The following is a 123,157-nucleotide window of genomic DNA, read 5'->3' as shown; positions in this document are numbered from 1 at the left end:
ACGGATTGTAAATAAATACCTAGATAAGTATGGAAAATTTCAGATCGTCATCTCATTTACGAGTGGAGTAAAGTTCACCCTAATTAGTGAAGAACTGCTTAGGAACCTGTCCGGGACCTCGCGGCTCTCAAGCACCACCTTAAGATCCTCTCTATTGTTTACAAAAGCCGTTTGAAAACCCAACTGCCCATTCATTATGGCTCTCGATCTTCTTGCTTAGAAATAAATCGCGATGTGTTTATATATCGCTGGGTTATCCTAAACCCAATGCAGTATCGTTACGTGTAAAGGTCCTGCTATCCGTCCAACTAGATTTTTGCCTCGTTTTAATCTATTTTCGTCTCAGTATTTTTATACGTGCACTAAATAGTGTTCACCCATGTCGCCACCTATACGGTCAACCGTAATAAGTTTGAATCATTTCAATTTTATTTCGAATACGGTCGAATTTTTCAAATTCGCATGTTGAAAACTGCAATCTACTTTAAAAATTGCGGATTTATTAGTGTGATTCGGAAGAATCTTCAAACCAGTAAAACATCCCTTAAATCGATGTTCAGTGAATGTTTTAATGTATAATTGCATTCAAGTTTTGAAGAACTTCCCAAATTTTTGATCGATTGGATCTTTACCAATGGTTGCAACGTCAAAATGGATCTATTATGGCTGCTGGCAGTGAGCAGTGGCTGGGTTTGGAATAACTGGTTAGTTTGTGCGATAATTCTTGGTTCCTCGGTACCTCTTTTTGGGGAATGCCATTTAAATTGCCATTAAAGCTTGAAAGGGTCGTTTTCATTTCTGTTTTTGTGGAACACCGACTGACTGGTTCTTGCCTCCAGCCCTGCCAGCGTTCGAAAACAAGGCAAAGATTTATGACTCTCGGTAATGTGAATGCCCGTATACTCGTGGGGCCGTTTTTAACTCTTTAGCATTGGGATTCATCTCATAATCCATCATCAGATCGTCGATATTTTATGCGTTTGAGTTCTTACACGTGGATGGATTTTGTCTGCGAAAATATTGTACCTATTATTTATTCTGCAATAAAGGATATTTATTTTTGAATAAATTCTCACAAACGAGAAAATTTCATACTTTTTTCTCTAGGACACACTCTTCACTTTACTTTTGATATATTTTTTTTATGCTGATGCAGTAGGATATAATTATTATTATCGACAATATTGCAGTCCGTACCTCGTTCTTCCTGAAGCAGTACTACCTGATATAGTACTTTTTCCGTTGCTCAACAAATTTGTATTTGTATGACCTCAAACTCTGCACTATTTATAATTATTAAGAAAAAACCTTCCCTTATAATGGTCACATGTATATTATCAGGCCTAAAATTCCGGTGAGGGCGTAGAAGATGACGAGCGCGACGACCGTCTGCCCATAGCGAACGACTTATGTATTTATGATGCCCAGTTTTTCCGTTCCTTAATTTTTTCTGTTGGAAGGTGCTACCTATAGTGGGCAGGCTATAAATAGCAACCAGCAACAGGTTATATGGTCAGAGTTGGTCATATTTCGTTCTACCGAGCCGTATTGATCTTGCGTACCCAACTGGATTCGCTGTAACCTACTGGTGTCAATAACTCATTTGTACTGCTTCAAAATTTGTTAGTAATGTGTAAACGACAGTTTGAATGACCACTAATTTGAGAGGTAACAATCACAAGCCATATTCTTCGTATTCAAAATATTTTCCAGAGATTGGCAAGTGGTCATTATTGTTTATTTGGAAACCAAAAGGACTATTTGTAAAGCGATCAAAGTTGACTAAAGCGCGAGTTACCTCTTTCATTTTTCTATTTCATGGTCCTTCTCTGATGAACCATCCCTATATAGAGTCAAGAGAGTCTTTGTAAAGCTCTTCCTGGGCCGGCATTTCAACAGATGGTCGTTGTCTCCTCGTGATCATTTTCCAACCTTGTTTGGTTCATCCTCTGTACATGCCATTGGAGGATGGACTTTATGTTGCACGGTTGCTTTATTGAATTCACCCACATTTATTAATGCTGCGAGATGTTGACTCGGTAGATTCCAATGAGGGATTAAGACAGCGTTACGTTACCTCTTGCTTCTCTGGGTCTTTTGTGAGGCCGGATACGCCCATCGTGACACTCAATCGCTTCTTTGTGAGTCCAGTGCATAGTGGACTTTTTGCTATGAATCTTTCAGATATGAAGGGTTGCATGCAGGCAGCCAATCACGAATTCTCTATCGATCTTGTTGGCCGAAACCGACAAAACAATATAATACCGAGCCTTGTCAGTGACTCTAGTTTCAAGGGGATACTCTTACGTTGCATTTTGGCTGCATAACTGTTGTGTAAACGCTTAGGTATAGCATATTTTGGGCTTTTTTGGATCGACTACTACGTTGAATTTAATGTTTAATTCTTGAAGTAGTGCATTTTCCCACAAATTTTACGCGTTACTACTTTACTTTTTTCCCCGCAGAACATTTTAAAATCAAACAAGTGAAATGTTATTTTCGTGAAGTTCGATAGTGTTTATTTTATATTTGTAGATATGTGGTTAGAATTAGAACTTGGAACTCGTGCCTTATTTTCGAATTGAAGGGAAAGGCCTTGGTATAACTCAAGGTGGCATCTACTATTAATGAGGGGTTAATGCCCCTTCTTCAAGCTGCCAAGCCGCTCCAGGGTTCTGTTTCACCATGTATGCAATCAGCAGTTCCCTCTGAAACGCTGACCAATTCTTCAACCAGATGCAATGAACGACACAACTTGCTGCTCAAAATAAAATCTTGGATTCAGGTGCTAAGTCCGCGTAGAGTTTTTTGCTTGAAGTGTCATAGCTTCTGGGACGCAGCCACTTCCGGAGCGCCATCGTTATACCACAGTTCACACCGTTGTCCACTTTTCAAACAGCCCTCACATAAATCATTTCTATTGAATGGCTGTTTATCTATGCGAAAGGGGATCCTCGGCCTGAGTTACGTCGGACGTTCATCATTCCGACGTGTTGCAAATACTGCTCCTTGTGCTTCTACTCATGTGAATCGCATTCACCACCGGAGACAACCTCGCAACGAATACTTTAAACGTAATATATGTACCCAGTACTGCTACTCTGAAAAGTTGTCTTCGTCGAGTCTCCCCTGCCTAACGAAAGCAAGAAAAGAAATTCATCAAGTTATTCACCGTACGTCCCAGTGCGTTCATCATTTATGGTTACATTTAGGCTCTCCAAACGTAGATGTTGCCAAGAGGGACCAACAGAATTCGGCCTTCGAAACGTTCAACGTCTCTAATTATCAGTGTTTCTCACTTGGACCTTCGAACGTCAACGGGGCCAAAGTAGTTTGCAGCTGCGATCTTTGGTTAAAAGCCTACAGTGAAAGCGAGGTTACTTCTGTACTATGGTGGGAATTGGTGCATCAGCCTTGGTTCGTGTCACTCTCACCCATGCCACGACCTGCCGTCAAGAGGAGCATCACTCAGTCTTGCGTGCATCGTGTGCGTCCTGCCCTGTCGAGGACTCATACCCTGCACCTGCACGCCCCTGGCGCTGGCTTACCCCAGCCTCGATGGCCTCGCTGCATCCACTGGCGTGCCCTCGAGCACGAGTCGGTGAGTCGTTTCGGTTGCAAATAATTTATGTTTGTTGATGGGAGCTCATTTTCTGATTCACATAAGTAATTTTACTTTTAAAACGAGCGACAATATCTGGAATATAATTTTTAATTGTAAAGTTGGCAGGTAGCGCATTTCCGAGTTCATTCTTAGAATTTTACAAGAAATCACGAATTTTTTATGCAGGATGGATACCGTATTTTGAGACACTGTTTTAAAACCACGATTAAAATAAAATTACGAATGCGCCGAAGATCCGTGTTGTTCATGATCAAAGTGAAAATGGTATCGTTTAATAGGACTGATACCAAAAACTGTCGGTAACAGGAGTTGCGGCATGTTTTTCGGCATAATTGAAGTCATTTAAATAAATTGTGTCTCTTACTTGAAGACATTATATTTCTCCATGCTTGTTTCTTTGAAAATTCCTCTTTCGTTCTTTACCAACCAAGTATTTATTTTCATTTATTTTTTACTATCATTTGAAGAGGTACCTTCATTGTGCAACACCCCGTATGCCAAAAAACATTATAATTCGTTTTGCAAAGGTCAGGACCACATGATTATCTGTTGTTTTTGTCTGTCAGCAATTGTCATGTTACGGTCTGTTTATTTACATACTGTATACTTTCAAATTGTCAAGTTATTTGCTCTTAAGTTACATCTTGATAACTTTCACACTCTCAAGTTACATACTCACAAAATACCAACTTACACTTTGCAACATGAAGGATGCGCACTTCAAATTGCATTTCAAGTTAACAATTGTCTAATTACGTATGTTTTAGTGGTGTATTTAGTAACTTATCAAATGGTGTGTCAGTCTGCATACCGCATAAAGTAACGTGAGCTTTAGGCTACGTTCAAGTTCCATTTCAATCTCACAAATCTTTATAGAGTTCAGCATCTGGTTTCATGACTAGTTTCATATGGTGCAGGTGATTCTTTATTTGCTTGTCAAGTTCTTCATCTGTTTGCTCGCCAATTTACATAATATTTAGATACATTTCTAATAACAAGTCATGTGGAAAACCGTCAAATCTAATGCCCGGGACACGCCGACGAGTTGCATGTGTGTAGCCTCGAGTCGCTGTGGCGGGCACTGGATCATCATTTAGGTTGCATGCAGTCTCGAGTAGCTGTGGCGGGCGCTGGATCATCATTTAGGTTGCATTTAGGTTGCATGCAGCCTCGAGTAGCTGTGGCGGGCGCTGGATCATCATTTAGGTTGCATGCAGCCTCGAGTAGCTGTGGCGGGCGCTGGATCATGCACTTCCTGCGGCTGACCTTGCAAGGTGAATGACAACGGCATTCCTGAACCTCGTCTGAGCCTCGCATGCCGTTGTGTCTTCCGAAGGCCGAACCATCATAAATTGTATCATCGGTGTTGTAAATCCTGTATAAATATCACGCAGGATGCATTCATCGAAATAAATCCAGCCGATAGAGAACGGCTCAACAAGCGTCACAGTTTTGACGATCATCATTGCTAGTACAGTCTTCCTTACTTTAACCAGCGTGCTAGCTCTAACGATTGCTCTAGCTCTTCTGACCGTTCCAGCTGTTACAATCGTTCAAACAATAGTTAAACGATAATAGCCAAAAAGATTGATTATACCTAATGTAACCAAGATCTTATGAGGGTTAAGGTCGCCACTCAGTGGAAAGATTTTGGACCTAATGAGCTTCATAACTTAGTCATTGATGAACCTTTCTTGTTTATAATTACAGTTACATCTTCAGTTTACTTTCATTGCCTCCACTTATTGAACTCCACGTCCCACTTAACTAGTGTAAAACTTATAATTAGTTCGGCGGTACGTTGTTTTAATTGGCTGTGGTGAGAGCAAAACCTCACTCATTTGCATGAGGCAATAACTGAAAATAGCTTAACTGGCCTCGTTACATCTGCAAGGTTGCCCCACATCCGTTTTCATTAGCCTAACAAGTCTAAACTGCGTTAGCTTCTGCGCCTACCCTGAGAGAGACGAATTCCTCTGAGTTATGACCAAGAGCTGTCATTATATTTACCAATCTGTAATACTATTTAGCTCTCATCAGTCTAAAATATTTTATTATATTTTATATTTATTAATAATTTATTAATAATTTGTCTTTTGTCTCATGTCGTGGTGCACGTTGAAAGAGAAAGAACTTTGCATTAATGATTTGCAACATTTATGATTTCTCTCTTTTGAAGGGAGAAATAAATTTAATTTTTGAAATTTGCTTATAGCGTTTTGAAGCCGTCATCGCTACTGAAAGTATATCTTTTGCTACTATTTAATATGTTTGTCTTGCAACCTCAAACGAAAGCTCCGACTTATTTTGGAAGAAAATAGCAAATAAGACCGCGCGTGGGTAGAGGTGCGGCACTTGTGGATCTGCAGAATAGCTGAGGTTCTCGGCCCTGCACACAACTCGTTATTGAGCCCCAAAAGGTGATACTATACCCACCCAGCTGCACTATACAGGCCAGGTCCTCGGTCCTCTTGCTTTGTTTTGGTGCGTGCGCCGTTTGATTTTCTGGTTTTATCTAGTAATTTAAGTGACCTACACCATGTTGGGAGTACTCTGATTAAAGATTTACGAACTGAATTTACTTATGTAACAGCAGTTATTCTATTTCAGGTGGACTCGCTCGAAAACTGAATGTTTCGCGTTTAAAAATTTGAAATAAGCTGGCCAAAATTCTGGTAATACGATGAAGTTAACGACCGCCACTCCTGTTCGCTTTCAAGTTCCAGATAGAAAGTGCCTGACATTTAGTTACAAAATGTTTAATTATATAACCAGATGTACATTACTTCATTTAATTTACCCAATGATATCGTGCGGTTTGATATCCGTGCTTCTGTCAATGAGCCATGTGCGCGTGGCGGTGTGGTTGTTGGGCAGTTTACCTTCTTGGCTGGTCGCAAGGTAGCTTACAAGGAGCGGTGTGAACTTCGTTGCCCCGCACATGTTGCATGCCATGCAAAAACCCACGTTACGAGTGTCCCCTCCCCTGTCGAGTCCAGGAATCGTTTTCTCATCGAATGATTACTTTTTTACTGCTTTATATCAAGGGTTCATAACCTCCTGTGCATACAAAGTATTAGAGCGTTTGCGAATCATGTTTTAGAACACACTGATGCCAAATAAGTGCATTACATGACCAAAATTACAATTTCGTGCTTGTGAGTTAATTCATGAAGACAGTTATTCTCGATAAACGCTTCAGTAGTATCATGCATCATCTCAACGGACAAACGACAAAATTTGAGTTTTTAAATGTTTAAGCATTCAATAAATATATTTATTTATTATCTGCAAATAAAGTTTTTAGCAATAATGTATCATTCGTCGAGAACTCGATTGCTAGTTATGAACCTATCGATTTTCATAGAGAAGCTCTAACACTTGGACGCTCCGCACGTTGGTCCTCGGTCTGAGTTGTGCTGAGGCGGGCGATCGCCGCATGGCGAACACAGCTGTCCTTTGATGTGATCTGGGGAGGTGGGGGCCAAGGGGTGAACCCTGCCCATCCTGTGCCCGAGGGCACGCTGCTGCTGTGCGGCTACTGATGCCTTGCCGCTCACCGAGGCCTGAGATGGACTACACCTGGGGCTGATGGCATGAATGCTGTACTGCTGATGCTTCTTCTCTGTACCATTATTTGCTGGTGGAGTTCCATGCTGTCTCGCTGATGACAGTAATTCTTGACAGAATTTTAAATTAATTATAATTATACATATATAGTTTATATAATATCAATTTAGGATTTCAATTAGACTAAATATTAATTCATGAACAATTTTTCTCCAAGTCAAACACAACAAATTGATGATGTACACTATGAAAGCTATTTAAGGTAGCAAAATCTCATACAAAATTACACAATGAAAGCAAATGCACAACTGACTTTTTTGGAATATGGTAGCCAACAGGTAAGTAATAGTATTATGGTATGGTTACGGAAGTGCGGTACCATCAAACGGGGTTATAAGAGACAGGTGGGGTAAATCAGGACAGTCGTCCTACATTTGTATAAATGTTGTAGCAGCAAAAGGAATCAAAATATATAATATATTTTAATATATAATTATATATATATAATATTGTATTGATGTATTATAATTATATATATATAATATAGTATTGATGTATTATATTATTTATAATATAATTATATATAATTCTGCCATTTGATTGATGATGAGCATATTTTTGCTGCTCATTTGGCGTTGATACCTATATCTGGTGCTTCAAAAATATTGAATAGAGTTTTTTTAAATTCGGTTTGTCGAAGAAACCAATGGTTATGCTCCAGTTTAATCCGCTCTTATTTTTATATCTGCGATAAATAAGTTGTTCGTTAAATCTAATGTGCAGTCCCTGCTCTTATTTCTGCCTCATATTGCACATGAACTTCTCACTTCCTGCTACTCGAGCGCTTCGTGGTTTTTCTTGAACTGCATGCATGTCTTTTCTGGTTGGGGCTTAGCCTCCCTTGAGGCACATGAGTCACAGAGGCATCGCCTCCCCGCTGGGTGTTCGGTTTCTGTTTGCCTCGACCACTGGGGAACAGACTATTCCTCGCCCGTCCTTTGGCTTGCATCATTTTCCCTCATGTCTGGGCCTAAAAATATTAAAACTTCAGGAGAGAACGTATTTTTTCAGGTTGTTTCTAATGTCGTTTTTTTTTCGAGTCGTTTTACATTGAGTAGAAACATGATTTCTTGTTCCAAATTTGACACTGTTCTCCTCTAGCAGTAAATGGACTCAGGTTAACAAAATTAATAAGCTACTAATCATCTCTGTTTTTTTTCACAATCTGTTTCACTTTAGATGCACTTTCCATATTCCATTCCATGAAACGCGGAACAACCATAAAAAATACATTGAAAAGCCAATATTTATCCGCTTATTTTCAAATGAGATTCTATTTTTGAGCAGCTGTTGTAACGGTCGTCAAGCGTTTATCCCTCGCGCGTGTAGGGCGACTATCAGTGCAGATTTCACAAAAATCCATTCGGACGGTCGATCGGCTAGCAGTTCGGGTTTGGACCATCGGAATAACTTGAGTTCTTTTATAAACTGATTAGGTACTTTCTCGTTTAGCTATCGTGGATAGTTATGAATTGAATAGCATGTGTCGTGCTCATGAAATGACCTCTAGCTGTCTTTGATGTCGATTTAGACTATCAAGTTCTACGTAAGACTAACAATGGTTTAAAGTTAACTTTCAGAACATTTTTTCAACTTCGTTTATTTTTACAAAAGAAATTGTCTATACTTAAGCCCTGCTGCGTGCAGGGGATAAGCTCAAATAATTTTAATCTAACATGTGCTCAATGCTAAAACAAAATTCTTATTCCATTTTACTGTCGAATAACAACATATGCGGTCATATGCGTGTGGAAGCAGCTACGGATTCGACCACTTCATTGGTCACACTAGTGGCAACTGGGATGTTCGATGCACACCTGCTAGTTTTGTACTATTCTTCCTGTGCCTGTTCTTTAATTCTCCTTCTAGTCCTCCTCCTCCCACAGACGCAGTCCTCCATCCCTTCCTCCCGTAGTTCCTTGCATGTCCCGAGGGCCTCTACCACTCCCACCACCAAAATCAGTCGCTCAGTTCGGTGTTAGCTTCGACATGTGATGTAGTGAGGGTGCTGCTCTCTACTGGCGGTCTTTGCGTTACGCGTGGTTGCTGCTCCAGCACTTGTGTTCATTGTGAATATCCGTTGACATGTGTCATTCTTGCCTAGCTTCCCACTAGACTTGGAAAGAATAAGTGAATAAATAACATTTGTCGTCGGTGTTGTTAGAATAAAAAGTTCATGTTTATTTTTCTACGTGCGTGGATATATTTCAGTTTGCAACTTGATGGTTATTGAACCACACTATCAACAGTAAATTTACCTGTGTGTCATGCATTAAGTTCGGTTAAGGTGAAGTGAAAATAATTGGCAAACATTTATTGTTTGTGAAAAACTGTTCTCTCGTTTAATATATTCCTTTTTTTTGACCAGTTTTGTTCTAGCGCTGCTAATATCGCGGTTTCCATTTGAAAATCTCGTTGCCCGAATTTTGACCATTTAACTTTCATATATTCATTACTGCCTCGACCATATTCCTCGGATCCAAAGACTTGCATACACAATTTATTTAGATAATCGAAGTGCTTCTCTTTGCAAAAATAAATCTCACTTATTATAATTGCAGTGATTTTCTTCATTAACTCTGTTATTAGATCTTGGGCATTCATTTACTTCACCTATCTTCAACGACCCTGCATCTCTTCAATTTTTATGAAACTTCTTCGCCGTAGTTTCGGATGAACCAGGACTAGCTTCTTAGGCCTAGACTGGCGTCTCAAAACAATCTGCCATGACTGCAGGTCTAAATATTGATGCCAGGACTCGACATGTTTACTTCGGGTTATTTCCAAAGCATTGCAAACATAAACGTTTTCTTGACTGGAGACTCTGACTCGGTAGGATGTATGCTCGTAATGTTTAGACCTAACTTTACTTTCGATACTGGATTTTCATCCGTCCTTTGACGAAATGTCATCAGAGTTAAAATTGTAAAAGAATTAATGGAAAATTAGAACTAATATTTCGTGTGAAAACTTGGACCTACTTTCATTATGCGGAGAGCAGTAAACGCGTGTTGAGATTACCTGATTCAGATAAATAACGACCGACGGAGCTTGATACTTGCGGGATTTAAAGATACATTGAAAACTTACTGACGGTGTTCGATTTGCCTGGATTTTGTTCTTAAAGAGTTCTTGCCTCGAGCACTTTGCTTCGACTTCGTTGTCTTCGGTTTACTTCCGTTCACATGGCAGCCGCCGCTCGACGGCTTGGTGTTCCCATGGGTCAGGGCTCGACTCGGCTTCCTCTGCCGGATTACGAGAGCATTCGCACCTATTTTATCGACCTTACGCATGGTCATCCTCGTCGTTCCTTGGATGATCCCTTCTTCTTGGTTTATTACTGAAAACTTTCTCCATGATGCCTGCTTTTCTCGGTTGTTCATTTTTCTCTGCTCTTATTATTTATTATTATTATTATTATTAATAAAAAAATTATTATTTTGCTTTTAACCTTCAGTCTTCTAGACTGATTCTTTTTTAAGCAAGACTGTGACTTAAAATTGACTGAAAAGAAAAAAAAATTCGGTTAGTAAATGGTTCAAAATATGATTGAATTCTTAGATCTTTGTTTAATATTATCGTCGTGATTATGTTTGAATTGAGACGATTCTTTCATTTAGTTTGCTCCCGAAATGTCTTCCAATATGGAATATGAATCATAAAAGGAAAACCTTTATCGATAAATCGTTAGTTAATTTAAATAACAGGAAAAATCAACTCGTTTGAACAGCACTTGCTCACAGTACTAACTGTAGATTTTTAAACCTTTGATCGGCATCGCTCTTAGCAACGTCATAAAAATGACCCGAGGCGACTAGTCCTGGGATCTCTTTGACGGATTTAATATTAGGGAATGTTAGCATTCCCGCTGAACCACATGCGGCTACGGTTAAGCGCCCGCTCCGGCATCATTGCATTCTAGTTACTTCCGTCACTCGCTGGCGGTACTTTTTGTGCCAGTTATGTTTTTTTGTGATCCTCGAACGTCTTGCCTTTTGTTGGTGGCTCCTGATACACGAATCCCGCCTTCCTTCCCCGCTTCCTGTCTTCTGCTTTGTCTAACCGGTTCAAGATGCCGAGATGAAAAACTATCCTCATGACTACCATTATTCATAGGATTATGATTTTTTTTATTGTCTGAACGCTTCAATTCAGTGAGTAAATGACTCAGCCCAAACAAACGGTTTTCTGTCGACGTTTACAGCGTTGAAAGATCAGTTCTTGTTTTTTTTTCATATATTTCCTCAATGGATATTCCCTTATTTCCTACCCTGATTCCATATCTTATGCCATCATATTTAGATAAATTAGATAAGGTTGCTGTTGCTGTTGCGAATTCTTGTCACTTAATCGTAATCTGTATCACCCATCCTGATGACGTGCTGATCTTAACCATTCATGATCTGAAGTAAACATTGCATGAATCTGGCATTAATTATTGGACCAACTTATGGCGCAACTTGCGTCTATTTATGATCGTACAGAAGTGATCAGATGTTTCTTGTGTGTAGTCATCCTCACCCTTCTTATCACTATTCTCATATCTTATCTGCCATATTAAATACATACAAACGAGCTGATAATTCATCCAAGGCTTATCGATACTAAGACTGTCATGAAGGGTCTAGTTTGTCAGTGTTAAAGTGATACCAGTGTCGGCTGCAATGATGTTTCTATTCCTCAGTGCTAATTGATGAATTAGATAATATTGCTATTCGTTCTAGGGTATCATTGCCAAATTTAAAACATTCCCACAAATTTGCGTATATTTTTGGTGTTACGTCGATAAAATTTTTGTGGAAATATCGTCAGTCGATTTTAAGGGTAGATTGATTGACCGATAATTCGACTGTTCGTTGATCAGTGTCAATGTTTGCAGCGTTACAACTAGAAAGTAACTAATTGGGAAAATTCCGTCTTATTTTCACCGACGTTATTCCATGTCAACATAAGTGTTCATGAGATTGGCCTTTGCCTAGAGCTTCGTCCGTACGTTAAATCGACGACCCTCATAGTGAGGATGAACCACTGACCAGCCATTCAGTCTCTTGAGCCGCGTCACCATTGAGAGCCATTATGAGCCACTTGTGCGTTGTTATGTACTCTGAAAGCTGAGTCTGCCCACTCAGGGCGTGCATGAGTCATCCGCATCATCTCTTCTTTATGTAATCTCCTAAAACCTCTGTCTTCTATCGTGGACCAAGTTCTCTAATTGTTTTAAATGATTATTATTATTATATGTGGTATTGGAATTCATTTTTTAATTTTAGAAATCAACAGAGATCATATCAGATGATTCTTTGTCATTTGAAGGACATTTCGTTGGTAGTGAAACAGAAGAGTGTTTATTAATTAGTGCATTCAACTGCAATTAGTAATCAAATATCGCCTACATGGTAACTACGTCCCTCGCTATGGCAACGACCTCAGGACGGGGGCAAGGCGTTCCTAACGGTCGACCTCCTCGTCCCGCGACATCGAAGTCACGGAAAATTTCCGCACCTGTGGCATTGCAGGCTACAACGTCTCCATCTGAAAACTCCTCCTCTGGGTCCATTTCTGATTGTGTATCCCCATCCATTTCGAAAATACGGAAGGCTTCAAAAGCTAATGTGAATATACTTGTGAACGGTGAAACAGTCAGTTCATCAAGTGATTCGTGGAGCCCCACTAGCGGTTCGATGGGATCTTATGCGTCGTTGACTTCTCTTAAATCAAGTGATGATAGACAAAGTCATGTTCACAGCAGCAGTTTTTTGTCCGGGCTTCTTACCCTGGGTCGTCGTCGCAAAAAGTCTCGCTCTAAAATTGAAGGATTATTTAGTCCCTCAAAAAGTCGTAGTACTTCTCCAAAGAACGATTCGGCCGTGAAGAGTTCTTCTCTGTGGTCACTTAAATGCGGTTCTGCAGTCGTTTTCAAGCTTGATTCTAAACTTTCTTCTAGGTCGTCTACAGGCATCGAAAATGTGTGTGTCAGCAATAGTGAAGTAAGTCACTGTCTTATGCTCCTAGGTTTTCCTAATAAGAATATTTTCCTTTGTTTGTGTCACATTTTCTTTTTTTACCTGCCTAATCGCCTCAGAAATGTCTTGCGAAGCCGTGTTCTTTCTTTAGATGGTTCTAACAACAGCGGTTAATCGCATTGGTTTTTTTCTTGTCCACAAAAATTTAATATTTTTTTACGATTAAAACTATCTTTGTCTTCAATTTGCTTTCGCTCTTAGTGTAATCTTTTTGTATTATTTTCGCAAGTACAAAAACTTACATTGAAGATACTATAAGGATTCTACTATTTTTTATATAAAATAAAATGTTTCTTTTCCTTTTCAGGTGAGTTCTTGTATATGCCGAACCCCATCGACATATCTATGGTAATGTATTACCTTTTAAGCGTTATTGAAATGAAAAGTACTTGCCACATTAATTTCTTCATCGTGGTCAACAAGTCAAGTCGACATATTCTTAGACGTCTTATTTTGTTGTTCGGTTATTGTTAAAATGAACAAACTCCATCTTTTGATGATGATGAACGAATAGAAAGAATGTGTATATTGTATCACATATAAGGTTTAGTTCAAATCGCTCATATGAACATTAACTTGAGCAAATACATTGTAAGCGATTGCTGTTAAAATGGAACATCATGTCCTAGAATCCCTCCTCTTCACCTGCTGTTTACTACAATCTGTAGCAGTATTTGTTCTCCTTGTATGGATGTATAAACAATTCTATTTGTATGATTCCATCCATTCTCATTGACTGAAATCATTCACGTGGTCTAATACGGAAAGGATATTCATGGCACGCCAAGTCTTTGTTTAGACTCGATTCTCCGTGACAGTTTCCTGCCATTGTCTTCCTTTTGCGTACAGAGAAATGGAATGCTTCCTAGTAGAAGCTACACCTCCCATACTCCCGCATCGCATGCGCAACAATACTGCAGTTTAAAGTTTATACCTTTATACTTATGAATCTTTGGAGCACCCAATATTTTCCCTTATCTGGGGCCGAATTTTATGGGGTAATTTTGTTATCAGCTGATAAGAAGCGCATTCGTCATCTTATTATGGTCTTTGCGTCCGAGCTCAGCTCAATTAATTACGCAATCGCCAATTCCTCGTTAATATTTTTTCGGAATTTATTTTTTCATTCCATTTACTGAATTATTTTAGATTTTATTTAATTGTGCCATGAATGAATTTTTACTGCATCATTTTTGCATAAATTTCCTTCTTTATAAAATTCGATAGGATCTAGAATCTAGATGATACCACATTTAACACCACATGACCAGTGACCACGCGCTTACTTCAGTCTACCTCAGTCACCCATCTTACCGCAGTTTTCTGTCAGGATATTCATTTTAAGAGGTCTACGGTATTACCGTCCACTTTTTAAAACACGTCCTGTTAGCAATTGCGTCAATCAATCAACTTTTCTGCAAACAAAATGAGATTTTACGGAGAAATTATTTTGTATTTTCAATGAATTTTCTCTTCACTATTTATTCGCATTATCAGCGTAGTATGAGTCAAATTGAGTCATCTTGTATTTCGACGTTGCAAAGGTTCACCAGCTATCAACCCTATTCATGGTGCCCAATGATTTGAAAAATATCATTCAGAATTAATTGAAATTATTTTAGCTTGCCGAATACGAGATTCAGGGTGATAGTTGTTGAAGGTTCATCAATTAGTTCTGTTATAGTTTTATTTGGTGCGACTGATTTCACGTAATAACTATGCAGTATTATAGTTCTTCTATAGACGGAAGGTTCAGTCTTCTGTACCTAAGCATTGCCAAAACTCGTGTTGCCCATAACATTAACATCGAGTGACCGACGATACAATAGCTCCAGTCCATGAGCTTCTCAGTCATTGATTATGTCCTTGCTGCCACTGCCGGCATTTGCGTTCAGCGCATTGTTAAATTCGTTCTGGGATGTCGGTTGGTGTGGTTTTGAAAGTACGCTAAGTGATTTAGTGATTTAATTTCATATCTCACCGATTGTCTCAATAAAGCCGTATTATATCTTCAAGCAATCTTCCATAATTTGAGAGATTACTTCATTTCCGCGATAAGCTCCTGACCGTTCCCTGTTCTCAAGTATCGAGTCTTTAACGCTTGCTCCTCAAATTGTAAAGATAGCTCGTTATTGTATTTTGTTCAAGATAAAATTACATTTGAAATACCATGGAAATATCTCGAGTGATTTCCTGAACTGGTTACTTATTTATAATCTATGAGCAAGTTAGCATATACAGTGGGGGGAAATAAATATTCGTACACTTGATAAATCGTATTTTAATGTATGTAAGTACACAAACTTAACAGGAAAAGTGATTTAAATTATGTATAGAGACGCATAGTATTCAAAAATACTATCAAAAGAAATTAAATCTCAATGTTTTTCACCCGAAAAGTGAACATGTTGCATTGTTTTTTGTTGCATTGAGATTTAATATCTTTTGATAGTATTTTTGAATACTATGCGTCTCTATACATAATTTAAATCACTTTTCCTGATAAGTTTGTGTACTTACATACATTAAAATACGATTTTTCAAGTGTACGAATATTTATTTCCCCCCACTGTATTAACCGAGATAATATTTCGAGTTATCAGGTAATTCTAGTGAAAGATTTTGAAATGGCGCGAGCACCAATGAACTGAACAGTGAAACATCATTTTCAACGGTCAATAGCTGACGGTGACGCGGACACTACTAGTATACCTGATTGCTTCAGACTCGTCCCAGGTTTGGACAGGTCATGTCCTGAATGTATAAACATAGTTTGCTTGAGCAATGCTTACCGTCAGTGGTAATATTCCGACCGTATGACAATATTTGACTCAGAGTTGTGATATTTCTCAAATGAGCTCCTCGAAACGTTTTGGCCTTCGGGAAACTATCACTGCATCTGATCTAGCTTATCTCACTATAATAGCTGAGGCAGCTGTGATAGCATGTAGGCTTAAGTGAATAGGCTACTAGTTGTTTTCTTTTACCTGATAACTTCCTTAGATCATTTTCAAACCACGACTAATGTTAAATGAAATAAGAACGGAGCGATCAATATGTTCATCAAACTTTTTCGATATTAAGAGAATAGATTGTTTTTAAAGTAAAGAAATTAGTAGTCACAAAGATGACATCAGTGCATTTAGATAGATAACATACACAAGTAAATGGTCACATCTTCTTTAACTATATTCCACTGACCGCAAATTTCACAACTTCAAACCTGATCTACAATATTATTTAGCCTCCTATTTCGTTACGAATTATAGCATCGTATTGATTTTTCTGCCCAGATTAGATTATTTTACTTTCAACCACCCAGATATTTGATATTAAATCGAATTCAAACCTAAAACGGTTATTTCAAATTACATGCAGTAGTACTCTCATATAATCACAATGCATCTCACTGTTGCCCTCGATCTTAACACGTTGCATGAGTGCGGTACGGCCCACCTGGGTTGCCACATGGCCTAAAAACGGCCAAGTCCGCGGACAAAAAGGCCTAAAATTCAATATTTACTAGCTAGTTTGTAGGTTCCGGTGCAAAAATTCAATGTTTTTTGTATATCTGAAAATTTAATTAAGAATTACCACCATCATAAATTTTTGCCGACCAACGCAAAAGTACGTATTTGTCCGAAAAATACCCTTCCTTCAACTTCCCTTTTAGCTTCAGGTTTGAATCGCTGCCTCGAGCTCAATTTCAACTCATGTCGGCTGGCATGTTTTAAGTGCGTCGATCAGGTGTACACTGAATCATTCCTAGCTCGTTAATTATTCTGACAGGTTCACATGGACGTATTGGGCATGTTTCTAACACGTGTCATGGTTGTCGCACCGTTCCTGCTTCTTTTTATACCATGTTCATACTACATTAGGGACTGTTTAGTTGCGTTCAAAAGCATCCGCATGACTGCCTTGTTGGTATTTGAACATTTTGTTGGAACTTCGGTGTGAATGTGAAGAATCATTGCCCGGGTTGGTCGTTATAGGGGCTAGGCGCCGGTGTTCTTCTCACCGAGACAAAACTTTCCGTTCCGCTAAAGAACAAAGATGTTAAAGAAAGGTCGCTGCTCCAAAGGCTACCTACACTGACCACTCAAGGAAAGCCTACCCGACCATCGCTTAGTCCTATTTTCTGTAGGCCTTCCGGACTTTAAGAAACCTTACAAAAACTACTTTGGTTACTCCTATTGCGCTATAATTAGAGCTCCATTTTCTTGTGGTATCGTTAATACTGGCAAGCACCGCATACACCTTTGAACAACTTTGCGCATAGACTTTTACTTCGGCTTGAATTTCCCACAGCGACAACTGATATAAAATAGAAACATCAGTTATGAACTCATGAATCAACTTAACCATTCGGCGTTTTAATTTTTTGTTGTCACTGAAGGTTAATAAACAACATAACGAATAGCTTATCGCAGCAACACTTTCTTTGATGAATCGTGAAACGGCTACATTTAGCTATTATCGATTTTTTAAGGGAATTGCTCTTGTATCAATTAACAATGTTCAAGATATATACTCCGCCACAGTTCTTAGCTCCTTTCAGGAAGGCTTTTGTACGTTTGCATGGACTCTGGAGTGATCAGCAGTTGGCGTTAATTCGTTATTTGGTTTCCTGGTTTCCGCTTTGCCGGTAAGCAGTTGACAGCAGGACAAAGCCACCCACACAGTCCTGTGGAGTAGTGTATGGCTGCTCTTAACCCACTCTGATTGCTCTGTGGTTTAAACCGTCCCTGCAATTATGCTTATTACCTGAATTCGTTAGCCTGGCTCTGGAGTGACACGAATGCTATTTTCTATTTTTTGGTACTTACGCGATCGTATTTCCTCTTGACTTTAATTGGATTCGTTTAATTTGTTACTAAGGTATGCAACATCATTCATTATTTTATTTCCTAACCTGTTGATTAGAACCTCATTAAAAAGTATCATCGTCTATCAAGATACATGAAGATGGAAGCGCGTATTAGGTATATGCCACGGGTATGACTATTTTCTTCGTATTGCGCGTAGAAGTGTATCCAAATTATTTGAAGTTCGATCACCTTCCGGGTCTTGACTCACCTTAAGTGGAAATTCTATCAATCTGAAAACAGGATATCGATCATATCGTAATGTGAAAACACTCGGTATTTAGTATATGTACTGTGAATTAAGGAGTTGTATCTTTCCTCCTTTATTTGTAGATTTTAATTTCCATAAGGTTGTTTATAATCTATGTGAAAAGAGCCACGTAAGTGCTAAAGATTAGACTTGATTGAGCGCTTCTCCACTTGTTGCCAAGTGGCGGTAAGGTGTTTGTGGCTGCTTGCCCAGTCAGCCAGCTCAAGGCAGCCTCTGCGAGCTCTCGAGTTCTCAGTCAGCCAGTCACTTGACTCAGTTCAGGCGCGTCTGCTGTAGGAGAAGGTTGTGTTGAAATTGTGCTACGAGACTGTCACGTGCGTCTTTAAATTTGACGGATTCTATTATATTAATCGGAAGTGAATATTAATTTACACTTGTGACGAAACTGTTCGTTAATTTGGGGTGTACGCTATAGCAGTGCGAACAGTGGATTGCTGGTGCAAGCAGATGCTTGACTTAATGGACCTGTGTTATCGATCATTTAGTCGCTGGCAATCTATCTTAGTGGTCTAATCTTATTCTCATATGAAGTCAGGTATTGTTATGTTATCGAGCGAATGGAACACGGTTGTAAATTTTTAGTGCTAAATAGTTTCAATAATTTGTGGACTTGACCTCTGTGCTGCATGCTGGTCTCATTCATGCATTTCGCTTCTCGGTGAATAGGTACCGGTAGCACGACAGTGACGACACAGCTGACAATTCTAGATCATTTTGTTGAAGAATTTTTTGTCTAATTTTGGACTTACAAGGCTGCAGTGTATTTAGTTTCGGATGGGATACATAATCCTTTATTTGCGGTAAATTTAAGATCTGGATTTGAATTCGAGACTATATCTGATCATGCCATCTATATAATTGGCCTAATCTCCATTTTGGATGTAAATCGTCGCAATTATTTCAGACTTTCAGTTGCATGCACACATGCAGCGACGACTTCATTGACTGTCTTTCATGTCAGAGTCAGACTAAGTCTTATTTTAAATTTTTATGATCAACGATGATGGTCTTAAACTTAATTTTGTTATTCATGGTGTCCCATGCAAACCGTGTAATATGTGGCGACTTGATAGTTCATATTCATGGGAAGGCAATTGTTAATTAGTCCCCATATTGTCCACCTGATTTAACTTGGGTAATTCCTTATCGTATATGCAATTTTTATCGCGTAAATTTTGATTTCTTGGTGGGTGAGATTAACGAAAATCGCTGACTGGAATACTGTGCCAGGGTATTTTATTTTGGGTCGACAACATGAGCCTAGAAACTTTGGTAATGTCGGCTCTTAGCCTCTACTTACACAACCAATTTTTCAGTCATCTTCCATCAAATTTCCTTTTTGTTTTTCGAGATTTTACTTCGGCAATAACTTTTCTGTTAAACTGCCTGCGTATGTTCTATTATGTCGTTACAGTAAGAAGTTCGTTCTAGCATGTGTTGCTGTGGTCGGCGCTCTGTCCACCACCCTTGATTTCTAACGCTTTAGAAAGTTGTACGCTTCAGAGGAGACAGTGCGCCGTCTTCTCTCTGGCTTACGACCTTCTGAACGCATTCCAGCCTTCAGCGCGTATGCATCTTGCCTGTATGATATGACGAGTTAATGTTTAATATGCTCTATTTAATACTTATTTCCCAATTTTCGAAGCTTATTTTAATAGTGGTTGTCTAGCCACTTTCCATCGGTTCTGGGCGCCCATCGATTATATTGCGCTATAATTAAAGTTCCACTTAGGTGTGCATTAGCAAAGGAGAAATCACAATAATAAATAATAATTTTATCTCAGTTGCCCACGTCGTTTCATCTTTCTCATGTGGCTCTCGTCTTACGAACAGTTTGTGCGCATATTCATTAATCATGCTGGAAGGTTGGTGCGCGCGCATACTAGCATGTAAGCACGTATCTCGCACTAATCCAAGCCAAGACTCATCAGCTTATACGCTCACGTCCGTTGTGCCGCGTGTCTCCATCAGGAAAAGAATACTCGCACGGCTTATGAACTCAAATATTTAGCAAGGCTTAAGATTAGGCCTGATGTTTCTTGCAGTCATTGAACATGCATGGATGCCTCTTCATTGCATACGCATGTCACGTGAATTTACAATTTACTCGTCAAATTCTTGTGCACCGGTCATTTTTATAGAAGGCGAAGAGCTACGTGATGTCCGAATTAGGAAACCGGCTATTTCTAGATAAACCCTTTATGGTTTTGCATTTATTTAACTGGAAAACGATCAGATTTATAATTCACTATGATCTTACTAGTTGAGAAATGCATCCAGTTCCACGAATCTAGTAGTCTCCGGTGTTGATTGCACATTCTAAGTCCTATCATGTCGAAGAATGACTAAAACTTGGTTTCGTAATTTGGTCCCTTCCTTTCGAGTACATTCTCTTTTACAGCAAAAAAATTCCGAAAACAAAAATTGTCTATCACGATGGCGAGGATCATCAGTGCTTGTTTGATTACCCGCATGCCTGTTCTGTGTTTACGAAGAGATATATTATTTAAATTTATGCGTGCTCACTGTAAGCTGAAGTCAAGGGAACAAGCGGCGGCAATGAATCTGTTCGTAGGCCGCGAGTCTATTATTTACAACGCGCCAAATCCTCGAAAATTTCATGTCGCTAATCCTGTAGCATGACTTATGTCGAACATCTTCCCGACGCTAATGCCGACTTCCTTGCTGTCTGAATAGCGATGCAACTCGTGCGTTAATGGAAGCATTTCCGCTACATCATTGGTATTCCTGCAATTAATTACGCTCGTCATGAAGCACAATTTCGCAGATAAGGTCATGACGTAAGGTCATTACGTAGGTATTGCGAATTACAAGTTTTTTCTTCTTTCTAATGTATAGTAACAAGAGATGTGTTATTCGTTATCATGACCAAAGCCATTTCCATTGCATGATCGATTTCTCATATGAAAAAAAGCTCATTTACACTGAAGAAATTTCAAATAATATGTGAGCATTTCAAATTAAATATGTAGAAATTTTCTTGCCTCATTTGTAGATAGTTCGGTTTATCACCACCATTTTGTTAAATGATTCTCACTCGTGAAGCTATTGCCAGTGTTGAATCCTGCTTCCTGCTATAATATTGACCGGAACTGAGGGCGTTATGGCCCGCCATATACAAATCGCCCCAGGGCCGCACTGCGGACACACCAGATGTCCGCAGCTATGTTGGTGTAGGCGTACGGAACTCCTCGACTTTCATTTCCGCACGCGGTTGTTAAAAAAAAAACCTTCGGATGACTCCATTTTTTAGTCGTTGCTAAGAAATCTCGACTGTTTTTATTCCAATCATTTTTGTAACCTTATTGTTACTTATTTTATTTTATTTGTCGTCTGAAAGTTTTCAATCTTGTTATTTATTTAGTATATAACTAAGCGTTGCAATTTTATTTTATTTGAAACTGATCATTCTCGACTACGCTCTTGACTGAGATAATATTAATATTATTTTTTAGCATTATTTTCTTCTCTTATTTTTATCTAAATTCGTCGGTGGTGTTGGATGTATTTTAAATATTTCCAGGAAAACTTTACGGTTCATTTTTTATCATGTCGAATGTTCTATCTTCGGTTGCGCGTTTGAGGACATAGTCAAAAATAGTACGACTTCGAATTAGGATGCTGAAGAGGTGCGCTGTGTGTGACTAAGGCGGTTAGTTCTGGTAATGTGGCAGTTCCTACACTGCTGACGTTTAGCAAAATAAAAATCTTCGCCCAAAAAGCTCACATTTTTACAACACTTCTCTTTAACTTCACTTCTTGTCTGTTTAATTGTTTGTCTGTCTGCTACAAATTTGATAATCAAAATTTAACACACTTCTACCTGTTCAATTGATCTAAAATTTTGCACACTTGCGTAAAGTTGAAGACAATGCATGAATCAATTAACAGAATATATAATTTTCAAATTAATAAAAATATTTTTTTTATAATTTGAAAAATTTGAAAAATAATTTTTTCTTCTACAAATCTTATCAATATTCAACATACTTCTACCTGTCTAATCAATCTGAAATTTTGCAGACTTGTGCAAAGTTGAAGACAAGGCATGAATCAATTGACAGAATAAATAATTTTAAATTTTTCCATATATTAATATTATAAGAAATTAAAAATTAATTTATATTAATATATGGAAATAAAATAAGAAATTCATTGTAGATGTGTAACATAGGAGACACTGTATTCTTTAGAAGTGTTGTCTTTAAAAAGTAATTTTCAAACGCATATCATTTCATGAAAAGATTTTTCTATAGTGTTACTTGTCGACATTTCTATCTACGAATACATATTTTATTTTTGAAGGAAATTTGATTAAAGCTTTTTTTGCTGGTTGTTGAATTTTATTGTAAAATTAAAGTTGAGTGTAGCTAGCTACCTAATACCGCTGCGACGGAGTGTTCGGAGATATCATGGCTCTTTGAGGTAGTCTTGTTTTGGAGATCGTCTGGATCGCACATTCATCGCAATAATCATCCACGTTTTTCGCTCATTACCACGCCAGTTGAGCAGAATATGCATGCTTAGACCCGCAGGTGTTCTAGCGCTGCGACCTCGAACAAGTTCGTGGCACGACCTTCAGTGCCCGCCGACAGGGAGGCGTGTAAACCTGCTCCGTTAGCTGCCAGGCTACGGTCCTCCTTGCAAGCCAGCCACATCTGTTTGCCCGGCATCCTTGCATTGCCTATTCCCTTTGCAGCGCCGGTATTGTTAATAAGTACATTGGGTCAACACGCGCCACTAAATCGTGTGTATGTAACGTCAAGATTTCAGATGCGGAGTATCAGGGGGGTTTTCCTCATATTTACTTGAATGAAGTTGTATTTTTACTAAAACGTTTTAAGCTATTCCGAAGCTGTTTCTTCTAGTACGTCGGCCGAATTCCGAAACTTGATTTCATATCAACATATCAATGACATAAATCTTATATAGTTCTTTCTTATTCGTTGATAAAATTATAACAATAACCATTACAAATAACGACGCTTTTACCCTTTTGTATACATCATTCGGGTGATTTGATCGAGTGTGTTGCTGTTCGCGGTGAACATTCCTCACTCAAGAGGAATGTTGCTGAGCAGGTTACAACCGCACCTTGCCACAGCGTCTGACCACCGCTCACCATTACCGCTCAGCAGTAGCCTTTCTCAACCCGCCAACCCCATACCTCGTCTCCGTGCTCACCAGTGCGATCACATCATTGTTGGAACGTACTTTTTTAGTGACAGAATAGGAGCTCCTAAGATTCGACCATTTAATTTTGTATTTGTCTTTATGGATCTTTCACAGTACTTGATGCGCATCACGTGGTTTATTATTAATGCATTTTAATGCGTACTCAGCCACGATGCACGTACTACGTAAGGGCGCTTATGTTACAAACACGAAGGCTTTCAAACTAGCTCAATAACTCGGCAGTCTTTTTTTTTGCAGCCGAAGAAAAAACATCGGAATTTTAGTGGTAAAATCTTGATCCGTGACGCGTAATATAGCATTAGATTTTGAAATGCCTATTTGCTATTAGATTTCCTCAAATCGCGTATTTATTATAATTTGTGTTTCTAAACTGACTATTTCGGAAATAATCGAGTTTTACCCAAATTGTTGATTTCATTTGCGCATTTTTTTACTTTGTCTTCCGCAGTTGCTGTCAGTACGTACGTTAACTATATCAAATCGATTTCAAAGCAAAATTTTCGTTTTTTTTTATAAATTCAAACTCTTCATGTTGATCCGAATAAATTGCTAACTACGGATTGTGTTGTCACTTCATAAACTTCCGCTTGCAACGCTCTAGTCTATGCGATGAGAGTTTTTATCGCTTCGACGACTCGGCAACCCACGTCCATTTACTTCATATTTTTGTAACCTAGTTAGCAGCGCTGAAATTTCTATCTTCGAATATGGACCACTACATGGTCATCTTGTGTGCGCGTGAGTCAGAGCCTTGGGACCATCAATTTGCCAGCTAGAGTGTCAACTAATTGGCCTTGATTTCTCAATTATAGCTGTATTTTTTGTAGTGTACTGAAGAAATATGGTTGAAAATAGCGCGTTTGTTTTGGCAAAACGTATAAAAATAACTATCCAGATCTGATTCCAATGTTTGCCGAACATCTTTTTAGGACCGCTAAATTTTTGTCTTAGTTATTTCGTACTATTTTATATTCCTCTGGATATAATTCTTTATTGTTCTCTTTCGCCTTATTTTTATCTAGCTCCTGAAATGTATTATTTTTGGTCGCTCGAATGCCCATGGCCTTAATCGACGTACACGTGCCAAGTAACTGGCGTATCTTGCTCTCCCGTGAACTTCCCCTGGTGTGAGGGCATTCTTTTCGCCATGAAAAAATTTATTGTTTTATTGTTTCTAGATTGCGTTTTTTCGACATAGTGAAGAACAATTTGTGCGTTGGCTGTTAAGTTTGAATTTAACACGTTGCGTGTCAGCTCAACATGATTTACATTTTCCGTTTCTTTATATCTGAAGCTGAAATTTTCTAGATTATATATGTATGCTGGCTGTGGTTTACATTTATGAATAATTTCCGCACCATTTGTTTGGTTCACTTGCCGAACTTGGTATGCTGCAAAAACTTTCAGAACATTAATTTTTTCAACGTAATAATTTCATAGATACAGATCATAGTGCATCATTCTTCCAATTTGCTTTCAGTTCATTATGTGTCTCCATGCCTAATTTTAGTATTTTTCTGCCATTATTTTGACATGCCGGGGTATCGTAGTACGAGTAAATTGATAAAAACGCGATTTTATTCACGATGTTCTGTCACTTCTATCTGCTGTCTCAAAGATATTTGTTATAAGCAACTTTTCTTCTGTTGATTTAATACAAAGATGTGATGAAAACCCTTATTTAATTATTTGCCGCATACCGACCATCTTTCTAGTCATGCAGTTCACGAGAGTTGCACTATTACAACGTCTCAAAAAAAATAGACGAAACGATTTTTTTTTAAATCGAAGCTTATTACGTTTATGCATCCGTTTGAAGATTAGCGTATTATTACGTATGCGCTTCATTTTTATAAAGCGTATGCGACTTTATTGTACAACTGCATAGTATCTCCTCGTTTCGATTTGATGAGTTCACCGAGAGTCAACGCAATGGCGAGTCAGATATCTAATCGACTAGACATGACGAAGAACAGACTCTTTCAGTGAGTGGAGAATAGCTTCTAACCTGTAAAGAGCTTTGGTGTCATGCAGTCACTTGCACACTTCTGATATCTACACCAGACAGCAGTGAACGCTGCATTGGACTGCAGCTTGGATGGATCACGCGAGTTTGTTGACAGAGCATCTCTGTCAAGACTCCGAAGTACCACGATGCTCTGTAACACATTGACTCCGAAGTGGTACATACTGTATGTGTACCACGAGGTGTATTTGTCCAGGAAGTAGTGGTACATATATGTTCCATTTCAATTATTTCGACGCCTTTCTCAATATAGATTTACCGTACTAGTTCGGATTTATTAACACATTATACACATTATTCCGGGAGTAAAATGCTTAGGACCAATGAAAAATCAATGTAAATCCTCAATTTGTGTATTTTATAATAGTACAAAAATGAAATGATGGTATAAGATGAAGCAAACTGAGTCAACGTTTTAAGATGAAGGTACACCGCTGTTCTAGCGACGCATTAAATTTTACTCGTGCATCTTCTACTCCATTAAAATTTACATTGTGCTCGTAAGTCAGAGTCGAAATGTAAAGAAAAATTCTATTATGGATTGTACCTGGACTGGTGACAATCAAATGATTACGAATGATTGTTTCGAGATGATTTATTTAAATTCACGTGAAGTACACACAGCTATTCTCGGTTAGGCTGTGGGTTGCGTGCGTCGGGATAGTAAACAATTAATGCATCTCGTACCTGGAACTTCGCTTTGCTTTGGTCGATATGATGAAAAGCTGGCTATTGATTAGTTCGTGGAGCGTCACCCCTCGCCAAGCTAACCTTATCATCGACATTTTCGGCTAGCGTTCCTTGCATTGGTTTCGACTATAACCTTTAGGTTTTCGGTGTCTTTGTTTTGTTTTCACTTTTTCTATGGGGTGGCTAATGTCATTAATCAAATTGTTTTTGTCCGACTTGGACCATTCGATTAACCTGGTCAAACCACACTTGTTGTATTATGGTATAATTTTTTACTACTACTCGTATTCGCTGTAAGATGCCACTAAGCTACGTGTGTTTCCTAAATAATTTTCATTGAACCATCGTTGTTCGGGCAAGCCACTCCACATAGATCCAGTGTGGCGCATTGATCGCATACGAGTGCTACCAACGCAAGCCGGCTTTGCACCACTGCTGCCTCGCCCATGCTTCAGATTATCGACGCTTCTTCTACGTACTACTGTTATTGCTCTCATCCTTATGGAGTGTGAAAAAAACGCAAGAAATTAACAATTTTCTTCAATGCATCTATACCGTAGTCGTCTGTTTGTCTTCCAATTTATTTAAGTTATAAAATAAACGGCATTTTTCATTTGAATAACTGTGTGCATGCATCTGAAAATTCAGAAAGACATTAATGACACAATATTGGACACCTTTTAGATTTAATTCTGCCAATGAGGCGGCGCTTCTACGTAGCCTGGGACAGCACATTCTAAGGATACAAGAAGTTAACATAGGTTCACTTGGTACTTAATTAAAACTGAAGTTTGCTGTCTTGCTTTTATCTTATTGGCAAATTACAGTTATCCACCTTCTGCTGGACTGAATTATTTAGCTCGACCTTCTTTCATTTATTGCAATTTGAGTGCTGAAGACTGCCTCCGCTCGATCTTGATGCTCACCTTGGTTGAATTTTGTCGAAGACTCAGCAGCATGTGTGCAGTTTCTATGATAAATAAGTGCCATTCTATGTTCAATTTCACTTATCTAGTTTACAATTTATTTCAAATATTTGTAGAATAATTAATTTTGAGATTTTTAAATTTTACATAATTTACCTATCATCCGGTCATAAACTTCAGCAACGGACGTGAGAAGAAAGAACTTTACTCTTTTCGGACCTTTGTTGCTCGTCTCAGCGGAAGCTCCTCTCTGTAATTACCCTTCCATTTTCCCCGTAGAGTAGCCGATTGTCCTCCTGCACATGTCCACTTCGTAGTGGCATATACGATTCATTTAGTGCAACTTCTGGACGCTTGTCGCACTTACCACTACAGCTATCTTTTTTTTTTTTCGTTGAAAGAAAGGTGTTCACCTTCAGTAGTCGTTGGATGAGCGTAGTTCGTTGATATTAGGAAATGCTTACATTTAAATTTATGCTGCTATTGACGTTTTCAATTCTACGTACGTGATTTTTTTCTAGAATGTCGATCAAAACGTTTGTAGTTGCGATTGATATTTGATTTTACTTATCCAGTTTTTATGATTGCAAGTTACTTGACATAAGCGTTCATATCAAACTACGAAATTCAGTGACATACCGAGTGATTGCTGTCTCTGAAATTGAAAAGAATTTTGGGTGGTCACGGTTGTTCGCTAAAGTATGTAAATGGCAGTGCAAATGGTGAAGGTGGCCGTGCTGTTGCATGCAATTGGGGGCAAAGCTCAACTTCTGAGAGATTTTGAAGAGGGTTTGATGACCTTTCGCAGTTTGCCGCGGTTTTGCCGACGATTTCTCCAGCTTGTAAATAAAATGAAAATTATAATATAAGAGTATCGTATATGACATAATGTTTCTAATTTCTCGAATTATGTGTTCTCTTTTTATTAGATCATATTTGCAACTTCATGTCTGAAAGTCCATCATCACTACTCATACTGTCGTTTCATCATTTCGCGTTTGGAAAGACAGATACTTAATTTTGCTTTTAATTTCGTTTTCCGATTGGTGTGCAGTTGATCGCAGAAAATCGAACTGAATTCAACTAATTTTGCTTTTGTGTCTTTTTGAGTACTTCCTGAAACTTTCATATAAAATGCAATGATTTTTTACTCTATATTTGAGTTTTGAAAGTATCCTCACAAAAAAAACTCAAGTGTTCATTTGCCTTACGTGAGCTTATACCCTTTGAGGTTGCGGTGTTTTTTTTTCTGCAGGATCAAATGTCAACTTTGGAAAGAGAAAGACTCGTTCTCTTTAAAAGGCGTCTTTTAGCACTCACACAAAATCCGATGCTTTCGTTTTGTACGTTATTTTCGGTTAATAGCTAGGCCTTGCGCCGCCTGAGGTGTTGTCTTGGTTACGGAGCTCTGCTAAGTGTAGCACTTCAGAGCCTCTTAGGAATGACTCCGCACAGCTCTTTTGAGCTGCTATTATCGGCCAGTGTTTGTTTACAGGACTCCCCTGAGGAGGGGAGTTGCCTTTCTTTCGTCAACGTCTCGCTGCACTGACCGAGACCCAATTTTTCATGCAATGAAGGCGGTGATTCATAAAGACTTCATTGAAAATGTCATCATGAAAGATGCCAGTAATGTGATGATTACATGTTCGGCTACAATAAGGCTTATTTTCTAGCCTTGAAGTTTTTCTAAGTTCCTTTTTATTTCTGAATTCCATTATTCTTTGCTCAAGATCCGTTCATTTCACTGTTGGTCTAAGTTATTTAGGCTGTACTAGGCTTCAGCGTCATCAGGCATCCACAGTATTGTGCGGTGTGTAGTGCTCAGACAAAGCATCTCTGTGCCACAGCGTTATCTCCAGTTGTCTTCTCATGCCTAACGACCCATTGTGTCTTGTAGTATCCTAACTGCCGACTCTCTATTTAGCACGCATTTGAATCTCATTTCAGTAGAGCGTCATGTGTTTGACTCTCATTCCCATGCACGAACAAAATCTTGTCTATGTTTGAACACTAATGAGACTGCCAGCATGAGTCACATGAGCCTTTTATGTAACACGTTGGGTTGTCATGGCAGCTGTTGTTACGTAGGCGTGTACGTGCGTGACTAAATGTCTTCGAGCGAGCATCTTCGCGATCTAAATTTATCTTATACACTCACAGAGGAAAAGAAATGTCGATACCCTGCTCGCTGTAAAATGTTTTTATTTTTTTGTGCGCTGGTACTCGACGGAAATATTTCTCTTACAAGCTGGCGGACGCTCATGAGAAGATTGTATTCGTGATTCCTTACAGTAATTCATCATTAACTCGCACTGCTTTAAATGAACAAAAAGTTGATAATTATGGGGCCTTATCGTCGTCAAAGGGGGCTTGTCAATTGAAAATGAGAGTGACATGGTGCTTATTTTATTTAATTATTTGTGAAAAATTTTAAGCTCTGTAATGACGCACAGCTCTTAATAAACCGAGTTTCTTTTTTGAGGTTAGGATGCTTATCCTATCATACTGATAGAACGCACCACGATATAAACCTGACCGGCTGTTTTTGGGCTGACTGGTTCAGTGGTCAGTAGTTCCTGTTTAAGATTGTGTTACTGTAATTATCGCAAACATCTTCGATAGGTACACTCTTTTGCAGTCATCAGTTTGTATTGTTAACGTTTCTCATCACTAACAATACTCTCTTGCATAGTAGACTCTGTCGAGTTTCATCTCCTATTAATTACGTTGTCTAGCTTACGCTTGTTTTCAACTAGAAGCTAGCATGCAGTGGCTTCCCTGCGTCAATTAGATCCTAAATTGCTCCTATAGGCATTTGCGACCTGACCGCGTAATCCCTGAAGCCTGGCGGCACCACACGCAACCTTTCCTGTTCAGCCCATAGGGGATGAATGTACTCTCATCTCTCTATTATCTTGTTGATTGAAACGTGAGATTATAGTTGAGAGCAATTTACCAATTGACATATTTCGATGTCAATTTTGTGTAAATTTCGGCTTTTATTATCGATTGTTTCCCAAGTTTTTGCGTTTTCTTGGCGATTTGTGTTATCTGTTGATTTTTTTATCGCATGCATCACGTTTTTTGGAATCCCGTGACGATACGTGGAGGCCTCTTATTAAAAACTGTTAAAAATTACTGACGGTACCTTGTCTGAAACTCAAACGAGCCTCATATCAAAATATTGACAACTTCTGCTTTTCCCAAGCCCGGATCGAAGAGTATCTCTACCGCTAAGATACGAGCAGCTTGAGCCTTTGAGCCCGTATTTTGCTCCTCTGCTGCAAATAAACAACATCGCACACTCTAAGCCACTGTCTTATCTTACCAGTATCTGTGTACCCGCACTGGCGACGCCAACCTTCGTTGCCCCGTGTTACTTGCCAACATCCGTTCCGTTTGTTGCGTTACAATTTTTCTTTATTTTGCTGCAATCGATGAGTCATCAATTGATTATTTTTTACTAATTGTTTTTGTTTGGGTCGATATAATGTTCAACAACAGAATTTAACTTATTTATTCAGCGATATTGATTAGTATCCCTATTAATTTTCTTTCAATCTTTTCGTAATAATGTTATTTTTTAACGAACCCAAATGGGCCAAATTTAATTTTCGCTTGCGAGTCTCAACTTTATCGTTGGCATCAAGGCTGCAGGAGTAATATTTGTTCACATTTTCTAATGATCTTCAAAATAATTTATTTTTAATTTTTGTTTCTTGTTTTTCCTACTTTTATTTTATTTCTCAGTGTCACCGAAGAACGATTGATCTTGCTTAACGACTTCTGTGGTGTTTGTTAAGCGAGTAAAGAGGTATTTCAGTGCTTGTTTTTCTCACGTTGATTTCACGTGATGGGAAAATTTTCTCCCTTCATGTTCACTTTAGTTGAGCCGGAGTTCATAATGACAGTCATCCATCACGTGTTAATTGCCGCCTATACCGCTTTACCCTCGCCGTTCCAAGTTCATTACTGCCTTTGTTACGTATGACATCCCTAATATCTATTGGTGTTTGTGAGAGCCTTCGTGTAGCTTATAATTGTTTTTGACAACATGTAAAGCCGATGTTAGTGTGGAAAACTAAGTTGTGCTCTTTTTGATTTAGTATTGACATCGTGACATCATTCGACTCGTTATCAACGTTACGAAACAGTTTTCTTATTTAATACTCTGAGCTCTCACTCTCTATCATATCTAAACTTTTACTTCGACCAATTTCAATTTTATTCGTTTCTAAAGGAAGTTTTCTAAATTCGCATGAGCATCACTGAAAACTAAATTCGCTTTCATTTCACTGTTGTTGACAGTGTTACTCATCCTGGGACCCGCATGTCCTGTTCCCCCGTCATAACCATCACCCCTCAAGAGTGCGGTTCCCTTTACAGCTCTTAAGGGTCGTTAGTCGTTACCTCCAATATCGAGTCAATTACTCCATAATCCCTACTTCCTCCTGTCCTGTGAAAATCTGAGCCGTTTATATCGACAATATATTGATTCCTAGTCTTTTCAAGGCTACTTCATGGATTCCATGCAAGGCTGCTTCATGGATTCCAAGGCTGCTTTTACCTCATATGAAAGTTGTGTAGGTAAAGGAAATATTCGTTAAGTCGTTAAGGAAATGATTCGCCAAGACACGCGTATTATCATCATATTATATTTTGCGCTCAGTGTGTGACATCGTGTGGGGAAGTCAGTTTTGATTCGACATATTGATGCAAAGCAATGTTCATCTTTTGCTTCAGCTGCTGCGATCACACTTATTAAATTGTGATAACTCCGAAATTTTCGTTCTGTGTTTCGCATTAATTGGCGAAGAAATTGAGGCGGTGGCTTTGCAGCATTGTACGTGCTTCTTAACATAAACCAATGCTTGGAAGTAAACAAGTTTTACGAATATGATCTATCTCTTCAAAATTATCTGAAACTCGGATAAATTACAGTACGAACGATCATAACTAAAGAATTAACGATAATTACCGTCGTAATATTTTAATCTTGACAATATATATGCATCTTTTGTCCTTTTTAAGATGCAAGTGAATATGAGATAAATAAGTCGACAGCATGTGTGTATACTGAGGCGACGCATCGGATTTTTTGCGTCTTCTTTTCGAATCTGGTCGCGGTATCCTATTTACCTACTGTACTTCTTTCTCTTGCAGATTTTAGAAAATATCCTTATTCATAAAAAATTAATGGACTTCTTTTTACAGATATAAAAATGATGAATTCAAATTAAGAGTAAGTTTTATAGAAGCTACCTTCATTGATACCGAGTTCGTAGGGAAGCTCGCAGCGCGATTGTCCGTGTGAGGGAATATTGGCGGGCATGGTGTTGGCAATGTTGGCCGGACATGGCATCGGCTGTTGATTTATCGTCTGCTCTCGAGTCCAGAAAGGACTGGTCTAGCTTCATTTTTGGCTTTGCCGTGACTGTGTTGAGATTTTTGAAACATAATCCCGACGCTTCAAAACCTACTGTGCTCCTCAAATCTACTGTTCGCTCGTTTGTGTTCGGAGAATCTTCAGACGGCGGTAGGGACAGACAGAAGCTGTGCGTTTGTGATTGTCATTGCTCAGTATACGGTGACAGACGTAAAAGTAATAATCCGGTCGGTAGAAGCGCAAGTGATGTATCACAGGTATGTAATAACAACAATATACCCAGAAATAAATTTAGGCACTGCTCTGCCGATCACGCTAAATGTTTTCGTACTTTGCATCAGAAAGCCAACTCCACTTCTGAAATGAATGATATCAAAACATCATGGCTTCCTAAAAATTGTTGCCTATGTTGCTTCTCCGCTACCCATTCAAATGTACTACCCGAAGAAGAAGCAGTAGCAGCACCCAGCGTTCAGGTCCGAAACTCCGAAGCGGGAGCCCGTACAGTGAACAAATCTCGTCGACGCATGATTGACTCGGCACCAGTTATCGCTTCCGAGATGAAACAAAACAAAAATGTTCGACACAGCTGCAGTGATCCCGTGCTCAACGTTTACGTTCCTGAATCTCAGAACTTGGAAAATGAAAATATGGAAAACTCCAGTGAATTGAAAACTGTGAACGTAGATGACAGTTCTTTCTCCAGCATGTCGTCCTTGTCCAAATTAAAAAACGGCAGTGCTCTTCGAAGAATTGCCAAAAAACACTCTACATCCTTCCGTCATTCGTCTAGAAATTTAGCTCGGAAGTTTAGTGCGCATAGAATTCCTGAAAAGGTATGTCCGTCTCCCGTCAACGTGAAACTTAGTGCCATCAATACGCTTAAAACCACAATTCCACTCGAAGCTCTACGTGATAAGATGGACGGTGTGCACCGCACCAACAGTTATTTAAAGAACACTGAGGACGCCGTGGATGGTAATGCCTCTTCTGCGAGTGGAAACCAATCTTTTAACCATCAGTTTGTGAAAGTAAACGAAAATAACTGGACGGCATCGTTGCGGCGCAAGAAGAACGCCCTTGTATCTAGAAGCCAAACGCTTAGCAGCAAAGTAAGGCCCTTCTCAGGGAGCCGGAATGATGTCATCAATGAAGAGTCTGCCATTAGCGCCTGGAGTGAAGAGTATGACGAAACATTTGATCATCTACACCACCGAAGCTGCCCATGCAGAGCCTCTCAGGTAACGACATTGTTAGATAGGCATTTATTTGTTCTGTCAAAGTTTATTCGGGGTTATTATGTTTCTATCTTGGTTTACCTGTGTTGCGTCGTCACAGAAAAATTTCATCTGGATTGATAACTACTCTAGGATCTGCCTGCTTCTGCTTTGTCAATCAAATTTTTTTTATGCGACTTGCACCCCGAATTGATCTGCAGCGAGTCTTTATCTAAAAATTTCATATGAAACATCTGATCAGTAATTTTTTCCCGTTTTTTCTATATCATTTTACCAGCATTCACACATTTTTATCCTTAGATTTTCTGCGAGATTTTTTCCTTGCTATGTTATGTCTAACTTCAGACGTTCAATTTTATTTACTGAACTTATTTTTTCCGGCTGTTGTGTTCTTACTGATTATATTCGTCAATCTTGTGATAAATGCATCATTCACAGAAAAAATTGCGCAACTTAACGTCGATTGATTATCGCAGGTTGTTAAGTTTTTCTGCAGTACCGGTATTAAGGAAACTGGATTTTATATAGTATAATTCGTTCTCTCAACAAATTTAAAATTGTAATTTGGGTCTGTGCTCCAAAACTGGGCATGTATCGTTTTTGCCCATATTTGATTGCTGAACATTACAGGGCTGAGATAATTACTCTTTGGCTTCAAGGCTGCTTCAAATATCGTCATTCTGCCAGCCATTATTCGGGTAGTGCATTTTTTCCCGTATTGTTTCACAACGTCCCTGCCACACAGACGTTCTACTTCAATGTTCTCTGGTCAAAAATGCCCACAATTATCGGATGCTAGTACCATTAAAATCTCTGTCTAAGTTTCAAATATTTTTTGTTCTCGAGAAATTTCAGTGCCCTCAATGTGTTGAGTTTTTAATTAAACTTCTAGACACCTCCGACATGATTATTGATTCTGGTTAAAATTAACAGTTACTTTCGCTCTCGTCTATATAAAATTTGAATAAATGGAGCATTGGAGGAATCAAATATTTTTGTCTTCGGTAATTTTATACTGTCATTTGATATAAAAGTTGACAAACTCAAATATTGTACTGTACGATTATCAAATTAACGAAATAATGTGGTACTACGAAACGAACTTATTTTTTCATATCATCTATTCAGAACAGTTAGGTTGTCCATGATGGCGCCATGCTCACACTGGACTATTACTGTTGAACGTCGTCTCTATTTATTCGATAGCCTGCAGCGGGCATCCAGTGTCATTTTAATGACTCGAGCGCTGAGATTCCACTGAGGGCAACAGAAGATTGCGGCAGCTGCTACTGTGCTTGAATGATACCAATTTTGGCTCAAGCGAAATCTCGTTAAGGGAGCCAGCTCCTAGTTTGTAAGATGATTGGCCTTCATAATCTGGTTGGTTGATTGTCTTCGTGCATTGTTACCTTCATATCATTAGCCCATAATCTTCTAGTTTGGAGCGTGAGCTAGAATATATGTTATTATCTTTTAACTCTTCCTTCGTTGTGTCGTCAGTTCGTTCATTCTTTTTTCAAGATGCCATTATATACTTGTTGACGGTATTAGCATATTAAAACAGTGTTGGTTAGAGTGCACATATCGATGCGATACGATGCCAGAATCCTTGACATTTTCAAAGTTCATGCAACAAATTCAAACCTTGTCCCGATTTCCTTTCTCAAGTGCTCCTAGATTGTAGGTTATCTCCGAAGGCTGGCAGTGTTTGTATGACATTCTATATTGTGGTGGCGGTGACGACGCAAATAAGAGCTGTGGTGTTGACGGTTAAATTTTTATCTCGAGGTCGGGTGCGAGCATACTCTGTACACAGATATTTAACTCCGGCCCCTTCCTGTCTCTTATTGTCAAATGCACTCATGACTGTCTTCTTCTACTGACATTTTAAAGACAACAATGTTTCTTCTGGATTGTCGAATGGCCATTCTTTGCTCCATGTGATTATTTTCCTATGCGATAAAAGTTGCATTCTTAATTCATATTTTACAGGTGGCTTCTGGCGAATGAAACCTTTATTTTGTTTTATCTGTGAATTTGAAAGGTTCATTCCTCACCGTCAATTGTTTTTAGAGCTGCGTGTTACGTAACGCGTCCGACTTTTTCTGCAAAAAGTGTTCGCTTATACCATTTCTTTTGTCTTTGTATTGTCAATACAAAATGAACCCTCCGCGAGTGCGCAGAACCTCATGAGCTAGCGGCAATATTATAGACCTTGAAGACATCGGTATGGCTCTCCGTGGCTTCCGTGCGGAATAGCAAGGCTAACCTGAGGTTGTTTACCAATAACGCATGCTATGTTTCCACTTTTTTGCTCGATTTTAGTACTTTATTTATCGTAGGAGCTGCGCTTATGGATTTATAAGCAGTCCCAGTAATTTATTCGCTCCTAAAGAAATTACTGAACACTCATAATGTTGTAATCCAAATAATTTGGTGGAATTTAACTCAAGATAATATATATCCACGCACCTCGTTATTAAACATTATAAGTTGCTCATACATTGATCATTAGTCAAACAAAGTCGAAAGTTTTTTTCCAGTTTTTCAAATTAGGTTTCCAAGAAACTATAGATGGAAAAATTGTCGTATGCCATTACTTTTTCGTAAATTATTTCTTACTCTGAAAATTGTGGATGAATTACGTGGATGAATTCGCCTACGTGGATGAATTCGAAGTAATGAAAAATGCTAGAAGTTAGATACAAGTACAGATTAGAACGCACCATGTCGAATTCTAAAAGAGATTCTTACTTCGATTTGGATGTAATGCCCATGGTTCCTCGTTGAGGCCGTGACGAAAGCTGTGACGCAAGTTGCTAGTCCTTCAAAAGAGGCTGGCTTTATGACGCACGCTTTACGTCATCGCAAGTGCATTCAGGGAAATATGAGCATCCGCTTCCTTAATTACAACTTCCTTTCGTCCAAAGGTTTGGGTGGATTGAGTTAAAATAGATTTATTAATGTTCCTGTGCTATTATGAATTTAATTTTATCGATAATATCGTCTGATATAAGTCCTTTATACTCAAATTATTGCAGTTCAATTTGCGAAGGCGTTTTCTTTGCTTGTCCGTGAATGAATGCAGGGTAGACTGCAATTCTCGGTACGCGAGCCGTCGACTCTCAATGATTGCACGGGCATCAGCAGCTCAGCTGACTCGAACATCTCAGTTAAGCGTTGGTTGCAGTGCAGTGAGGAGTGTGCTGCTTGTCACCACAAGTGATTCTCATTCTGTTAACTCGTTCAAAGAGGATTGTCCTCATTTGAATTCATTCTGCATATCCACACTGGACAAGACTTCGTGATTATTTTGATGATTCATGTGCAAGTCTTTGAACGCGGTATTATGAATTAGCTTACAGATTAGCTAAAAATGTGAGAAAAAATTTTTAGTGAATCGTATGGAATACAGAGTTATCATCGAATGATAAGAAGTGCTGTCTTTTGAACTTCGAAAATTTCTCGTGTTTTTCAAAATTTTGTTCGCCAATTCTATGGGATTGGCTCCCGGACTTCCGACCCTCTATAACGATTAGTATGTGTGTGGTTGAAGATAACTCACATCCGGCCACCGGAAAACGTGTCATCTTGCTCTAAACTCGTGAAAATTGTTACATTTTCACTTGTATTGCTATTGCTTTGGTTGGTTTGACACGTGCCTGAAGTGTTACAAGTTTTCCTCTTCTCATGAACTTCATAGAACGTATTTATAATCTCTGAAACTCATAATGATGGGATCGTGTGGCGTTTGCTGTTGTTGGTGTTGCGGTGATTGTTTTGAGTATCACCGTGGGGAGGTAATGAAAGTGTCCCGCTTTGCTGGTTCCGCGGTCATGCCATCTTCCCTTTCTCCTGCACCAAGAAGGCCTAGTCGTACCCACGCTGACAGTTCTGTTCATTATGGCAGTTATCACGAGACTCGAAATGAATTTTCTCCCCGGTATTCTCAGTCCCCTTCCTTGCCAAGAGCGTTCGCTGCTCTCGACACCCTTGGACCAGCAGAATATCAATACGAAAACGTGATCTTTGGCGAGATGTTAGAGGACACCACGAAGGAAACATTTGGTCATGGCTACACACATGGACTGGAACTCCTGGAGCGAGAGCGAGGCCAAAAGGTCGCGGGCAGTTCGAAAAGGGTTTCGCAACAGATCGCTCATCGAAACAGAATTCCAGCAACCTCGCCGCGAAATTCAAATTGGTCACTCAAACAACAGCATTTCTTCGATAAAATGTCACGTAGAAAGTCGCAGCGTCTTGTCGATTCTATTTATGACGACTCCACAGATTCGTATGATAATTCCGACGTGGTCTCGTTAGGGTCCAGCGACGCTGGCGATGAAGTCATCACACGCGGGCCGGTATCGCAATCCAGGAGCCGTTCTCCCTACCTTTCGAGTGGCGCAATGCCGTCACCCTCTGGCTTCAGAGGCTTACCTCGCTCGCGCATGAGCGGCTACAGTGTACCGGCTTACGAACCACACTCGACCAAATACTCCAACAGAAGAACTACCATGAAACTTGGGGGTCTCACTATCCCAACCGACACTTTGACAATTCCAGCCGCTTATTCTTTTCAGGTAATGAAAAGTTTTTAGTTGGATAACTAATTCATAACTTGTCTTTGGATTGTATTCATTCATTATAGTCGGCACTGTTGAATGCGTGTCATTGTTTATATTCTTTCTCGCTACTCTCGAGCATCGGTAACTGAATATAACGATAAGGACTAAGCGTCGCGAGATCACGTTTAGGGGGCGTGACTCGACAACCAGAGCTCTGATGTCCACGTTGGCGCGTTGCTCTCTCTCTCTTTGTTTTCTCCAAGTTTAAGTTGATTCTATTCGACGTTTTGCATTTTTAGTAGGTATTATGTATACGAGATGATTGCGCAACAATGTCATCAGTTTAACCTAATGAAACAAACACGCCGGCCTTTTTTTAAGTTTCGTAGATAAGTAAATTTATGTGACCCATTTCTGGATTCGATTTTATCTTGATTTATACTTCAGTTGAATCCTATTATTCTAAAAATCGCTGTGCATCAACTAAATACTAGCAATTAAATTAACATGCTTGAAGTTTTCTTATTTAGAATAGGTCAGTGTTGTGGTGTCAACTTGCCGAGAACGTTGAAACTCGTATAAGGCATTTCCATACGAATAGACCGGCATTTCCTTGGACAATTGAATACTGGTTTGGGATCGCCTGTACCAGTTTCATCTTCTGCCACCACTCAACCCGTTTATTTCTTTTAATTTGTTGCTAGATTTTGTTTCGTAGGTATCGATGTTGCAAGTTTTTGCTTTAATAACATGTACGTGCGTAGCCGTTTCGTGATTATAACAAGGTTCATACAAATATGCGTGAACAATCGATGGAAAAGCCTTAACTCATAAAAATTCATAATTTTACAATAAAGCGATATAAAAAAATTACAGAAAACGTCATTCTGTGATTGGCGATGTGCGAGTCTTGGAAATGACCTGCAAATAATAATGATTTTCAATGCGGAGATTATTCCTGTATCAATGTCGTGATTCTTGAAAACGGCGTAGTATTTCTTGTATTCGTCTTTATTCTGCTTTTTGTCGAATATTGCTGACTTCCCCTTGGGTTTCTTTAATATTTATTTTGTAAGGATTATAATTGATTAATCGCCTTCAATCGAGTTACGGAAGAGAACTTGTTTTTAACTAAAGTTTTTAAAACTAATTCGCATGTTCTGGGATATTTGCTACTCAGTATATCGTGCGTGAAAATTTACCTTCTGAAGTCTGTTTTAATATTTCGCAAGAATGGTTCTTTGAGGCATTCTGTTTGTGCGGTCGAACGTACGTGTTCGTTCTTAAAGGACGAGTTGTGTATCGCATTTCAAGTTAATTGGGTATTGCATGGTGCCATGGTTCTGCTCGTATTTAAATTATTAATGTAAGAATTATATTGAAGAAATTCAATTCTGTAAAAATACCAATGGCGTTGTTTATGACATGATCTCGTTCTCGCGCCTGCTTGCGCATTCGCTTTTTCGAATTATGTTCGACGCCACGTGAGGGATGCATGACACTGATCATCGTGAGACTAGCGTCAAACAGCAACGTGCCCTCAGTGCCTTATATCGCGTAGTGCAGGAAGGTTGTTGTGTTTTGGACCAAATCGGCATGACTTGGTTCTTCCGCTTGGCAAACCCTCAAGTTATCGCGTGTGAAGAACCTGCCCATGACCCTTATGTACCTTTTGAGCGCTGAAAGGGCCGCTTCGGCGGTGTTTTACGTGGTGAGAACTTATGGAAAGTTGATGTGAAACGCAGTATATTAATGACAAAGTTATTTGTTTTTTTAATGCTCGGACGTTTTGACGTAACTTCTTAAATATTCATCATAAATGTTTCGCTTTGGACTTTGTTTTTTAAATTTAACTAGCGACACCTTCTAGGGGCAAGGGTTTGCTTTAATTACAGTTGCTACGTTCGTTTTCAGCCAGTATTCGAGTCGATATTCAAGTTTTTGTCTGGGAAACGTAATTATTTTCTTGGAAATAAGTTCCCTGTCTCCTCGAAGGAATGCTTCTAATCGTCCGTACTTATCAGGCACCATATTGTTATATTCATGATATGAGAAAATAAATATAAAGAAATATATGACTAAGCTTACTAGCCCACACGTTGGTGTCCATTCATTGTGGCTTTTATTCATAAACACATTGAAACTAATAATTTGTATTTTTTTTTGTCCATCGAATTGTGTTTATGTACACAATATCATTGCGGGGACTGCGAATTCGTCGTTATTAATTTCCTCGGGGCATAGAATGCGTTACGTTAAAGTATTCAGTTTCGTAGCTGCGTCACTATACAGTTGACTATGGTTGAAATTTTGATCAAGCGTGAGCTAGTTGGTCAGTGGATGTAGAGTTAAGCATACTAGCTGTTTTATGGATGACATCCGCTGATGTTAGAACTGATCTCACCGACTGTCATGCCTTTGTTACGTGCATTGCCTCACTAAACTGCTCATTATTTGTTTCTTCTTACTGAAGTTACGTGCAGATTTATATTTTAATTGCTGATCCACATTCATAATTATTATGTTGTAATCACAGATTGAGCATTTCCGTTGCCTTTTTTTTATTAACAAGTAATCCTATTTTCGTTTTTTTACGAAAAACATAAACATGTCTTCTAACTGTTGTAAAGTTCTTCAGATTTTTTAACTTCATTTTAAAACCGAGGCTGTGTCATTCGGTTGGTTGGCCTGAGTTATCGCAGCTAAAGAATATCCCAAATCAATGAAAGCTCTCAAGTCTATTTTTCACGAGGATCTTCCGTCTCTTACTGTTCGTGCTCTGCGCTCAGAGTGTGCGCTCTGCCAAGTAGCTGTGCGCGCATGCCAGTTTGCAAGGGTTACTCATTAAGCTATTTATCAGCGAGAGACTTGTTCCTTGTGCTCAGTAACCCTGCGCTTTTCAAACACTCACAGTATTATCCCCTTCCGTTGCACAGATGATCAAGCTCTGCACTTGTTTGAATGTTTGCCTAATGGAATATACTTTCTAGTATTTTCCCGAATTATGTTGTATCACTAACATCATTCTCTTTGATTATTTAGCCTTCACAATTTATGTTTTGATTTTACTTCTATGAATGTATGATGTGTATAACGGGATATTTTGCCGTGTGATGAGATGGGGAGACGTGGCAAGCAAGACGACGCGTGAAGCTGCCTCTTTGGCAACGAGTCAAACGTCTTGATGCTCACCATCATCTTTTTATTTTTATTTTGCTTTGTCTGCTTTAGCTTGGCGACTTGGTGACGCAAAATCTGCTCGACTTACTGTGCTTCTTTACCATCTATGATATCGCTACCCAGAGTTACGCCTTTGGTAACTGCGTATGAAACCTGGTTACTTCGAATGAACAGAAAACGCACGTGTTCATCTTCCTGTTGAAGCTTGTCGCGTGTAGTAATGCTGTTTCTAGATTACCATTGTTTTTTTTTTTGCTAATTTTTCCTTCTTTTTCGTGCAGCAACTCAAAGATGAGATGGCCGATGTCACAGCGGAGATGGAGACGCTGGAAGGGGGAGATGACGGGTACGTGAAAATTATTTATATTAAATTTTTTGAAGTAAGATGTAATAGTGTAAATATTTCTTGAATAACTATTGAAAATTTTCATATAAATTTAGGACCTTTTTTCAGTTGCATTACTATTTCAATTAATTTCATATAATGCATCGCCGAAATAACGTTGTGTGAGCAATGCCGTCTTCTTCGAAGCTAAATTCGGACTAATTGCTTTATTGTTTTATCTATTGTTATTATCCCTTCTTCAACATCTTAATTGATTTTTACAGGAAAAACAATCCGAAGAGTAAACAGATGAGCATCGGGCGCAAAAAATTCAACATGGATCCGAAAAAAGGCATTGAGTATCTCATTGATCACGGACTTTTGAAGAATACCCCCGACGGTCAGTGCAAAAAATTTTCTCGCTAGCAACCATCCTCAATTTTTCCAATGAATTTCCCCCATTTCTTCAGTAGGCTTCTGCTTTTCATTCTTAAGTACATAATGCTTCGTAAATTTAGGTAATAAATACCTTTGATGCTCAAGTATACGCATGCTTGATGCCTTATTCTGCACATTAGCGAAGCAAACAATATTTATTGGGCTATTAAATATGACATTTATTAATATATATATTAATAACATTAATTTGGAAGTCATTGTATAATCGCTCACGGTTCTTACAGATATTTCCAAATTCCTGTACAATGGTGAGGGTTTGAACAAAACTGCAATCGGCGACTACCTCGGCGAGCGCCACGACTTCAACCAGACTGTCTTGGACTCCTTCGTGGCGCTGCATAACTTCACTGACCTCATCCTCGTACAGGCACTCAGGTGAGTGCGGACACGTGGCGCCAACTTGTTGTTGTTGTTACCAAGTAATGGACTTGTTGTTTATTGTTGATCAAGATTTCGGGTCAGTGCGGACACATGGCGCCAACTTGTTGATGTTGTTACCAAGTAATGGACTTGTTGTTTATTGTTGATCAAAATTTCGGGTCAGTGCAGACACATGCCGCCAACTTGTTGTTACCAAGTAATGGACTTATTGTTGATCAAAAATTCGGGTCCATGTTGACGAGTCGCACAAACTTTTTGGTGTTAATAAGCACATTGGGCATGATTTCGGGTAAGAGTGGGCAGGTGTCGCCTATTCACTGATCTTACCACGTATTGGCACATGTTTCATTGTTGGGAAATTCAGTTAATCGTAGACCTATGTCGCCTGTTCACTGATGATACCATGTAGTAGACGCATCTTTGTTCAGGAACTTGGGTATGTGACGTCGTATCATTCAAGATTTAACAGATGAATTTTTTTTCTTTTTACAATGACCTCGAATAAAAATATGAAGATGTAAACTATTCCGGTGTAACTTTGCTGTTGACGAAAATTGTCGCATTCCTTCATTAGCATGGCATGTTAATACTTTGACAAAAACTTGGTCTTATTGAAATTGTACAGTCTTAACATATCTCCATGTAAGATCGCAGGCTTCAGTAAACATTTTTTTTACGAATTTCCTAGAAATATTGAGCACAGTTGAAAGTTCGTTTGGTATTACATTTTCCGATCTTGAACACATACCTGTGATGAATTTAAATTGTACTATTTAAATTTCATACTTATTTCGTAATAAAATCTGTTGTTGGGCTTATGATAAACTAATTTTATATTTTCTGCCACAGACAATTCCTGTGGAGCTTCCGACTACCTGGAGAAGCACAAAAAATCGACCGCATGATGGAACGATTCGCTCGTCATTATTGCGATCTCAATCCAACAATTTTTAAACATCCCGACACTTGTTTTGTCTTATCGTTTGCCATTATTATGCTTAATACGTCTCTGCATAATCCTGCTGTTAAAGACAAACAAACGCTTGAACAGTTTATCAACATGAACCGAGGCATCGACAACGGCGACGATCTTCCTCGAGAGCTACTAGAGGTAAGAATGTGTCTCGGCATCTATAACGTCTGTCTTTATGAAATGTTAGTTAAAGACGAGAACATTTCTAGGGTCAATCGAAGAACCATTGCAAAAACGAATCCATGTAATATTCACGTTAAAATCAACTTGTGACTAGTATGAAGTGTGAATGAGCTCCCTGAAACTTGAATTTAATAAATTAAGATTCGTATGAACTGTTGTATCGTCTCACGATGTCCAGCTCTCCTAATCCTATTGCTATGCAAGGGAACGGACACTCTACATGACAGGGTAATATAAGCCCACTGGTCTTGTCCAAATAAATCTGGTTTCTTTTTTATTACTGGCTTATACGTTTTAGGTGTAACGTGACTTGAATGTAATCCATCTATTTGCTCATATTCATTCAAATTATCACTCATGGTGTCTTAATAATTACCTACACTCATCGTGCACGATATACTTCCGTTTAAACGTCTTGTTGGTGGGTACGAAAACTCGAGTTTCGTATATAAACTTGATGGCAGCTTTTAAAAAACAACGATAAAACATACTTTTTTATGTGCAGAGCTTGTACGAGAGCATCAAAACAGAGCCTTTCAAAATTCCCGAAGATGACGGCAATGATCTGATGCACACGTTCTTCAATCCTGATCGAGAAGGATGGTTATGGAAGCAGGGCGGCCGCTACAAAAGTTGGAAGAGACGGTGGTTCATTCTAAATGACAACTGTTTATATTATTTCGAATTTACCACAGATAAAGAGCCAAGAGGCATCATTCCACTAGAGAATATTGAGGTGAGTAACATAGTTTATTTAACTGACGTATTTCGATCGGTACTGATTGGTATAATTTTACTAACTGCTACGTATTCATGTATTTAAATGCCTGGATACAAGGAAAGACTGATTTAATGATAATGAAGCACGTGTCCCGATGCTTATGGAAGGAAAATACATGTTGTTCAATCTAGTCACTTGATCTTCAACAGACGCGTGTTTTTAGAAACTGAAACCACGTATTATGTAATACCGGTAGTTGGCGTGTCTACCTGGGATCTAGTGCTAGTAAGTTACAAAGTGTTAGTTTACATAGTACGAAATTTTGCTTTGGGCGTTTCAATTTGATCTCGTCTTCGTGTGTTACAGTATTCATCCAAACTGTCCCGTATTTGCACAGTCAAATACAAGCTTTATTTATTCAGAAAATTATTGTTAGTAATTGTTTTTTCTCTCTGAAACTGTCGACTAACCATGCGTTTCGATACTATCAAAAAGCTAATTGTCGTGATGTTGCAGGTCCGTGAAGTGCACGACCGCAACAAGCCTCATTGCTTCGAGTTGTACGCGACTTCGACCGACTTCATCAAGGCGTGCAAAACTGATAGCGAAGGCAAGGTGGTGGAGGGCAAGCACACCGTCTACAGAATGAGCGCTGCTACCCACGACGAGAAGGAGGAGTGGATTAAATGCATCAGGTCAATCTTGTGGCATTGATTTTTGTTTGGTTTGTAGTGTTGAATGTTAAACGTAACCTTGCGCTGGTGACGAAATCCTGCATCGATGATGCACTGCTTCATTTGTTGTTTCAGCCTTGTTTTATTGAAATTTTCATTTTAATTTGTCTGCTCTTGTTTTTGAAGCTAGCAGATTTGTCTAAATTTGATAACCTGCAAAATTTGAATATTTTCCTGCGATATCACGCCATGTTTGAAGTTTTAATGTGCCTTTGAAAATTTGATGAAAATTGTGCTCATGCAGGAGCACTGATGTCGTTGTATTGGGCTGGACAAATCACCGAAATATTCGCTAATACAACTGTTTTTACAATGAAGTTATACATTTCTGCCAATAATTGTGTTATCCTCATAGATTCCACCTCTGTGAACGAGAATACTATCATATTTTCGCATTTTCCTTGCATCAAGTCATTGCAATATCAAATAATCTGTATTTTTTCTTCCAGGCAAAGCATCAGTCACAATCCCTTCTACGACTTACTGGCGAAGAGAAAGAAGAATATCCAAAAGAACAACAGTTGATGCGTCTCCTGTGTTTTGTTGGAACCGTTCGAAAGTGTCTATTTGTATAGCCTGTTGTTGTTTATTCTGTTATCCGTTGTTTATGATGCGTATTTTCCTGTATTAGCTTCACTGTATCATTCATCGTGGATCTCGCTACTCATGTGCCCTGAAAACATCGAACAATTTCGTTCATTGTATCCAGTTTATCGTCGTTGTCATTATCGCGTGTGGCCGAAATATGATTCTCATAGTTAATGTACCTCATCGGCTACCTCTATTCCATGCTTGGCCATCATCGTGTAAGTTTGTAAGATATATTTTTCCTGTAAGTATGTCGACCTGCCTGTGGGCGTAAGCCGGCTCGTTCGCGTCTCATATCTTTATTTATTGACTTCTATGTCCGTGTGATGTTCGTGCCTATCAAGACTCTGCTCCTATGCTCATATGCATATATTATAGCCGTTTGAATAATGTATTGCAAGGCAACAATTATATATCAAATCTACCCTAATGCGTATGTAGGATGGAATTCGATAATGAAGTAGGGTTTTAGAAATTGCTGCCGAAAATCTTAATTGTAAACGAGCATATATGATGAGATTTTCATCATCGTTAATAATACGCGTTATTAGAATTCATTTTCCGGAATAATGTTCTGAAATATTAATAGTCTCCATCAGGCAGTTTAATGTAATTGGTAGATAAATTTTCACAACAAACCGGGTGGATTTCAGCATCTGTGTTGCTGCTTATTCACAGTTTATATTTTGCAGTCATGAATTAAATCGTGGTCCTGATCGTTACATTGATATGTAAGATACTAGAATGAAATGAATGAATGACCTTGAACGAAATTAAAGATAAATATCTGTTCTTCCATGGTGCATCTCTGTTACCTCTTCGAAATTGGTTACTAATCCCATCCAGTCTGATTTTCAGAATTTCTTGTGAACCTAGGGAGTGACAGATTATTTAGAACTGATATCATAATACCGGATCTTCGAGGACTTCGAGAAATTTTCATTTTGTTTAACTAATCATGATATTTTGCGTATTTCTCACGATATTTCTCGGTAGTGAAATTTATCTACTATTCTCTGGTACTGTGTTCATAAGCCGTATTAATGGTCATTACTTTTTTGTTCTGTTACGTCAATGGCGTCCTTTGAAATCTGCTATTCAAAAGAAGTAAGATGAACTTTTGGTTATTATTTATCTGACCTTTTCCAAAAAATTTTTTTGCTGCAGTCTTTTTAGTTATATTATTGATTGTAGATACACAAGCGATTAGTCCTGGCTCCCAATTATAAAGGAATGCAAATTTTCTTCATTTCTATGTAGATCTGACTTGCATTAAAGTGCAAAAGACTGTGTTCGCCTTTCTGCACTAATGTGAATAATTTTATAGCGGTATTCTTAGATGTTTGTTGATAAACAAAATTATCTCTGTATCAATTTTCCAACTTAACGTCAAACTAAATAGCTTTTGGAGTGATTTATTAGAGAAATAGAATTAATTAACACTCCTGCACGAGGTGCTGAAAGGTTGATAGTTTATTTCGTTAAAATATGCGATGGTGTGATCATTAAAGTATTGGAGCATAGAATGTAAGTAATGTTTGCAATATTGATTTCTGAACTGCGATTGTGTAGTGTCCAACTTGCGGCATAAAAGTCTGCTCGCGAGTGGATGTTGTTGTACCTTTACCAAAGGATCGACGTGTACAATGTTTAGTAATGTTAAGTGTGCAAATTGTATAAACTTATCCTCTGTACATAGCGGAGTCTTTATATTATATGTGATAGTCAAATTACTGGTTTTCATTTTGCTTGCTCCAATTTGTTCGGAAATTCCGAGTCAGTAAAGAAACTTGATACTGTAACGTTTAAGAGACAAAATGAGTCGTGAGGAAATATAGCAGTCTTCTGAAAAGTTACTCTGACAGATACAAAAAATTTATTACTTCAACACTTTAAAATTAAATTCGACGGTAATACACATTTCTAAATTAGTTGACACTTGACTAGCTCGGTTATGCACGAAGAAGAATAAGACATTTACATGCCGAACGCGCATGTTGACATCAGTGAGCAAAAAATCCTGTCGGCACTCGGCAGAAATCAATATATGTCCGCATCGCATTCACGGCCAAATGAAAAACTTGACTTTAGCCTATTTCCCCTCCCCTAAAACTTGATTATTCTAAAACTTAACTTTAGCCTACTTCATCAGATCCTCTGAAACTTGATTATTCAAATAAAATGAGTGGAAAAGATCTTGTGTCTCATGGACTAACTAAAACCATGATTCATCTTGAATAAATTAGTATTCGAATCCTTTTTTATCGGAAATTACATTATATTTTCAAATCATCCATTTAATGTCTTCGTTGACTGGGTGTTCGTCCCTCAGAGACTGTCCACTTCTTTCACTTTGCGCATATCTGATGTCAATGTACTTTTATAAATCATTTTAGAAGACCAGAACAAATCATAGATGTGACCCACCACTGCATCAGATGTGGCTTATCTTAATTTTACCAAGTATTATTACATCGGGCTCGGCATGAATAGAATTTGACTGTAAGAAATGGAACCTTGTCATAGAAACCATTAGGTGCAATGCATGTGGGTTATTTCTTATTTACGATCGTTTATGTTTCTTGTATAAATTATCGACCATCACTGCCTTACATATTCGTCAGAACACGTTAAAATTTCATCAGCAGAGTAACCGAACAAATGAAAGTCAATGCGATAGACTTCCACAACTCGACTTAACAGTTCTTTGTCTAACTGAGAAAAATACGAACAAACTTCGGCCAGACTGAACGGCGTGTCTATCGCATCCGTAAATTTGATCGGTAGCGAGTTAGGACTATCCAAAAATATCCTGAAGAAGTTGCCTTCTTCTTCTATGTTCTCAAATCTGGAAACGATAGAAATAAAAATAAATTAGAAATAAGAAGAACAACTGACTGTGACATTTATAATTCTCCAATTATCAAACTTGGGTACTGAATATTTTATTATTAATACATATATTCACAGACCCAAAAATTGTGACATGCAGTGAAGGAAATGCACTAAATATCACACCGTCTGAGATAAAATGTTGCACCAGGTATCATGACTCCGAAAAGTTGACAATGTAAGCAGAGATTGTCCCCTGAAAAATTATTTAACCCTCTACCGCCTGACACGAGTAATCGGAGCAATATTGTCGCAAGCCTACTTCCCAAAAAGGATACGTTCTAGTGAGCGCAAAATGACTTGCACTGATGGTTGCCGCCACGTACGACAACTTAAAAATGTTCTCTGTTGCGTACAAACGTCCTCAGGTTGCTACACTCAATAGTTTACGTATACTATAATTTAGGTTGAAAATTATGTCCCCGGAGAGTGATATACGGCGGTAGAGGGTCAAGTGCGTATCTACGTTTCACTATAATATCCATGGGTTTGGCTTTAAAACCCCAAAAAACCTTTATTCTGTAAGGGGGTTTCACATCATCCATTCATTTCATCCATTCATCATTTGTCAGAAATCGTTAACATGCATGTTGGTGAAAAAATTACGAATGCGACCTTGGCCATGCCGAAAGATCGCATAGCTCGAGTCTGACCTTAGAATGAAATTGTAGTCTATGGAGCAAGGGGCGCAGTGCTGGTGGTAAGGCGTCCAGTGTTCATCATCGGCGGGCTTCGACACGACGTATTTGATGAACTCCGTAAAGGTTGGACCCACCGGGTTGGCGAAGGGGTTTCCTAGCACCCTCTCGCGGTCCGGGTCGGCATCCACTAGCGCTAAAAATTTGTGAATCTGTGAAAAATAGTTATAGATACTCAAGCAGCTATTGCACATAACTTATACCTGGTAACGAGTAACCCATAAGGTCTCCACGATACCCAGAGGAGCCACGCTAAGTTTTAAGAGTTTCCTCTGTGAGAATGGTTACTTGGTTAAGATGTAGCGCAGTACCGTAAAGGAATGGTCTAATGTATAGAATGAATTTGAGGCATGAGCGCTAGTTATAATTTGAATATAAGTTCTTCTGTTCACCTTATTCTAACATGTACGTTTGAGTGAGAATATATTTTCACCGTTTCAATTTTCACCTCTGTTGCAGACAGAGTTTTTGCTGTATCGCGGTATTTCTCAAGAATTATCTTGCCAAGCGCCCGATAGTAGTTAGTGTCGGCCGTGTTCTCGAGGTGACTTTGGTAGAACACCACCAAGCGGTCTGCCGGATTTCGCACAACCATCACCCGAATTGAAACGTTGTAATATTCCGGAATCTGTCGGTGAGTATACGAGGCGAGAAATCGAGTTAAGACCTGCGAAGTATCAGTTACTCGTGGAAATTTCTGCAATAACGCGTATTAGAAAATGGGGAACGTTACTTGTTAGTCAATTTTAGTTTTCTAATTTGATGAATCACAATAAAACGTTGAGAAAGATTTGGTACGAAAGGTGTACGAAGTAAATAAGATTGTGGTCTTCAGTCAGTATTCAGAGCGAATAAAAGTAATCTAAAATAGGATAATATTTAATCATACTTGAAGCCGTTCTGGGTATTGGAAGTCGGTGTAATAAATATTGTCTTGGAAGTCCAGACTGTGACGGTAGCGACGCAGCTTCTTACTGAAGAGCAGCGAAAGAGACCTGACGCTTCGTGTAGACGGCAAGGCGCAGTACAGCATCTCTTGCGACCTGATGGGAAAGAAACAAACGCGTTAAAAACACTGTCACTGTTCATTGATGAGGAAGATTGTTGATTAGAAGGGAAAATCGGTTAAATTTTAGCGGTAAACAGTTTTCATTAAATTCATGAAAGGAAATTGTTACCAGTGTCAATTATCAACCCCTTTATTTTGTTTGAAATTCCTTTGTCAGCTTTCGAAAAATTTGTGGGATAAAAAAATTATTGAATAAGCTCTCTTCAAAGGAAATAATATATGCTAGAAATAATTAATTTAAACAATTGGTAATTCGTTGGAGATAATTTCAAAGAAATTACCCAAATTTCATGCTACAGTAAAGTCCATCAAAATAAAATAATATCCGTCTTAGTTTATCACGATACCCGAATTCAACCTCGAGATGCCGGCAACAATTAGGTCACTGAGAAGTGTCAAGAGGCATATCACCTTACGAGGCTTACCATTTTAAGTGACATTGCGCCTACCATTCTTACTAGAAAACTGCACGGCAAAATTCATTTATTTAGTATACGTCAAAAAAAGCACGTCAATTCGGAAATACATCAGTCAAAACTATATTTTTGAGTACAAATTAATTCCATATGGTAGTAAATTCATAAACACAGCTAGATATTGAATGAAACGCAAGCTTAAAAGCATTGTATCACCTGCGGAACTAATGCACCCTGCTTTTCATTTACAACGGTAGTAACATTTTGTAATCAGAGCTGAAAATATTTTTTTCCACATCTGCATCCGTTCTATACTAAATTATGAAATTATTCGTCATCGAAAACACTCCTTCAAGAAAATTTTGATACGAAAAACGAAATGTATGCTCACTTATCCAATATGAAGTGGCGTGCATTGGGAGGATACTGCGTACTGAGAGCATCAGTGCTGCACTTGGTTTGAATACTCTCACTTCGCTCCGTCATGCCTCTCATGAACGCCTCCTGCGCATAGAGACGTTCAATGTTTTCCGTTGTAAGTAATTAAAACAGAAAAACGATCGAAACTATGCATTATGCATAATCTGCCAAAAGTTTGCAAGTTTACTGTCATTTCTTTGAATATAGCAAATGGTTCATGAGTTCTAACGAACTCAAATCATGTCACAGAACTGTGTATATACAGTATCTAGTCCATGCATATCCAATCTTTGTCATAGATTGAAAATGCTACAGCTATCCATCTTCCCGATGAGAACGTTTACATTCCCTTCTGTCCAACAAAGCACAGCATCTACCGATGAGAACATCACATATGCCATCCAGTCTGTGCTGAAATTAGTCTACCATTCTTTCCGAAGAAATCATCACAAAACTTTTCATCCCGGTAGGGAACATCACCAACGTTGGAGTTGTAGTCGTATCATATCATATCATATGATGTATAATATATAGTGATGTCGGCGCTGAAGAATAGGCCTGATGAGGCCTGTCGCCGATTTTTGTAATTGTTGTAACTTGTTCACAGGAGATCTAAAAACAGGTAATTTGACCGGATCTTCTAAAAACTGACGAAAGTTTGAAATAGCTCTTTGACTTCCGCCAGGTTCGATATGCATTTTATGTCTGAACATATATTTCTCCGTAGCTGTATCAAGTCTGTTCTTGAACGCGTTCATACTCGGAGCGTCAAAGATGTAATCAGGGAGGCTGTTCCACATGTCGTTGACTCGAAGCGAGAGGGAGTGTTGTCGCGTCGATGAGTTTGTTGTCAACGCAGTTTTTTTCTAGTTTATAGCCGTGGCCCCTGGTGTTGGTTCTTGATTCAAATTCTAGTAATCCTTCTGGGACCTTGTATAAACAGTGGGTATACTTGTATTCTTCAATGAGTTCACCACGCAGACGTCGATAACAGAGGCTTGGAAGCTCCACAATCTTCAATCTTTCTTCGTAAGACTTGCCCGTCAAGCCTGGTATTGTCCTTGTTGCACGTACTTGAACACTCTCAACTAAATTTTAGGGTATTAACTAACTGTATTTAGATTCAGGGGCAGTACAGCGACAATCAACAGCTACTTCGTTTCCGCATCTATGAACTCGCAGGAGCGTCTGATAAGTCCAAGAAGTTAATTGGAATTATTAGCTTGCGTTTCAATATGCCTAAAAATTTTCAGCTCCTTGTCGACATAAACTTCTAAATACTTTTCTACACTAGACTTCTCAATCATTGCTCTCTCACTGCAACCGCGTCTTCTCATACTGTAATCTTGCTGTTCATTGGTCTTCCCGAGGTCAGGCACTTAAACATCTGTCGGCATTAAAACGCAGCTGCCACGTATCAGCCCAGTTAACTAAACTATCAAGACCATCTTGCAATTTCACTTTATTTGACGCGTTCTTAACAGTAGTACAAATTTTTGTCATCGGCATACATAGAGCACACGCTTGACACTACTTCTGGCATATCGTTTATAAAAGCAACGAACAAAACAGACCCAAGAACGCTTCCTTGTGGCACGCCACTGCGCACTGCTGTGCAGTCTGATACAGTTCCGTCAATATTGACACGTTATCAGCTATCCACTACAAAATCTCTGATCCATTGGAGTGCATTTCCCTCAATTCCGGAAGATTTCACCTTACGCAACAGCCGCCCATTCGGAACACTGTTAAAGCGAGGCACTGTCAAATGCAAAATCGAGGTAAATGCCTCGCTGTCTCCCTTTCGTCCAGCAGGCGAGTCCAATCGTTCAGCGTAGACAATAGGTTAGTGGTGCAGGATCTACCGGCAATAAAGCCGTGTTGACAGTCTGATAGGAGATGGTTAACAGTCAAGTGATCGATAATCTTTTCCCTCTCAACAAATTCCATTACCTTACAAACAACACTTAGGGCGATAGTTAACACCGAGACTGATGGGGCGATAGTTACCCGGGCAACTCATTCTTGTCGCCCATTTTGATCAATGGTGTCACGCTTATTTCCAATCGGCCGGCAAAGTCCCTTCCTTCAAAGTTTTTTTAAGAACAATATCAAAGGACCGGCCAAGATGGTTGACAATTCTTTTTGCAATCTAGGGTGGAAACCTTCTGGTCCACATGACTTGTTGGGATTCAGAGCGACCAGGCGCTTGAGAACCTCTTCTTTGTGTATTTCGAAACATGTTAACTTCAAGCCTACTGGGCGCTCCTCAGTAGCTGTAATGCTGTTCAAGTCCACATCTGCGAACAGCACACTGCTAAGGAACTGATAAAGAAAGTTAGCCTTGCCCACATACGGGATATCTTTTGTTGATCTACTTTCAAATAAAAAATACCGTCGTTTGTCTTACACTACGAACTAGCGTACAAAATGGCAGAGCGGCCTAAACTTGTATATAAAAAATAATAACATTCGTATAAATGATACCTTCAGTCAGGATAACATTTCCCACCATTAACATCACCCACCCACCAATTCGAGGACAAAAGCACTTACAATTCAATTTGAGAACATCCCTACTTTGTACGCAGAGTAGGACATCTATCACAATTCGGATTATAAGTGAACAGAAGAAATAGAGGACATCACTCGCCATTCAATAACAGGCAAACATATTCATCATTCAATTGGAAGAGAACATTGCTCACCATTCATTTGGAGGAGAAAATAACTAACTATTCAATTCGAGAACATTTCTGCCTTGCAGTTAGTCGAGAAAATTAACTAAAATATAATTTGAGGAGAACATCGACACCATTGACTTATTGAAAAACATCACTCACCATTCTCTCGGAAGGGAACGGGTCATCCGCCACTTCATCTCTCATCTGCATCTCTCGTTCCTTACTGGCGGCCAAAGAATACTGAGAATTTCTTGATAGAACGATGATTAGTATCGTCCAAGCGATTGATCCGATCACCAGCAACGTCAGGACAAACCGCATGTCAGACGTGCGCCATGACTCCTCAAAATTAACGTTAATTAGGTTGGTACGGTGTTGCATGCTGAATTCAACTAATAATGTCTTCAAAATACATAATGATTGATGATGAGCTAATCTAATTAGTCAGAATGACAATTTAACCGATTAAGTGGTAGGACATTTGAATCGATAATGGAATGTGTTCCCTTTATTTTATTTTAAGAAAACGAGCTTTTAATGATAATGAGGGAAATACCTTAGCTGGACTCCGCTCCGAAAGTTAATAAAAGCCCATCTCGGTCACCTGCAGTGCCCACATGTGCCGTGTGATGAAAGACAAGACTACATGTAAAGGCATTGTCTAGATTGCTAGTCAAGGCAGGCCAAACTAACTATTGTCATTCCATTACTTTCACATGACGATACTAGTCTACAAAAACTAATAATTAAATCACGCTAATCATTTCTGCCTATTACCACATGGTTGGTGATGAAAGGTGACGTAAATTAGCATCGTAGCTTGTCAGTAGTCACAACTTGACTTTTGCCCCCCGTCGGTCGTTACAGTTACATCGCAGCTCGTTCAGTTCCTCTACCGAATTTCAGTTTCATCACCCCTTTTTAATTTCAAATAAAGTAATCTTATTTTTTCACGGCAAACCCATTTTATCATTGCAGCATATCATAGTAAAGTATAATATCCCTTTACTGCCATATGAGTATCTAATAACTGTGGGCATCACTTCTTATGATATGGACCTTTGTCCCTCGAATAATCCTTAACACATCCGGCAGGCAGGTGACAGGTAACACATCCGACAGGTTAGTGGTGCGTCAGAAGGCTAGCACATTTTGCCCAAACATAAGATGACATATCTCGGAAAACCCCACAAGAACACCCTCTCCATATCATACATGCAATTTACCTTATTCAAAACTTATCTTATCCTCAACTATATGCTTTTAAAGTTTGAACGTCGCCATCATTCGGTAAAAGCCGAGTGGTTTGAACAAAGACGTATGTTACCATGTCAAACACTTCTGGTAGGACAGGGAGGGAAGAGGCTGGGCAGCGAGGTGCTTATGATTCCAAAAGTCTTCAACCTAATTATAAATAAAGATCATGCTCAGTGCCACTCAGAGGCGATGAAAACTTCACCAGTGCCTACATCTAAAAAATTATGACGAAGAACGTATTTTACAAGATGCTCAGCACTTATACGGAAATGCCGCAAACTATTTCCCACCATGCGTGTAATAACTTCAAGAACAAATTGACCCATTCCATGTTTAGATGCTTGACGAGTGTAATTTATCGCAAGCAAGGTTAAGAACTTTCTCTGGGGCCGCATTGGACTATCTGCAGAGGCTCTCGCAAATCTGAAGAAAAAATTTTCTCCCTCTTAAGAGTCGTGGGCCCATACTTTCGAAAAAAGTTAAGAGATCGTAAGTTCATCAGCCAATCATTGACGGCCTTTCAAGCAAAATCCACCAATCATAGACAAGAAAATACAGCGTAAGTACTTACGTTCACTTAGCGAACTTGAAAGTATGGCCCCTGTACATTTATTCAAAATCCGCGGCCTTCGATCTGACTGTAATAAGTTCATGAGTTAATGGTAACGATTTTCACACCTCTTCAAGCCGTTAAAATAACGTTGAATTAAATAGAATAGAAATTCTAGAATATTTCCTGGAATACCTAAGTAGGACAACAACACAAGAAACACCTACCCAGATTACTGTAACACGAGAGATGTATTGGCAATGCGACGGGTTTTTGTTCATTGATATATATTTCGTGAGTCTATAAGATTTATTCTGAGGGAATCAGCTCTATATCTACATTGGATTCTCTTAATTCGTAATAAATTAACAAAAAATCCCTATGTTTGAACACGATACAAGTTATAATGTGTCGCGTTTTTTTAAGTGCATGAAGAGTTAATGCATATCAGGTAATTATTTACAAGGCTGAATTCCAAATTGAATACATAATTTAGCAGGTACACACAATTTACTGTGTGCATGAGTTCAATTTTTAAGTGGTTAGTAGATCTTAACTCGTTTAAGCTGAAAAACTAAGTACAAAATACTTTTAAAGTTTTTTTGCATCTTGTAGGTGAGCAATATGGACAACGTTATATAGGGAATTATTCCACCCAGTTTTGCCCAGAACATCACACGTGACGTGATTCCAACTCGCTTATAATGCAGAAATTAGGAGAAAAAAAACATAAGTAAGGATACAACTTATCGTCCTGAAAACGGATGATTTTTCACCTCTTCATTCAGACTTTTTCCTTCCTAACTAAAATAGGTGAGCATATGTCATGCCTTGCTTACCGTGATTGTTAGACGCACCGTTAATGTACAGAAGAATTAAGAAATTACATTTAGAATACTTTTTTCACAAATTTCTAGCTCGGATAGTTTAGAACCGTATTACCAGGAATTTAAAAGCAAAGAAAACAGCCAGAATATTAACCATTTCTTAAGAATGAAAACGTTATGCCTGTCTCCTTATGTGTATTTGTTTTTATTTTGTCAATTTATGTTTTTATCTTCGATGTGAATTTAGTTTTCTAATTGATTCTTATTTTCTTATAGGTTTTGAACTTTTGAACTGACGATGGAGCTGGACTCCGAAACGTTTTCATTCTTAAGAAATGGTTAATATTCTGGCTGTTTTCTTTGCTTTTAAATTCCTGGTAAACTTGCGACTTAAGCAATCTAGTAATTTTTGTGCTTAGAACCGTATTAATATTAGAACTTACCATCACAATTGAAATGATGGAGGAACTTGTAAGCCAAAGCCGAATTTAAGTGTGACAAAATCCTAACCTTTCCAAGTTAGTTGGGCAGTAAGAAGGCAATTAAATACCTGTAGTTGGGTTAACATTCTAAGCGAAACAAATTTTCTAGACCTATTAAGGGAATTAACATTAATCTATTAGATAATCATGTTATGTTCTTCACGTTTTCATGAATTAGATCTGGACAACGCACCCAAAATTGAAATTACAACGAACGAAGAGGTAAAAATCGTGAGCAGATTTACATACCTACGTGCATATAGCGTTATAGCAATTACTTCATAAATTGATTCCTTTCTTAGCTCAAACTAACTCACAATATACGTCTATTTTCCTATTTACACCATATTTTTAATCGCGAAAGGGAAGTATTTTTCCAGAACCTTTAACAAATTAACCTGTTCAGAGTAGAAATTAAAATTATAAATCTGTTCAGTGTATCCGTCTACTGCACGTTCAAAATTGACTTGGTAAAAACCTTGTAATTGCTTATTAATGGATTTTGCATATCAGTGACTCATGCAATAGCATTATAATTTTTATTTGGGCAACCTCAAATTACTGTCAAAGTGATATACCGAAGTTTTTACAGACTTAATATAGTGAGTAATTTTTTATTTTATTTTCATACATAGGTCGCATATTGAGAGTAACTCAAAATAATTGAAAATTTTATACTCAAAATACTATCCAAACGTAATCCTGCATGCTTAGTGGCTATATAGTTTCAAAATCGGTTATTTCCTCAGGTATAATATAAACATAAACAAAAATATAAATCTTGTCCACATGAGATCTTCCTAAATTTATAGAGCTGTGCTCATCAAAGTACATGTCGAAATGACGCCTCGGAACTTATACTCGAGATTGGTGGAGCATATACATGTAGTAGGTAGGAGTTATCGAAATTGAAAACGAACCCATAGTATTCAGCCGGGTGAATATCGATTCCAGAATGCTGTGGTTATAACGGGCACGTCCTGGGGGTTATAAAATCCCTTTTCGTTTGAATACAGAATTTCTAACAACAAATAACAGTAGCAACCGAGAACCACTAGTGAATTTAGAGGATTTAATGAACTATTTTTCATGGAAGATTCATACAAGTTCTAGCGTGAATTAGTGAAACCCATGGTTGAACTAGTATAAGGTTGACCCATGAGATGCTCATTTTCGCGGATGGAGCGTGTTGTTCGTCTGTGACGTCACTGATCTCAGTGACGTCACGGGCATTGACTAATTACCGAAATGCGATCAAACCAATCAACCAATCAGTCGTGCATGGGAATGACGGCATTGTTTAAATTTTTTCGATTCAATGACGTAACAAGGAAATGAACTGAAAGACGGATGTCCTCGTGGGTCAACCTTATTATAGTTCAACCATGGTGAAACCATCCCGTCGATCTACATCACACGACACATCACCACCTAATGATTATAAAAATATAACTCAGTACTCACTGCAGTGAGTGACAGCTTGAGAGCGCATTTTCTCGTCGACGAAAACTTGAGGTCACGGACAGACGGACGGACAGACAGACAGACAGGCTGACATGGCGACCACAATAGTGCAGTTTTTCCATAAATGAGAAAATGTGCTAAAAATGATTGAAGCGTCTGACTACAATCAGATGATCGCAGAATGGCAGGATTTTGAACACCATATCGTTCGGCAAAACATTCCAGACAGAGATAGGCAAATACTGATAAGTTTTCCCAAGCTCGATATGTCAATAGTCCTAAAGTGCGTGGTTTTTGTCTAGGTTTTAAAGAAAACCTATGAATTTTTAGATCTTTTATCAACCTCATTTCGCTAGTCAAAAGCGTTACAAAATTTACCGCCATATTCAGCTTGAAAATTGCGTATTTTTTAATTGAAATTTGTACCGTTACGGTCGGAGCGATAAAAAAGTTCAATATTATCCAACGCAGAGAAGGTGAGTACAATGAATACGTCAGCAAGCAAACAGAAACGAACATTAACACGTACTCTACCAAGAGAGTATCAGTTTAATCCTTAATTTATGTGTATTTTTTGGGCTGCAAACGCTACAATTACGAGATATTTCAGTGGCGGGGACTGTTTCACGAGTTCAGAATGTTCATTCCACAATGGAGCCAATGATTTTAATTCCTATTCGATGCAGAATTCACTGTATTGAACTCTCATAGACACAATGTTATTGATCATTTAGATCATTTATCGGAAATGGTCAAACTATACAGTTTTTCAGGCTAGATAATTGCACACATTTAAACAGCTGTTGGCAGCACGACGGATGGATCAATTCACTATTGACTGCGGGGCGTAAAGAACTTTACCACAAGAGCACCGCATCTCAGTCCTGCTGTGAGACAGTCACTGAGCCAAAGATAATTCAACCGATACAGCGTAAGCGCTTATCAGCAGACTATCTAATTTTTATGGCACGTTTTCTGCATATTTCAGTAGCATAGTTGATGTATAAAACAAATGTTGCACTTTTTAGTGCATTTTCTCATTTATGGAAAAAATGCACTATTGTGCTCACCATGTCCGTCCGTCCGTCTGTCCGTCTGTCCGTGACCTCAAGTTTTCGTCGACGAGAAAATGCGCTCTCTGTCACTCACTGCAGTGAGTACTGAGTTATATTTTTAGCGCATTTTCTCATTTATGAAAAAAATGCACTATTGTGCTCGCCATGTCCGTCCGTCCGTCTGTCTACCTGTCCGTCCGTCTGTCCGTGACCTCAAGTTTTCGTCGACGAGAAAATGCGCTCTCTGTCACTCACTGCTGCAGTGAGTACTGAGTTATATTTTTTCAACTATGAATGGCCCGAGAAATTTTTCAATTACACTAGTTCAATCAACTTTCGTACGTGGATTTTAATGGTAGAATATTACATATTTAATTCATTTATATATTCTAATATACGCGACGAAAAAATATTTATATTACAATGAACGTGAACGAGAGTTTAATGTTGACCGAGTGCTGGACAAAAACTGCATGTTATCAGGATAAGAGAATAATAAGCTCTGTACAATGTACATACAATGAGATAATTATCTGATGACAACAAGGGACTGATTAGATTAAGCATTTCCATTGGCATGATCGAGCGACAAGCATCAGTCCGTTTCACTGCCCTGAAATGTGACCGCAATCCTCATGACGTGACAAGCCATACATTTTTGGACTACTACAATAAAAAAAAGTTATATTACTATCGTGTACATCAGAAAATATAATGTGATTACAGTACAGAGTTGCGATTTATGCATAGAGTGGATGGATATATTTCAAAAAATTGGTATCATATGTTTGACTCAAGCGAATTATTGTTTCAAATGGTACATGTAAAATTAATTATAGAACTGACAAAATTTCATCCGTTTTTAGCGTATTTTCTCATTTATGGAAAAAAGGCGCTATTGTGCTCGTCATGTCTGTCCGTCCGTCCGTCTGTCCGTGACCACTTTTTCGTCGACGAGAAAATACGCTCTCTGTCACTCACTGCAATGAGTACTGAGTTATATTTTTCTCTAAAGGTGTTTTATTTTAATCTGCAGTTTCTTTTCACCTATTAATTTATCTCACTGTGCACACAATGGTCAACTTTTTCAGCCTCTTCTACGATGTTTAACATATATATAATGCGAATTGACAATTATCATGACTGAACTAAAACCCATCTGTGAATGAATGAATACAAATTACTTTGTCTCCGCTAAAAATTAGAAAAATATAACTCAGTATTCACTGCAGTAACAGAGAGCGCATTTTCTCGTCGATGAAATCCTGGTCACGGACGGACGGACAGATTGACGGACATGACGAGCACAATAGCGCCTTTTTTCCATAAATGAGAAAATGCGCTAAAAATTTGCAAATAGAGAATTTTTTCAACACTTATGACAGTTTGCATCAAAATTATGCTGACCAAGTCAAAACCTTAACTATGAGGCAAAAACACTGGTTACTCCTCCTAATATTTTTCTTAGGAGTTTGTTTACTATTTGTCTCCCGAAATCCTGGACATTTCAGCAAGTTGGATTCAGAAATGGAGCGGGCTCTTCTCGAAACTCGTGAGCTCTCTGTGAGTCAGCGCTTCCTATTTAAATTCAGTTCAGGCTTAATTTATATTCCTTAAAATGAACAGGGTTGTTCATATTCAACTAACATACGATTATACTACGCATGAATCACGTTCATTTGATTGTATCCGTCGTTAGGTCGAAAATAGGTCATGGATGGGATCGCCATTACTTTGAAGAACACAAGGCAGATCACAAGATATTTTGAGATGGCATGTACTACTTTATTTGCATTGACTAGATTCATTGAAAATTAAAAGGGTTGTGATATATAGCTTATTGAGAAGTGTTATTGTTTATTACTGATAAGTGATGACTGAAGTTCTTGGTACAGTTTATAGAGATAATTGAATGCATACATATTAATTTGATCAGCGAACATGACTGGCTCACGAAGAATGCATACATTGATAAACACAGCCGCAGTATGAACTAAGGCTTTGAGAAACACTTATATTACATGATCGTTTACAGGAGATGGGAGTATTTTTGGCCAGCCAGAAGCGCCGTGTTCTGAGGGTGCGAGAAGCGTGTGCCCAAGGCGTCAGTAAGGTGTCATACAAACTTGCTCTCTACAACCTCATCGCCGATAAGTAACTTCAAAAATTTGTGTAGTTAACAGGGTGAAGTCTAATTTTTTGTGAAATTGTGAGGAACAACGGCTCAATTTGAAGATGCCTGTTGATAATTACTCACTGATTTTTAAGTGGAGTTTAACCCTTAAAATGGAGTTTAAATTCTCATAGTGAGAACGCAACATTTAAATCTGTTTTCTAATCGCAATAAGGTAGCAAAATTTTGATATATCGTAATAACATTTAAAACTTTTTTTTTACACGGTCGTTCAGGGAGCAGTCGATTCTTTTTTGCCCGATTTTCAAATCTGCAAGCACTTCATGGCTGATAGCGCTGCTGGAGATGCGAGGAGAGTGGACTCCTCAAAACACGCCTGACGACCTCAATGCCATCAGAAAAAGAGTGTACAAAATCTTAATGGGTTTCACGGTAGGTGAAATATCATACCAATTCTATAATAAGGTTGGTTTAACTGCACATTGATCATGCTAACTTTTCGTCGATCATTTCATCATAATTAATAAATTCTCCTGAAGGACAAAAGTAGGAATAATAGTACTTGTATATGCTTTCTGACGAGCCTACTTGTGTTAATAACGTTTCGCTTATTGATGCTACACTCAGCCGAGTGACCAGGATATTTTTTATCAAAATCGATTCTTGGTGGTTCGTCATCCGTTCGAACGACTCGTGTCCTGTTATCGGGACAAGTTCGAGAATGCCAACAAACCTTACTACCATGAACTGCACGGCAAGAGAATGATGCGCATGTACAGAGATCTTGGAGACAACCCGGTTTCCAGAACTGAGGTCTGTATTTTATTTTCAGCAGCAATCATAATGACAAAATATTATAACCTACTAATTATATGAATCTTGATAAATAGCCTAGATTTACTTCTGAGTATTACAGAATATCATTCGTGCCAAAAGTGAATGTTATTTGAATTATAAGTTTGTATACACTAAAGTAATATCCCACCAACTCGTTCGTTGTAGAACGATTTAATAAACAATATTACGATATGATCGTAGCATGTTTCATTAAGTTTTTCTCTTTAAGCATGTTTCACTGATATAAATTCAGGTGAACAATTTGATGGCTAGAGCGGATGCCGACCCGGACCGCGAGAGGGTTTTGGGTAACCCCTTTGCCAACCCGGTGGGACCAACCTTTACGGAGTTCATCAAATACGTCGTGTCGAAACACTCCGATGACGAACACTGGACGCCTTACCACCATCAATGCGCCCCCTGCTCCATAGACTACAATTTTATCCTCAAGTTTGAGCAAATCCTTCTAAAATATATGATTATTAACATAGTCCTGTACTTTTACCATAAGTCTGCTGAAATCGCAAGTTCACCAAGAATTTTAAAGCAAAGAATTTGCCTAGTAAATTCATAATATCTTCATCGAAAAAGTTTTGAAGACCAGCTCCATCTCAGTTCAAAAAGTTTAAAAATAAAAGTATAATCAAAAAAGGAAATGAAATTCAAATGAAAGAGATTAGAACATAAGTAACGAAAAACCGAGAACGGAACACAAAAACATATTGATCAACAATTTCAACCGGATAAGGACTGTAAGCGTTATTATGTCAAGGTTTCCGTATAGGAATATGCATTGATATAAGAACCCTTAAAGCCAAAGCACCAGAGGTGGAACCAAGTATCTTTAAATCACTATCCGACACAGCATTGTCACACTGTTCAGCTTGAAGGTGCACAGCAGAGTGAGATGGACAAAAAAGCGGCAGATTAGAACGATAAACTCTCACACGAAATTACACGACAACAGCGTGATGTGACGTTATCGAATTTTCGCTACATAGGTTTTAATTTTTTTTCTATAATTAAGGCTATTCTCTACTTAATTTGCTTGTATTCTTTAAGTTTTCGAATTGATGATGAAGCACGTCTCCGAAATACTCTCGATGAAAATATGGTGTTTTCTTTACTTTTACGTTATTAGTGTCTTTTCTCTCGTAAATTGAGTAAATTTTTTCCAGCAATTTCTGCTGTTCAGATTCTTGACTGAGTTCTCATTTCATAGTAAGATGCATGCTAGCCATCGCGCATATTTAAGTGCGTCGCTACGTAGATCAAGTAGTGTTATTCACACTCCTCGAAATTGCTTTTACAGTACTAAAAAACCTTGAAGTTTTCTAGTCGACGTGTCTCAGTTCTTAAAAAATGAATAATTATCCGATTAATATTATTAAATGATGTTTGCTCGTCGGAGAGTTATAAGTTGTAAAATTAATCAGATGATCATTGACGTGCCCAAAAAAATCGATATTTCAGGTTCGAGAACCTTAACAAGGAGAACGCCCAATTCCTGCAGCGCCTGAACGCAGGAGCAGATGTTGGGCAGCGGAAGGATAACATCTTCAGTGGTCCCCCTACTGCCGAAGTTGCCTGTTCTTATTTCTCTCAACTGGACACCGCACTTTTATATCAATTGACCAAAAAATACGAGCCTGATTTTAAACTCTTTGGGTACACTCCAAACGAGTACCTTAAATGCTCCGATGAATATATTCAGCCATGATTTTAATGAAATGTAAATTTAATTATATTAAATGCGACTTTTCACTTCAAGCACGCTGGAATTTTCATTACCCACAGACCGAAGTGAAAAGAAAAATATTGAGCGCCATCATTACTTGAATCAGAATATAAGTTAATTATAGTATTCAAATAAAAATGTATTTCCTTTGATATTTGTGTACAATAAAAGGCAAAACACGAATATCTTCAACTGGACCAGTAAATTCAATTGCCTGTTTATAACTGCACAACTCGTCAAAAGTTGGTGTCTACCAATAACTGTGTAATTCAACTGTGAAACTGTTTGTTTAACTAAAACCTGTGTTCACCTGGGAATATATTTCTATTCTTATAGACTCCTCTATACTGACAAGCATATCTTGGGGAAGTGCGGTGTGGATAAGGGAAGCACTATATTTACAAAGCTCTATGCCCAATTAAGGAATCGGCGCTCTCAGTCTATACTCTATATGACGCTGTTTATATCATCAATTAACGTTGGCATCATGGTTGAGTCAGATCTCTCTCAAAATTCGCCCTCTGCTACTTGAAAACAGGGTTTTGCAGATGTAAACAAAATATTTATGATATTAATCATTGCAAAAAAAAGACATTATCTCGCTGTGATTCTTTGTCCCCTGTTAACATAGATTAGACGTCAGTCATAATTTTGCTAGGTATTCAGTGAAAACCATCACCTTCAGAAAAAATTCGTCGTTTGTGTATACCGCTTAGATTATTGAATCTGCTTCTGATTTAGCTAATATGTTCCGTCGATTGTTTTTAGTATTTTGTGGGCAAGTGGCAGCAATGACCAGGCAAATGCAAGTTCAGACTACCAAGTTAATTTACATAAAATATATACGTGCAGGATTGGAGACTACGTTCAAACCTGGTCAGTGTGCCCTCATGTTTTGTATAATTGGTGCTAGAAATGTGAAAAAGAATAACTATCTTAGTATTATAAACCATTACCGATAGTTTGGTAACATTTTCACGAGCGTCAGTTTTTAAAACAACAGCGCCTCCAAAGTCACGTTATATAGAAGATGGCTTTTAGCTTAAAAAGGCTAGTCATGAGCATGACTCGTGTAACAGATGAGCATGACTCATGACCAGAAACAAACTTATGCCTGTTGCGCTACTGTAATACATTGATTATTGATAGGTACGTATTTTCGACCTCGTTGGTGAGGGCCATTACTTTACTGATTGTGCAATTTTTTGGAATTTGTTTGGATAATTAAAAGAATTGTACACTAAATTTAATGTACTAGGTACAGTAGAATACTCAGCATAATGTTGTTACATGGAATACTGTGGAGGGGGGGGGGGATAATCTTGCTGCGCACATTTAATTCGTTTTACTCGTCTTCAAAAGCAAATATTTACGACCAGGGCTTGAAATGACGAGGAGCGATCGAACAGCTTAAGACAAGGACAACTGGGACATCCCATTAACAAATTGAAAGCAGTTGTATGTTTAATTAGTTCATGAACATGATGCCTGCATGCTACCTAAGAGGCAGCTTCTGCAGCTTCTTTGCAGTAAGAAGCTTCAGCATATGCACCAGTGTTGCTGGCAGAGAATGCGTCAGCTGGATTCTGTCGTGAAATTGCCAGCTATCAATTAACTGCAAAAAACAGTTACTTACGCTTCACCAGGTCCGCTTGGAATCTCGTTAAAAAAATAATCTAGCAGAAAGTAAACTTCAATAACTCATGACATTACCAACAAAGACAGTGTACTGCATCAGCTAATTTTCAGTTAATTAGTGAATATTGGCCATATTGCATCATTCGCTTTGAATCAGCTCATGTCATCAAATAAGCATTGTTAATAATTCCTACGGGCATTATTAACAAAATAATTATGTACTTGTGCCACCAGTAAATATTGAGATATCTCATTCAATTTTTATTATATACCCAGGTGAAGAGGACAACTTCTAGACTCTAGAGGGCGAAAGCACATGAAAATTGTATTCAATTTTTCCAATTATTTCATTGGCACCCTTATATTGAGGCTAACGTGCGATTGCTGTATCTTTGTGAGAGAAGTGTAGATAGATGCAGATGCTGATATAATCTCTAGAATAGGGTATCTGTAAAGCCGGAGCTCTAAGCTAACTTCATCAGCATTCATCAGTATCGAATGGCAGTTTGAGTTAACAGGACGCTACTCTAATCTTCTCGTGAATCTGAGAGCTTTTTCTTCGGTATAAGCAGTTCTATGTAGACCTTAAATTTTGGGATTAGTTAAAAAAATTCAGTTCCCGTGCAGATACGTATTGAAATCATGAATTGGTCAAACATTGAATAAATAAACGATGAATTTGTGTAGCCTAAAATGGTTTTCTTTCAACAATAATGCAGAAAATGGTCTCGCTATAACTTACTATGGGTGTTTTATCTAAATGTGATAGCCTGACTACAAAATGAGAGATCTTGTCGCTGGCATTGTCGCATTGATTATTGAAAGTTGACTGATAACTGCTACACAGAAAGCAAGAAATGTTATTTACTCGCGAAGTAAAATAATTTAATTCGTATATTATTAATTAAATGTTCCTATATATTGAAAAATGTTGTTAAAACGCACAGTTGATTACATTGCTTTTTTGTTTCATATTCGTTCGTATGAACTCACTTTTTATTATTTGTTGAGCAACATCCACTGATTTAGACATGATGTCTTTGCCAAAGACCTACATTGATGGCTTCCACGATCCAAACGAAGTCAGGAAATTAAAGTACAGACGCATTGGAAACACAGGCGAGTCTTGTCATTTGGAAAATCCGTGGTTCATTGTATTTTTAATTTCTTATGTGATATTGTTCAGAAACATTTGTTCTTATTTGCCCTAAAAATTTTATTTGGACAAATAATTAATAATGGATGAGTAATAATGGATTAATAATAATCTTCATCGGGATCCTCACTTTCGCAAAAATTTCTGCATACTTGAAATTGGTAGGAAGTAATGAAAAACTAATTTCAACGATTATGACAGGATATGATTTTTATCGACAATTCGGCATTGGCGCCATTTATGATCTTATATTGGGAGACAGATATGGAAGCGAGCCACATCGGCATTGGAGGATGTTCTGCCGGCGGCGAGTATGGCGACGTGGCTGAGGAGGAGAGCATCTTAACCATAGTCGAGGCCGTCAGGAGAGGGATCAATTATATTGACACATCGCCTGCTTACGGCTGTGGCAGGAGCGAGGAAATCATTGGAAAAGTAAGAAAAATTATCACATGAGATAGGAAAAGGTATCCTTATTTCCAGAACTGTTCAAAATATATATCATATATGTGTAACATTGTTGGAAGTAGTTTCAGAAAATGAAAAAAAACACATGTCATGTAAAAAACTTATATTGTTCCTCTTGCTAATCGTAACCAGGAGACTCTTATAGACACCTTACAAGTTCGTTTGTGTATTGTTTCAAAACTCTCATTTAATCTCAAAGCTGAACTTGACATGGATGTCCTTAATTGCAGGCTCTACGCCAGCTCCCTCGTCGATCTTATTACATCGCCACCAAAGTTGGCCGATACGGAAGCACCTGGAAGGACATGTTTGATTTTTCAGCTGTGCGGACCGAGCAAAGCGTCACCTCTAGTTTGAAGCGACTGGGAGTTGAATATATTGACCTTGTGCAAGTTCATGATTTGGAGTTCGTTGATGATATAAATCAAATCCTTGAAGAAACTCTTCCTACTCTTAGAAAAATGGTGGAACAAGGAAAAGTTAGGTCAGTATACTAGCTAATTTTTCTCTATGAAAATGAACAAAAAGTCTGTTATAGATTTTATATTTAATTAGAATTCTTCTTTTCCTTAACAACGTAATCGACCAGGACCAGGTGGGTCACGCATTTCAAGAGTTGCTGGTATTTGTCATAACCTATGTGTTTTGGCTGTGGAAATTTTTGTAAAAAAGAACAAGGTAAACCAAAATATTTATTGACGCGGGAAAATTGTGATGTCCACAACTTGGAAACGCGAGGCCTAAGGCGCCACAAGAGTTACGTGGATGAAATTTTATTTCAAAATAAAAGGACGCCACATTCTTCTTTTTTTAGGTACATCGGCATTACTGGGTATCCTTTGTCTTTCCTCAAGCGGGTTGTCGAATTATCTACAACACGCATAGACACGGTGCTCAGCTACTGCCGCTGTACAATGATGGACCAGGAACTGCTTAACTATTCATCCTTTTTCCAGGTGTGTAATGGCTCATTGGTAATAATTAGTAATGCGATATGACCTATGTGCTTTATCCCGTTATTTATCTAGTCATTAACGCCTAATTTCTTTTAGGAAAGTAGTGTAATTTATTACATTATTTTAGTATATTAATACCAAATACCACTTTGATGAATTTTTCAACATCACATACTGTTCTTTAAACATCATTATCAAAGTTGATGCTATTAATCGCAGTTGTTATTGATATTTTCAACCGCCTCTGTATATCAACCGAATTCAGAAAACGTAATCAAAAAGTTTGTAAAATACATTTTTTAGTCGCGGGGGCTGGGTATTTTGAACGCCTCTATTACTGGCATGAGTCTACTGACGTCACAAGGTCCACCGAGCTGGCATCCGGCAACTGAAGAAATCAAAGTCGCCGCTAAAGAAGCTGCGCTTTTTTGCAAGGTAGATATTAAATATTCAAATAAAACTTTAGAAAATTCGTACAATATGTACTTCCAATTTATTTACTTCTTAGGTGTTTCATAATTCATATTTATTATTATATTTAGTCAACTGTCTTCATGCGAACCGTCTGTGCCCATTAATGCTGCAAAGTATATTAACTGTTTTTTTCGTCAAAAATTAAAAATTTATTTTTATTTATACATATGACTAATATTCATAAATATTTTAAAGTCATATAACTTCATAAAAATAAATTTGATTCTCCATGCTGCAAATCATCGTGCATACTCAGATTGTTTCAGAGTGGATGAGTGAGCTGGTTAGAGATTGTGCTGACTTAAGGGAATTTTCAATATACGATTAAATTTCTACTTTTGCTGCTAAAATTTTTCAAACATGGCAAGATAACGAAGACTTAATTCCTCGAACATTATTTGTTAGCTCAGAATATATAATTTTCATGGAATTTCAAGCCTTTGCAATAAGTTTGTAATATATTTGATAGAGTCGAGGCTTGGATCTTGCCAACGTCGCTACTCAGTTCACGCTGAGCGTGTCGCCCGCTGCAGTGAACATCTTGGGGTGCAACAATAGGAACATTCTCCTTAGAAATATTGAAGCTGCTACGTCTGTACTAACGGAAACCCAGCAACAAATCGTCGAAGAAATTCAAAGGTATATATATATATATATATATACACAGTCCACTTTATCTTAAATTTTACTTTCTATGAGCAATTATCCCAAATGTATCAGGGTTTGTTGTGACTTATTCACAGAGCTGGGCAGCGCTACTTGGAAATGTAGCGGCGCTACCGCTACCGCTACATGCTCTAAATGTAGCGGGCGCTACCGCTACCGCTACACCCACTAGATTGTAACGGGCGCTACCGCTACCGCTACAGTAAAATGTAGTACCCCTTATTTGCCGTTTTCTATTAATTCCACGTTTTCTTTCATTTTTTTTTTAAATTTACACGAACAAAAAGGTCTTAGATTTCTGTTTTACATAAGTGTGCCAAGTTTCAAAACGATCCGTTTGTAAACAAAAAAGTTTTGTTGGAGGGTAGCCAGTCCCCTTTGGTAAAATCTAAAGGCTTTATCTATAAATGTAGCGGTAGCGCTGTAGCGGCAAAACCTCGTATCGCTACTTAAATATGTAGCGGGCGCTACCGCTACCGCTACATTGCCTTAAATGTAGAGCCGCTACCGCTACTGAAAATGTAGCGGCCGCTAGTAGCGGCCGCTACATGTAGCGCGCTACTGCCCACCTCTGCTTATTCAATGTACTGTGTTCGATATAACTTTCAAAATACGGTCTAACCGGCGTTTTAATGGACGGTGCCCAGTAGAATTAAACCGTGTTGCTGTTCTTTTACAAGTACGTTTCAAATTTCGTATGACATATCTGAGACATAATAAATAAGTTAAGTCATAGACATAATATATGATAAATGAGACATATCTTCAATTTCACGGGGAAGCCGCCCACTTAAATGCTGGTAAGGCTGTTTTTAGGCGTTTTTCACGAACATTGAATGAATTTTATTCATTCGAGTTGTTCATTTTTTTAGTATCCCATTATGACAAGAATCTTTTCGTGATGAAAGGCCTAATAAATTTTTAGAATCCTGTTGATTTATAAAATTTTCTTATACAAAATTTAGTCGCAGGCTACAGGTGATTTTCAATCTTGAAGAATGAAGATAAGGTCAATGAATTATTTCGAGTAGAATAATTATTCACCGAATTATTATTACGCGTTTCAGAAAAATCTTCGGCCCGTTGAAGCAGACTCACTGGGAGGGCGTGGAGATAGAAGAGCGGAAACAAGCCTTGCTCTCCCTTACCGCTGAACCTGCACGCTAATTATAACGCGTCGCATGTTACGCTTTATTGCGTACCGCACACTTGGAACGCGTCACATGTTACATAGCTGATAACGCGTCACATGTTACACGTTATTGCATACTGCACACTTAAAACGAGTCACATGTTACGCTTCATTGCATATTGCACACTTAAAACGCGTCACATGTTACGCTTTATTGCATACTGCACACTTAAAACGCGTCACATGTTACGCTTCATTGCATACTGCACACTTGAAACGCGTCACATGTTACATAGCTGATAACGCGTCACATGTTACACGTTATTGCATACTGCACACTTAAAACGAGTCACATGTTACGCTTTATTGCATACTGCACACTTGAAACTCGTCAAATGTAACGCTTTATTGCATACTGCACACTTAAAACGCGTCACATGTTACGCTTTATTGCATACTGCACACTAAAACTCGTCACATGTTGTTGCATATTACACGTTAATAACACGTCATATGTTACACGTTATTGCATATTACACATTCGTGTCACATGTTAACCATATGTATGATGCGCATTATATCTGCGTTATTTAAATAAAACAGCGTTCTGAGTTCTTTGTTTATTCTATATGCTAAAGCTGCTCTATCAATTTCGTATGTAGTGCTACATAATAATTAGAAATTATGCTCTTTTTACTCATTGGATTTTGTGCTCCATAATGTATACATGATTATTTCTTTCTATTGTTATTTAAGTTCTATGATTTTTATGTGGTCGGTGTCTGATATGTGGAAATTTTATAATATGCTGCTGAATAAAACTGTCTATTGTTGAAACTCACTGATACTGATTTACCATCTAATTTTAAGAGTCGTCGAATAGATTCCGTGGCGTATATCAACATTCTTCAATGTAATAAATCAGACATTGGGGTAGGGTTCAGACGTGAGCCAGCAGCAAGTGCGACTCGGAAAGCCCACGAACCAAGAATTTGATGCAAGACTTGAAGAAGCTGTTCGAGTAAGCTAAACTCAGACTAATTCAACACGTACTTGCGTGGTTAGACAGCCGGTGGCGCTTGCGAAGAGTGGTTGTGCAGTGTCAATTCGTTTCGTGAGTTCGGAGACATTCTCTAATTCGATGCTCTTGGTAAAGTGATATCGTCTTGGCATTAGGGCCGTGGAATTGGGAAAAGGTTTAGGATGATTATTCTCCGTTGCTTGAGCGGTTCTTCTTATAGACGCAGGAGAGCTTGGCAGACACCACCGATCGATATCGCCCGACCTTGAAAGCGTCTAGAATCTAGTTTTAACTCAGGGTCCCTGAAAGTGAAAACGTAAATGCTTGGAGAAAATGAAACAGCTGATCTAGGGTCTGCAAACAGTGTTCCAAAGTAACTCCTTTATCTCGTTGAAGTCTTGTATCCTTGTTGATATTAATATTATTTCTTGATATACTTGATAGAAAATTAAAGTTCCGGAGGGCAATTGGAATTTTTCACCAAATTTGAACTTGGTGATCAAGTTCAAAGTTGGAGCGAAATTCATTCAAACTATCCGAACGGTGCTGTTTTTTACTTGACGGAAGATTATGATGAAAGAATTTGGTTACGAATTTCACAAATTACAAAATTTAGTACGGTATTAGCCCTTTTATGAGTTGTTCATGATCCCAATTAAATCTATCAAGCCAGGTCAGCGACCTATTAGTCTGACAAGCTCGATAAGGTCTGCGTCATTTCTGTTTATTCTGAGTACGTTATTGAATTTTACGTTGAATTCCCTTATCATGGATTAAAATTTGTTCACAATAATGTTTCTTAATAGTATTCATTTATTTAAAAAAATAAGAATTACTGGACAGTTTTTAGAATTAAATTTATCAACTGATAAGCAGTGCTTGTATCAGAGAAGTAATACACCAACTGCCTGTAACGTGCATGGACTATTTTCGGCTCTTGAATAAGATTTGAGTCTAATGCTGCCATTACTCTGATCTCAATATGAATATTGATTCCCAATATATTCTCACACTCTTCCAGACGAACATTCCATAATGTCGTTATTTTCTACTCAATGAAACAGTCATTATTCCATCACCATTAGATACTTTCTATCCATCATGGCCACTGCTGTAGCATATCTACCTTAATCATTTTCTTCTGAATGGACATATATCATTTTTACGCATGAACTTTTAAATTCGCTCTTTACATTGTTCAATTCGCTTGAAACCCATTCTTGAAAGTTACTTTGAATTTCATAAATGTTATTATGCATAAATATAATAGATTTTTATTACGTAATGTAATATTATTATATCTCATGATGCCCCGTACAGTTCGCATGAAAGTTGTTGAGTTTTGCTCACGCATCATCAGCGTTTAAACGTCACCTCCGTTATCAAGAGATTTAGATGACCTACAATTAAACTTTTAATCCGAAAGTTCATGCTCCCACAGTCTAGACATGTAGTCTGGTTAGTTCTGGTATAAATGCGAGGCGTCTCTTATTTGTTTTAATCCAAGTGCACTTGGCTGCATGCTTCGATTTAAAACAAGCTACGTATTAGATTAAACAATATGCCGGTTTCATTGAAGACCGAATAATACGTTTTATTGACAATTTTTCTTATTAGTTTTTCCAACATATTGAATATATTGAATAATATTTTTCTATGAAAAATTATTCGAATAAATAAATATATCAAATAAATATTTTAATGATTGTAAATTCTCTGGCTTTCAATGAAACCTGTTAAAAAGAACAAATTCTACCAACCTATACCGATTAAACAATAATGTACTACGCTTGCTAAAAAAGATTGTACAGCCAACTGTTTGGCTATGGCGGGCAACTGAGTGAAAGCTACTTGACGCCCGATCTCAAATCGTTGGCAATTGTGTTAATTTTTCTTCCAGTTTTTAGGAAGCACAAATCTGTTGGGAAAATTAAAAAATTCAACAGCAATTTCGCATAATTATTTCAACAAACTTGAATTGCCATGGTTCATAAATGAGTTTTACTTTTTTTTCATATCGCTTGATGTATTTGTTGAAGGATAATAATATAGTGCAGGTGATAATTCATGACAGATGTACGATTCTAATCGATTTCACCTGTCCGAAATTTGATTTACCACTTGAGACGATTCCTTTTGTTCTCATTTTCGTTCGATAAAAATGGTGGATTTACCAACATATGTGGAAGGCTTCCACAACGTGGATAGACTGAAGAAACTTCGTTACAACAAATTTGGAAAAACAGGTAAAAAGAACAGCTACATTTTATGAAAAATTTTGCCATTAAGAGTTTTTGATCCGACATCAACAGTCAATCTAAGCTTACTAAAACTGGCATAATAAATTTGCTTACTTCTCTGACTGCTATTTTTGATCACTATATTAGGCGATGCCTTCTGAACGAAAACGCCAAAATTTATCCCGTAAATACAGTATCACTAGACAAATCCAAAAGATTGCTAATTTAGACCATTGAAAATGTATGGGTTCAATCATAATACTAATACAAGAATATAAATCCAAGAATATTTAAATAAAAATTTTCTGCATTTGATGTTCAATTGAGGAGAGTTTTTGAATTTGTCCGTTGAACAAATCGTCGCATAAATCAAGTGTATTTCAGACATGGTACAGACATGGTTTTAGGAGTAAATTTTAAGCATAGTTTTCCTCTACCCAACAAAAGTATTTATTAAACCCTACTGGCTTAATATCGAGTACTAGTAAAGTCTGAGTTGTGAGTGAGTTCTGTCCTGCGATTAACCTTTCTCTCGAGCTTATAAGTTATAACACTTGAAAAGCGTGTATATGTCGTGCCGCAATCGCAGTACAAAATATACGGAATCGGCAGTTTGCCGAATGTGTAGAATCAGCATTTCTATACTATAGGAATCTGGGATTAGGTCAGTCAGCCAAGTTATTTTTTTAATATTTAAATATAAAGAAACTTGACCGAACTTGACCTAAACTTTTCTAACTCTAACTGTCGATTTATGTTCTAAGTCTGACGTCCGATTTTCTGAATCAGCAGCGAAATGCTGATTCTACGGATTCGGCAAACTGGCTACCGATTCCATAGAATCGTCAATTCCGCGATTTCGGCACGACGTGTATATGCTTCAACGCATTCTCCACTATATACGTTGCTCTCTCTTTCTAATTTTAAAATTTTCTCATGTGTAACTGATTGTTCTATAAAATTATGATGATTTAATATATAATTCAACGATGATGTTCATTTATGCTACCTAGACATGGTAGTAAGCCACATCGGGCTGGGAGGTTGCTCGGCTGGTGGAGAGTACGGCCCCGTGGACGAGGCTGTCAGCGTGCAAACCATCGTCGAGGCCGTCAGAAACGGAGTCAATTTCCTGGACACTTCCCCGGCTTATGGTTGCGGCAGAGGGGAGGAAGTCTTTGCTAAGGTAACCTATCTCAGAGGATCATTCAATAATATACATTATATAAAGAATTCATGCTTGCTTATATAATCTCTATTTATTTTGAATTTATGTGGTAATTTTGTCCACCTGTACATGTTTATCAATAATAATTTTTCATCGTGGCAATAAAATAACATTCATGTAAATTATTATTTCTCATGTCATTCATGAAATTAGTATGATTAAGATCTAATTTTAGCTTCAAAAGCATTGCGAGCAAATTTTTATTTTTTGTTAATAGAAGGCATTTCTTTATGTTTTTCCAAACAGGCTCTGAAGCAGATCCCTAGAAAGGCGTACTACATTTGCACCAAAGTCGGTCGCTATAAAACCACCTGGTATGAAAAGTTCGACTTCTCAGCCGAGAAAACTTTGGAAAGCATCGATGAAAGTCTGCAACGACTTGGGATTGATTACGTGGACCTACTTTTGATAAACGATTTAGAATTTGCAGTCGATACTCAACAGATTGTGAAGGAAACGCTTCCAGCTCTGAATCAAATTATCAAACGAGGCAAAGCCAGGTTCTACTTTTTCTAATATTGCTAAGAGTATCTTCTTTTCCATAAATCGATTGCATTTCACTTAATAGAGCAAGAAGGTCAAAGCTAAGGAAACCAATATTAATGTTTGAAGAGTGCTTTAAATGTAGGCCAGGCTCAAAATAAATTTAGCTAGCTTAGATACATTGTAATGATGATTTATTCGCCAATTGCAGATGCAGTGCTGTGAGGATTTATTTATTCACCAATTTCAGATACATTGGAGTGAGCGGCTACCCGTTATCAACCCTAAAGCGCGTGGTTGAGTTGACTAACGTACACGTGGATGTGGTGTTGTCGCACTGCCGCTGCACTCTGCTTGACACAGAGCTGCTCAACTATGTTCCTTTCTTCCAAGTACTTCAATTAGAAAATAAATGGTGTTTCTGTATGTCAATGCATAGGAAATGCTGCTATAGCATATAGTGGGGTACAATTTTAATTAACATATATCTGCCCTCTTAGCATGATTTTGGATGCGGTGCACAGATTTTATTTAGAATTGGGCACTTATTTTTTATGCAAATTTATATTTAAACCTATCCAGAGTAACGGATAACAATATTGGAGACCCTGTTATCACAAACTTGTCACTGTAAAATACTATGCAAATGACTGACTAAACCTTAAACGTTGACACAATTTGCGGTGATCACGGCGAATAGAACCATTTTTATTGGATATTGTTATCTTAGCCATTGAACAATACAACAGCGTTTAGATCAACAACCTGTCTATGCACAGAGTTGTGCGAAACATTTTATTAACCTGATAATGTAACGCAGAGCAAGGGAGTTGGGATCATCAATTCGTCGGTGACGGCCATGCGGCTGCTGTCGAGCTCTGGTCCGCCCCAGTGGCACCCAGCGTCCTCACAGCTCAGGAACATCTGTTGTCAGGCCGCCAAGCTGTCTAAGGTAACTTTTTTCAAGAAATAAAATTTTCAGAAGTTGCGTATCAACACCTCTTATGACCTAGATCAGTTATAAATGTAAAATGAAAATTGCTCTCTCGGTGAACCCGCGTGTACTTTTCAGCAAAATTAATGCTCGAATTCAATATTGTTTGATAATTCTTCTGAACACTTTGTTGACGATATACTGTCCACAGAAGACAAAATGAAGTCTCTTTTTAATTTATTTACTAAGATTCTTTCATTCTAGAGTCGAGGAGTTGAATTGGCAGGGCTGGCGGCACAGTTCAGCGTCATGAGTCCTGGCGTTGACATTCACATCCTGGGCTGCGACAACATCGAGATTTTCGCAGAAATTTTCGAGTTGGTGACCGAACCTCCCTCAGACGAGCGACAGAAACTCATGCAGGAGGTGCAGGAGTAAGTATATGAGGCTCTATTCAAGACTAAAAAGCGTGATAAATCCGATGTATTATAGTGATATTGTAGTTTTCACATAGAAATTAGGGCAAGCTTGCGAATTTCGTTTCAGTTTTTTAAAAGAGATTAAATTTTGATTGATGTGCATTTTGCGCATCAATCGATAGAATGAGCGATTCGACAGAAATTTGACAATTTTAATTAGTTTCTCATTACCTTCACGCAGCCCATCAGCAAACATTTTGTAAAACTAGGAAATATTTCCTATGTAACCTCTCATCACTCAATTAATTTGGACGAACATTCTTAAATTCTATAGTCTATTTAACATGGAATTAATGAGTTTTTGAGCCGATTGTGCAATCACTATTCAAGAACTCAGAGTATTAGCGAAGGGTCTGATTTCAATTTGTCATTTCGCAGTTTGTTGAAGACTGTGCGGGTTCGTAACTGGGAGGGAGGTGAGATCAGCGACTACCTGAACGCTCTTGCGCTGTCCAGCAGGCCTTCCGATGCGGTGCGACGGTACAGCGGCAACTTCCAAATAGTGCATGGCCAAAAATCTGCATAATGCTCGCCAGATTTAGTTGCAAGGGTAACATTTTCAAGCCACTTGGCTGTTTTTTCATTTTTCAAGCCCTATTCACATTTTCAAGCCACTTGGCTGTTTCGTATTGCCACTTGGCAATACGAAATGCAGCCATTGTGCTGGAAATAAGTTGTTATTTATTGAATTAACGTATTGATAGAAAGCTGCGTAGATTTGTAACTAATTTTTGTTATAAAGAAAAGTATTGTAATGAGCTAGATTTGATACAAATTTTGATGACAATAAGGTAACGGAAATGTAAACGTTTTAGCTCGGTTAAAGTCAAACTTGGATCAACGGTTTTTCCGGTGCCCTCCTTTGAACTCGAGACTGGGTAAATGGGCGAATAAGTTCCTAGGCTATGTTAACTCGACAGTATGAGAAATGTTCTGCAAGAACTAAATCTGATAATTTTAAGAGATCCCTAAAAAAGTACTTCTATATGAAGTTGTATTACCGTCGTCTAATACTGCTAGTCATACAGACTTTTGTGTCATTTTACTTAGAAATATTTGCTCAAACATGTCTACAAGCTTTATAGATATCATTTTCGTATTTGTTATTAAAAATGAAATTATTTGTTGAAGCCTTTGATTCCGAATTCACGACACGAGTGTAAGAGACCAAAACTTTGTCACTGTTGGATGCCAATGAGACATCGGTCACGGTATGCAATTATTGTATTCGAGTATTTTGAGCATGTAAAATGATTACCTTATTTCTGGTCCGATTTTCAGAAAATTTTTCATCGAAGGGAAGGCCTATAGGCTGAGAGACACCATGCAATAAATATTAACGATATATATTTATTTTACGTTTTATTCAATAACAATTTTAGCTTTGCAATTAATTACAATTGTTGTTATGTGTTTGATTAGTCATACTTAATTGATTTAATCAACTAAGTATAACTTTCAATCATACTTAATTGATTAACCTATTTATAACTTTTATTGAACTTCGACAGCATAAGTTAAACCTTGATTCGATCCTTAATATAGTTTATTAGCTTTGGATCAATTCTGTCGTTCAAGATAATTATTCGTTTGCTACACAAAGTTTTGCTCTTTTCATTAGAATTATCATGATTAATCTGCTTAGTGATATATGTATACTTTAATCTGGACAACGACATGAATACAATGCATTTAAACGATATTCAACATTCCCAGTTTCCCCAAGATAATGATGCAAAACATGAACGGAATATCCTTAATTTTTGCTTAAGCATTGAACGTCTACAGCTGCGCGTCACGAACAAAACATTGGCTTTTAAGTATTTTGTTTTTGGATTTTCATTATTTATAATTTAACGTGCGCACTCGATTGTAAATCTTTGGGCTCAGAAAAATTAAAATAAGTGGAGAAGTAATGTGAATTTTTAAACGACTTCAGGCTTTATATCCCTTCAGGAGGGACTTCAGACGCGTGTCTGTGCTCGTCAGAAGTCCTATGAGATTTTGCGCTCATAGGGGCATTGTTCCTGAGCGCCCCACCGCTGAGCTCGCGGTGTCTGACTGCACACCTCAGTTGTGGGGTTAAGTTATTATGTAGGTAGGGTTCCTTAGTCCTTACATTAAGTTATTATATAGGTAGGGTTCCTTACATTTCCCGTCTCTGTCTCTCTCGTGCGGGCGGCCGACGTCCCGTGTAAGTGACCTCTTGTTCGAGTGTTCATCTTGACTTACGGTGCGAGATCGCTAAATAGCTGAAGTGCTAGTAAACACGTGGCCACTCAACTAACTATAACTAGGCTCGGAGAATTATGGATATATTGCTTACGTTCAAACAACCATCGGTTATTATATGCCTCACGTGCCAGCTGATTGAACTATTTACTTGATAAAGACGCTAAAGTCTCATTATATTTTCTACAGTAATTTGATATATTTATAATCAATATAAGTGAGAACGCCTTATTTAATAACACCGCTAAAATAGATGCTCATAACTTTCAACGGACGAAAATGGTCTGAAAGCAAAGGGGCCTGAAGTCCTGAAAAGTGAGAGTGATAAAATAGATATGTAGTGGTACCATAGAACCGCAGGAGAAGAGTTGGGTGAGAAGGAATCCTATATCTAATACCCGGATTATCACGACATTTGTATTCAATATTTTGTGTAGAGGAACACATCAGACACAGTACTTAAGAAAATACTGTGACAATGTGGGATGAATGAGGCTTTGACACCGATTCGACTTGTAGTCTAAAAGAATACTGCAGTTGATTATCATCATATTACTTGCGGAGTAAAAATAAAAAAATATATGTATAAAATTAAAACATGCTCGTTATCCATTAGATATCTTGCTTTCTTTCGTTGTAAGTGTTCGCTTCTTTTGTCCGCTGCGAGGTCTTCCTGGGAGATGTACAAACTAGGTAGATAAATAATTAATCGATGCTCTAGCTGAACGCGCTTGTATAACTTTATGGAATAAATATTTCGATAATATGGTGCTTACTACTTGCTAAAAGAATTGCCAACAATATGAGATTGCTAATCGTTAGTGTCGAGGAAAAATTCGCAGGATGCCTCGCATGGGTACCGAACTTACCTCTCCAGGGAAACTCTAATTTTCCAGTATATCCGTTGTGGTAAATATACCTTGAGCCACTCTTACTTAGATTGAAGATTCCTACTTATTGGTTCAAACGTACGAAATTATATGATACATGCGGTTACTGAGAGTTAGAATAAAGATGCGATAGTTCATTAGTTCGTATTTTTGGAGTTTTCAGGAGTTATTTTATTTCGAATAATTTAATAGTCCAATTATTTCTTCGTGAGCTCTGATATTTAATGTCCAATGCTTTTTCGTAACTGGTTTACCGACAGTAGCTCTTCTATTGCGATGTATGTAGGTTTTCGATGAACTTTAGTGACGAACAAATTATCCTCTACTTGCACGGGTATATCGAGGAAGGGTAAAGACTGATTTAGTCCAAATACACAGGTAAACTTCATGACCGAATTGAGTTCTAAGGCCACGCATAGTTCAGTCATGTGATCTTCGTCCCGAACAATTATTATTCCTATAGATTTATTGGATACAAGAGTTACAGGAGCATCGGGCAACTCCAGAGGGTACAAACGCTATAACGGTCTCAGTACGGCGCCAGCAGCAGTTCTCAACTTGATGGTGCGCACTATATTACTCCATCTGTTCCCTTGACGAGTTCCTTGACTCTCCACAATGGCCATTCATATATTTTCTTTCCATCTTTTCCAATTAATACGAGCTGTCCTACTGTCAGTTCAGTTGACTTCTGAATGGGTTTGCGTTCCAGAAGACCGAGGTATTCCTTGCGAAAGCGTGCGTTAAGAGATTCCCTTAACTTTGCAACTTGTTCATTCCTACGACGGAAGCAAGTTGCTGTTATATTTTCTAAATTGAGAAAGTACGTACTAGATCCTGCATATCAACCCAAAATTCAACATTTGTTTTCTCATGGAAAGAGGGTTTCAAACCTGAATGTTGAATACAATTTTTAGAGTCAATTTCGTTTTATATATACTTACTAAGATACCTAAGCTCAGATACCATATTTACTCATCCGGTGAAACATCGCCCTCGTCCTGTTGACCGATTAGGATAAAATGGCAATTCGTCGCCATAATTAAAAACTTCATTGAGTAAAAATAATGATAGCAGTCATCTATGTCCATCGAGTCTTCTGATACAATGACGAAAAGAAGCAAGCCGCGTAAAGCTTCAAGACCATTAAAATATGTTAGGAAGGTTTAGTGAAAGTGAAATTAGAACGATTTAAAATAACAGGGGAATTTTTGTAGAAGTGATATAGAGATCATTGACATGATATAGGGAGCATATTTCCGAAGCTTCATTCATTAAAGCGATTTACGACCGTAACCCCTTATTCCAGGTAAAAAATAGTATTGAATTTAAATTCCGAAATGTTTCTGTGCACGCGATATAGGGGTTTTCAGCATTCGCTACATCAAGTTTCGTGCTGTTTTAAAACTGAATCGACACTTTTGCGGTTAAATGAAGTATCTAACAGTCAGACGAATTTTCAGTGTGCCGATTTTTAAACTTAAATAATTTATATTATCATTTATCATGTATAACTTCGAATGATAATGAAGTCCTAGGAATTTCACCTTGATTGCTGTTATAAGCTGAAACAGGCCGATAAAACTTAACAATTAACAACTCCAATGACCATTGGAGCCAATCATGTCATTTTCGAATCAAATACTTGCAGTATTTTTTTCTTTGAGATTTTAATTTGCAGTAACTGCTTTTTTGTTAGTTTGGCATAAATAAAAAGGTTATCGCATGTGTTTTTTTGATATAACAACTGAATATTTGAATTTATTGGAGTTACTCTTTCCATTGAGGTAATAATTTTCCTGCATTTGGACCAGAGAAAATTCAGCTTGCATCTAAATTTATTATTAAAAGAAAACGTGTGTTTCTTTAGCATAACTACAATTTTATTTTCTGTGAAATAATATTATTGAAAAAAATGACACTAAGACCACAGAAGGAGTATAAATATATTTGAATAAACATTGCGCTCTATGTAGCATTCTGTGTCAAAATAACGATTTATTAATCAAGGAATAAACTGAACTTTTTACCCAGGCGGTTGGGCCAAGATACCAAATCGGGGTCAAAGTTGGTTTTGAAATGTTGCTCGCAATGTCTCGCGTTTTCTCGCGGCATGCGTGAGTGGCGCAGTTGATGGCGTACCAAGAGGCGTCGTTTACTGTTATGAGAGTAAAACAATAATTTGTGTGTCATATTTATCATCGTTTTAGTTACGCATCGAATATAATAAAATGTAAGTGCCAAACAGTTGATTGTCAATTGCTAGTTTTCTTTACTTAGGTGAGAATGTGAAAGACGTCCATCAGAAAGACTGTGAATTCACCATTCTCTCTTTTACAAATGGCGGACGGTCTTGCCTAATATCGATTTAGATATTTTCTTCACAATCCTTCAATATTATGGGCTAGATAAGACGGGTTATAGATTTGTTTTCTTAAATTATTCAATATTCTTATTTGTTTGCTTATGAGTGTGCAGCATAAGAAATGGAATTTCGTTTATGATGACTTTGCTGAAAGTTTTTCGTTCTGCAATTCGCTGCTAAACTGGCTGAAGCTCTAAATGAAAATGGGAAACTCAAACATCATATCAACTCTCTTTGGAATTTTGTGATGGCCAATGGAGAATGGCGTTTTCTTAGTGTACCTTGGACATTTCAGTTAAATCATTTAATAATATTGTAAAAAAATTTAGAAAGACATTTGTTCAATTTATTTTGCTACTTTTTTAGTTATTGCTACTAGTATTCTTTTTCAGGTAAATTTTCTACATGTATTTAATTGGGACTAGAAGCAGCTTTGTGTAATTTTTGAAATGATTTAGGTATGTGACTGATTTTTGGCCTTGAAGTTGGAGTACAGCAATTATTCAACTATCAAATTCAAAGTCATGAATTATTACACAATACACATACTGACATAGCACGAAATTCATATTAAGAGACCCATTATTATCTTAACCCTTTCCCGGGCGGACATAGAAATAGAATTACGATGAAATTGCAATATTTGAGGATTGTACTTAAAAGTATGACCAATTCTAAGATATATTTACTCATGAACATTTTTCAAAAAATTTTGTATATAAGTAGTAAATCACAATTATTGAAGTGATCATATATGGTGCCTTGCCAGCTTAAGGTATAAAAAATTTGCGGATTTTGACATTGAAAGTTTACTATTTAGATGGTGGAAAACATCTTGATTGCTCTTTTATGCGTGTATTATAACACATACAAAGGAAGCAATCAAGTTGAAAAAAATTATAGGTACATTTAGTATTTTATGACAAGATATTTCCAGACCATCCATATAATGAGACATCCATGCCATCTGTAAAGAATCACATTCATATACAACATATACCTAAAACTTGTGAATTAATTATCAGTAAGAATTAGTATTGGTGAAGGACATGTTATCGTCTGGTTCAGTACAGAGACCATCTTGCTTGCAACTGCGTTGGCTCTATGTTCTGTAACGAAGGGAATGCCATGAGCTTGGACTGCAGTCAAAGTCAGGGAAAGCATCAAGTGCTGAACTATAGGTACGTTAGACTGAAAAACATGGCTTAAGTCCTAATACCGCTAACCACTAAATGCTAACAAACATATTGACCAAGCGCTGTAGAAATTTACCATTAGCGGGCATATGACCAAACATAGTCACTTCCATCCCTAAGCATTGGCGGGCGTATGCTCATATATGATCACACTAATTTTCGCCATTATATTTCACCATCTTGCATTTGCTTCAAGTAAATGGCATCATAATCAGTTTATAAAGCAAGTTTTTAACTATGATACTAGCAACTATCATGGCCTTTCCTACAGTTCTTCATGGGCTAGAGCTGCTAAAGTGAATACAATGAGGGCCCAAAATGCCGTTTTGCCATTTATTCAGAATACTTAGTTTTTAATTTAGCTCACACAGACAAAAGAGCGCGTCAGAGCGCTACGTCATACATGACGTAACTCGTACACGATCTGTGATTGGTTGGAGCTTGTTGGCAGGCTGCCCCAAGCAATGTGGGTGATGTGGGGGGCTTTTTTTTACTCCCATTTTAATTACCATATATGGTAACTTACCCGCGAAAGGGTTAGATCCATAGCTTGACAGCCTTGAGTCCTTGACTACCTAGGTATTTTTTGTTCATAATAGGCTAATTAATATTTTGGCTTGCTTTGTTATTATTTGTCAATAATAAAAAAAAAAATCAACAAAGGTCACTAATTCAAAAAACATTGTTTTTTTTATGTTGGAATTGGGTGCGTGCTGACCTCTGGTCAGCAGTCATGACCTTTAAATTGGTCATACTCATAGGTACATGCTGCATAAAAGCTTTTTCACTAGCATCAAAAAATTAAAAGCTCACGTCACACTCGTATGTTGAAAAAAATTCAATTAAAACGTATTTGTAGCAATCCTAAAAAACTAAAACATTTTGTTATGCTGGACATGATCGCAACCAGCCCTACCAGGGCTGGGAAAGTCCTATTTTTTTCTGAAGTATTGCAGCTCTATCTAATATCATATAATTTCAGTAGTAGGTATGAAATTTTGCCACTCTAATGTCATACTTTTTTGTATGATTGAAAAAATTGCTGTTTGCACTTTGCAAACGTGTTGTTTAATAAAATTTTCAGCTTCCACAAACTTCAGTATATATGGGTACTTTAATGCTCCTGCCTCCTGCCAAAATAACATACAGAATGTAATAACATTAGTAGTAAGTCTACATTACATTAGTAGTAAGTAATTAGTAAGTAGTCTACCCTAAAATTTTTGGATTTTGGCTTTTCCAGTTTTTAATCTCATGTTAAAGCTGACATTCTGCCCTATCCAACAGTACCATTGCCATCTCTGTATGCTGATTTATGAATTTACGACAGGTCGTGAAAGAGGGGAGGGTTGTGGAGTTCTTTAACAAATTGCATAGATGGTAATTAGCTCCCTAGTTTTTTAAATAGTGTCTGCTGGCGCTGTGGCTGTGCTTCCGTTATCATTTTAGTCTCAGCTTAAAGCTAATATTTTCAGCTATCCAACGGTACCATTACCATATCGGTATGTTGATTTGTGCGTTCACTTCGGATCATAAAAGGGGGGAGGGTGGGGGGTTCTTTAAGAAATAGCATAGGCGGTAATTAGCTCCCTAGCCCTTTAAAAAGAGTGTTAGCCGGCGCTGAAACTCAGTCACCCGCCTGGCTTTGATAGAGGAGGTGCGGCTGCAGTTGCTCCCACCATCTTTGAGTGGAATCAAGCTCCAGTAATGTTTAGTTTCGTACCCTTGCTACATTGAGTTCCTTTTGCAATGCGCGTGGGACTTTGTCGCGCTCTCCTCAACATTCACACTTATTGTCACGGCAAACGTATCTCCTCCTAGAGTTGTGAAGCTACAGCAATGAGACATATACCATTCCATTTGTAAAGACCGTACCTATTGAGTAACAAAGCTGTTTTTTAGATTTGTGCATAGTTTGGATTTAAAATAGAGGAGAAAATTTTAAGAAAATGAGAAAAAAAAAACAGAAAAATGTGTGAAAAAAAGTAAGGCAAAAATAAAAAATTGGGCTTCATTACTAGATTGGTATGGTCATTATGCATCGAATGATATGCGTCTCAATGTTGGAGCTTGAAAACCCCCTAGGAGGAGATAGATTTCTTCAGTACCCCCTTTTTTGTCCGTTTTCTATGAATTTCATATTTTCTATTGAGAAAAAAAAATCATACGAACAAAATCTGTTCTTTTTTTTTGGTTTTACATATATGTGTGAAATTTCAGAAAGATCCATTAGTAAATGTGGGAGTTTTTCCGGATGGTAGACCCTCCCTTAACAACAAAGCAACCCAAAACATTGACTAACCTAGTTGCGGTCATGTCAGAGTGGTCAAGCTGCATTATCACTTGTTCAGTTGCTGCTTAAGTGAAGACAAATGTTAGCGACTGTGTTTTTTTTAGGATAAAATTAGAGATGTGGGGGTAACACGTGCATGGGACTTTGTAAATAATGAGTTCACGGCCCATAAATGGCTTTTCATGGCCTAGATATGGAATTCATGGCTCAAAGAAATGGAATCACGGCTGGCAAATCCATAAAACCATGGCTCAAAAAATCCAGTCGCGGCTTGCCAAGTAGATATATTCCATGCCTGATGTCAACAAACTAAAAGTAAAAAAGAAACAATGTACTAAACATTTGGCAGTCACCTTTGCCTTCCCACCCTTGTCTCCCTCAACCTCCTCACATTTTCCAAATATTTCTTAACACTCGCAAGTCTCAACCATAACTGCAGTTGCTCTCTTAGACAGACCCACAATCATTGCCATTCACTCTTTGCTTTTTCTCTCATGCCCCACTTTGTTAATCTCACCTCCCTCATTCAGAATCACCTCCATCAGAGACTGGCGCTCTCTCATACATCCCACATTCCATCGCCAAGTGTTCCACAGTTTCCTTTTCATCCCCATCACACATAAAACGTTTATCTTCCCTCCTCTCATTCCACCTGTATGTACATCCATTCACACCCAGCACCCCTGCCCTAACACAGAACAGAAGGTCTCCACCTCTCACTACCATCATGCATGCATTCATATTTTGGCATCACTTTCATCTGATACAGTCTTAGTGTCCTTTCCCTATACTCCTTGCTTCCACACCTTTAGCCCATAGTCTTTCACTTGCTTATTTATTTTTATTTTCCACTCTTTTTCATCACACACTCTATCCTAATTGCACCCTGTAACCCATTTGTCCTTTGGCCCAACATGTCCACAGTGCACCCATGCTTCATGCGTACCACACTTGCGTACCAATGGACATCTACGTGCCCGTGTGCTCACCTTCATATTCCACATTCACAGCAACATTGTGAATGTCCTTCATCGTCCACTCCCTCCAGTCTCACTTTGTGCCTCAAAACTGATCTTATTGGCCTCTCATTGAAGGTAATGTAGAATAATCAGAAAATGTAATCCATTTTGCTCAGTGAGTCTTGTGTTCTGTTTCAGATGATCAATGACAAAATTCAAAACTTTGATTTGTACTACTAATCAGTAGTGTCAGGCATAATTTAGAAATAAAATGCAGAATAGACAAATGTTTCATGGGTGATTTATGTTTAAAAATGGAAATAAGTTGCCTAAGGTAAAAAATCACCTCAGGGAAATATTTGCACATTTCTGAACTTTCATAAGAGAATGAAATATAACTCAGTACTGTACTCACTGCAGTGAGTGACAGAGCGCCCATTTTCTCGTTGACAAAAATGTGGTCATGGACAGACAGACAGACGGACATGACGAGCTCAATAGTGCCTTTTTTCCATAAATGAGAGAAAGCGCTAAAAAGAAATTGGTGAAATTGTCCATAATTACAGTTTTTACCTTGTTAGTGGCTAGCTTGGGTTATGAAATGTATCTTTCTTTTAAGCTGCAACTAGAGCTATTGAATCTTGAATTGCTGTGCAGGATCTAACTGACCTCAGTTCACAAATGAAGGATCTACCTGACTTCAGTTCACAATTCTGGTGATCACAAGTTAAAACTCTTCTGCTTTGATCTGACTCCAAAAGATCTTGATATAATAATTAGTCAGTTATTGAGGACACAAAACTACTTTACACTAATTATTTACTTTATTTCACTCAAATTTATAAGCGTCCCAAAAGGTGACCATCAAATTTATTATTGTTGCTTGCAAATTGCAACATTAAAATTGTACCATCATGAAAATCAATTTTGACTGGAAATAAGAGCTACAGGTGGTAAACTAGCTACAAAAACACGCTACACTGAAAAATTCAAAGCTCACAATTAAATATTGGACACCAAAATATAAAGTAGATATATACCACAAATTCCAAAACCGCAATGAAATCAAATCTCACAAGAGCTTTCCTGTCATTTATAGCCACAAGATTCTTGCTAGATGAATTAACTCCTATCCAATTGTTGATTAAATTGCACAATTGTGTGACAAGATTTCAAATGTAGAGTATTGCAAATTGGTCACTCTGGAACCACTAGACTAGGAAAAAAAGGAAAAAAAAAATTCTTAGTCCACAAGACCAGGAAAAAAAGGAAAAAAGGTAGGAAAATTCCAATTCTTAATTTTGTGGATGGCTCTTGCCAGTTTTCACTGTTCGTTGTACCTTGATGTCAAAATGCTAACATTTGCATAACTTGAATAAATTTTGTTTCATCTACAATTCCAAAGTTACTGGTTTTGGTTTGATTGGAAATCTTGACATCTTATAGCTTGCAAGATACCTCAGTCAGGAACCAAAGTGAAAAATTGGGCAAAAGCCACTGACCAATTGGACAAAAATGCCTGTGAATTTGGCTGATTTCACCCATTTCTATGGTATTTTCTCAATTTATTCACTGAAAAATAAAAAACCATTTATTTACATCCATAAGTTTTTTAAATCACCAATGAAATTATAGTTTTTATTTGCGATTTTAGGAAACTCCTGCCTGATATTCCAAATTGGGTCAGGAATATGTGCTAGATGAAAGGTGCTGGTTGGATGACAGGATCATCTCTCACCACGTGGCTATGCATGTTCATGTATTAGGGACTACATGTATGTTCAATGCCTTCAGTTGTCATAGTGTTAGCAGCTGTGACTGGGATGAGGCTATCATATCCTCTGTCCATACATCAATGAACCTACATGTATTAGTTACTGTCAAACAGGGTAATAAGGGATGGTTTTGAGTTCATTTTAAAGCTCTTTGCAAAGGCTATTGTATGGCACCTCTGAAAAAATTCCATATGCTATTTGTAAGGTGCCAGACATATAAGAAAATCATCATGAATTACCCCAGGGAATGGGGTAATCCAGAACACTTGAAATGAAACTTAATTTTAAAACGTTTGAAGCATGCATAGTGTACTCGCCCATTACTAACAGTACTTTGAAGTCCTCCGCTTCCTTTGTAGATTATGTAGATGTAGAATAAATGATATATTCTGTGGTTTTGACTTGTTTTTTTCTTTATTGATATGATATTACCATATCCATGATCATGCCTTTGAGCATTTACAACCACCTTGTCTACTGCAAGCTTCATATCAGCAGCTTAATAGCATTTCTTCTGTACCGTCAAACCGGGTAAAAAGGGACAGGCGGGGTAATAAGGGACAGTCCTCCAACATTTTGTAGAAATGTTGTAGCAGCTAAACTAATTAAAATACTATTGCAAAACTAAAAATAGTGATGTGAAGTTCAAAAATTTATTTTCTATGCAGCATAAAGCAAGTTGAGAAATCATATATTTATTACCTCTAAAAAATCCCTGAAAAAAAGTGTAAAAAGTGAGATTTTGGAAAAGTACCTCTGCTAAGGTCTGTAGCAGAAAAAATATATGTCGTATTGAAAAATTTTACTTATTAAAAGTTGCACACTAGTGTTGGCTTAAAAACGTGATTGACAGAAGAAATGCTACATGGCTGCTGATATGAAGCTTGTAGTGGACAAGGTTGTTGTTAATGCTCAATGGGATGTCAAGTGGATACAGTAATTTCACATTAATAATACGGTAATGTATGAATAAGGTAATAGTATATCAATGAAGAAAAACCAAGTAAAAATCACAGAAAATTTCATTCATTCTACATTTACATCATCTACAAAGGAAGAGGAGGACTTCAAGAGTACTGTTAATAATAGACGAATACACTCTGCGTGCTTCAAATGTTTAAAATTGAGTTTTATTTCAAGTGTCCCTTTTTACCCCATTTCCAGATTAATTAAGGAGCCTTTTATATTGTGTCTCACACCTTACAAATAGCATATGGAATTTTTTTTGGAGATGCCATACGATAGCCTTTGCAAAGACCTTTAAAATGTTTCATGGTAAGAAGTTATTAACAAAAAAACGCTCAAAACTGTCCCTTTTTACCCTGTTTGACGGTATCTGTAAGCTTACAGGACAGCTTGTAATTTCACACCATTTTATTTGGGTCATGTGAATTCACTAAAACAAGAAAAATTTGTAAAAACAAACCTGAAATGGGAAGGAATATTTTAGTGACAACCCTAATATTCTTTGTAGAAATAAATCATAGTTTAGGTTGATTACTTTCCATTCTATCATTCTATGTTGCCCAGTGTACAATTCTATCTATGAAATCTATGCAAAATTTTGCAATGACTGATGATGCATTAATTTTTTGTTAAATGAAATTTTTTTGCTAAGCAAGGTAAATGTAACCAAAATTTTTGTTGTTAATTGATTTTTAGTGAACTGGAGCCTTTGCTAGCTGAAGTCCTACTGTAAATGCATTTCTATGGATGTCCCTTGTTACTCCAGAGGGGGGGGGTGTCCCTTATTACCCCGTTATGCAGAAATGGCCACCATTTTTTTGGAATGAGATGCGCAAATTCCTTCAATCACATTTTTAAGTCCACACATGTGTGCAACTTTTATGCAAATAAAGTTTTTTAATGGGGCAAATATTTTTTTTTTTGCTACAGACCTTAGCAGAGGTACTTTTCCAAAATCTCACTTTTCACACTTTTTTGGGGGGATTTTTTAGAGGTAGTAAATGTATGATTTCTTAATTTGCTGTATGCTACACAGATAGAAAAATGTTGAACTTTATGCCACTGTTTTTAATTTTGCAATATTTTGAATAGTTTAGCTGCTACAACATTTATACAAAATGTGGGACAACTGTCCCGATTAAAGATGTCCCATCTAAAATTTTGGAGTTGAAGATGGTGGATATTTCCACTGTGATAACATCATCTTTCCTTCAGGTTCCATTTTGTAAACTCATTGATAGTGATCACCCTCCCTAAAGTTTGTTGAATCTTGCTAATGGTTTAAACTTGAGTATAGCCATGATTACCATTAAAGTTGATGCAATATTGCAGCTCAGGTTCACCTGTTATTTGAGCAAACCTAAATCCAATTACCACTGTCTACATTAGTTATAGAACCAACTGCCAGCAACTGATGCTATCTGTGAGGTCAGAAATGATTCACAGCTTGCCACTAAAGTTTCACATCTCCACAAAGGGAGATGTGAAAGGAAGGACTAGTCAAACATTCTCATGCTTTAAACAAAAATATATCAGGTTCAATAAATTCTAAACACATCTTATATATAAGAAATAAATTATCTTTTCTATTCATTTAGTTGGAAATAGGTTCTGATTTATTCTCAAACTAATCTCTGAAGTGACTTGGTGTGGGTGATATTTGTGCCAACTAAATATATATAAAGATACTAAATGGCCAGACACTTGTTCAATAAAGAGAAATTTGTTGTGTCACTAAATTTGTTGTCACTATCGTGTGTTCCAAATAGACCATATATTCAATCAGTCTATAAAAAATTTTCTGCTTTAAAAAGGCTTTTTTCTGACTTTTTTTTAAATATCAATGGTTTCTATATATTTTGCAGTATATACATCTTGATTATGAAATATTGGTGGTACAAATTCCACATTGCCTTAAATATTAGCAATCAAATCAAACATTAGTCAATTTAAATTAGTTATATATATTTTGTAATTCTGAAAATCATATTTACTTGCTAAATAATAATTTTAGCTCTCCAACTCCGGTGCAATAACTAGCTGAGTGAAGCACAGAGTGTGCCTTTCAGGTTCTCTTTGAGGTGCTACTGGATTCCATTCACATAGCTATTTGGTGAGGTTGGGCAGGAAGATTGTACAAAATATAGGCAACTTTATTTTATTTTTATTCAGATTATTGCAATGATGACCAAGATACTCAAAAAATCTGCTCATCAGAATGATTACCGTAGTATGCATTGTCCAGTAGAGTCAATAATAACATTATAATTGCTTGTAAACATGCAGTTCTCATTGTTGAAGTAATTTCTAGAGTTCCTTTGGATCTTAGTATTTATTTTATAGAAGGGGTAAAACAAATTTTTTCTGAACTTAGTCAAATGTTTTGTATAAAAACTTTACCAAATCAGGAACATCTGGAAGTATTGTTCAAATTTATGAAAATTTGGCCACAGTAAAAGGACTAGTTTTAGAATTAATATAAATAAATTCATGAATTTTTCTGATTTTTAATAAACTTTGGAAAAAGCTAATACTCTTTTAAAGAAATTAAAGTGGATAATTCTGAATGTTATTTAGTTAAAATTATGGAATTCTTTCTTAAATTCTTGGAATTACTTCTGTGACAATTTCTAACAGCAATTATTGGATTATTAATAGCAATATCTTAGTCAGTTGTTTTTGTTTTACACCTTTGTAATAATGTCCAATGTTACACAGCTGCTGACTAGTCATCATGTCTTCATCATCAATCGCGGTTGTGGAGGGTGAAGAAGGCAGGGATGAGATGTTGTCTCCGCTGGCCTCTGTCAACTCACAGGTATGACATTCTTTCATGATTTCTATGTTAAGTATGGAGTTGCATGAATTGTTGACGCCGATTTTTCTTCTAGTATTAAACTCGTGTCAAAATGAAGCAAAATTGCATGCAAATTTCATGGAAAGATATTAATGTTGAAAAATCTGTGGCTGTATCTACTGAAGAATGATTCTTCAGCAACAATATTCTCAAATGCTTCTATCAGGCTTCAAGTGCTCTCTCATCAAGATATACCGTACTTCTTGATTAGAAATTTTACCAAGTATAGAATGAATTGAAATGTGCTAATAAGTGAAAAGTAATGGCTGGCATTTTTTTTTTGCTAATGTGTAAAAATTAATGTTTATATGAAGGATTTTTTGCTGATGTGTAGGAATTCATACACAAAGAAGTTGTCACAAAAATTCCCCATATCTTTATGAAGGGAAATTTTTTAAAGTAGGTACTTATTTAATTTTCCGTTTGATGATGCTAGGAAATAATTACAATCGGTTAATACCGTAATCCCTAAAATTTGTCAACAATCCAGAATTTAATTTACCAAAAGCACCAGCTTCTTCTGTTTATTTTATCATAATTTAACATGATTTAAATCTAAAAACCTGTGGATTTTGCATTTGATCTACCTTAAATGCCATGCCATCTAAACTTTTGCCAAATACCTCCATGCTGAATGGGTTTCTGTTGCACCAGGTGTTTATTTGAATTAAGAAATTTATGTATGACCAATATACTGCAGTTGCTCCCAAATGCAATAATAGGAACATAATTGACTGTTCATTAAAATTCTTTGGCTCTGCAGCTGAAACTATATCTAAAGAGTTATTAGTTTTTTTCATGAAGTACTTTCCAAATACTAATTGTGGATATTTTTGGTGAATGATTTTGAGGCCAGCTCTTTTTTCCAGCATAAAGATAATCATCTCTAGTTTAAAGATACAGTTGTGCACAATGCCCAGCATATGTTGATATGATGTCACACAACTCTTATTCTGGACTGGCTGAGCATAAAGGATGGAGTTGTCAAGCAGGAAATCTACTTGCACAAGTTGCACATTCTTCCCAATGTCTGAATTTATGCTGAGCAGTGTGGTGTGCCAGTCTCCAATAACAACTTTAGAATTTTGGATTCTACAACTAGTCTTTCTGACTAGCAAAGTTCTTCAATTCTTACTCTTTTGACATCGTGAACAGATTTCTGTTGATTTTTTTTTATTGTTTCAATTCACAGTTTTAATGTCTTGCTGCAATTTTCCTATTATTAATTATTAACTAATTGTATTCACTTTCTCGCATTGGCAAACTGACGATAGAGCTTTACACCAAAAAAATTTCTCTATGAAGATAATGGTGAATTTTTGTGCCATGTTGTTTGTCGTTAAATTCTTTTCAAATTTATGATTCAAGCAATCCTAGTACATCTTTCCTATAATTCTCTGACAAACTTGCTTGTTAAAATAGAATTTTTATTTAATTCAATTGTATTTCACTATTTCTATTTAGCAGAACTGTCAAGACTAAGTGTTTAAAAGGAAGGTACAAGAAGAATGAAATGTAAATAATTTGTAATCATTACAGGGAGGATCATCTTTAGATGATCTGGAATCGGATTTGTCATCGTACCAAACATTAGAGGACTGTTCCCCTGGCTCCATCATCTTCTCTCCTCAAGACTTGCGACCAAGCGGTCCCAAGAAAGACTCGGGTGGAGCCACCTACAGACTGCCCTTCAGGCATCCCACTGCTGCCAATTTGGCGAAGAATATTGCCTTATCTGCTGCTCAGAAGAGTGCAGATGATGTTGCCGAAAAAGTAGACATGGAACTTGAGAATCTCAAACGGAAAGAAGGTCCTATACCATGCCAGTTCTGTGGCAAGGTCATGATGACTGGCAAAACATTACTCCAGCATTTGTCCATTCACACGGAATTCAAACCTTTTCAGTGTCCGCATTGCTCTAAGTCGTTTACTCGTAAAGTGCAGTTGCAAGGTCACTTGGTGGTTCATGGCATTGAGAAGCAGTTTGAATGTCCTGTGTGTCATCAACGTTTTAGTAGAAGAGACTGCGTCAAAGTGCACATGAGAATTCACGACAAGACAAAATGTGCTTTCTGTGAAGTGTGCCACAAATCTTTTCTGACAATTGGTGCACTAAATATCCACATGCGCATACATCGCGGTGAAAAACCCTTCAAGTGTCATCTATGTGGAAAATGTTTCACTCAGAAGAACCATTTGATAACTCACATCAGACGGCACACTAATGTGCAGGAAGTGCCATTCAGCAAGAAGTTGGGTCCTCGAATGTTCAAGTGTGAGCATTGCACTCGATCTTTTATTCGCTTGAGTGACTACGAGCGACACGTGCAGTGGAACCACGGTGCTGTAGCGGACGTGAACAGCTTCACCAGCGAGAACAAAGTGGCCTCGAATACTACAGAAGATTTAAGGGCCGTTAGAGCCCCTAGAGACGTGATGCGAGAACGCAGTCGAAGGTATGGCAAGCGCCGAGAACTTGTCACCATGTGCACTTCTGCAACACAAACCGATGACAGTCCTGGTCATATCATCATTCCTAGGCAGTACAGGCAGCAATATGAACAAGAGATTAAACAGAAAATGGAGGCTGCAGCTATTGGTGACACTGATCCGTCTGAGACACCTCGTCACATGGATGAGGATACTTACGATGCATACGATGATGGAATGGATCGTAATTACAGTTCTGATGACGACGAAGATGAACTGGACACAACCGATCAGTCTGTCTCTCAAGGTTCTGGTCAGGAGCAGCCTGTCTTCAGTATTGACACGTCAATCACCACGACCAACCCACGAGACTCGGCTCGTGATGCCGCGTTTGATGCCATAATTAAGGGATCCAACCCCGAAACTCTAAAGACAGTGAAGATGGACATGAGTGTAGAAGGACGAACACAAATTCCAGATTCGCTTGAAGCTGATCAGCCAGCTGAACGTGTGTTCATAATACAGAATGAGAAAGATTCCTTCGAACCCACTGTGACAACTGGTGATGATGAGATACGTAACGGATCTCCTGCAAACAGTGTGGACGTCTCGTGCATATCTGAAACAACTATAAGTAAATCAAATTCTGCAAAATCCTTCGTTAGGGATTCAAATCCTGGACCTAAAATTCTCTCTTTCTTTTCCAAAAGCAATCCTAAGCCAAAGCCTGTACAGATGCAGCCGGCCCAAAAAGCTACTACTGACCTCAATAGTCATGTTGACAGTGATAACTTCAAAGAACTCGTCAACAGTTCTTATCAAAGAATGCAGAAGTCTCCTCCACCAAGTGCTCTTGTTTCTGATCAGCTGAAGCTGACTACCAACGTATACCAGCCAAGAGCGAAGCGAGGAAGGCCCAAACTCAAGAAGATGGGAGTCAAGGGTGCAGCGCAGCTGCGTCTTATAAGGAAGACGATGATGAACTTCATTTCGGATGTTGAAGAAAACAAAGCAAATTATCGGAAAGAAGCTGAAGAAGCCTCGGAAGAATCACTCGCCCCAGAAACTGAAGAGGAAGATAATTCTGAGAATGTTGAGTCGAGGTCTGCATTGCAGGAACAAATTCTTATGGACGTCTCTGAATCTGAAGACAATTCGAGAAGAACTTCAAGGCGACGAACGCAAATCAAGCATGGAAAAGACTTTTTGTGCACCAGTAAGTCTTGCAATTTGTGTATTCCTTCTAGTAAGGATAGAAAAACTGGAGAATCTGTGGAAAATACACCTGTTGTTTCAGTGAAGTCTGACACGGTTGTCACAAAAGTTCCGAAAAAAGAACCAAATTTATCTGAATTAGCTAAGGAAGGATCTAAGAAAGTTAGCGAGATTGTTAATCTTTTGAGTTACGGTGTCAAATCCCTTGACGAACTGGCGGTTAATTCTTCATCTGATTTTTCAAATTATTTGTACGTTACAAACACCAGCAGTTCATCGGCAAATAACGTGTCTAATTCAGATCATGGGTCCTTCAGCGGTTCTGCTGATTTGTTGTCCATTGATGCCGAAGAAAGTTTCCTTGCCAAAACGTCAGTGGGAGAGACAATCGTTTCCCCTCCTGTGGATGTACAGTCTTTCTGTATCCCTACCTATTCATGTAAATTATGTGGACGTGAGTTCCGGTTCGAGGGCAAGCTGCACCGACATATTGAGTCAGTTCACCAGAAAAAGGCCATTTTTACAGCTGACGTCAAGCCTGGCAGAGGGCCTCGCTATCCTCTACAAATAAGCGAAAATCAGAGCATGGACTTGGAAATGGAACAACCTGGAATATCTGCCAATCAGATGATCCTCTCTGGCTTCAGTGATGTCGTTGAGGAAGTTCACTGGCCCAATGCAGATGATGGGGAGGAATTCAGACAGCCTGCCGATGAAAGTAATGCTTCCAAAAATCCGGAAATCGAAGCCCTAAGATCTGAGTGGGACGACGATGATGACAACGAAGAATATTCCCCTGATGTTAGGCCAACTGTTACAAAACCACAGCCTATTTTCCAAAGCACGCGGACATCGGCAGAAAACCGGCAACGCATGCAATCGGCTACTCCAGTGGCAATCAAGGCACCTGAGTATCTGCATATAGTAACTCGTGCCATTCAACCCATGGTCACTACAGTGACCGACACTTACTCTGGTGGAGTGGTTGTGAACATGAACAAGCTTACTGGACTGGTACCAAAGTCTGAAATCGAGATCAAGCGCTCTGCTGTGGCTTATAAGAGAGCTGAAGAGCCGCAACCGAGTTCCTCGGTCGCTAATGCTGTTGTCACGAACTCTAACAAACTGGAAGACAAAAGTTTGGATTCACGATGCCAGAGGCTTCTGCTCAAACTTTTTTCCCGCTCGTTGCTTGCGAAATGTGGGTTGGGCGAGGACCATGTCTCAGTTGTCCTGGGCCGCATTTTACAGCATTATGGCGTAAAAATGATCGAAGATTACGGCCAAGGTCAATACGAAGTCTTGAAATACAACTTGTGGCGTCTAATGGAATGGAAAGTTACTATTGAGCAGATGGAAGACTTTTATCGCGAGAATAAAACTGTTGAAGAGATGATGGAAGACATCATGAATGAACGTGTGCCTTTAGTGCCTCATGAAGTCATCACTCAAGCTAGAGCTCAAGAAGCGGCTCAACAAAGACAACAACAACACCTTGTGGAAGAGATGGTAGTTCAGCACGTTGACGGAGAGCACGTGGTGGTTGAGCAGCAAGTTGAAGGTGAACATGTGGTGATGCAGGGTAACGAACAAATAATTGTCGACCACAGCGGCGGGCAACACATCGTGGTGCACAGCATGCACGACCCGAGCATTGCAGGACAGCAGCAGCTTATGATGCAGACTGTCACAAGCGGAGGTGTGCGGCAACAACAACCAATTGTTATTCAGCAAGACGGCAGCGGCCAACAACTAAGCCAGGAGACGGCAATGCTTGTACAACAGGTTATCGGAGGCCATCACCAGTTGACACAAGTTGTACTAGCCCACGACGTGTCACCAGAGATGCTGCAAGGCGCACATATCGTCACTATTGACCCGACAACAGGACAAGTATTGTCGCAGGTAACGGCTGAACAAGTCGTCCTGGCTACCCATGACGGGTCCATCGTTAGTAGCAACGCAGGCACGGTGAGCAACGCTATTGTCACCGGGCAAGACGGGCATGGCCAAGAGTCTATTATCGGTAGTCAGGAGCCTGTGATGATGTTACAGCAACAGCATCAGTACGTGTCAGCTGCCTCGAACGTTTCGTCATCGCAGATGCAATGATATTAATCCGACACATCCGTTATGATGTAAATGGAATTACATTCGTCACGGAATAATCTAATGCTTCCTCAGACATATGATTAGAGATGCTTTTAAACATAACATCTGCAGTGCATGCATCGCTGCAAATTTCCTCTTATATCACCGACATATATTGTGCTATCACGTTTTTTTTTGGAGCAATTTGATAATCAATCGCCATTTGTTAAGTGATCCATTGAATTTAAATTGTTGTTAATAACCCAGTATGCATATTGTATTTCTCCCTGAATTGTAGTTTTTGTCAATTCTCCATTTTTATTTCTTTTCCTTACTTAAAATGACATTTATATTTTTACACATAATGTTTAATTTTCCGAAATCATAGGAATTTAATTCACTCTACCGCAATGTTTAGTAGCTTAAAAATTTCATTAAACGATCAGTTCTTGATGAGTTGAATTGTTTGTAAATTTTATTTGCTTGTCGTATGTAGAAATGGTAATATGAGTTCGTAATGATTGAGTATGGGCAGAATTGTTTACAAGACACTATTTTTAATTTCGCTGCTGCATTCAGTGAAGTCATTTTCTGTTGCTCTTTCCATCTTTTGTTTACATCTAGTGCCACAGATCATTATTGTTTTTTTCCTTACTTGTTCACTCATAGCTACTCTCCTGTATTGAGACTCATCGACCTATGGGTTGATCATTTTTTGAAGTAAAATTCGACTAATGAAATTCAAATCTGTTGCCAATTAAAATTACATTTTTTCATGAAGACCCGAACATAATACAGTCCATGTGAGGCGGTTTCACATAATCAGACAAAAAATTATTCAAAATGAACCTTAAATTTCCTCTCCGTTTTTATTACTGAATTAAGTATGCGTGATAACGGGGAATAATTTACGTTAATTACCAGTTTGATTCTTATCTAAAATGTTGCATTGAGTAGCTATGAGTAGACGGTTTGCGACATGTGTTGAGTAGGCTTTGTACGAAATGGAATATCGGATCTACTTGTTCATGATCAGAAAACCTGCTTATTCAATAGAATTCATTTGGCACTTTCACGACAATGAAGCTGATCTTTTATTTTGTGTAGGGATTTCTACCAAAGGGTAAGTATAGGATGTACATTTGTATTATAAATATAGCCGCTCATGACTGTTCTTTGAATAATTTTTGCACCAATTTCATATGAATTTTTCTTCAGTTCGAATTCTTTGATGCAAGTTAAGAATATACATTTTATGTTAAGAGTTCACTGTTAACATCAATCTGGGTTAGGCTATCTACTTGAATGAACAGTAACTGTCGGATATTTGTGATGAGTTGTGTGTATGGAATCTAGTTGTTTAGTACATGTTTCCGTTCAGAGGTGATCTGGATATGAGGCGCTGATACCGGAATGAAATGTACATACAGGCGCTTGTTGTGGAATCTCTTTCCTTGTTGCGCGTAGTTTGTTTATTTTCTGATCCAAGCTACATCATCTTTAGTAAAGTACCTTGCTTGCATACGCAAGTATGCAAGCCCTTGTCATTTTGTTAGGCATTAAAATAGAGCAAGCGATAGGCGGTTCCATAAATTTACTTTGTCAATGCCACTATAAATAACATATGAATTAAGCTAATTTTCTACAAAATTCTGTCCAAATTAATTTCTTAGAAAATGCATCAATCTTCATTACATAACATAAACAATTGCTGTAAAAGAAAAAAGTCAATGCTTGTGATTTGTACGAACGTTAACAGAGAAGGAGTCGACTGTTGATGCAAAGTTACGGGAAAGGGATTAATTTCTTATTTGACGAAACCTTCCTCGAGGACCTTCTTTCCACATAAATATTGGACCAATTTGAATTTCGGCATGAGTGCGGCTAATAATTGGCTGGATTTAATTTTCTAGTGCACGTCGAAAGTTCTAATTATACTTCCCATAATTCTTTTTAGAAACGACTTTGGTGTAATCATTAATTTTACAGGACTTGAAGCAAGTCGCAAATTATCGCCGATGTCGGAAGTTTTGCTGGAAGACGTTACGCTTCCAGCACTTGCAGGAGCCTGGCACCAGGAACCAGTCGTAGTACAGACGAACCTGCTCACGAATTACCGCACTGTAAATTATCGTATTCATGTATCGCAGTGAAAAGACGCATTTTTAACTACAGTAGTATGATTATAAACTGAAAGCGTCACTTCTGGGGTCACTTTTCCTTATCATTGCAAGATAAATAAATATATAGGTTTTAAGTGGGAAAATTACCCGAAGCGCAGACATAATCTTAAGCCGGACTGAGAACTTCTATATATGCGAACATATATGGTATTCAAGTGCTACCCACTTAAAACTTTTGTGTTCATATGTATCTGACTCGTGTAACTTTCTTTGAACGAATGTACTAAATTTTATACAGGTATAGTGGATGTATTAATCAGACGTAAAGCTGAGACAAGAACCTTTCAATTTTGGACCTCAAAAAAGTTTGACTAAGCTGATTAATTTGAGCAATATCTCATGGAGACAGTTTTTCTAGAGATTAATAAATTAATTATACGGTGGTAGCTTAACTTTGATTTTTGATATTCATCATCAAGTGATTATCAGACAAAACAGAGCTGATTATAAGATGAAATTAAATTAATACTGAACAGCAAAAGATTATATAAAATAAGAACCTGGAAGCAGCCGATCTGGTCGACCCCGTCGCAGTAGTGCGGCGCTGGTGGCTTCATGTCCGCCTCCCTACGACGACGCTGCGGCCGGCGAGGCTGCGAAGGATGAACAGAGGAGCGCCTGCAAAAACATTCATTATAAATCTATGCTAAATTTTAAAAATTGACTTCGAAGCAGAATGACTGAGAAAATTACAAAATTTACATGCGAAGACATAGATTCAACATATTTCGGAACAAATTCAATGCTTGCGAGAGCAAAGGAAAGGTCTGTGCCACTTTTGTAAAAGAAAAAATATCAAAGGCGCTCATTGACGGATAGCCACTTTGTTTATTAATGTTCGCAAAATGAATAATTCACAATGCATGTTTTCAGTTCATTTTTAATACATTTCAAATTCATGACAAATGTGAAGCAAAGCAAGTCTTACTGTAGAGAAGGTCTCGTTGGTTTGCTGGGAAAAACGGCATCAGGATAGAAGATCTCGGCGACCAGCAGCGACACCCACCGAGGAGACGCTAGGCACGACCCCGACAGGTAGTGACACGTGTCTTCTCTGGCAACACAATCATAGTGATAATATGATATTACAACACCGGTAGAATAGTGAAGAAATAAATTTCATTGAAATTGGATAAAGAATAAGATGTAAATTCGGATTAGAAGTCCAACTCAGTTTGTGAAGGTCGGCGGGAGCTCCGATTGAGTGTAATCATATGCTATTATTTCTGTATGATAATTATATTTCTTTTTTGATAAATTAAATCAAATTATTATCAACAGAAGATTTTGATTCCGTGATTATTTATTTAATAAGTATCGAAAGGCAAGGAATTTAAAAGCAAATTCTCCATATCGATATTGAAAACGTTTCGGAGTCCAGCTTCATCATCAGTTAGATAATATAAAAATGAATAAAATCATTTTTTATAAGTCAAAATTCTAAGACAGACATAAAACCTAAACAAGACCTAACGTTATATTATATATATATTAACATTATTATATTAAAATTGTGACGCATTGCAAATACAAAGCTACACTATATCGAATGACATTACTGACAGGAGCTTGAGTGTGTCACACAATGGTAAGACCATGGGTAAGGTGTTCTGATATGAAGCGTCCCACAACAGACGGATATGTTCTCCCTAATTTAGGGGCTGACTGAACTACAGATTGGAACGTAATTTATGGTCATCGTATAGTGGTCACATAAATATAAATAACTCACAGCAAAAATTTTTCAATTCAACTTATTCACGATAAGAGAAAAATGCGGGAAGAAAAATAATGACACATTGTGTAATTTCGAATGCCCGGGCAGAGTATAATCTGAAAATGAATCTGAAGTGATGAAAATTGGGCAACTAAATATTTCTATAAACATTAATCTCCTTTATAATCGCCCAGCCCCATTATTTTCGAAATCTTAGGTTAGAGAAATAGAGTGCTGCTGTCGCGGGGAAAACAAATCCCACTAATAAGCACAAGCAAAATATCTCTGATCAAAAAGACTCACAAACACTGCGTGATCTCGACAGTTTGCGTGAAGTATCCCTCATACGGTATCTGTACGACGTATCTCCAGACGCCTTGGTAGTTGCGAGCGAACACGGGCGTCACGTATTCCACTGCGGACGGACACGGGGTGAGGGGAGCTCCGTCTTCTATGCTGTTACCGGACGGCTCCACTTTGTCTCGACGTTCCGTGGCTCGGATTGGATTAGGATTTGTGGTTTCCTTACCCATCATTGTGTTGTAAAGCAGACAAAATCTAAAAGAAAGTCAATACAAAATCATTCATAGCTCCTCAACTTTATTAGAAATTCTATTCAAACATATTTAAAATCAAACCAATCAAAATCAATTAAAAGCAACAGTCACTCAGTCGAAGCAGTGACCAGAACTTGATAGTGATACGTAAGAGCAAAAGCACACTCACAGCCCCCAGTTGTTTTGGCAGAAGGAGAACGCCCCGCGACCGGCTGCCAGCTGCTGGTCTAATTCCAGATTTTCAATTATGCCAGACGCGGTTTTTTTATCAAGCTTCATACCGTGGAAAATTCCCTGCAGTCAGATAAGAGAGCAAGTGTAACATAACAACTAATATTAGCTTTTAGGATATTATGTGCTACACAAAAATGATGAGAATAAACATGTATAAGCAGTTAGACAAAAATCTCATGAATAAATGTTAAAAATTATGACGCATTGCACATACAAAGTTACACTATCAAATCAAAATCCAACGAAGACTTTCTTACAAGTATTCTCAAAATTTAATTAGCATTCATTGTCTCACCTGTAAAACACCCTGCCACAATGCCGAGTCATTATCTGTGAAGAGCCCTCGACCACCTCTTGAATTTTTCCTCCTGGAATTTCGAATTTCATTCTCATCATCCAGTCCACTGGAAGATAAAATTTCAGCCAAGTCTTCCTCCAGTTCACTTTTGTAATCTACGAGCGACATGTTCCTGGCGGCCTTGGTGTGTGCATTGAATAGGTCTTTATCTAGATCTTTTGTTGGTTTTTTATCCAAGAAGCTGTCGTATTGGTCAGAATTTTGCACATGATGGTCCGGCCTGACGAGACTCCACGTTGCCACACCAGCTTCTTCGTGTAGTGACCGCACTGGACGATTGACCACTTTGAAACGGTCCCTTGAAGCAACATTTTATGCCATGAATGAATTGGACTAAATAAAGCAACAACTTAATATTTAAAGAATAAATAGTACAAATTATTCTTTCGTAATTTCAGCTCTAGAATTTGGTTATATACAGTTATTGAATTAACAGTTCACTTCAATAAAATTTTGGTAAATTAACGAGAACAGCAGAAAATTTTTGGAAGGAAAAGGCACGAAATTTCACCTGAGTGGTACCGTCGAACTGACAAACTTAGCAACTTTGGGCAGAGTTTTGTCTTCTTTCAGCACCGGCAATGCCTTGCTGAACAAGTTCAGCGTTTGGTTCTTGATGAGTTCACTACAAGTAAGGTTAAGTTACAGGTTATTACAAAATGATAATGGTAACTTTACTTGAAAAATAAAATATTTCCATATTCGTTAATTTTTTATTTAGATATGCAGCGGAGAAACTCCATCGAATAAAACTAAATTGAACGTCTATACTAAATTAATAGCCGCAATGTTTTTGCATGGACTAAAATAGAGTGACTCCTAATGATGATTTATAGTCGAGTTGTAAGTTGTAAGGTATTTATAAGCCTTGACCAGATGTATAGGTGGAATGTCATAACGCATTCACTATTCGCTTCAAGACCAAATTAAACGAAATTTTTCGCTACTCCAACATAGGGCCCTATGAATCCCTCTCTCTGCTCACAGTTCGCTCGGAGGTGCCTACAACTCTCTGGCTCACTCAGTAACTCACAAAGGGTACGAGGCTCCGAGGACGTTTTGGCCGAGGGGATTGCGAGGAAGGAGCCCCGTGTTGAGGTCCCCGCAAAGGTTATCGAGGCTCAAGCTAACCTGCTCGGGAGCTTCCAGCACTCCTGCATCAGATAGTTCATTTGCAGCGGCGTCGTTTTTAAATAATTTTTTAAGCTTCACGATAAACGACAAAGAATCGCCCGTACATTCATGAAAAACGAACACATACTCTTTGATACTTGTAAGTTTTTGCCGGGCTAAACTGTGTCAGGATGACCCAATAAAAGAGCGAGAAAATAGTATCGCTATTGGGACAGCCTCACTCATTTTTTTAAATTTATTTCCTCGCGAGGCTTTTGAGTAAAATTCTGCTGAAAATCGCTTTCAGACTTCCATGAAATTCTTTTTAAAACGAAGAAACAACAGGAAATGTTTTCAAAATGCTCAAAATTTTACATAGATAATAATGCAAAAATATCGAAAAAATTACAAGGAAGAAAATAAGAGAACATATAAACAGGTTAAACAAAAACACACCAGAACAAACTTCTTCAGTTTGCGTGTAAGGCGGCTTGCGGACCCTCGGCGGAGACTTGAGAGGATCTTCTTCAAAAGGATAATAGCCTTCAGGATATTGGTGACCTGAGGCTGATCTGAGCATGTGCAGGATCAGGAGCAGTGAGGCGGATGCTTGCGGGCGCGTGAATATCATCTGCAATGAAGAAAAATTACATCCAAGTATACCGATATGAATTCAAAAATTAATGAGAAACTATTTTTTCGATTGCTAATAGCTGCCTTTAAGAGATGCCTTACAAACATCAATAAAGAGTGTTGAACGTTAAAAAAATAAGTTGTATTAAATTAATCAATAAATTGTGGAAAGAGACTGCAAACAGACAATTTTTCATATCAAATTAAATTCATGATTGTTAACTTCCTCTGGAGGAGAATTAAAAACATTGCGATCAAATTGTAGTGTTTTTTTACACTACAGTGTTATTAGTGTTATTATTACACTACGTTGCGATTAGCAGTGTTATTACACTACATTGCGATTTGTAGTGTTATTACACTACAATAAATAAATAGTATAATAAATCAAGGATTCAAATATCGATAAAGTGACACCACAGAAAGAAGATGAGCAAATGAGCCTGTCACCTACACGGAAAATTTTCAACCGCGAGCAGCGCATCACAATTACGGATTGCAAATTGTGAGAAAGTTTTGAGAAGTTCTATGATGGCGATACCTACAGGTGAGCGTTACTACAAACGAAGAGGTTAGACTCGAGGTCATTAGGTTACCCATGACGTAGTGTGACTTGAGCGACCTCAAGTAATGATCTTCTAAACACAAGTGATGGAAAAAGTCAACGTTTCCAGTAGCTTCACAGCCATTACAAAATTCAGCTTTCTACGTGAACATGAGAAGAGACGAATCGACGGCATATCAATTACGATAGATAGCTAAACGTAACTGATAGAAGTGAAACAATATTGTTCTTCAGCAGAATAGTAGTGGCTCGTAGAGAAAAGAAGATCGTTCACAAAATTATTTATAATCAAACCTAATACTATTATTTAAGATGAGTTGTTAACCGTATGTTTGCGGAACATACAATTAAACTAAAATAATGCACGTTTAAATTATCATAAATGAACGCGTCATTACGTTCTGCAATATGAGGCAAGGTTAGCGCGCAAGAACTGCAGGTTAAGCCACAACGCATGCATTAGAGGATGCGATGGCTGGCACAAGTCAACGAGGCTTTTTTGGCACCCGTCCATATCCTGAGCCTCCGGCAGTCGTCGTGGTGAAGAAAACTAACGCTGTGACCTGCCAGCGTTGAGAAAATAAACATAGCTGGGAATATTTTACACTAAACATTTAATAATGCGACAAAACCGGTAATAAATGCTACAGATTGGCTCATGCATTCAAATATGACAAAAATTTTAGAAACTCATATGTGTAACAACTCAATCAATTCACTGAGAGGATCACAATCTCAGGTTCAATTCTTATATTCGGATTTCCGTTCGAAAACCTTATTTAATCGAGACCGATGAATTTAATTAAATGCATGGAAGTTGTAGATAGAATATCACGCAACAACTTGATGGCGCCATCTTTCTGTAACAAATATTCTTCGCTTTCAAAGTAAATGACTTCTTAACAAGGGCTTGTCGAGCTCTCAAGTTCATTATCAACCAATAATTTCCTACGATCCTCGTTCAATTAACAAGTCAGGCTTTCGCACATGCAGGAAGTTGGGACGTTCGAAGTGCCGAAGTGAAATGACAGGAGCTGTTCAAATTAGAAGAATTAGGCGTAAGAGCAACAACATGCTCAAGTGTGGGAAAGCAAAGACACTTGCCAACTTGACTTGCAGGAAGTTGACTCGAATGATGCAGCTTTCGACGACACAGTCGCCGAGTGACACGTGATGATCAACTACTTTATTTGATCGGGATCGATGAAATTAATTGAAAAATTGGCAATGAACGTAATGCATGGAAGTTGTAGATAGAATATCACGTACGCAGCAACTTGGAAGAACCACCTTTCTGTAGCAAATATAATAAAATTGCAATCCAAAGCAATCAGTAATCCTTCTAGGCAAAGACGTGAGTATGAAGGACTCATGATCGCCAAGTCATCATTAATTTTATGCAAGCATTTTGTGGCTCTGGTAAAATATTAGCGATGCATACTGATGGTTCTTCATAATAACAAAGACCAAATTCAATTAGTTCGTTCTCAACAAAGAACAACAACTCATAACTTGATCTGAGTTGTTCCCTTAGCTTGATTTCTAGGAGGAGCTTCGAGGTAATCTAGGTTAAAAAATATAACTCAGTACCTACTCACTGCAGTGAGTGACAGAGCGCGCATTTTCTCGTCGGCGAAAACGTGGAGTCACGGACGGACGAACGGACGGACATGACGAGCACAATAGCGCCTTTTTTTCCATAAATGAGAAAATGCGATAAAAAGTCAGCGCGTACATAGCCGAGATGACTATAAATTCCAGATGACACGAGCGACACGTCGCCAGAGTCAACAGTACGGCAATAAAATATGACGAATGACCTGAAACACGAGCAACGGAACTTACGGAAGTCATTTCATCCGTCATTCCTATATAATAGACACGGCTTTGAAGGGGTTCGCATTGCCTTCAAGTAATTCGTACTGTAAATATATTGACTTCTTATTACCCGTCGGTAATTTACTGCAGAATTTTGTGCTTACGAGCCAGATAATTGATTGAACTCAGTGTGTTGCAGAGAAATTAATACGCGAAAGAAATTCCAGAAAAAGATAATACATAAAAATTTGCTTACCACATGCACAAAAATAAACGAGGAAGTGATGATCAAGGAGTAGTGTAACATTTTGATCAACACAAAGAGAAAATTTGTTTCGTTTTCCCAGAAATTGTTCAGCGGCTGGCTGATTGGAATGAAGAAATTGCGGCGTAGGAATACAGATCACTTCAGAGGAGAACAAGCTGTTCACACCAATTAATTGGTTGGATGATCGATTGTAGCAATTCTGTAGAGTTTCCAGGTCAGATAATATCAGACTTAACGTAGTAGAAATTACAACCCAAATAGTATTCCCCAATAGAATTGCTGCTATTAAAATTTCCCGACTAAAACGCTGTATATCTCCTTTACCTTTAAATAATAGTAAAAGAACAACTCTTTTTAAACTAAATAAGGTAAACAAAATATTGTTCGCGTAAAAATTCTAATTGTGTGAATGCAGTACAAAATAGAGCATGATTATTTTTGACTAAATATTTTTCTTATCTCCCTTATGTTTAGCGATAACTCCAACAGTCTTCCTGTCCGTTTAGAATAGCTCGCTATAAAAATGCACGCGAATATAAATATTTGATAATATTCTTAAATCATTTTTCAATATTGTATGACGCATAAATTGAATGGTATTCATTGTGGCGGTAGACTTCATTTCCGTGAGCCGAATAAACATGAAACGCAATATAAAACGCGGTTATTCAGCGAAATGATGATCATGCAACTACTATTGTTGGTCATAGAATTCCGCTTCAATATGAGAAGTCTTTTAATATATGATACAATAGATTAGTACTATGTTCCTTCACGGTTTCTCTAAAATATTATCTTCCCAAATTCACCAAAATTTCAATTCATTAAAAAAATAATGCTTCGTAATAATAGCATCTGTAGAATTGCGATGATGGATGCTAAACCTTTGAGCAAAAATGCACTAAACATCATCAATTAAACTTAAATTCATGAAATGCTACATATGCACGGTGATTTAAGATGACCTAGGGTAGGGATAGAGAAAGCCAGCATGGGCCAAACTTGAAAGAAGAACCTTAAATAGCTTGTGAGTCATTAAGACCTACTACATGCCGTGGCACACCTAAAATAAGGAAAAGTTCGACTATCCCCCGCCGCTGCGCTTCATCTCCGTGCAGGTACCGTTACGTGTTAATTGTTCAGAGCGTCCGTAAATGCATCATCTATAGCCGATTAATTGCATCATGTATACAAGTCTCTTGGATTTCAGAGAAACAAAATTCATGATACTGAACATATAATATATGTTTGTGTTGTCAGGGAACTGTTGCCTGGCGCCAGTCATGCACAAGATTAGAGCTACGAGGCAGATATCCATTGATTTTACTGTTGAAAGTGGAATGTCTTAAACAAAAAATAAAACATGAAAAAATACAAGGCACCATATGGAGCATGCTATCTAAACTCTCTCCCAGGAAAACCACACCAGCCTGCTAGGGAAAGTTCAGATAAACTGGTTTCGTGAAGCATTAAATATGATCAAGTCGATGAATAGATATATTCGTGCATCGCGTGACATCAAATTAGTGCATGCATATACTTGTACTCTCTTTTAGTGCCGAGTGAACCGTGTAACTTTCGCGAAACTTCCTAACGGAGATCGAATATAGACGATAGAATATAGAACGAATCGAAATATCAAGTGGAAATTCTCTGTAGCAATTCTTCCTTCATTTCTCTAGATTTAACGATAAATTCATCGCTGGACACGCTATCGTACAGAACTGCAGAAGTCTGTCTTCGGGAAGGAAAGTTTCTTCACGGTCACTATAATTTTGGTTCCGCAGTTGTCATGGTCACGTGTAGGTTTTGAAAACCCAGCCATTGCCGATGTTGAAACAAAGAATTTCAGAAGCTCAGAGTTTCAGCTTCTTTGAGGAATTCTGATAACTACTACAAACAAAATTGTATGACTTGCACCACTGTGCAGAAAGCAGCGAATGGTTGAAGAATTGTATTTATCTTGTACTAAGCGTGAGTTCTAACGACTCGCAATTGAGATTTACATTCTACGAAGGTTAATTAAAAACGTTATAAAAAAATTAGTGAATTTAGATCCGAGATGAGTTAGAAATAAAAAAAGGTTCTGTAACAAAAACAAACGTAGAACATCTAAAAAAATTTAACTCAGTACTCACTGCAGTGAGTGACAGAGAGCGCATTTTCTCGTCAACGAAAACTTGAGGTCACGGACGGAGGGACAGACATGGCGAGCACAATAGTGCATTTTTCCCATAAATGAGAAAATGCGCTAAAAATACATAACACATATCTTTTAATTTAAAGTTCTTAAAATCCAAGTGTTGAACATACTACAATTAGGAGAAAATACGTAATTCAATCTTTAGTGGGAGGAACTAAACGAGCTTTAAAGTAAGTCAGGAGAGTGTCACTGAAATCGCATCGATGTGTCCATGTGCACCTACTGAGATGATAGTTTACTTGTAGAAAGCAGAAGAGAAAAATGAGCAAGTTGCGCCACAACAACCTAGCTAGTGCTTAAAAAGCGTTACGAATGCCTTGCTCATGTGGCGTGGCGACCCACCTCACCATTTATGTATAGATCTGGTCCCAATAGCGTACGATTATGGATACGTTGTGCGTTGATATAATCAGATTCACAAAGAGAGTAAAGCACATGAATGACTTGCAAGATCGATAAATGCGACCTTTGTGGCTTTCGATTATTCTATCGAAATTCTACCAATTTCGATAGAAATGCACAGCGGAAAATTTTCCGCCAATTCGTTTTGACTCCGAGGTGTCAAAAGCGACTGGATTCATGTAAAGTGTATAAATATTCACCAGAGATGCATGGTGGCAACCGTATGTAATGGCTCGGATGCGGTGTCTGCTTGGGAATGGGAACGCCACATTGAATTGTCAAAGACAAGCTCTGAGATGGCGCACAAAGGGCCCACGCAATTGATTGAACGAGAATAGCACGCAATTCGGAGAATGAAGACCTATTCTACCACTCTCTGCGAGAGACCAAATAATGAATACAGTCGTCACTCACACACAATTGAGCTCAACTAAATTTGGGGTCATTTTCCCTCGGGTTCAAACCATGTGATTAGCCAGCAGCAGTTGCCGGAGTATAATTTAGTAATAACTAATTCAGTAAAGTGGTAACTTAATAACAGAGGAGGACGACCCGAGACCTGCGCTAGGATGCGCTAATAACAGTGCGACTCTGCAGACCAAACGACGCTGGGGAAATCACGGAAATACGCATCACTCAAGTGCGCGCACACCAGTGACTTCATGCCCTCAATTATGACCTCTTCTTCTTCGCCTTCTTTATTCATCGAGATATTTCGCGTAGTGTTTTTTTTGTCCATATATGCTAGTAAAATTCGCTGTTTCGTCGTACAAGCCGGAGAAGCACAACGCGACTGATCACTCGGTATTATGTACTAGAATATTGGCAAAAATTAGAAGTAAAAATTTCATTTTCATTAGAATTATTCAATTTTTTCTTATGACGTGCGAATTAGTATTTAATCAGGCCAGGAGCCACTTATTTTCATGATTACCTTTGTATGCGCTAAATATATGGCTGTTTTTCGGTTTTTTTGCTTTATAATTTTTAAGCATGAGCTGAAAATTCTTAACACCAGCTCAGAGTTAAAGCAAATAAGCCGTTGTAAACGCGTACGGGAGCTTGTATACGGCAAAGAATTCATTTTTGTATCTTTTGCCGAGAGCCACATAGAGAGGATAGAAAAAAATCGCATAAAACGCTTAATGGATGTCGGATAGAGGGCAATGAAGTTCTTCTTAATAAGTTATTGAAGCTAACAAACGCGTTTTTACCAAAATTCGCGTCTAGGCTTTGTTTTTAACGAACCCTTTAGAATTATAATGGAGCGCACACATAAGTAGTTAAATTCGTATTGCCAGCTCGACCAGTCGCGTCAGTGTATAGACCCACATTTTCAAGTACCTACATGATCGTTTCCTTCAGAAGTAAACATTAATAGGTTACTCCTCCCGCCAGGCCCTATAGAAGCACTGTCGTTCGCACAATTAAAAAGTTTGCTGATCATTTGATGGCTGGAGACTCACGCTCGTCATGAGTGACCTACATGAGATCGGGTGGGAGATGCGAGCTGCCGCCCAGCCGTCGTGTGCTAAGCACAGCGCACATCACTGCGGAGAAAGTGGCAAAAGCTGCAGCAGGATGAGTGAAATTCTCTCATTATAGATACTTACACAGCAGAGGATAATTATTAATCGTGATCTGCACAGCGTGAACCTGAGGCTTTCATGGTCGTCATCTATGCACCAAAAAATAATGCCTTCTTTTCAAAACGAATATTATAACGATGGGGTGCACTTCTCGATCTAATAATTTGTGGAACAAGGATTTTATAATTAAGTATGTTAACACTAAAAATCATTTCGAACCACTTAGCACGATTTAAAACGCCTAATCATTACGTAAAATATTCTGTGATACCGAAAAAATGTTAATGTGTTCAAGTACGGATATTTTGAGAAATGATCGCTGGAATTTTCAGCGCTTCCTAAGGCAAGCTGACGGAAACGTAATCCTATTTTAATGATACAGGAATACACGACAATACACTTTCCCTGCAGAAGCGCATAAATGCCAACTCATGCCACAACTGGGAGCAGTGCATGCCGGAGAAAACTGAATGAAAAAAGCAGTCGACTTCGTAGGACACAAAAAGCGATGAGTAGCAGGAAAATCATAATTAAGAGAAAAAAAACAGTCGGATGTTATGGATTAAAATTTCATTATCCTCATGCCTTTACTGAAGAGTGTACAAATATTTCAGTCACTACCCCGCGTTGACTGAGAGCAGAAAAAACTCAATTTGAACACAAAGAACGGCACTTTTGATAAAGTGTTAATATCTTTGGCGAGTTAGTCATTCCTGTCACGATAAAAATTTTTGGTTGAGGTTGTGTTTTCCACAACTTATTATGATGACAGTAATTATGATCCTCAAATGGCGTAAAAGGTAAAATGAGGTCACAAGCTCAACTTCAAATGTTTTGTTACTGCGCGCGGTGCATCCGCCACGCGTATAATGTATTCACAGCACGCCTGCTTGCATGCCGTAACATGCAATTATAGGCGCGCGCCTGACCACAGAAATCTTCCGCGAAAACTTGGAGATATTCAAGAAACAAGCGATTGTCAGTGCATTAAATTAGCACATGTATGAGAGGATGCAAGTAATTGAAATTCAACAGTCAAACGGAAGCGCAGTTAAAAATAAACAAAAGCATGCAACAAAGAAAAAATGAGGGTGGGGGCTAAGTGCAGTAGACAAAGTAAGAGTTATGAAGTTGCATGATCAGCATACCGATAAAATTGTTAGAGAAATCTTATTTCAAAATAAATATTCATCGGCAATCGGCCTTTTTACAACTAGAATTCTAAAATTAGAAAATATTGTAGGTAGTATGCAAGTAACGGCACCAAATAAGAAACACTTAAACTGGTTTTCTTTTTTATAAAACGAAGTATGACCGTTCAATAATTTAGGCATGAAGTTTCCCACAATTTAGACAAATTTCTGGGTACAAGTTTCAGGTAAGATTATGCCAAACTTTGGACAGCTCTTCCGAATCCTGTGGTTTTCATCCTAGAGAGCAAGTCTAAAAAAGTTCTGTTACCAATGCACTTAGTTTCTTCACCTGCAAAGCATGTTTATTTTCATTCTTCTGACGTATATACCGGTTTTGATGAACTTAAAATAGAAGTACAGGGTGCGGCGTTTAAACTTGTAAGTAAACCCAACGAAACTTTAAATGTAGCTCTTTGTAAAAAAGAAAGAATTAAAACGCTATCTTTAATACTTTTTACTTTGTGATTTTTTAAAAGAGTAAGTTCCCACGCCGCACCCTGTATTTCCCCGATGACAGAACAAACAGTGCCCAACAAGACAGTGCACCAGGCACCAAATGACATAATTTTGGAAGGTATAAGAAACGTTTGGGTTCTATGTTGTTTTTCGGCCGAATTTTCATGGAATGAGAAGGCGTCAAAGAAATATAGAGGAAATAAAGCTTATGTCTGTGGCCGTGAGCAACAAACAACAAATAGGTCGCTTATTCGTTACCAGCTAAAACGGTGACCGTTCGAATAAAAGAAATGCACAAGAGCGGAAAAAGCGGGAGGTGGAAGATCGAGTTCTTGTTCTAATGGTAGAACATATCGGAGGAATGTTAGCCAACGCTTTACAGGGCTGGAGGTGCTGCCGAAAAAAGGACAAAGTTTTCTAACAGCTAATACGTGTGTGAGCTTTTCCACTTGCTTGTACACTTCATTTTCTTTCGAATGAAAATGATGCTGTCATTGACCATGAATTAATAATTTCTTTCACGTTAGGAGATTTAATATGGATGCACATAACCACAGATTATAATATAAATTGTAAAATATTTCAACTAAAGAACAATTTACAGATAACAGATTTTGAAAAACTGTTGAACATCAATCTATAGCAAAAAGATTGATTCTACGTTCAAAGCAAAATTCGGATATTCTAACCACCAAGATCTCAGCATATACAACGTATTTTCAAGTCATAACAAAATTCAAATTAATTTCGAATTTTAGATAAAAAATATTATAGGTATAACAAACGTTAAACTGCCGTGCAAGGAGGGGTGATCTAGACACCGTTTCTATATTCGAACGCTAACCAACCGTGGCAGCCGACTTTGGCTGATAGGATTTGTCAAACCTAGAAAGACCCAAAGTCGTGATTCATGCAGTTATGCAAACTTGAGCAACCCGTTCTTTGGTCATTACTAAAAGAAATACTTTGGAAATAATCTTTGGACATAATTACTGGATTACACAATTAATCTCATATACATATATTTGTAGTTTACATGCAGCTATTCAATCATGTTACAAATCAGGCAAACAAAAAATTTGTAGTAGCAACAGCTTTAACCCTCTACCGCCGTATGTCACTCTCAGGGAACATAACTTTCAAATGAAATTATACATAAACTAATGAGTGTGGCGACCTGAGGACGTTTGTACGCAACAGAGAACAATTTAAAGTTGTCATACGTGGCGGCAACCACCAGTGCAAGTCATTTTGCTCTCAACAGAACGTATCTTTTTTTGATCCGGTTACTCTTGTCAGGCGGTAGAGGGTTGATACAAGTGATTAAATCTGGGGGGTTTCAACCTTGCAGCTTTTCCCTTGATTACTGCAAGGTTGATTTCCCTTGATTACTATTAATGAACGCATTACATCCATAACCAGTGAAAGAAGTTCCAGATTAAATCACAATTTAAACACATCAAAGTCCCTCAGTCCCGAAATGAACCCAATACTGAAGTGGGAAAAATTACTTGAAAGCTTCAAATCCATCCCGATTCGATATAGTGATCAAAGTTGAAAAGATCTCAAAAAATGCGACTGTAACTTACCAACCATGGTTGGTATCATACATACCAATGGCACACCATCGTTGGTATCATACATACCAATGGCACACCTTCGTTGGTATCATACATACCAACGACAAACCATCATTGGTATCATACACACCAATGACACACCATCGTTGGTATCATACATACCAATGGAACACCATCGTTGGTACCTATCATACATACCAATGGCACACTGTCGTTGGTATCATACATACCAATTGCACACCGTCGTTGGTATTATACATACAAAAGGCACATCATCGTTGGAATCATGCATACCAATGGCACACCATCGCTGGTATGATGCATACGGCATACCAATGGCACACTGATGCTAACTCGGCCACAAAAACTGACGTGCAAGTCCGGCTGCTCAGCGGCGTCCGAGAGAATATTGCCACTGTTTTGGGTTAGTAGGTGAGACGAAACCCGTAGCTCCGAGCATAGAACTTCGCGCATTAAAAAGTAATTTAGTCTGCCATTAAACAACAGGAATTTCATAATCTTCGGGAACGGATGATACATTAATAGTGTCAAAATCATAGTATACTTGAATACTTGAGCTTTACCATGTCCAGGGTGGAATATAAGACATACAAATTTTGTTAGTACCATTTCCAATCATTGATTTGGAGGTTAATCATAAAATGAAATACCTGATCACTATTGGAAAACTTGCAAGAAACGCTTGATAAATACTTTAACACTACTAGGTTAAATACAGTAATTAGATAATAAAATACTATATATTAGTGAGCTAGTAATTAGGACTGGAGCATCGCATGCAAAACTCTACCGCTAGAACGAAGTTTGCTCGGTTCCAAGAATTTTCACAAATATTATACCTACCAATTATTTAAATGCTCAGTTTTCACTTCTTTTAGTCGTCAAGAAAAAAAAAAGGAATGACCTAACAATCAGTAAATGGAACAAAAAACTTATTTGAAAAGTTAGAACTATAGACAAAGAATTGGTAAGATTTTGGACCCATCTCTTTTAATGAGCGAATATGTTACAAAAAGGTCTCTTCGCGATGACTACCTCAACCCAATATTTATGAAGTATAACGTAAAGAAATTATTCTCGGATTTCATCAACGAAAATTGCAGTACGAGCTCAAGTGAACGGGACTCTTCATTAACTCCTCAGCCTTACCAGGATTACGGGTAACATACATATGTCGTGGCACGATAATTAAAAACAAAAAACGCTGTGGCGGAACGTTGCTCTCGCGCATGCCGAGCCCATGCACGTTATCCAGCGCGTACGCATCCTTCCATCAATTTCTCTTCGTCGAGTTAGCGTTGCTGAGGACATACATGCGCGACCTACATCCGCATCTGCGACGCATGGGATGCTTCCAAGCAATCATCAACAAGAGGAATTAACAAATAGAATTGATAAGGTATAGATATTAGATAAACATGAGAGCCATAGCATTTGATTTTAATCTAGGTATAATTTTTCTTCTTGTCAATAATAAAAAGATTTAGGCCTCTGAATCGATCAGCAACACCGCAACGCAATTCATCGTAAACGCTTGTTATAATAAATGCATGAAAATAATCTGTACTTACATCTTTAATCATAATTCTAACAGATTTTATGCACCGTCTCCCTAATCCAAGGAAAAACTATTTTTCGCAGGCAAATCCATTCTACTAATCAGATAGGTATAAAAATAATTCATGATAGAAATATTTTCATTGCACGTACGGGCAACACATGTACGTAACCAAATAATTTTACGAATAAACAATTGAATTCATGTCACTACCAAGTAAATATTCCAACGCTTCGTAAATATATAAATTTTGATCATGGTTAGGTTTAGCAACTGAGCACGGATGAGAAACGAGGTTAGCATTCCCGCCATTCCGCGTGGAGTCTCGGAAGTGGTTTTGAGAGGAAGAGATGCGCCAGATTAGCAGCTTTCCTTTTTGCTCTTTGCTGTGTTCATGCCCGTACCCCAGCCAGCAGCATTTTCCCTGCACTCAGTTGTATCAAGTGTGAGGCGCGCCTCTAAATACTGCTATTATCCGCCAGCATATAAACAAATCCAATTTAATCTTAAAATCATAAGTGTGGAAGAAACCACCCTGTTGAAACTGAGCTAGGAAAATGAAAGGGGGGAAGGAAGTTAGTTTCCGCTCCTTCCTTGAAACGGCAAAAATACATATATAAAAAAATATTTAAAGTCTTATTAGAAAGAATTACTTACCTTATTTTATTGCGAATTTGAATGTTGTACTTTCTATCGACGTCAACCTTTAACTTAGAATTAATAGAACTTCAGTTTAAACGTACAAAATCGCTCTCTTCTAACACCATTTGAAGCTGCCGTTCGATATATTGGTACTATGAATATTTGCTCTTAAAAGTCACTAAATATCTGGGACTAAAAAAATAGTGATACACCGCTCTATATTAGACAGGAACATCATGAGAATAAATCATAGGCTCGTCAATTAGATTAATAAGCTTCGAGCCTAAATGCACGATAGCTATTAACGGGGATTGTTGCGACGAACCTATAGTCTACCCCAGGTACATGATGACCACAATCCTTTTGCGTTACTGCCATCAGGCTCCATGCTAGCAAGTCCTAAATTAATAGATCTAGTTAATTGAAATAAGCTACTCTATCCAAAACCTACACTATTATTGAAACTTCAAATTAATGGGTGGCATTAAAATTTGCTGTACTAGAGCCTAAACTACCTTCCTATTTAACTTTCCTCTTAATTAACGTTGATGCCAAACCAATTACGACTGCGACAATCTTATCGCACCTGTTAGTGCTCAGACTAGGCTAAGCGGTCGCCGGTCATCACGCTACGCCTAATTGGTCGTCGTTCCATGCTTTACGGGTAGTACAGAATGATAGAATGTTGTTTTCAGAAGATGATAATAATCTTTCAAACTAATCTCTCGTCATTTTCATGTGGTATTAGATCATATAATCTATTAATACTATTATCTCTGGCTGAATATTATTTGACACATGCGTTCAGATGAGAAATCATGTGAATCAACTATCAACTATTATCGCCAATGCCGATAACGTCGCCACGGCACATATATAACTTTTAAGTTACCAGTCTCCAATAGAAACGATCATTTCAGAAACAGAACTATACCACGTCTTTCTAGCGCGATTAAAACAGCTGTGTGGTCATCATATGGTTATCGAACCCTACAATAGTATTTCTGAATAGAATTACACGTTTTTAATGACAATTGCCGAGGTAAGATAAGTATCTACTGCGTGGCAACTTATGTCGTCAGTCTTCCAAGTCGCGACATAAAAGTATTATGTTGTTCTTTGAAGGTGCTTAAAAGTTAATAATAATAGCTAAGAAAGGCTGTTGAGACCCTGCCTCTGCTATGGACAAATAAACAAACTTGTACCAATCACCGGCCAACGATGGTAGAAACAATATTGGATGACCTAATACAATGAAAACAAAATTTGGTGTGCAATTTATCTTTTTGATGAGAAAATGAAATCCACGAAGTGAGCACGTCAAAGTTTGATTCCAGTCGGCCGTTTCGTTGCGACAGCGGCGCGCACACACTCACACACCATCGCTAGCGAAGTTGCCTGCAAACTGACCTGCGGAAGAGCGGAACGACAGTTGGACGAAGCGGAGGCGTCCCGCCACCATTGTGGCGCCAGACCGATTTCCAGCGTATTGAAAATATATTACCGCTTCAAAGTGCAATAAATAAAGAGACTACAAAAAACTAATATTCTAAAATGTTGTGTTGTCAATATTCAAATCAAACGGAGATTTAAATATTTATTTTTTTCTAACACATTTTCATACCCACTAATACCAGTGCTGGATGTGCACTTCCACGCTTTATAAATCGCATAGCATGGAAACGGAAAGCTTAAAATATTGACGTCGTTAAAAAATATAAAAAAAAATCATCGATATTGTGGTGGGAATTGAGGTGCTAAGGACATTTAATTAAATGTAAAATGAGAGTTCAATTCAAATTAATGCCCTTTCAAGGCATTAATTGAAGTTATCGTGACCCAAAATGAAATCAGTGAAAAACAGTCACCCTTTCAGAAATAAAAACAATTTTCAGATTTTTTTTCAGACACGTGTAATCAAAGCAGACTGGGTTACCAGTTTTTCCCGGTGCATTTATGCGGTCGTTCCTGAGTGACGGATAAATGATCGTTATACGTGTACGTTAGTAAGTGACGAATAGTTGATAAAATAATTGATCGATTGTGGCGAATAATTGATCGTTTGCAGGAAGCGAACACTCGATCGTGTATATATGGCGAATAACCAATCATGTGCACGTGGCGAATAAGTGATCACTCGCACGTGGCGAATAATTGATCGTATGTGTATGGCGAATAACTAATCGTGTGCATGTGGCGAATAGGTGATCGCTCACACGTGGCGAATAAGTGATCGCTTGCCCGTGACGAATAATTAATCGTATGTGTATGGCGAATAGTTAATCGCGTGCATGTGGCGAACAAGTGATCGAGCGCATGTGACGAATAAGTGATCGTTTTCTCGTGACGAAAAAATGACCTGTATGATTGATATAGCCTGCGTGTGACTGATCGTTTGCATTTGGTGAATGTCGTATGTATGTCGTGTATGTGAGGCTCCGCTAATTTTGTTTATAGAGACCCAATTTACATGCGGTGGACGACGTCTGAGTTGCCCATCCTTTGGTGCGGAATTAAGATTCGAAGTCACCATCAAAATGAGGGCACCATATCACATGAGGGCACAAAGTGCTTTTTTCTTTACATGAATTTAGAACACATTTTAAAAATCAGTATAGCACATCCAATCATTTTAATCAACGTGGAAACTATTTAGCCCTCTTTTCGATCTATATTTAGGTAATGCATTTAGATGAAAATTTATTCTATGTTTTATCTTTCCGAAAATCAGTCTACGGCCTTCTACAAAAAAAATCCGAGCTGAAAATTAGACTTTCCTCAGTCGGACTCACAGAGCATTAATTATTGTTAGAAGAAATGCAGTTATGAAGGTTTGATCAATGCATTATGCATTTTCATGTTTTATGAAAATTTGTGACAAATTCTGCATAAATTCAAAAATTCCAAATTGTCATAGTTAGATAAAGTGTGGGTTGTTTTTAAATTTATCTGCAAAGACAATTCTACTTTAAATTAGGAAATGACGGATTCGCTGCAACTTGTCATATGAACTAAGCATTTAAATCAAAGAAAACGCCAAAAAATTCATTTTGTCTGCAATGAAAACTTATCGGATTCCAGCTCCATCATCAGTACAAAAAATTCATTAATACGATTTTGACCAAAATAGGAGATACAAATTGCCTAAGGAATGCAAAACCTATTGCATAGGTTTCAACGGTTTCAAGTGGATACGAACTCATAACATCGTTTACTCAAGTGACGTCATAGTTTAAAGAAGGTGAGAGAGTACCACGGGTAGCTATCGCTATGAAAGTTTCACCACGATGGTATGCTGCTAATCTATCCATCGCAGCTATTTATAACCGTCCAATTGTCAAACTCCAAAGAAGAGGATCAACAATGATTGAACCGTAACCGATGACGTGAGCTCTAGGTACAAGAGCAGCCACTTATAGTGCTACTTTCGAGGTGCTACTTCAAGATCCCGAAAAACTTATCAAACTGAAACTTTAAACGCGTGCTGCGTCTAAGCTTTACCAGGATTTCTAAGTAGAAGCCGAGCCAACTGCAACAACCAAACATGATTGAGGCTGCATCTTTCCATCACAGAAGACCCGGTGCGGTACTCAATAGTGGCTCTATCGTCACCTTAGATAATATAATTATTAGAAATCATACATGAACGTGCGTTGATGTATACAATGGCAAGTGCGGATCCTAGGCCATCAAAGTTCGTTGATGCATCATTGCAAAACAAACAGTTTTTGTATTCTTCAAAGTTCATCTAATTAACAAATCATCTATATACTTGTACTCGATGAATCGATACTGAAATTTTTTTCACTGCGACATTGACGGCAAACTGTTTAAACGTTGTTAAGGCGTCAGCAAACTTCATTTCTTTTATAAATGTTACAAACATGTTCAGTCGGAACTATTTGATGACAGATGTTGTGTTTTGGTGAGAGCTTTCAAAATAATTGGCTCCTGGCCGTGGAAAATTTAACCGATTTGCGGTAGCTATACGAAACACACAACGGTATATTTTTGTGTCAGAAACTGGCGATAACTTTCGGGATTAATAACAACAGGTTTGCCTCAAATGTCAATTTTTTTCAATTGAAAAAATGTGATTAAGTCGACTTAAAAATATTGGAAAAATTCAATTTTCGCCAGAAAATACGTCAATTAAGCTTATGTTGATTGATTCACATCTGCAAATGGACACGATCGCGTTCAATGCCTGTTTTTACCACACTTCTCTTTAACTTCACTTCTTGTCTGTTTGTCTACTACAAATCTTATAATAGAAATTTAACACACTTCTACTTATCCTATCAATCTGAAATTTAGCACACTTGCGTAAAGTTGGAGACAATGCAAGAATCAAATGACAAAATTTCAATATTAAAAAATTATTATGTCAGCTACAAATCTTATAACTGATATTTGACACACTTTTATCTGTCCAATTGATCTGAAATTTTGCACACTTGTGTGAAGTCGGAGGCAATGCATGAATCAATTAGCAGAATAATTTTGAAACAAAATTTTATATAATAAAAAAATTGAAACATTATTTTTTTAATATTCGAATATAAAATGAGAAATTCATTGTACATCTGTAACATTGGAGACACTGGATTCTTTAGAAGTACTGTCTTAATTTTTAAACGTACGTTATTAGATTATAGCCGTGGCCCTTGGTGTTTATTCTTATTTCAAATTCTAGCAATCCTTCTGGGACCTTGTCCAAACCATGAGTATACTTATATACTTCAATGAGGTCACCAAGCAGACGTCGATAAGAGGCTTAGAAGCTTCTTAATCATTAATATTTCTTCATACGACTTGCCCTTCAAGCCTTGAATTATCCTGGTTGCAAGTCTTTGCACTCTTTACTAAATTTTTGTACTTTTCAAGTTTCGGTGAATGATAGATAGTAACTATAATTATTATGAACGGATTCACGCTTCGTTACATTATGGTGCATATTCATAATTCATAGAGGCGCATTCCATATTCGTTCGAAAAATTGTATGAAAATAATTTTCTTAAATTTGAACTGTTCTGCAGCAGAAATTCTAAACTTGCGGAGAACCAAACATACATATATACCTACAATTAATTCCTGTTGAACAGCCTATTTTGCACAGTATTTCTTATTCTAGAGCACTGCTGGGGCACACGCACACTCGGTTGTAGCTTTACTCTAAGTAGTGTCCAGCGTGTGCTCCATGTATGCCGACGACACAAAAGTTTATAATTCAGTGAAGAATGCGTCAAATAAAGCGCAATTGCAAGATGATCTTGACAGCTTAGTTAACTGGGCTGATACGTGGCAGTTATCGAACCCGGTGGAAGTCTAGTAGCTACTTCAAACTATCGTCAGTCATGAAAAGATCCGGTCAAATGACACGAGTT

The 123,157-nt window shown here is 37.9% G+C and overlaps 7 protein-coding genes across 17 annotated transcripts; 5 read left to right on the top strand and 2 right to left on the bottom strand.

Annotated features, from left to right (window-relative positions):
* The first annotated feature begins 2,498 nt into the window (after positions 1-2,498).
* Positions 2,499-47,742, top strand: LOC108671310 (cytohesin-1). 5 transcript variants are annotated; one of them, XM_018158829.2, is made up of 8 exons: positions 2,499-3,601; positions 41,930-41,994; positions 42,258-42,373; positions 42,657-42,807; positions 43,663-43,924; positions 44,475-44,705; positions 45,207-45,385; positions 45,874-47,742. In XM_018158829.2, the coding sequence occupies exons 1-8, from the start codon at positions 2,639-2,641 to the stop codon at positions 45,947-45,949; spliced, it is 2,043 nt and encodes a 680-aa protein (XP_018014318.2). In that variant the 5' UTR covers positions 2,499-2,638; the 3' UTR covers positions 45,950-47,742. The 5 variants fall into 5 exon arrangements, with proteins under 5 accessions (XP_018014318.2, XP_018014316.1, XP_018014314.1 ...); XM_018158827.2 differs by lacking the exon at positions 2,499-3,601 and adding an exon at positions 12,529-13,242; XM_018158825.2 differs by lacking the exon at positions 2,499-3,601 and adding an exon at positions 32,463-33,903.
* A 497-nt stretch (positions 47,743-48,239) lies between these two features.
* LOC108671311 (carbohydrate sulfotransferase 11) lies at positions 48,240-57,426 on the bottom strand. Of its 5 annotated transcripts, none has more exons than XM_047885571.1 (7): positions 57,269-57,426; positions 54,351-54,533; positions 51,479-51,591; positions 50,492-50,645; positions 50,051-50,230; positions 49,558-49,754; positions 48,240-48,860 (listed from the first exon to the last, which is right to left on the bottom strand). In XM_047885571.1, exons 1-7 carry the CDS (start codon positions 57,269-57,271, stop codon positions 48,614-48,616), a joined length of 1,077 nt encoding a protein of 358 aa, XP_047741527.1. In that variant the 5' UTR covers positions 57,272-57,426; the 3' UTR covers positions 48,240-48,613. The 5 variants fall into 5 exon arrangements, with proteins under 5 accessions (XP_047741527.1, XP_018014320.1, XP_047741528.1 ...); XM_018158831.2 differs by having other exon boundaries at positions 54,351-54,530; XM_047885572.1 differs by lacking the exon at positions 57,269-57,426 and adding an exon at positions 54,748-55,893.
* Positions 57,427-61,198: 3,772 nt separating this feature from the next.
* On the top strand, positions 61,199-64,548 carry LOC108671305 (carbohydrate sulfotransferase 12-like). The gene is made up of 6 exons (XM_018158818.1): positions 61,199-61,389; positions 61,862-61,980; positions 62,236-62,392; positions 62,588-62,773; positions 63,051-63,247; positions 64,271-64,548. Exons 1-6 carry the CDS (start codon positions 61,252-61,254, stop codon positions 64,515-64,517), a joined length of 1,044 nt encoding a protein of 347 aa, XP_018014307.1. The 5' UTR covers positions 61,199-61,251; the 3' UTR covers positions 64,518-64,548.
* A 2,571-nt stretch (positions 64,549-67,119) lies between these two features.
* Positions 67,120-71,863, top strand: LOC108671303 (L-galactose dehydrogenase). Its single transcript, XM_018158816.2, has 7 exons — positions 67,120-67,292; positions 67,592-67,764; positions 68,028-68,281; positions 68,612-68,753; positions 69,057-69,188; positions 69,697-69,866; positions 70,961-71,863. Exons 1-7 carry the CDS (start codon positions 67,205-67,207, stop codon positions 71,058-71,060), a joined length of 1,059 nt encoding a protein of 352 aa, XP_018014305.1. The 5' UTR covers positions 67,120-67,204; the 3' UTR covers positions 71,061-71,863.
* A 2,134-nt stretch (positions 71,864-73,997) lies between these two features.
* Positions 73,998-78,536, top strand: LOC108671319 (L-galactose dehydrogenase). Its single transcript, XM_018158840.2, has 7 exons — positions 73,998-74,292; positions 75,300-75,472; positions 75,761-76,014; positions 76,248-76,389; positions 76,818-76,949; positions 77,196-77,365; positions 77,789-78,536. The coding sequence occupies exons 1-7, from the start codon at positions 74,208-74,210 to the stop codon at positions 77,934-77,936; spliced, it is 1,104 nt and encodes a 367-aa protein (XP_018014329.1). The 5' UTR covers positions 73,998-74,207; the 3' UTR covers positions 77,937-78,536.
* A 4,100-nt stretch (positions 78,537-82,636) lies between these two features.
* On the top strand, positions 82,637-100,114 carry LOC108671307. 3 transcript variants are annotated; one of them, XM_018158819.2, is made up of 3 exons: positions 82,637-82,765; positions 92,805-92,904; positions 94,483-100,114. In XM_018158819.2, the coding sequence occupies exons 2-3, from the start codon at positions 92,821-92,823 to the stop codon at positions 98,698-98,700; spliced, it is 4,302 nt and encodes a 1,433-aa protein (XP_018014308.1). In that variant the 5' UTR covers positions 82,637-82,765; positions 92,805-92,820; the 3' UTR covers positions 98,701-100,114. The 3 variants fall into 3 exon arrangements, with proteins under 3 accessions (XP_018014308.1, XP_018014309.1, XP_018014310.1); XM_018158820.2 differs by lacking the exon at positions 82,637-82,765 and adding an exon at positions 82,931-83,289; XM_018158821.2 differs by lacking the exon at positions 82,637-82,765 and adding an exon at positions 92,074-92,199.
* Positions 100,115-100,258: 144 nt separating this feature from the next.
* Positions 100,259-117,961, bottom strand: LOC108671308. The gene is made up of 10 exons (XM_018158823.1): positions 117,785-117,961; positions 105,298-105,472; positions 104,762-104,882; positions 104,240-104,353; positions 103,666-104,026; positions 103,306-103,430; positions 102,883-103,137; positions 101,791-101,916; positions 101,363-101,480; positions 100,259-100,781 (listed from the first exon to the last, which is right to left on the bottom strand). The coding sequence occupies exons 2-10, from the start codon at positions 105,470-105,472 to the stop codon at positions 100,689-100,691; spliced, it is 1,488 nt and encodes a 495-aa protein (XP_018014312.1). The 5' UTR covers positions 117,785-117,961; the 3' UTR covers positions 100,259-100,688.
* Positions 117,962-123,157: the final 5,196 nt, after the last annotated feature.

Source organism: Hyalella azteca, unplaced genomic scaffold, assembly GCF_000764305.2.
Source record: "Hyalella azteca isolate HAZT.00-mixed unplaced genomic scaffold, Hazt_2.0.2 contig2444, whole genome shotgun sequence".
NCBI lineage: Eukaryota > Metazoa > Arthropoda > Malacostraca > Amphipoda > Hyalellidae > Hyalella > Hyalella azteca.
This window is presented reverse-complemented; position numbering and strand designations above follow the sequence as displayed.

Bases quoted from the DNA above. Each gene is read 5' to 3' on its own strand.
- LOC108671310 (XM_018158825.2), top strand. From the start codon at position 32,632: ATGGCATCGGCTGTTGATTTATCGTCTGCTCTCGAGTCCAGAAAGGAC. The intron at 42,808-43,662 runs GTGAGTGCGGAC...TTTCTGCCACAG, and splicing joins ATCCTCGTACAGGCACTCAG to ACAATTCCTGTGGAGCTTCC. The intron at 43,925-44,474 runs GTAAGAATGTGT...TTTTATGTGCAG, and splicing joins TTCCTCGAGAGCTACTAGAG to AGCTTGTACGAGAGCATCAA.
- LOC108671311 (XM_018158830.2), bottom strand. From the start codon at position 54,572: ATGCAACACCGTACCAACCTAATTAACGTTAATTTTGAGGAGTCATGG. The intron at 49,755-50,050 runs GTGAAAATTGAA...TATTTTTCACAG, and splicing joins AAACTCTGTCTGCAACAGAG to ATTCACAAATTTTTAGCGCT. The intron at 48,861-49,557 runs GTCAGACTCGAG...TATCGTTTCCAG, and splicing joins GACTACAATTTCATTCTAAG to ATTTGAGAACATAGAAGAAG.
- LOC108671305 (XM_018158818.1), top strand. From the start codon at position 61,252: ATGAGGCAAAAACACTGGTTACTCCTCCTAATATTTTTCTTAGGAGTT. The intron at 62,774-63,050 runs GTCTGTATTTTA...ATATAAATTCAG, and splicing joins ACCCGGTTTCCAGAACTGAG to GTGAACAATTTGATGGCTAG. The intron at 63,248-64,270 runs GTTTGAGCAAAT...TCGATATTTCAG, and splicing joins GACTACAATTTTATCCTCAA to GTTCGAGAACCTTAACAAGG.
- LOC108671303 (XM_018158816.2), top strand. From the start codon at position 67,205: ATGATGTCTTTGCCAAAGACCTACATTGATGGCTTCCACGATCCAAAC. The intron at 67,765-68,027 runs GTAAGAAAAATT...CCTTAATTGCAG, and splicing joins GCGAGGAAATCATTGGAAAA to GCTCTACGCCAGCTCCCTCG. The intron at 69,189-69,696 runs GTAGATATTAAA...TATATTTGATAG, and splicing joins AAGCTGCGCTTTTTTGCAAG to AGTCGAGGCTTGGATCTTGC.
- LOC108671319 (XM_018158840.2), top strand. From the start codon at position 74,208: ATGGTGGATTTACCAACATATGTGGAAGGCTTCCACAACGTGGATAGA. The intron at 76,015-76,247 runs GTTCTACTTTTT...CACCAATTTCAG, and splicing joins ATCAAACGAGGCAAAGCCAG to ATACATTGGAGTGAGCGGCT. The intron at 76,950-77,195 runs GTAACTTTTTTC...CTTTCATTCTAG, and splicing joins AGGCCGCCAAGCTGTCTAAG to AGTCGAGGAGTTGAATTGGC.
- LOC108671307 (XM_018158819.2), top strand. From the start codon at position 92,821: ATGTCTTCATCATCAATCGCGGTTGTGGAGGGTGAAGAAGGCAGGGAT. The intron at 92,905-94,482 runs GTATGACATTCT...TAATCATTACAG, and splicing joins TGGCCTCTGTCAACTCACAG to GGAGGATCATCTTTAGATGA.
- LOC108671308 (XM_018158823.1), bottom strand. From the start codon at position 105,472: ATGATATTCACGCGCCCGCAAGCATCCGCCTCACTGCTCCTGATCCTG. The intron at 103,431-103,665 runs GTGAGACAATGA...ATCTGACTGCAG, and splicing joins TGTGGCAGGGTGTTTTACAG to GGAATTTTCCACGGTATGAA. The intron at 101,917-102,882 runs GTGAGTCTTTTT...TTGTGTTGCCAG, and splicing joins GTCGAGATCACGCAGTGTTT to AGAAGACACGTGTCACTACC.